Genomic DNA, 144,179 nt, shown 5'->3' with positions numbered 1-144,179 from the left:
TCTTCATCAAAACATTTCTTTCCATCTTTAGTGCACATTTTCTACTTTCTTTTAACTCTGAGTGACAACCGTGGTGCCTGGTTCATCACCTACATTTCCAATTCTTTATTCTTTATTCAAATCTCTCATCTCTCTGTCAAAACATTCCTAATTATATATAAAAGCCATTTCCTAGTTACCAATACTCTCATAAGACACATCATTATCAAATACTTCACATTAAAACTTTCAACAATTCTTGTAAACGCTGGACACCGCTCCCAGCCGGGATCTCTTGCAGTGTCCTTTGATTGGAGTCATACTCCAGATGAGGTAGACCTTATCTTCGAAAAGTGTCTATGTAAAACCACGAGAGGGCACCTAAAGAGGTGCAAACTATTTACAATAGCAGTTCTGGACCATTCAGCGTTCATGATCTCTATGTCATGTCGGACGCTGTTCACACCACAGCATCCGGCAGGCAGAGGTAGTTCCACCTCCAGCCACTATAGCCTCAGTGGCGCCGGCCTGATCTTCAGGCTCTCGGGGGTTAATCCTGCTGGAGACCAGGTTGGATGGTTAGTCACGCCCACGGTCTTTAAATAGTCATGCTGGCCTATGGGCGTCGCCGATTATAGCTTGTGTTTCATACCAAGTGGTTCCGGTCTGGAGTGGAGGTGTTCAAGAGAGAGAGATTCATATCTGGTGTCGTATGATCCGTCGTTATCCTTTCTCCTTCCCATATTTGTGTTTAGTTGTGCCCTGTTCACATTACTGTTTATTCCTGTGTGTGTGCGGCGCAGTGCAGTTTAAGTTCTCCCTGTCTGTCATTATTTGTGTGGGAGCTTTGGTGGTGACTTCTCACTGGGTGGAGGGTGGAGGGTTAAGTGCAGGGCTGAGCAGGAGATAAGGAAAGGTCGGAGGCTCAGGCATTTGCACCTTCAGCAAAAACCCTGGGTTGAGGGTCAGACAGGGTTTCCCCTAGTAAAGGGACACCACAGGGGCCCCGGGTCTTTCAGCCTTAGTTGAACTAAGCCCCCGTGACATTATAATCGGCCCACATTTTTTCAGGAGTCCATGGATCCATTAGATTCCATAACCCGCCAGTTGGCGGCGCTGTCCATACAGGTCTCCGAGTTGAATGGGGCAGTTCAGCAGCAGGGCCTGGTAGTAGCAAAGGTGCAAACGGCATCTGCAGGTATCGGTGCAGAGCCGAAGTTTCCGCTGCCAGAACGATTTTCAGGCGATCGCAGCAAATTTGTCGTATTTCGGGAGGCCTGCAAGTTATACTTCCGCATGCGGCCAATATCCTCAGGTAATGAGGCCCAGCGAGTAGGGCTGGTGTTGTCATTACTGAGTGGTGACCCCCAAGCATGGGCATTTTCCTTACCACCTGACTCTGCTACATTTCATTCGGTCGATAATGTTTTTTCTGCCCTCGGGCTCATTTACGATGACCCTGACCGACTGGCTCTAGCGGAATCTAAAATCCGCGCCCTCCGCCAGGGGGAGCGCTTGGCAGAAGACTATTGTTCGGAATTTCGCCGCTGGGCTGTAGACACACAGTGGAATGACCCAGCACTGCGGAGCCAGTTTATTCATGGGGTATCAGGGAGGGTGAAACAAGCCCTCCTGATGTATGAGACTCCGGCATCATTGGAGTCTGCCATGAGTTTGGTGATACGTATTGATCGCCGTTTTCGTCAGGGGGCACAGGAGACGCTACCTCTGGGGGAAAACAGAGGTGCAGGTGTGGTTGAAGTACATGAGTCCCCTGAACCTATGCAGATTGCTGGCGTGGCACAGGTTCAGCCTCGCGCTCCGGGAGTCCGGAAGTCCGGAGCATGTTTCTACTGTGGTAAAGGTGGTCATTATGTTAACGTTTGCCCGGTACTACCTAAGAGGGTCACACCGGCGGAAAACTGTTAAGCTCAGAGGGTATGGAGGAGACCCAACTGAGCGTATGCATATCCTCCATGATGGTATCTCAATGTATGCTCCCTGCCAAGGTTATTGTCGCCGGCAGAGAGCTACCTATATCAGTGTTTGTGGATAGCGGTTCCGCCACCAATCTCATAGATGAGGAGTTTGCACACACCGCCGGGTTTAAGATTGAAAAACTTCCTCACCCCATACAGGTGGTGACCATTAATGCTGTTCCCCTCCCTCAAGGGGAGATTACTGAGTTTGTGGCAGAGGTGAAACTCCACATTGGGGTCCTACATTCTGAGTCGGTTACATGTAGGGTCCTCCGTAATCTCCCAGCTCAAATGGTCCTGGGTTTTCCATGGCTGTCCAGGCACAACCCGGTAATTGATTGGAAAACTCAGGACATAGTACAATGGAGTGGTTTCTGCCAAGACAATTGCTTGGCCACATGTGTGTCCGCCGTGATGCCCAGCCTGCCGGAGGCTTTGCAGGATTTCGCAGATGTTTTCTCTGAGAAGGGTTGCTCAGAACTGCCTCCACATAGAGCCTATGACTGTGCTATTAGGCTAAAACCCAGGGCCAAATTACCTAAGGCCAGGATGTTTAATATTTCTGGTCCTGAGAGACAAGCTCTGAAAGACTACATCGCGGAGAGTCTGAGCAAAGGTCACATCCGGCCTTCGTCCTCGCCTGTAGCCGCGGGGTTTTTCTTCATTAAGAAGAAAGATGGGGGGTTACGCCCGTGTCTGGATTTCCGAGAGTTAAATCAGATTACTATCCGTGATCCCTACCCAATGCCGTTGATCCCAGATTTGTTCAACCAGGTAGCGGGGGCAAAATGGTTTTCCAAGCTGGACCTCAGGGGGGCGTATAACCTCATAAGGGTCCGTCAGGGGGATGAGTGGAAGACGGCGTTTAACACTCCTGAGGGTCATTTTGAGAGTCTGGTTATGCCGTTTGGGTTGACCACCGCGCCTGCCGTTTTCCAACATTTTATTAATGATGTCTTTGCTCATGTCCTGGGGAGATTTGTGATTGTATACCTGGATGATATCCTCATTTATTCTAGCGATCGGGACACTCATTTGCAGCATGTTAGGCAGGTGTTACAGTTGCTCCGGGAGAACCAGCTCTATGCTAAGCTGGAAAAATGTTTATTTTTTGTCCAGGAGTTGCCCTTTTTGGGATATATTGTGTCCGCAGCTGGTTTTAAAATGGACACCGCTAAGGTGCAAGCGGTGTTGCAATGGGAGAGGCCGGAGAGTCTGAAAGCACTCCAGCGGTTCCTGGGGTTTGCGAATTATTATAGGAAATTTATAAAACACTTTTCGACTGTCGCCAAACCGCTCACGGACATGACAAAAAAGGGTGCCGATCTGGCGAACTGGCCTGAGGTGGCTATACGTGCATTTGAGCGTCTGAAGAATAGTTTTGCTTCAGCCCCCATTCTGGTGCAACCAGACGTGTCTAAACCTTTTGTGGTAGAGGTTGATGCGTCGGAGGTGGGAGTGGGGGCAGTACTGTCTCAAGGCTCGTCCTTGAGCGAGATGCATCCATGCGCCTACTTCTCCAAGAAGTTGTCGCCGGCCGAACGGAATTATGATATCGGCAACAGGGAGTTGTTGGCCATCAAACTGGCTTTTGAGGAATGGCGACACTTCTTGGAGGGGGCGGCTCACCAGGTCACAGTTATCACCGACCATAAGAATCTGCTCTACCTGGAGTCGGCCAAGCGTCTGTCTCCTAGGCAGGCTCGCTGGGCATTGTTTTTTACTCGTTTCAATTTTCTTGTGACGTACCGTCCCGGGGCTAAAAACACCAAGGCGGATGCTTTGTCTAGGTGTTTTCCGGGGGGAGAACCTCGGGAAGAGCCGGTACCCATCCTCCAGAAAGGGGTAGTGGTCTCGGCTCTCACGACTGAGGTAGAGGCGGAGATTGCCGAGGCCCAAGAGGAGGTACCACCAGGACTTCCCGCCAACAAATCATTTGTACCCCTGCATCTTCGGCCTAAGGTGTTGAAGGAACACCACGATTCGGTACTGGCTGGTCACCCAGGGGTGAAGGGCACCTTAGAGCTGGTATCGCGTCGTTTCTGGTGGCCCAAAATCCGGCAGGACGTGGTCTCGTACGTGGCAGCTTGCATCACGTGCGCTAGGGCTAAGTCACCCCGAACCCGTCCTGCTGGCACGCTACAGCCTCTGGGGGTACCCAATAGGCCATGGACAGAAATCTCCATGGATTTTATCACTGACTTGCCAGCCTCGGCAGGGAACACGGTCATCCTGGTGGTGGTTGACCGTTTTTCAAAGATGGCGCATTTTGTGGCGTTGTCTTCTTTGCCCAATGCTAAGACGTTGGCTCAGGTATTTGTGAAGGAGGTGGTCAGACTCCACGGAGTACCGTCTGACATAGTATCGGATAGGGGTACGCAATTTGTGGCGAGGTTTTGGAAAGCTTTTTGCTCAAGGTTGGGGATCAAGTTGTCACATTCATCGGCGTTTCATCCACAGTCTAATGGACAAACTGAGCGCATGAACCAAAATCTTGAACAGTATTTACGATGCTTTGTGTCCGACAACCAGGAGGAGTGGTCTACTTTCCTTCCTCTGGCCGAATTCGCATTAAATAATCACCGCCAAGAGTCATCAGGAGAGTCTCCATTCTTTTGTGTGTACGGTCAACATCCTCAGTTTTGTACCTTACGTCAGGGTGTCTCCGGGGGTGTCCCGGAGGAGGATCAGCTAGGAGCCCAATTGTCATCAGTCTGGAGGCGGGTGAAACAGCGTTTGTTGAGCATGAGTGCCAGGTACAAACGGGTGGCTGACAGTAGACGCGTGCCAGGTCCGGACCTGTGTGTGGGTGAATGGGTGTGGTTAGCTACGAAGAACATAAAACTCAAAATCCCTTCTTTAAAACTGGGTCCAAGGTTTATTGGGCCTTTTAGGATTTCGGCCATCATTAACCCAGTGGCTTATCGGTTGGAACTTCCCGCAGTGTACAAGATACACAACGTGTTTCACAGGGCTTTATTGAAAAAGGTGGTAGGCTCTGTGGACACAACGCCGATGCCACCTCCAATCATGGTGGATGGCGAGTTAGAGTTCGAGGTCGCCAAGGTAGTGGACTCTCGAGTAGTACGCCGTACTCTTCAGTATTTGGTGCACTGGCGGGGGTATGGTCCAGAGGAGAGGTCTTGGGTTCCAGCCTCAGACATACATGCGGATCGGCTGGTCAGTTATTTTCACCGTCGTCATCCGGACAAGCCGGGTCCTATGAGTCTTGAGGGCCCTGGGGTCCCTCGTAGAAGACGGGGTACTGTCATGTCGGACGCTGTTCACACCACAGCATCCGGCAGGCAGAGGTAGTTCCACCTCCAGCCACTATAGCCTCAGTGGCGCCGGCCTGATCTTCAGGCTCTCGGGGGTTAATCCTGCTGGAGACCAGGTTGGATGGTTAGTCACGCCCACGGTCTTTAAATAGTCATGCTGGCCTATGGGCGTCGCCGATTATAGCTTGTGTTTCATACCAAGTGGTTCCGGTCTGGAGTGGAGGTGTTCAAGAGAGAGAGATTCATATCTGGTGTCGTATGATCCGTCGTTATCCTTTCTCCTTCCCATATTTGTGTTTAGTTGTGCCCTGTTCACATTACTGTTTATTCCTGTGTGTGTGCGGCGCAGTGCAGTTTAAGTTCTCCCTGTCTGTCATTATTTGTGTGGGAGCTTTGGTGGTGACTTCTCACTGGGTGGAGGGTGGAGGGTTAAGTGCAGGGCTGAGCAGGAGATAAGGAAAGGTCGGAGGCTCAGGCATTTGCACCTTCAGCAAAAACCCTGGGTTGAGGGTCAGACAGGGTTTCCCCTAGTAAAGGGACACCACAGGGGCCCCGGGTCTTTCAGCCTTAGTTGAACTAAGCCCCCGTGACACTCTATAGCTCAAGTATAAAGACTGCCAACAAAACTGGGCAACTCTGGGAAAATAGACTAGGACATGATAACCAAAAATAGGAAAACTGGTGCAAAAAAAATGGAAAACAATGGCACAACTGTGCAAATACCCTCCTGGGTAACGAGATTTACTAATGGTTGTTGTTTCCTCCTGGGGTTTCTGAACTGGAACCGCTACCAGATGTGATGCTTTGGGTATCTTCATCTTGTTGCTGGTTGCTGGCCAAAGGGCAGGGTTGTGGCAGCTGATGTGATTGCCGCCTAGGGTCTTGTAGCTGTGGTAAAGGGAACCCATGATGCATATCAATACCCATCAACTGTTCCTCATGGGTGGGTGGCTCTGTTGCTCTGGTGCGTGGCCTAGCACCGTGGGATGCCGCAGCTTGTTGGCGCTGGATAGGCGACTACATGGGGACTCGGCAGCCAAGGGATCCCGAGGTCACTATCCCAAAGCGGCCTAGACTCCTCCAATCCTCGAAGATGCCAGATCGTGCGCACCTGTTCCAGTCGTACCCTTCTCAGTAGGGACCTCCTCCACCTCCCCATCTCTGACAACCCAGTGCCCCCAGCTGATTCTTCCAACTGCCCCATTTCGAGTTCCCACAAGTCACCCTCCGACAACGTGAAGTCGGAGGGCAACCCATTTGGAGGGCCGGGGTATATACCTGATGCCTCCCGGCGGCGCGGTCTCTGCTTCGGTGCAGGCGTAGTGGCGGTGGGCGCTGCCCGGTGGGACACTGGGGACGGCGGTGGAACTAACGGCGGCTCCGGGTCCGCAGGGGTCTCTGATGGGAGCTGCGCAGCCGCGTCAGGTCCGGGCGGGAGCTCCTCTTCCTCCACTTCGGCTCCCGGGGCCTCATACAATTCCTCCTGTGGCGGCAGCGAAGGGGCTCCGGATGCTGCCGGTGGTGTAATGGCAGCGGCAGGCTCCACGGAATCTGCCTGGGGAAGCTCCAGTGCAGGAGCGGCGGTTACCGCAGGTGTAGGCCCCTCCTGGGCACGCTGCCAGTTCAGTCTCCACAAGGCCTCCTGCCTCAGTCGCAAACATTGGGTCAGCCGGGCAATCTCCTCCTCCAGCTGCCGTCGATTCAGCCTAGAAGCAGGGTCCGAGCCTTCAGCCATGGCGCCGGGGAGATCCACCTCCCTGCGCTCCGCAGGCCTCCTTCCCTCTTCTTTCATCATGGCGTTCTGGCGTTCTTCTTCTTCCTGTCTCGGCTTCCTTCCCGCCACTGGCTTCTGCCCCTCCTTCTTGGGGCAGCGTCTTCTTCCAGCGCCTCCATACCAAGCCAGTATACGAACCCCTCGGGGGGTGGGCCATGTTGCTGCCACATAGTAATTCAGGCAGGGAAAGCCCAAGACTGTTCACAATCTTTTCCTAGGACCTCCCATATCGTCACGCCCTTATTCCCTGCGCCAGTGGCCATTTTTAATGTTCATTTTACAGTCTATTAAATTGGGTCATCTGCACATTCTCAAAAGTTTTAAGTCCAACAATTCTTAGGCACACAGAATCCCATGGCATCGGGTCTCCTCATCCAGTTCGTGACGCCAAGTTGGGTCGCCCTCCCCGGGCCGTGGGGTACTCGGTACCGGGCCGGCGTCGGCGGGATGTGTCACAGCAGTGGTGACCCGGTCCGTGGCCCTGGGTGCCCAATTAATGGGGAGAGTTTGAATGGTAGAATGTAGTGAATGGAATAGTTCGTGACGCCATCTGTGGTGTTCGGCAAGTGAGATGTTAAGCTGACGCTGCTTGCAGATCCTCTGGGGCTGGTGGTGTGTTGCAGCCAAGATGGTGAAGCTCCCCACAGGTGAAGCTATAGCCCCAGGGCAGTGTAGATGTGGAGTTAGAGGAGAGGCACAAGCAGTGTCAAAGCTGGTACCCAGATGTAGCAGTGCTGGGTGTGTTGACGCAAGAATGAATGGAGGACACCAGGGCTTGTAGTTCCAAAGCTTTACTCACAGTCTGTAGTACACACGGGTGCCTGCCTCCGTACTGTTTCCTCCGAGTCAGAGGCTCAATCAACCTCCAGGTCAGATGGAATGCTCCCTTCCAACGCTCCACCAACATGTACCTTTCTGAACGTCTCCTCTTATAGCGCCTTTAAGTGTGAAGATCTCCTAGTACTGAGTTACACTGGAGTTCCTCCTGACAGATGTTCCCAAGAACTCTACTTGTACGGCAGACAGCTGTAGCCTGCTTCGGGGACTCCTCACTCCTGAGTCCCGGCTCACTATCCAAGTTGCTGTTGTGCCCCCAATTCTTAGATGGGAGTAGTGCATTTACAGCCCACTACTCCACCGGTGTCTGCTGTAGGACCATTAGCATCCATACAACCTCGGGGACCGGGCCCCGGCCTTGCGCTTAGAACTTCTAGGCAGGGTTCTCTCCTAACCCACGTCCTCTGTTCCCTTTTACTCCTTCGTTCCGTACTAATCTCTCTTTCTTTTGGAAGATCAGGTTTCAGTTCAATGTCTTTCTCCTTCTTTCCTTTCCCGTGCCAGCAGACCCAGGTCACTGAGATCTGCTGCAGCACCTCCTTCCTCCATCCCTCTCTCAGGGATCTTCTTTCCTCACTCCTCTCTGAGTGGCTTCCTCTCCCAGACTGACCTGTAATTCTAAACCTTCCCGCTCTTTTATGTATTCTCAACTCCACCCGCCTCGCAGCACGTTTCGTGTTCCAAGCAGGGAGCCACCAAAGGTGCTCTGCTACACTCCAAGCAGGGAGCCGCAATGTGGCTTTGCTGAACTACCGTGTTGTGTGGGGTGCGAGTGTTGGAGCGTGGTCAGGAGCCTCCAACTTACCTGGATGGTGGGGCACCACACCTCAGGAGGAGGTGCAGTACCTCTGTGGCGACTGAGCCTCAGGGGTGCCACATACTGTTTTTGAAATTTTTTGAAAAAACATCAACAAATACCACCTGCGCAAAAAAAAAGAAATGGGACTTAAACAAAAAGCTAAAAATGATGAATCAGGCCTTAAGTTTGTTAACATTAGTCCATAAATTAGCATCCCAAAAATTGGTACACACATTTAATAAAATTGGTGCAAATTGCTAATTTATTTAGTAACACCACACTCCACCGAGCCGGAAATGAAAAATCCAAGAGTCCAACGTGTGCCATACTTTATTTTGGATTAATAAACTTTATACAAAGACCTTAGTCGATGCTGATGATGATGGCCACCTGGAAGATGAGATCCATTGTTCTCCCCTTCTCTTTCCCATATACATTATTGTTTCTATTTCTGGTTCTGATAAAACCTGATTAATATTTTCCATCTTGCCTAAGGGTACCGTTACACCTAGCGATGCACCAGCGATCCCGACCAGCGATATGACGCGGTCAGGATCGCTGGTACATCGCTAAGTGGTCGCTAGTGAGCTGTCACACAGGCAGATCTCACCAGCGACATCGCTGGGGACGGGGATCGCTACTTACCTGTCAGACGCGGCGATCCTGCGTCCTCCCGCCCGGCTCCACGCGTCGCTCGTTGTCACAGCAGGAAGCGCCGCAGGAAGCTGACGACGAGAAATGATCCAGGAGCTTCTCACGCGATCAGCGATAACCAGTGGGGGAGCGGGTCGGAGGTAAGTATCACATGCAGCGATATCGCTAGCAATATCGCTGCAACGTCACAAAATCGGTGACTTTACAGCGATATTGCTAGCGATATCGCAGTGTGTAAGGAGCCTCATGTTGTGTCTAGCCCCAGTTATTTCATATTACACTTATCTACTTGAGGAAACATTGTGTTTGAATGTCTTTGTGACCTTTTTTCCTCTTGCACAGAAGTGAACATTTCTGCTTACATACAGATACTATGTATGACAATTGCTAGCAGCACCTTACCGTCAGGTATATTACCAGCATCATCTCAGTGGGTGCATGGAAGCAGATGGGGGGGGGGAATGTAAAGATTATCTTATCCTGATTATCACTAGTGCCTGTAGAAGGCAGGAATCAGACTACAGCTGCAAAGAATGAACTTGACTGAGGAAAGGGGGAATGACTTTGACAACAGAAGGTGCAAATCGTTAGTAATAGTTATACTCACCTTACCAATCCCATTACCGCCCGACAATTCTTTCAATCCCCCATTGGTATCTGTTCTTCCTGCTCCAGCGAAACGAAGACATGTTGGCGCAACATTATCGCTGCAGCCAATTACTAGCTGCAGCAGTGACTTCAAATGTGCAGACATGCCAGTACATGTCAGGTTTTGTGTTGGCACATCACTGTTAGAGCAGGAAGAATACAGACCTCTGAGGAATCAAAGAATTGTTGGTAGTGGACTTGATAAGACGAGTGTTACTTCTTTTGTTTATCAAACAATGAAGCGTCCACACAAGATGTAACATGTAATGGCATGTAAGAACCATTGAAGTCACTGCTGCAGCTAGACATGTCTTCGCTGGGGCAGGCAGAACGGAGATTTATGGGGATTGGAGAATCAATAGCGTAGCGTAAGTGAGAAATTGGTGAGTATAAAGGCGCAGTCAGGCGCCGAGACCGAGATTGCAATGCAGTGCACGGACTGGCCGGCAACTCTCCTTACCCGAGTATATTTCTATGCAGCTGTCACGCTCGGGCCAGGAGAGGCGCGGGCCAGTCCGGACAATGCGTTCCAATTTTGGTCCAATTTATACTGCGTCTGACTTTGCCCTTACTTAGGTGATCCCACATTCATTAAAGTGGTTTTCCTAATTAAGACATTTAGCCCTTAACCAAACACATCGGGAACCGGCAAAATCGCTAGAGCTGAGATCCCAATCCTCATTCCTTCTCACTGCATTTGAGACTGAACGGAGCGACATGTTCGTGCATGCTCCATCTGCTGTCCCATCAATGTCTATGGAACTGACGAAGATAGCCGAGCGATGTACTTGGCTATCTCTGCTAGTCCCATAGACGTGAAAGGAGTGGTAGTGCTCATGTACAACCATGTTGCTTTATTCTATCCTGACTGTAATGAAGAAGATAAAGGAATTAGCATCCCAGTTCCATGACTGGTAGGGAATCCAATGGACAGACTTTTGTCACCTATCCCCTGGATAAACATCTTGCAATGGAAAGCCCCTTTAAAGGCTTACTCCCACCTTCAAAAGTGGGTATCGTTTGATAATGCTCGTAAATAATAATAATAATAATAATAATAATAATAATAATCTTTATTTATATAGCGCCAACATATTCCGCAGCGCTTTACAGTTTAACAGTTTCAAAACACAAGTCATAAGTAACAACGCTAACAATACAATAATTAAAGCAAAATAAGACGAAATAAGACGACCCTGCTCGTGAGAGCTTACAATCTACAATGAGGTGAGGGAGATACAGAGTACAGGTGTGTATTTACAATGGTGTATTTACAATGAAGGTCCAGCCATCTTGCGGGAGTGAAGGATGGATGGAGATAGTGAATGGGCTACACACGCACACTTACACAGAGAATGACTTTGATTAGTGAATGTGATAGGCCGCTCTGAACAGGTGTGTTTTGAGGGAGCGCCTAAAACTATGCAAATTGTGGATAGTCCTGATTTTTTGGGGTAGAGCATTCCAGAGGATAGGAGCAGCACGGGAGAAGTCTTGGAGTCGGGAGTGGGAGGTACGGATTAGTGCAGAGGTTAGTCGAAAGTCGTTTGCAGAGCGCAGCGATCGGCTAGGCCGATAGACAGAAATGAGAGAAGAGATGTAAGGGGGTGCCGCACTGTGGAGAGCTTTGTGGGTGAGAACAAGTACTTTGAATTGGATCCTATAATGAATGGGCAGCCAATGTAAGGACTGGCGAAGAGCGGACGCGTCCGAGTACCGATTACCCAGATGGACGATCCTGGCCGCTGCATTAAGTATGGACTGGAGAGGGGATAGTCGAGTGACGGGGAGGCCAATTAATAGAGTGTTGCAGTAATCCAGGCGAGAGTGGATCAATGTAACAGTGAGGGTTTTTGTTGTTTCCATAGTGAGAAAAGGGCGGATTCTAGAGATGTTCTTTAGGTGTAAGCGGCAAGAGCGGGCAAGGGATTGTATATGGGATGTGAAGGAGAGATTGGTGTCAAACATAACACCCAGACAGCGCGCCTGCTGCCGGGGTGTTATTGTGGTACCACCCACGGAGAGGGAAATGTCAGATTTAGGGAGGTTAGTAGACGGCGGGAGCAGAAGAAGTTCAGTTTTGGAGAGGTTGAGTTTCAGATAGAGTGCGGACATGATATTGGAGACTGCGGACAGACAGTCACTGGCGTTCTGTAGTACAGCGGGGGTAAGGTCGGGGGAAGATGTGTATAGTTGTGTGTCATCAGCATAAAGATGGTACTGAAAGCCAAATCTGCTGATGGTCTGTCCAATTGGGGCCGTGTAGAGAGAGAAAAGAAGGGGGCCAAGGACTGAGCCCTGAGGTACCCCGACAGCAAGAGGAAGAGGAGATGACGTGGAGCCAGAGAACAAAACACTGAAGGGGCGGTCAGAGAGATAGGAAGAGAACCAGGAGAGTGCAGTGTCCTTAATGCCCAGTGACTGGAGCATAGAGAGTAGGAGATGGTGGTCAACAGTATCGAAAGCTGCAGATAGGTCAAGAAGAATGAGCAGAGAGTGGTCACCGTTACGTTTTGCTGTCAGAAGGTCATTGGTCACTTTGATGAGTGCAGTTTCAGTCGAATGTAGGGGGCGGAAGCCGGACTGTGAAGGGTCTAGAAGGGAGTGAATGGAGAGGTAACGGGTAAGGCGGGAGTAAACTAGGCGTTCCAAAAGTTTAGAGATGAAGGGGAGATTGGAGACTGGTCTGTAGTTGTTTGTGCAGGATGGGTCGAGAGCAGGTTTCTTTAGTAATGGAGTAACGATGGCGTGTTTGAAGGAGGATGGGAAAATGCCCGAGGAGAGGGAGAGATTAAAGATTGTAGTTAGGTGGGTTGTGACGACTGGAGAGAGAGACTGGAGGAGATTTGAGGGAATGGGGTCGGTAGTGCATGTAGTCGGACGAGAAGAAGAGAGGAGTCTGGAGACTTCTTCTTCTGTGATGGGATCAAATGTGGAGAGTGAGCCAGGGGAGATGCAGGAAGGGATGGGAGTCACAGCACTTGGTGGTTGGGAGCAGATTTCTTGACGGATATTATCTATTTTTTCTGTAAAGTGGGAGGCCAGGTCATCAGCACAAATGTCTGTGATAGGGGCTTGTGCTTTTGGCCTGAGGAGGGAGTGAAAAGTGTCAAAAAGTTTCTTGGGGTTGTTGGCTAGTGAGGAGATCAGGGAGGTGAAGTAGGTCTGTTTGGCAAGGTGAAGGGCAGCGTTATAGGTTCTTAACATAAATTTGAAGTGTATGAAGTCTTCTGGTGTGCAGGTTTTTCTCCATAGGCGTTCAGCACTCCTGGAGCATCGCTGGAGAAGTTGAGTTTGCGATGTGAGCCAGGGCTGTTTTACTCTGTGTTTGGAGGTTCTGAGGGTGAGGGGAGCTACTTGGTCAAGGGTACTTCTAATAGTGTCATTGTAGTGATGAACAGCCAGATTAGGACAGGAAAGAGAGGAGATTGGGGACAGAGATGAGTGTAGGGAATCTGAAAGTGTCTGAGGGTTAATAGCTTGTAGATTTCTGACTGTGTGGTAGGTAGGAATGAGCTGGGGTGGGCGAGGATTTGTGAGCGTGAAGGAGAGAATGTTGTGGTCAGAGAGTGGAAGCGGTGAGTTGTTTAGGTGGGAGATTGAACAGAGCCGGCAGAAGACCAGATCAAGGGTGTTACCGTCCTTATGTGTCTCAGAGGTTGAAAGCTGTGAGAGGCCTAGAGAGGTGGTTAGTGATAGAAGCTGGGATGCAGATGTGGAATTAGGGCTGTTAATGGGGATGTTGAAGTCTCCCAGGATGAGGGTTGGTAGTTCTGAGGACAAGAAGTGTGGCAGCCAGGCTGAAAAGTGGTCAAGGAAGTGGGTGGGTGAGCCTGGGGGCCGGTATATGACCGCTACCCTGAGGGAGATGGGACGGAAAAGCCTGATGGTGTGGACCTCAAAAGAAGGGAATAAGAGTGATGGGACTGGGGGGATGACCTGGAAAGTGCATTGTGGGGACAGGAGTATGCCAACTCCACCACCAGGTCTGTTTGTGGGTCTCGGGGAGTGAGAGAATTGTAAGCCACCGTAGGAAATGGCAGCAGGAGAGACAGTGTCAGAATCCTGAATCCAGGTTTCAGTGAGGGCCAACAGATTAAGAGAGTTGTTCAGAAAGTAGTTGTGTAGGAAAGGAAGCTTGTTACAAGCAGACCGTGGATTCCAGAGGGCACAATTAAAAGATTGAGATGAGGGAGTGCAAGTAATGTTAATCAGATTATTGTGGTTTCGATATGAGGTAGGGTAAGGGTTGAGGTTGGGGGATGGTGGACCAGGGTTGGGGGAGATGTCCCCTGAAATCAGTAGGAGAAGGAAGATAAAGAGCCAATAGTTGTTGGAATTGTAAGTAGTTTTTTTCTGCGATGTGTTTGGGCAAGATGGGCTGAGGTTTCTCAGGAAGGTGAGGAGTGTGTGGGAGCTGTACATGGGAGAAGGAAGTATAGAGGGGCTGATGTGTATGAGTCGTGATGGAGGGGGGATAGGGTGATGAATGTGGATGGCAAGGGAACACAGGAGGATAAAAATAAAGCACATGGTTAAAGGGGAAGGCAAAGTGTGGGTTACCTGACTCCTGCCCTGACTAACTGCCATGTATAACTGCCGTTTTGCTGGATGCTTATCTTCTGCCATGTATAACTGCCGTTTTGCTGGATGCTTATCTTCTGTGATGCTTTGCTTATGGGATGCTTGCATGCTGCACCCCACACTGCGTGCTTCCCCTTAGCAACTACTACATATATAGGCCACACTACAGGGTCAGGAGAGAGGGATTGTGGGAGCTGGTTGGGTATAATTTGGCAGCTGGGGCCAGCACACCAGGGGATGGTTAGATGATCAAAGGCACTAGACCAAGATGTGGCAATATGCTATAGCACCTTCCACCTAATAAGATCTTGAAAGGCCCCAGTCACAGATCTAAAGCAGTAAGTATTACATACAGTGCAACAAATGAACTATACCAAAGCTTTAGCAAGCACATTTAAATATGCAGCAAAATGGTAAAGCAGCAGAAGTATGGAGTTGTACCATTTGGATATATTACAGCAGAGAATAGAGGCAGCAGAGGTGGGAAGTTGTATCATTCAGGCTGCTTGCTAGCAGTGAATGGAGTAAATACATGCAGGGTGGCTCAGTTGATTACCATTTGGATATATTACAGCAGAGAATAGAGGCAGCAGAGGTGGGAAGTTGTATCATTCAGGCTGCTTGCTAGCAGTGAATGGAGTAAATACATGCAGGGTGGCTCAGTCAGTTGATTACCATTTGGATATATTACAGCAGAGAATAGAGGCAGCAGAGGTGGGAAGTTGTATCATTCAGGCTGCTTGCTAGCAGTGAATGGAGTAAATACATGCAGGGTGGCTCAGTTGATTACCATTTGGATATATTACAGCAGAGAATAGAGGTAGCAGAGGTGGGAAGTTGTATCATTCAGGCTGCTTGCTAGCAGTGAATGGAGTAAATACATGCAGGGTGGCTCAGTCAGTTGATTACCTGTGTGAAGAGAGAAGATGAATGTTAATTCCATGCCATGTATAATACATTCACTTTTCCAATATAATACTTAAAAATCTCAACTATTCTAATGATAGTCACACTTTTCTTCTGTTTACAGCTTGTTGCTGTCACGTCGCCGTCAGACACAGGGACTGCTGTTCCTGCCTCGGCCACTGGGAGGCGCCGGACTGTCACGTCGCCGTCAGATACAGGGACTGCTGTTCCGGTCTCAACCACTGGGAGGCGCCAGGCGGTCACGTCACCGTCAGACTCGGGGACGGCTGTTCCTGCCTCGGCCACTAGGAGGCGCCGTGGTTTCCCCGTGGGTGGTGGTGACAGAGAAGGGGCTCCTGCGCAGGCATCTGGTGGGTGCAGGCTCCGCTCCTCTGTCAGTCATGAAAGGGTTGGTGCATCACCATCTGGCCTGGTCCTGGGGGCGGTCCAAATGACATCATCAGACTGTGAACCTGTGAGGGATAGCCTGATCCTTCAAATACCTTGGGGCCAGTCTTGGCTTCCCCAGTGTGCTAGTTTGTTATTTGCTATCTTTGATTCTGACCTTGTCCTGGATTTCTGACTCTGCTCCTGCCTGACGATTTTGTACCTCTGCCTCCCTCCCAGTTTATGACTCTGACCTTGGCCTGGATTTGACTCTGCTACTGTCTGCCGTTTTTGTACCTCTGCTGCCCGCCTGGTTTAGACTTGGATTCCTGACTACGCTTTTGGTCCCGTTTTTTAACCCCTTTCTGGCGACCGTCCTGCTCTGGTCCGCTGCTCTTATTCAGACAGCTACCTCCTGGGCTCTGCTGTAAATCCAGATCCCTGTATAGGGTATCGGGCTTGCTAGGGGTGCTGTCTTACTGCAGCCCAGACTCGCAGACGGACGTCACAGTTGCCTTGGAGACCGACCACCGCTGCTAGACAGCAGAATACGCGTAGTATTTATAAGCTCTTTTCGATTGAGCTTGTAAGCGCTGCTTTGAAGCTGGCAAGGATCGCTGTAGCACACTTTTACCTTGTAATCCGTGGCCAGCTTCAGCAAAGTGCTTACAAGTTGCACCGTAGCGGAGGTCGGTCTCCAAGGCTACAAACAGTAAACAAAGGAAAAGTATTAGTATCCCAATAATTGCTGCAAATTTTAATAAATGGCCTGCAGAGGATTACAGAGGATTATCAAAGACCACCAAGAAGGTGTTCATATAATTGAATAATACACAAAGAGGATGAGTAATGAGGGAAATAATCACCACAACAGATCTCACGTGAGATGGGCACCGACATTAGTGCATGTACCAATCATCACTCCAAAATTCACAATGTAAAGTGCAGAGAGCAGTAAACGTCAATATAAATGCTAAAATGTGATGTCAGCCATTGTGCTAATACTAAGTGCTGGGCTTACTACACTTAATTTTAACAAGCAGGATATTGCTAAAGTGCTTGTTTTTACAAGCCCTATCCGACAATAACCATCTATGAGGATGGGAATAACCTTTTAACTTCAATATAGAGTAGATATAAAAAAAATCTACACACCCCTGTTAAAATTCCAGGCTTTTGTCATTTAAATCATACCTGAAAAGAACCATTTCAGAACTTCTTTCACCTGTAATGTCATCATAATCTATACAAATCCATTAAGAAACAAACTGAAATCATTTTAAGGAAGGGGGGGGGCTAAAAATATCAAAAGTAAAATAATGCTGTTACATAAGTGCGAACACCCTCTTATAATTGGGAATGTGGTTGTGTTCAGAATTAGGCAATCACATTTACACTCATGTTACATAGTATTCAGTGCACGGCTGCAATCATTTACAGTGATTCTGATTAACCCCATATAAGGTTTTGCTGTTCTAAGAGTATCTTCCTGACATTTTCTTAGTTGCTTTTTACAGCAAAAGTCATGGTATGTAAACAGCTTACAACACAGCAAAGGGATCTCATTGTTGAACGTTATCAGTCAGGAGAAGGGTATATAATTTTTTTCAAGGCACTAGATATACCATGGAGCACTGTGAAGATGTCATCAAAAAGTGACTTAAATCTGATACAACAGTGACATTACATGGAACTAGTTGTCCTTCAAATATTATTGAAAAAAAGAAAATTAGTCAGGAAGGCTGCCAAAAAGCCTTCAGCAACATTAAAGGAGCTGCAGGAATTTCTGTCAAGTACTGATTGTGTACTACATGAGACAACAATTTCCCGTATTGTTTATATGTCTAGCCTATCAGCTAGGGTGAAAAGATAGAAGAATTTTCGTACAAAGTAAACATCCAAACCCAGCTATGGTTTGCCAAAACTTACATCAAGTCTTCCAAAAGCATGTGGGAAAACGTGTTATGGTCTCATGACACCAAGGTTGAACTTTTTGGCCATAATTCCAAAAGGTATGCGTGACGAAAAAGTCAACACTGTGCAGCACCAAAAAAACTCCATACCCCCAGTGAAGCAATATGGAAGCAGCATTAGGCATTGGGGCTGTTTTTCAGCAGCTTGAACTGAGACTTTAGTCAAGGTGGAGGGAATTAGAACATTTCCAACAGCAAGAGGAATTGAACTTTTCAGCATGACAATGACCCTAAGCATACTTCCAAATAAAGAAAAGAATGGTTTGGCCAGAAGAAAATCAAAATTTTGGAATGGTGCAGCCAAAGCTCAGACCTGAATCCAATTGAAAATATGTGTGTGACCTGAAGAGGGCATTGTACACAGGCAATGCCCTCACAATCTGACAGATTTGGAGCACTACTGCGAGGAAGAGTGGGCAAAGGTTGCCAATTCTAGATGTGCCATGCTGATAGGTTCACTTTAAAAGTACCCTGAATCTGTCACCAGGTTTGGTCTATATGAGATACGGCCACTATCTTTCAGGCCTGATATACAACATTCTATAATCCTGTATATCTGCCTCCAACTAGGCCTAAAAGAGAAGAAAAAAAGCTTTTATTATACTCACATGTGGGGAGGGGTGATCCGAGGGGTGTTGATGTTCTTGGTCCTGCGCCTCCCATTTTCCTGTGATGCCGTCCTCCCTCTTGCTTTGTGTGGATGATGCGTCCATATGTCATCCACACCATCTCCCCAGCTTTGCGTTGTTGTACAGGCGTACTTCTCTGCCCTGTTAAGGGCAGCGCAAAGTACTGCAGTGTGCAGACGCCGGTAAAGGTTAAAGAGCGCCGACACATGTGCATCGCAGTACTTTAGGGTATGTGCACACGCTGCGGATTCTGCTGCGGATCTGCAGCGGATTTGCCTCTGCGGATCTGCAGCAGTTCCGCAGGCAGTGTACAGTATAATGTTATCCTCTGGGTTTTCAAATCCGCAGTGCACATGCTGCTGACTTTTCCGTGTGGAAAAGCTGCGGTTTGAAATCCGCAGCATGTCAATTCTTTCTGCGGATTCCGCTGCAGTTTGACACCTATTCCATTGTCCAGGTATCAAACCGCAGGGGAAAACCGCTGGCCAATCCGCAGAAAAACTGCAGGTCACGTTACCTGCGGTTTTACCTGTGGATCCGCACGGAAAAATCCGCAGGTGAATCCGCAGCGTGTGCACATAGCCTTACTCTGCCCTAGCCAGGATAGAGAAGTATTCCTGCACAGGAGCGCGATGCTGGGGAGACTGTGCGGCTTACGTATGGACGCGTCATACACACGAAGAAGGAGAGCGGTGATCGTAAGAAGATGAGAGGCGCCGGACCAAGAACATCGACACCCCTTGCACCGGACAGGACCGCTCCGGAGGTGTTTAAAATAAAAGCTCTTTTTCTTCTCTTTCAGCTCGGCTGGTTGAAGATACACAGAATCATGTATCTCAGGTCTGAAGGATGGTGGCCGTATCTCATGTGCACCAAACCTGGTGACAGGTTCCCTTTAACAAAGTATTGGTTTAATGGTGTTTATATATTTATGCAACCACATTATTTTAGTTCTGTATTTTTCTTTTTCCACCTGAAACGGTTTCAGTTTTTGCTTCAACTGAATTGTACAGATTCCAGAGGACATTAAGGCTGTGTTCACACACAGCGTTTTTTTAGCGGTATTTTTAGCGGTTTTGCCAATAAAACTGCTAAAAATAAGCTTCCCATTAATTTCTATGCATTTTGCACTTTTTGTGCATACTGATGCGTTTTTTACCGCAAAAAAAAACGCATCGCGGTAAAACACGCAGCATGCTCATTAATTTCGCAGATTTTTCCGCGTTTCTGGCTAGTTCAATGCGTTTTTTTGAAAACGTGCTGGAAAAAAACATCAAAACCGCGCAAAAAACACGCAAAAACCACGACGAGAACGCAAAGACAAAAAAGGCGCGGTTTCTGGGAAGGGAGTCAGGTTTTTGAGCAGAAATTTTCTGCTACGTGTGCACTTAGCCTAAAGGTGGAAAAAGTTCTGAAATGACTCTTCTTGGTATTATTTTTTTTTTACATATAGTAGACTATTTCATATCCACTATTACATCACGTTTGCAGTAAGCTCCCCCTAGCGGTAAATGCAAACAGCCATAATTTTTACATCCATTTCACTCTCCCTATGCTTGCACAGGTTCAGCTGCTCCTGGCAGCTGTAATATAGAAAACCAAGTCTTACACGTGTGGATACATAGTCGTGGAACGTGTTGTGCCGAGTTCTCTTGGTGCCTTTTACACCAGACCTGTATATAAAGGATGTTATTTGCTTGTTCTGGCATGGGTTGAGTTGTTGGCTTGGTTCAGCTGACTTCAGTCTTTTACTTTAACTTCCTGCCCGATTCCCTACAGATACATGAAAGAAAACAGGACACAAAGAAAACTGAACGCAATTAACTCTTTCCTGGCAATAACAATGATTTGTGACCTATAAAGCAGAGTAAACATCGTTGACTTATTACTTGATACCTCTCCGGAAAGTTTAATCCATTAGACGTCACATAAATTCCGCTTTCACTGGGCTTCACTTCATGTCTGCTGCCGAAACATGAATCATTGCCAGTTATGCAAATGCAATTTATATATGCAGCTTTATGTGATGCGGTTGTATTTTATATGTCTTCAAGAAAACGGGCTTTCAGGATTACCATCTCTTGCTGCCTCTGCTGATTGCATATCTGAACTAAAGGGGGTTTTACACTAAGCGATATCGCTAGCAATATCGCTAAAACGTCACTGGTTTTGTGACGTTATAGCGATATTGCTAGCGATATCGCTATGTGTGATACTTACCAGCGACCGGCTCCCCCGCTGCTCATCGCTGATCGCGCGAGAATGCCCGGCTCCATTTCTCGTCGGGCGCTTCCTGCTGAGACTTCCTGCTGTGACGACGAGCGACGCTGGACGCGGGCGGGAGGACGCAGGATCGCTGTGTGTGAATGGTAAGTATCGTGCGCTGCGTCGCTGCTGCATCGCTGTGAGGTCTTTCTGTATGAAAGCTCACTAGCGATCATTTAGCGATGCACCAGCGATCCTGACCGGGTGGGATCGCTGGTCGGATCGCTGGTGCATCGCTAAATGTAAAAGGGCCTTAACACATCCAAACACAGAGGGAGAAATTTACAAAGTGCAAACTGAAGGCAGTGCCAATATTTTGCTTATTTTAATTGGATTTTCAATGTGCATGTTGCATTGAAAGAGGACCTGTCACTTGCCATAAATATGTACGTTTTTACCTGGTGTAAATGCCGCTTGTTCTCCCGAATCTTGTGATGTTTTCCTTTTCTTCCTGCACCTCTCCATTCCGGAGATATGGCCCCTTATTACATGTACAGGTGCGTCTCACAGAATTAGAATATTATCAAAAAGTTCATTTATTTCAGGTCTTCAATACAAAAAGTGAAACTCCTATATTATATAGAGTCCTTACACACAGAGTGATCTATTTCACGTGTTTATTTCTGTTAATGTTGATGATTATGGCTTACAACCAATGAAAACCCTAAAGTCATTATCTCAGTAAATTAGAATACTTTATAACACCAGCTTGAAAAATTATTTTAAATTCCGAAATGTTGGCCTACTGAAATGTATGGTCAGTAAATGCACTCAATACTTGGTCGGGGCTCCTTTTGCATCAATTACTGCATCAATGCGGCGTGGCATGGAGGCGATCAGCCTGTGGCACTGCTGAGGTGTTATGGAAGCCCAGGTTGCTTTGATAGCAGCCTTCAGCTCGTCTGCATTGTTGGGTCTGGTGTCTCTTATCTTCCTCTTGGCAATACCCCATAGATTCTCTATGGGATTAAGGTTGTGTGAGTTTGCTGGCCAATCAAGCACAGTGATACTGTTGCTTTTAAACCAGATATTGGTACTTTTGGCAGTGTGGACAGGTGCCAAATCCTGCTGGAGAATGAAACATCCTACTTACGGGATTACAGTGTTGGGTGGCAAATGTATGGCTCCATTGAACACCAAGCAGCTACCTTGGTGTTCAGTGGAGCCTCTGATGGTGAGGTCAAGCTTGTGCGGTAGGTAGCTGCCAGGTACCACTCCAGCATGGTGTATGGCTGTGGCTGTTGATCTCACTGGAACCAGAACACTATGAAAGGCGCGGGTAAGAGTCGACAGGCACAACTGGTACTATGGCGGGCACGGCAGGTAGTCTTGGCAGACAGGCGAGCACGGCTGAGACACCGCCAGACAGGCGGGCATGGCTGAGACACTGGCAGATAGGACACGGCTGAGAAAGAAGGGACAGGAACTGACTTAGGAGGCACAGGAACACGGGCAGGTATGAATGGAACAAGGGAACAGGTAGGGGCCTGTTCAGACTGGAGAAGCTGGAGCTGGTTCAGAAAGGACAGAGACACAAACTGGAATGAGAACTATATGGGAACAAGTAAGAGTAATGTGTGGGAACAGGTAGGGACGTGTTCAGACTGGAGGAGCAGGGACAGATAAAGAACTGCAGGAAGCGGAACGAGAGCGGAGCAGAACTGCAAGGTTGCGTAGCGGAGAGCAGAACAGAGATGCTGGTTGCAGTGCAGCAAGCTGAACCGCAAGGAGTGTGGAGCAAAGGCAGAACTGCAAGGAATGAGGAGCAAAGGCAGAACCACAAGGAGTGCGGAGCAAAGGCAGAACCGCAGGAGAGAGGAGCAAAGGCAGAACCGCAGGAACAAGGAACGAGAGCAGGGCAGATGGAGAGGACACAAGGATAGACACAGCAGGGAAAGGCTACAGACAAGGATACAACGGACACAGAAATGGGACAGAGTACAGACAAGGTCAGGTGCAGGAACAGTTACAATAACTAAAGACAGAGGCCTGGGTAATCTACCCCCAGGGTGGCAGACTAAGCAAGAAAAACTGGTAAAGACCAAGGTATGAAAGCACAGTAACAGGTCTGGGTATTAGGCCCCCAGAGAAGGCAGAAAACAGAAATAGTTGCTCAGGCAGTCTCCAATGTGTGGAGCTGCCTTAAGTACTTGAGGCCTCTTGACAGTTGGCAGGGGGCACCTTAGCAAGGTGCACACTGACTCAATAAGAGCCAGAGAGTGCTGGCGCCGCCCCCCTATGAACACAGCCAGGAAGCATGCAGAGAGCAGGCAGGAGGCAAGAGGCACCCAGCATAGAGTCGGCAGAAGACAGAACTCACCGCATGGCCCGTAGTAGTGAGTAAGTTGGTGTAAGGCAGGTGGGGGATGGGAGACCATGCAGTAATGCCGGCAGGGTTGTTACACTGCATGAAGGATCAGCACACACTCATGCACTCATTGGTGGCTGTAGGAGGTCATCATTCTTGACTGCATGCTCCAGTCACAGTGTGGGATGCCCGCCTATGCATAAACCAATCTCACCTGTGACCAGTTCAGTATTTTCAGCAGGCTAGTGTGGATTCACATACTGTGTAAGTATAAACTGCTGACAAATCCACAGACAAAATCTTGATGTGGATTTGTTGCAGACTTCGCTGAAGATTTCGCTATGTATGCAGATTTTGTGACTGGAGCTCCAAATTTTCAAACTTCATTCATATATCAGGTCAAGGAGAACTGTAAAGATCTGTATACAGTGAGCTGCCCCTAGTGGTAACCGCAGGGAATAGTCCTTAATGTGTGATGGGGAGTAGGAGCACAAGTACCATATGTATTCCACTTTTACCAAACGTCCCATAGCAGTTGCATGCCCAGCCCCTGTGTGGCATGTACCGGTGCATGGGACTATAGTGTGGACATTTCAGAGCTTTTACATCTAATGCACCATAATAATAGTACTATGTGGACGTTGGGACAGAAAGGGACCCTCGGTACTCTCATGCTCCTCAAAGGACCACCCAAAGCCTAAAATACAAGTCTCCTATTCGACTGTATAAAAAAAACCCATAGGATGGTCAAAATCTGCTTTTGACCATGAAACAGTTCCATCATGAAATTACTGTGCAAGATCTGAGCTGCGGTTATTTAGCTTTTTAAAATTAATGAGGTGGGGGTCCGACTCTTAGAACCTTAGCCCGTCAACTGTTCGAAAGAGACATGGCGCTCATACAAGCTCTGAAACTTCTTCAAGTTTTACAATGGCTTGCAGGATGGCATGTTTATCAGCTGGTGGCACAAGGTATTCAATTATTGGGACAAACCTGCAATATCTTGTACCATCACTTTTCCCAAATGTCTCTCTGCGGTCTTCATCTCTTACCAGCTGCTTTTTATTGGGCCCGGGGAACAGGGGTGGGATTCAAATTTTTAACAACAGGTTCTGTGTTTGTGTGTAGGAAAACCACACCCATTTTTAAGCCACACCCATTTTAAGTCACACTCATTTTTAAAGCCACACCCATTTTTGAGCCATACCTTTTCCTCATATACAAGTAGGGACACCAAGCTGGCAGACAGTCGCGACAGTCAAGACCCACAATTCACGGAACCGCGAGCCACATGTGGCTCCCGAGCTACAGGATGGGGACCCCTGATCTATAGAGTAATATCCGTAATGAGATGCGAGGCCCAGGACAAAACATAAGGCAAACTCAGACTGTACAGGAGGAGACACAGGGCACATAATTGGGCGTCCAAAATAATGAGGCACAGGACACATTTCGGGCTCTGACCTGGCATTGGTGCAGTCCTGGTACAGGACACATTAATGGGCACAGCACATATAGGGTATTGTTGTGAATTCTCTCTTTGGCTTCCCTATGGTGATTACTGATGATAGTGGAGCTGGTCAGAATGAGAGTTCTCTTTTCTTTCTGGGCTCCCTCTGGTGGTTACTGGAGGTAGTGGAGCTGATCTGATTGACAGAGGCTTGCCACCTGATAATGAGGAAGACGATTGGAGATCTGGGGTTTCTGACTGGGATTTAAGACAGCTGACTCCCTCTATCCCTGCTAGTGATTTTCTTCCTGTCCCTCCTGAGGTCTGATGTCTCCTGCTCTTTCCCTACATGTTCAGCTAAGTGGTTCATTTGCTATTCTGTTTGCATTTGATCTGGTTTTGTTTATCTCTGCTTTGTGCGGGTCAGCTAGCTCCGGCTGGGGCTGTGCTGAATTACCGCCCATATGTTACTGCATGTGCCATTTTGTTTTGTCCTCTTTTATATTGGTCTCTTTTTGCATTGCTTTCAGAATATACCAGAGTGCTGATATAGTGGGGGCGAAGTCGTGCGACTTCAGTGTTTTTGTGCATCAGGCATGTTGGACTTTTTGCAGGGTTTTTTGCGTGATTGCAGACAGTGTCTTTCCTTTCCTGTCCTGTCTAGCCATTGTTTACTCAGTCTATTTTTCTGCCTGCGTTTGTGTTTTCATCTTGTCTCACCGACAATATATCTTTGGGGGCTATCTATTCCTTTGGGGTCTGCTCCGGGGCAGTTTTGATTTCCCCTTTCTTGCTTTAGGCTTAGTTAGCTCTCCGGCTGTGCCGAGGCATCTAGGATCATCGTAGGTACGCTCCACGGCTACTGCTAGTTGTGTGGACAGGGTCAGGGGTCTGCATCCGCTTAGTTACCAACCTCTCTGGTTTTCTGTGGCTTAGCCTGGCCTGCTATCCTCCTTGGTGACCCATTCATAACAGGGTATAATTGTAACTTGGTACATTTTGGGGCACAGCACACAGAGTATACGTGATACATTTCAGGGCACATTTCAGAGCACAGCACGTGGGGACATACAGAGGGCAAACTAGATACATTTTGGGGCACGCAGCACAGGCCCAGGGCATAATTGGTACATTGATTTCAGGGCACATTTCAGGGCACAGCACATGGGGACACAGAGGTACATTTTTGGGCGTGCAGCACAGGCCCAGGGCAAACTTGGGAAATTTCAGGGCACATTTTGGGGCAAGTTGAAGCAGCCGCAGTCACACATGGTGTAACTGTCATGTCACCCTGTTGGGCTCTGACCTGGCGTTGGAGTGGTACTGTACACAGGCAGGCTGCATCTGAAGTAAGTCCCGGCGGCGGATGACCAGGCCTCCTGGATGGCCCCCAGCCCCTGCACCGTACACAACGTCCTGCTCCACCGTGCATACACACTGGCAGCACACCACCGCGTCGGTGACCGGGGTGATGAAGATGGCAGGCTGCAGGCAGGCTGCAGACTCGAGTCCAGCGCAGGCAGCTTACACTGGGTAGCGGCGCGCGTAGCGCACGGTGACTCCAGTTACCCAATAGCCGCACTGCACTGCCGCAGGTATCAGTGCGCGGGGGACACCGGAGTCCGGCGGGGTGTGCTCAGTCACAGTGCAGTGAGTGCACGTATCAGTGTGCTGTATCCGGCGGGGCTAGGAAGCAGAACATGCAAGAGTCCTCCTCCGTGGTTTTGACAACTTGCACGCCGGCGCCGCTGTAACAGTACCGGATCGTGGCTCTGGATCTCCCCAGTTCGGGAACTGGCTGCTTTTTTTATCAACCGGTTTCACCGAACTGGGGAGAACCAGCTGAATCCCACCCCTGCCGGAGAAGATCCAGTGGCAAAAAGCACATATGCATTGCGCAGCCTATAAATGGCTATTGAGATCACTGAAGCTTCTATGGTGGAATAAAAAGCAGCCAGGGGCCCTCTTTTGTCCAACTAAGGCTGATAAGCATGAAAAACTCTGAATGCAGAGCCCTGCAAAAGAGCAGAGTGCAAGACCTCATATGATCTGCTTGGTCAGAGCTGCTGTGCAAATGACCTATCCCAAAGCTCTGAGGACTTGCAGAGCTTTACTCATACTGAAGCATAGCACACCTGAGATAGCTTCTACTTTTGCCAGGTGTTTATGCGATGGTATTGATCTGACAGGTGAGTGGATATGCTCCAGAACAACCTGCACTCTTGACTATAAGCATGGTGGCTCAGTGGTTGGCACTGCAGCCTTGCAGTGCTGGGGTCCTGGGTTCAAAAACCCCCCACCAAGGACAACATCTACAATGACTGTGTATGTTTTCCACATGTTTGCGTGGGTTTCCTCCAGGTTCTGTAAAGCGCTGAGGAATATGTTGGCGCTATATAAATAAATAGATTCTTATTATTATAATGCCCCTGCTTGGGGCCAAATGTCACCACTACTATCTATGCCTCTGTATCTTGAGGAATGGCCAGATGTACAGTGAATATTTCAAAATCCTACAAACACATGGGAGCACAAGTCATTTATACCAATCTTTATGAAATAATCACAACACATATAAAAACATTACAAAAGAGAGTATCACACATAGGCAAAGCACATATAGGGCCTTTAAACCCAAATATCAATAGTCACTTGAGCAATATTAGTAATCTTTATATTCATATGCAGAAAGGAATTGCATATACACCTCAAAAATGCAGGGTGGAACAAAAACAGTCGTACCAAGCAAAAATATCTAAATGCACCAAATAATATACCACAAGGAGGCAAAGAGGATCCAAACGTATAAGGATAAGTATCCCAGAAGCAGATGTCTGCTAAACGTAGATGACATGTAGGCTATAAAATGGCATAATAGAAAAAATGTCAGACAAATCACATAGGACGCCCTAAAAGAATAAGATCCAAAAAATGGAAATAGGGAACCTTCCTGGACTGAACTACATATGAACTAAGAAGACCAAGATTAAATTTCCATAATAAGCAATATGTGAAAATGAGCATAAACCTTTGTGGAAGCCAAAGGAGCACCCCTGGCGCGCGTTTCGCATAAAGCTTCCTCCAAAGGGTCTTTTTTGTGCTACTAGGGGGAGGCTCCTGCTGCAGCCAGTTGTCTTACAGCCACACACAAGATATTGAGATGGATTGGAGAGATAGCTGAGCTCTTCAGACACTCAGGTAAGCAGTAAAGCAAATCTGTAACCAGGTTTTTGCTTTGTAATCTAAAAGCAGTAGGATATAGGGGCAGAGAGCCTGATTCCAGCCATGTATCACTTACTGGTCTGCATGCTGTGATTTTGATAAAATTACTGTTTTCTCTGCTGCTGATCTAGCAGTTTTCTGAATGACGAGCTCTGTATTACTTCTCCGACTCTACTGATTGGCAGCTTTCTGTGTATGCTGTGCTGCCAATCAGTGGTGAAGTGATGTTACACAGAGCAACAGGACTACATGGCCCGAGAGAGCTAGTCATCTAGTGATAATGTCTTGCTGATAAAATACTTATTTTATAGAAACAGCAACACACAGTCTAGTAATTTATACATGGTTTGAATCAGGGTCTCTGTCCTTATATCACGCTGCTCTCGGATCACACAGCAAAAACCTGCCGACAGATTCCCTTTAAGGCCGGTTTCACACTAGCGCATTTTCAACGCGCGCACGGCCGGGGGTAGCTCCGCCCCCGATCCGGCTCTCTGCCCGGCGTGCCCGCCCCTTCCTTGTAGCGCCGCCTCCTAGCGGACAGCGGCGCCTGCGATCGGCGCACCCTATCTTTAGCATAGGGTGCGCCGATCGTGCGCAGGCCGTGCGCTAGTTGCGCTTTGACCTGCGCTGCGCACTTTTGACGGTGCGCCGTGCGCGCCAAAATCCGAAAAGTTCTGAACTCCTGACGCTGCTCTCTGGAAAAAACTCTATCACATTGCATAGGTTCAGACATTTGTTCAACAGGTGGCAACACCTCTCGTGCAGCTTTGCGTTCGCGCAAACGCCGATCAACCTGAATGGCTAATGACATAGAATCGTCAAGACCAGAGGGAACAGGAAATCCCACCATAGTATCTTTTACGGCTTCTGACAACCCCTTCCGAAAGAGAGCAGCCAAGGCATTATCATTCCAGGTAGTAAGTACTGCCCACTTTCGGAATTTTTGACAGTACAATTCTGCAGAATCACGACCCTGGCTCAATGCCAGCAGGGTCTTTTCAGTCTGATCAATGGCATTAGGTTCGTCATACAACAACCCCAAAGCTTGAAAGAATGCGTTCACATTAGTCAGAATAGGATCATCTGGTTTCAAAGAAAACGCCCAATCCTGGGGATCGCCACGCAGCAAAGAGATGACAATTTTAACCTGCTGCGCGGAGCTCCCTGATGAGTTAGGCTTCAAGGCAAAAAATAATTTACAATTATTTTTGAAATTCAAAAATTTAGACCGATCCCCAAAAAATACATCAGGTGTAGGAATCTTTGGTTCAGCAGCATGTGAATGAGCAAGGTAGGCGGAAATTCCCCGCACTTCCGCAGCGAGCTGCTCCACACGATCAGACAATTGCTTTATCTCCATTGAGAGAAAAAAAAATTCCCCCTACGGCCTCAGAGATATAGAGGAAAAAATATACACACTTTTTTTTTTACAATTCTTTCCTGCTATTGAGTACCCTAGAATCTGCGGTATGGCGGGTGATTCTGTTATGAATGAGTCACCGTAGGAGGCAAAAGCAGAAATACAAGCTAAGTCCAGAAAACCAGAGAAGTTGGCAACTATCAGATTGCAGACCCCTGAACCTATCAACACAACTAGCAGTAGCCGTGGGGGGTTCCTACGATGCCCTAGACCCCTCGATCACAGCCAGAGAAATACATAGGCCTAAAGAAAGAAAGGGGAAATCTAAACTGCCCCAGAGCAGACCCCAAAGCAATAGGCAGCCCCCAACATATAATGACGGTGAAGCAAGATGAAAATACTAACACAGACAGAAACATAGACTGAGCAAAGATGGGGCCCCAAAACTACCTAGATAGGAAAGGACAGGAAGGCTGCTGTCTGCAATCTGCCAAAACCCTATCAAAGACATAAGCCAACCAGCTGATATGAAAAAGGCCCTGAAGCAGCTAGGCTTCAACAACTGAATCAGCACTCAGGTATTTTCAGAAGACAGAGCTAAATGATTTCAGCACACCCCAGCAGGGAATGGCAGAAATCCAGAAAAACAAAGCAAAAACAAAGTCAAAGCACAAAAGCAAAAGGCCGAGCAGCAAACTTAGCTTTGGAGGAGCAGGAATTCAGACTGGTCTCCAAGGACCCACAGAGAAATCACCCGCAGGGCAGAAGGGCGTCGGCAGCATTATATCCAGTCCGTAACTCCACTCAGCCAGTCACAATCATCAGCCTCAGGTGTTTGACAATCAGGCTCACTACCTTTCTTTACCAGAAGAGGGAGTTCCTCGGGCCTCAGTAATGAAGGGGAAAATGAACTCACAACAGTCAGCGTTCTTTAGAGGTGTCCACAGGTGCGATGCCGCACGCTCAGTAGGTCTAGAGGGACTCAGACCTCGTGTCCTTGGGGCTGAGTTCTGTGACCACTTTACTGAGCGCTCTCTTGCTGAGTGCTGTGAGTTTAACAGGCTCCGGCATTTATGTTCCGCGGTACTGCGGCTCTGTGACGTAACAGAGTCCGCCCCTGTTCACACCGGGTGACGTTAACCCACGTGTGACCTTTTGTATACTGCTTAATACTTCTGCCATTACTAAGCAGCAGTTTACCACCCCTGCACGGTGGACCCCGGGCTGCGATCGCACCTTACTATTATTTTAGTTGGTGCGTTCCGCCAGCCCTAACAGTTAATTTCTTATTTGCAATATTTGTAAAAGCTGTCTGCCATGACTAAGGTGTCAGGTGTCCCACGACCAGGAGCTCCTTTCCTGTCCCTAATGCTAGGTGTGCCCTAGCTTGCCCTGTTCCCCAGATTACTTCTGATGGGGAAGATGCCGGGGCCACGTACCTTGCCCTAGTTCCTCAATCCGCCCTCAGTCTGTACCTTTCTCCCACCCAGGGAAGAGTGGAATAGTGGTGTACCATAATACACCAATCAGACTAACAAGGTACTATAAACAGGGATAAAGGAAAATACCAATCATACAAATATACACACATAAACAACAAAGGTATACACCGGGGAGTGGTGGATGGGGTATTATCACACACTCAAAACCTAGCAAAGGCAGTATATTTATCTCCTTGTGTATAGGAGACTTCATAGCAGTTAGTTATCGTTATCACCCACTAGCTCAGAGACAACTAAAGTTACAAAAGGATCTTGTAGAGGGGAAAATAGGGAAAATAGGTGAAAACTGCATGATACAAGTTAAATAATGGCCATAACTAATGTTATTTCTCATGTACTCATAATACAGCTTATTCTGCAATATCACCTGAAATGACAGGTGCACATTAATAAAATAATAAAGTCAAGAGAGGCATTAATTTATCTTTATCTTCTGAAATACCGTACATGCATAGGCTATGGGTTAGTTATGTGATGATTGGAGAGATCAGCTGGAGAGACATTGGTTTCTAGATCTTTGTTTGAGATATTCAGACATTTCAAAAGTGAGATGACTGAAATATGACAATGTACACATGATAACATTTAATTACGTTTGAAGAAGAGACAGAGGAATTTATCTATGATTTATGATGTACAATGGATCAACTGACAGGCTTTTTTATTCCTTATTCCTCTGTATACATTAAGAGGCCTCACCTGCTATCAAGACTTGATAAAAAAATATTACCATGATAGACCTCAAAGGTGTATATATGTATGTATATATATATATATATATATATTTATATATCTCCATACGGAACCTGACGCGCAGTTTACACAGTTCTGAGTGCAGCCTCGTACAGGACAGGAAGAGCGGAAAAAATTCATATATAGTTGTATAGAAGAAAATTCAGTATAACTTGTATTTTAATGATTTAGAATTCTGCCCTTTTTATGCCTAGTAGTCCAGTGGGCGGTATATAAATATGACCGCCCACTGGACTCCTAAGAATATAAATATAATAAAATATAAGTTATACAAGGAGAGACAGGTCTGGGGTACATGATATTTAGGGGGTCTGATCTGGGGCTGTATTCATAAAGTGGGACTGTTCTGGGGCAAATCATTAGCTGTGTTCTATAATTTTGAGGGGGGTCTTTATATAAATGGAGGACTGGTTTGAGCTGTTTAATTTGTATGGAGTCTGATACAGAGTGTATAGTTTTTATGGGGGGTTGATCTGTGGATTGTTTCTCGTACTAAGGAGGCAAGTATATACAAAGGGGGGAAGTGGTTTGGGGGTCTCTAATTTGTAGATAGTCTGATCTCGGGTTTTCCATTTTTAAAGAGGAGCCGTATATACAAATGGCGACTTGTCTGGCTTCTGTATATAGAAATGTGACACCCCAGAGTCCGGTTGTCACAGTGACATTACCTCCCTCTAATGGGTAAAGTCATGCTTGGAGGCAGAAAAGGGACCCCCATGCCAGGCAGCATAGATTTAATCACAATTTCTTGCTGCAGGTCAGAAAAGGGAGATGCCTTATAAATTCTGGCCAGCAGAGGGGGTTGGTGAGTCAGCAGGAAGTCAGCTGAGGGAGTTGTCATGGAAACGAAACAGCTGTGAGGAAAAAGGAAAGTTAAACGTGAGGACGTGAGGTAAAAAGATCTTTCTGCAAGATCCTGTCAGATGAAGACAGGGAGTTGATCTGAGAGGAGCTCGATAGGCAGAGCTGATCTGTGAAGAGGGAAAGGAGAAGAGCAGAGACTGAGAGACTCTAGGGAAGCTAAAATACTGCATATAGCAGACCCCTGAGTGAAGCGCTAATAAAGAGAAAAGGGACATCAGAGTCCTAGGCTGACAGAAACTGTACGCCCTGATAGCCGAATCTGAAAGTACAGGGGATTGTAAATTCCTGTGCACACTGAACACCTGAGGGCACGTCAGTGGATAAGGAGCCCAAAGGACGGTACCCGTGGAATAGGCTCATGCTGACAGCCGTACAGGTTAGTGAAACCATCACGAATAGAGGGTCGCAGCATAGTTACTGTATATACAGCGGAGACCCGCACACAAAGCGCAGAAAGGAAGGTCCTAAATCCCCACCTGGCAAGGTGGATCCCCTGAATGCCTCCAGACGAGCCAGACTCATTCCATCACCTGTATGTGGTACTCTGGACTGCAACCTATTACCAGTAAAAGGTAAAGAAACTGCACCTCTCTGTGTCTCTGTGTCATTTTTCTGCACCCCAACTTTCACAGCCATTTTTACTATTTATTTAACATCTTTGCCCTGGGACTACAGCCCTACCTGTGGAGAGCTACAACATCATAGCTGCGCCCAACATCCATCCCAGAGAAGCAACACCGCAGCGCTGGTCACCTCTGACTAGAATACCACAGGTGGCGTCACGTATTTCACCATCTAATAACTTTATTTTCATTTTTTTACCACATAAATACCACACAACTTTCCCCTATTTTATTACTGGACGCCTCTGGGCCACAGACCGGGTCGCCACCGCCGTGACACCGTTCCCCAGTGAAGTTGACGGGCCCGGTACTGAGTACCCCCAGGCCCCGCTGGGCGCTCCAACTGGCGTCACGAACAGGATTTAGCGAGCCTAGCAAAGTTGGGTACAAGGAGCCTGGCAAAACTGGGTACTGTGTGCCATAGACTTTATTAAATTGAGTGCTAAAGACTTTACTGAGCTTTCAAATAACCGCCATAACTGCGTCACACAGTGCGTGCGAGCAGAGAGGGACGTGCAATTGTGGACAGAGCCAGAAATAAAGCACGACGCGAAGCCCCTGCCCGCGCTCTGACGTTAGTGAGCAAGTGAAAAAGCAGGAAGAAAATGCTCAACGCAGGTGAAGATTCGCAGCAGTCGCAGCTGCAGCCTCCATAATGCCGCTATCAATGCCATATATACCAGGAGCGGCCTGGTTACCTCAGTACCCAGGGGAGTCACACACCCTGAGCGATTTTAAAGAAAGACTATGTAGTTTGTTCCAAGTGTACCCCCTGTCAGAAAGCCAAAAAGTCAGTATCCTCATTGGCCAGTTAACTGGTGCGGCCCAGAGGGAAGTAAAGTCCTCGCCGGACACTGATAAAGAAACTGTAAAACAAATCTTAGCCAGACTGAAGAACACTTTTGATACCTGTACTGCAACAGAGATAAAAATGAGATTTTTTGTTTGCAAACAGAGAGTGCAGGACAGTATATGGGACTATGCCCTTAATCTTCAGGAGGCACTACGGGCTGTAAAGCAGGTTGATTCTGAGAGCGTGCAAGATGAAGATAGATTATTAACAGAGCAGTTCATAGAGGGACTCCAGTCTAACAACCAAAGGACACAGCTGCGCATAATGGCCCTACAAAATCCTGAATTGGACTTTGCACACTTTAAGGATAGAGCCATCAGAGTGCTGCGTGAACCGAACCCTAGCAGCACAGAGCCCTCTAAGCATCCAGCAATTACATACCAACAGGAGACAGCATCCTTTCAAAAGACCTCTATTGAGACTGACAAGCCGTCCCAAGATAAGGATTCTGCTGCAGACTTACGTCTCCAAGTAAAGGAACTAACTAAAAGTGTGGCTACACTCACAAAAACTGTGCAGTCCCTACAAGTGATTCCAAAGAAGAAGATCCAGCTGGCCTCCAGTCCAGAAGACATCCCGTGGCGACAGCAGAAGAGAATCCCGCCGACCAGAGGGAGAGACAGCGATCGTTACGACGAGGACGGACAGCCCATCTGTCGCCGCTGCAACAAGGCAGGACACTTAGCAAGATACTGTCATTTAAACAAGCAACTTCTGGGGCAAAGGGCCAACCCCCAGGAGTAAGACGACCAGGCCCACCAAATTGGCGAAGCAAGTACGTAGGAGGATGACCAGTCTTGCCTGTTGTGATTGACGGTTTTCCGATGAACGCTTTACTGGACACCGGTTCCCAGATGACAACGATACCATATGTTCTTTTTAAGCAAGACTGGGCAGATTCAGACATTACTCATAGCCTAGAAAAAGACCTTACCATTTTAGACAGCAATGGTCAGCCCTTGCCTCAGATGGGGTATAAAGAGGTGACCATCAAGATTGGCAGAGTAGAATTGCAATCGCAAGGTTTGATAATGGTTGATGTTGACAAACGAGAATGCCATCCTATGATCACTTTAGGCACTAATGTAATTGAAAATTGTCTTGGAGAAATTATTGTTTTGTTAAAACAGGTAGCCGAGACCGCCAGCTGCAGTCAGCAACGGGTCCTGCAAAAGGAGATCAGAGCCCTGATGTAGAGACAACAGGTAGAGCTGTCTGGTGGAGAAGTCGGCAGTGTCAGAGTAAAGGTACTGTCACACTTAGCGATGCACCAGCGATCCCGACCAGCGATATGACGTGGTCAGGATCGCTGGTGCATCGCTAAGTGGTCGGTAGTGAGCTGCCACACAGGCAGATCTCACCAGCGACATCGCAGCGGTCAGGGGTCGTTACTTACCTGTCAGACGAGGTGATCCTGACGTCCTCCTGCCCGCGTCCATGCGTCGCTGGTCGGCGCCACAGGAAGACCAGCAGGAAGCTGACGACGAGAAACGGTCCAGGACGTTCTCGCGCAATCGGCGATAATCAGTGGGGGAGCCGGTCGGAGGTAAGTATCAGATATAGCGATATCGCTAGCAATATCGCTGCTACGTCACAAAAACCAGTGACGTTATAGCGATATTGCTAGCGATATCGCTTAGTGTGACAGGCCCTTAAGTGATCCTTTCCCCATTGCAGTACCTCCCAGAAGTGAAATGTTAATTTGGTGTCGGGCAGCAATAGGCCTAAGGGGTCAAGATTACCAAGCCCTGGTAGAACCCATGAACTCTGATAGTAGGCCCACTATCCTGACAGCCAGAGGGGTAGTTGATGTCCGCAAGGGGAGAGTACCAATACGCATCTTAAATTGTGGGAAGAGAGAGGTCCAGTTACTCCGGTATGCCACCCTTACTAAATTGTTCACCGTCAGTAACAATGCAATCGAGACACTAGAACCCTTGCTTCCATCTGACAAGGTGGAAGAGAATGGCTCTGAAGGGCAACAGGAGGATTGGTGTCAGCAGCTACACGTAGGCACTGACTCCACCCCTTCGCACCAAAAACATGGGGCTTACCGGGTGGCTCAAGAATTTGAACGGGTCTTCAGCAAAAATCCTCTAGATTTTGGGCAGGCATAAGGGGTTCAACATCATATCCCACCGGAGATCATCCACCCATTAAAGAGAGACACCGGCTTGTACCCCCAGCACACTACCAATGTGCCAAGAGTATGTTATGAGAGATGAAGGAGGCTGGGGTAATCAGAGATAGTTGTAGCCCCTGGGCAGCTCCATTAGTCCTCGTTAAGAAGAAAGACGGTACTATGAGAATGTGTGCAGACTACAGGCGGATTAACAGCATTACACATAAAGACGCGTACCCATTGCCTAAAATTGAGGAATCACTAGCCGCACTGAGAACTGCTAATTATTTCTCTACCTTAAATCTCACCAGTTGGTATTGGCAGGTTCCTGTGGCAGAGGCAGACAAAGAGAAGACAGTGTTTACAACACCAATGGGCCTCTGCGAGTTTAAATACATGCTGTTCGGGCTCAGCAATGCACCAGGAACATTTCAGCGGTTAATGGAATGCTGCCTTGGACATAAAAACTTTGAAACCGTTCTGCTGTACCTGGATGACATCATCGTCTTCTCTAAAACCTACGAAGACCATTTGAAGCACCTAGCCGAGTTATTCGAAGCTCTGTCAAACTTTGGCCTGAAAATAAAACAGTCCAAATGTCACCTTTTGAAACCTAGTACCTAGGCCATGTGGTGAACACGGAAGGTGTGGCACCCGATCCTGACAAAGTCACCGTTATCCGGGACTGGAAAAGACCCAGCACTATTCATGAAGTGAGGCAATTTCTTGGGTTAGTAGGCTACTACCGAAGATTTATCAAGAACTTCACCAAGATAGCAGCACCGCTGCAAGATCTTCTAGTGGGCCAATCCAAGAAGGCCAAGAACAAAAATCTTCCGTTCGAGTGGAACAAAAGGATAGAAGAGTCCTTCACCAAGTTGAAATTGGCCCTCACAGGAGATGAGGTCCTGGCCTACCCTGACTATGACCAACCATTTGTACTTTACACTGTTGCCAGCAATGTGGGATTGGGAGCAGTGCTTTCACAAGTGCAGAAAGGCAGAGAGAGAGTGATTGCCTACGCCAGCAGGAAGCTTCGTCCCACTGAGAGGAATCCCGACAACTACAGTTCTTTTAAGCTGGATTTCCTCGCCATAGTCTGGGCGGTAACAGAGCGCTTCAAGCACTACTTGGCTTCCGCAAAGTTCACCATCTACACGGACAATAATCCGCTAACCCACCTTGAAACGGCAAAACTCGGGGCACTTGAGCAGCGATGGATGGCCCGGCTGTCCAACTATGAGTTAACCATCAAGTACCGAGCAGGACATAAGAACGCTAATGTGGATGCGTTGTCCAGGATGCCCAATTCACCAGACGGGGGAGAAGATACAAAACAACTTGAAGAAATCGAGTTACCAGCCTTCCACCGTCCAATTGCAGCCCAGCGCTCTCAAGGAGTGAGGAATAAGGACTTTGTCATACGAGAGGTAACATTGAATCCATTACCCCATCATGAGTGGGCAGAGACACAAGACAGTGACCCAGCTGTTCGCCTCGTAAAGGAGTGCCTAGCAGAAGCTGATGCACACCCTGGTCCAGATGATCCACAGGAAGCACAGCAACTATGGAAGGAGAGAGGCAAGCTGTTCATCTACGAGGGTAAACTGTGTCGGAGGAACATCAACTCGTGCACACACAAACTGGTCTGGCAGGTGGTAGTCCCGAAGAGGGATGCACCAATGGTCTTAGAGGCGTACCACAATGGAGCAGGACACTTCGGTTGGAAGAAGTTGGAAATTCTACTTCGTGAAAGATTCTACTGGGTTGGCATGAGGAGTTCCATTGAGAAGTGGTGCCGAGAATGTGGTCCATGCAACCTGCGCAGAGAAGACCGAAACAGCCAGCAAGCCCCATTACAGCCGATCATCACAAAACAGCCGCTTGAACTGGTAGCCTTGGATTACGTGAAGTTAACTCCGAGTAGGAATGGCTACACCTATGCTTTGCCCATCGTTGACCATTACTCAAGGTGTTTGGTAGTCATGCCTGTTAAAGACCAAACAGCGAAGACAGCAGCTAAGGCATTTCAGCAACACTTTTGTCAACCACACAGATACCCTGAACAAGTGCTCACCGTCCAAGGTCCAGCCTCTGAGGCAGAAGTGTTCCAGGAGTTCTTTAACATGTTTGGTTGCAAGAAAATCGGAACGACGCCGTACCATCCACAGACAAATGGCATGTGTGAGAAGATGAATCAAGTGGTCATTGACTTATTGAAGACCTTACCTCTGGAAGAACGAAACCAGTGGCCAGAGAAGTTGCCAGATCTGGTAGATCTATATAATCATATACCGGTAAACTCTACAAATTGCACTCCGGCCTACTTGATGAGAGCGAGACCTGGCAAGTTACCCATTGATTTGGACATGGGAGTCTTAACACCTGAGACAACATCATCAAATGCAGACTGGGATACAGAGCGGCAGCAACAATACTGCAAAGTACAAGAAAGTGTGGAGAAAAGTTTGCACCAAGCAAGACAGAGGCAGGAAAGAAATTACAATCAACACACCCCTGCAGTTCCCTTGACACCAGGAGAACAAGTACTCAAAAGAAAGAGACGTGTTCACAAACTAGATGACCAGTGGGAGGCAGAGCCATACACCGTTATACCTTCAGACTTTAATAACACCAAGGTATGCCTCATCAGCAAAGATGGAGGAGAAACCTTAGAAGCAGTCTCAAGAGATCATCTAAAGGTGTGCCCTGATCAGTTGAAGGACAAGAAAGAAGTCCAAGCCACTCCACAGCCCATAGTAGAGATGGAAGAAAAGATCCAAACTATCCTTGGAGAATTTCCTCGGACGTGGACACAAGTAAATCAGGCAATAGTAGTACCAGTTCTAACCTTTCATCAGCCTACTGCACCAGATGAAGAAGAGACTCTAAATGAAATGGCTCCAGTAACAGATACCACATCTGCAGAGGAATGCGAAAATCTGTCCCCTGCTAACAGCGAATCTGACAATCTCATGGTGAGTCTAGAGGTACTGTCACACTTAGCGATGCACCAGCGATCCCGACCAGCGATATGACACGGTCAGGATCGCTGGTGCATCACTAAGTGGTCGCTAGTGAGCTGCCACACAGGCAGATCTCACCAGCGACATAGCAGTGATCGGGGGTCGCTACTTACCTGTCAGATGAGGTGATCCTGACGTCCTCCCGCCCGCGTCCACGCGTCGCTCGTCTCCACAGCAGGAAGTCCAGCAGGAAGCTGATGACGAGAAACGGCTCAGGACGTTCTCGCGCGATCAGCGATAACCAGCGGGGGAGCGGTCGGAGGTAAGTATCAGACATAGCGATATCGCTAGCAATATCGCTATAACGTCACAAAAACCAGTGACGTTATAGCGATATTGCTAGCGATATCGCTTAGTGTGACAGGCCCTTTAAAGTAGAGAGAAGGCAGTCTAGAATACATATCTTACACAAGTCTACTTATAGCGTAGTGACTAATGCACCAACAGTAGACATCAGAGAACAGGTCAGGTCATCAGAAATACCTATACTGCGTAGATCCACTCGTAGTACTAGAGGTCAGATCCCTGCCCGTTACAGAGATTACGTAATGTAAATAAAGTAATAAGAATGTATAGTAGTAACCGTTAAGCATGAGAGCTTACAGAGACTTACTGTATGAACCTTTTTAAAGTATTCGCAATAACCAGTTAAAGGACAATTGGGCCACAGGACTATGTGTAGGCAGAACTGTATTTGTAAATAGTTACTTCAAAAAGGCCTTTGAAATAAGCCGATGGCGTGGCCGAAAAACAGGCCCATCTACAGAGTGCCCTGTAGCCACACCCAGAGATGACACACAAAGTGGGCTAAGGCGGTTCCCACCAACCAAACTCCAGGTACAAGCACAAAGGCAATTCCTGGACAGTAGCGTAAGGACTGGTCGCTGCAGTAACTGTGCTATTGTTTTCTTTTTCTTGTCTGGTTTTTGATAATTTTTACATTTTTAAGACTTTGTAAATTTTCATTAATTGCTGTTGTTAACAATTATTGTTATATTTTCCTCAGTCCAGGAGTACTGAACTTAACTGGGGTGAATGTGACACCCCAGAGTCCTGTTGTCACAGTGACATTACCTCCCTCTAATGGGTAAAGTCATGCTTGGAGGCAGAAAAGCGACCCCCATGCCAGGCAGCATAGATTTAATCACAATTTCTTGCTGCAGGTCAGAAAAGGGAGATGCCTTATAAATTCTGGCCAGCAGAGGGGGTTGGTGAGTCAGCAGGAAGTCAGCTGAGGGAGTTGTCAAACGAAACAGCTGTGAGCTGTGAGGAAAAAGGACAGTTAAACGTGAGGACGTGAGGTAAAGAGATCTTTCTGGAAGATCCTGTCAGATGAAGACAGGGAGTTGATCTGAGACGAGCTCGATAGGCAGAGCTGATCTGTGAAGAGGGAAAGGAGAAGAGCAGAGACTGAGAGACTCTAGGGAAGCTAAAATACTGCATATAGCAGACCCCTGAGTGAAGCGCTATTAAAGAGAAAAGGGACATCAGAGTCCTTGGCTGACAGGAGCTGTACGCCCTGATAGCCGAATCTGAAAGTACAGGGGATTGTAAATTCCTGTGCACATTGAACACCTGAGGGCACGTCAGTGGATAAGGAGCCCGGGGCCGGCGGTGAAAAAGACGGTACCCGTGGAATAGGCTCACGCTGACAGCCATACAGGTTACTGAAACCATCACGAATAGAGGGTCGCAGCACAGTTATATACAGTGGAGACCCACACACAAAGCGCAGAAAGGGAGGTCCTAAATCCCCACCTGGCAAGGTGGATCCCCTGAATGCCTCCAGGCGAGCCGGACTCATTCCATCACCTGTATGTGGTACTCTGGACTGCAACCTATTACCAGTAAAAGGTAAAGAAACTGCACCTCTCTGTGTCTTTCTCTCATTTCTCTGCACCCCAACGTTCACAGCCATTTTTACTATTTATTTAACATCTTTGCACTGGGACTACAGCCCTACCTGTGGAGAGCTACAACATCATAGCTGCGGCCAACATCCATCCCAGAGAAGCAACATCGCAGCGCTGGTCACCTCTGACTAGAATACCACAGGTGGCGTCACGTATTTCACCATCTAATAACTTTATTTTCATTTTTTTACCACATAAATACATAACTTTCCCCTATTTTATTACTGGACACCTCTGGGCCACAGACCGGGTCGCCGCCGCCGTGACACCGTCCCCCATTGAAGTCGAAGGGCCAGGTACTGAGGCCCCGCGGGGTGCTCCAGAAAGGTAGGATGATCTGGAGTCTGCCATTTCAGGGGAGTCTCATCTGAAGTTTACATTATCAAGGGGGTACTGTTCTCATATGAGGTCTGTAATTTTTAAGAATTCCTGTATATACATTTAGGATGGGTCTAGAGTCTTCAATTTTTAGCAAGTTCCGATCTGAGGTCTGTCATGTTAAGGGGTATAATCTGGACTTTGACCTTTTTAGGTGGGGTCTTCATATGAAAGATTCAAGAGGAGACTTGTCTGGGCTCTGTAATTTTTTAGATTTCTGATAAGGGGTCTGTAATTTTTTTAGGGAATGGTCTGTAGTCAGTGGACATGGCCTTATTTTTCATTTCATTTATGACTGATCACTTCCTTGAGGGTGTAGGGATTTCACACTCTTTGGCAGCCGTTAGCGTTCACACAAGCAATTCAATTTGGTCCAAATGTGAAGTTTTATTAACTTCGTAAAAACTCCAGTTGTTTCACAATAAAACAGCCGCTTCTGGGCACAAAGGTATGACATAAAATAAATAGTTCATATGCCAGTAAGTAACAAATGCCACAGTGGGCTCACCTCTCCAGATGTCTCTTTTCAGCTACTGGCTATAACTGCCAACACTATAGGTATTTTCTACCTTCCACACCCACAGACAACTTCTGAGACAGCCTAAGGGTACCGTTACACTACGCAACACACCAGCGATCCCGACAACGATACGACCTGGTAAGGATCACTGGTAAGTCGCTACATGGTCGCTAGTAAGCTGTCAAACAGGAAGATCTACTCAACGACGCAGCAACGATACAGCGATCCGTATAACGACCTCGGCGGTCGTTGGGACCTTGTTACACAGCTGCTATTCTGACGACTCCCGCCTGCGTCCCTGTGTTCTGCGTCGCCAACGAGGTCGCTCGTCGGCGTCAAACACAGAAATGCATGCTGGCCAGTGGGACAACGGCGATCAAAAAATGGCCCAGGACATTCGAGCACGATCAGTGAGATCGCAGTGGGGGCCCGGTTGCCGCTATGTGTCACATGTAGCGAGATCGCTGGCGAGGTCGCTGTTGTGTCACAAAATCTGTGACGTTTCAGCGATCTCGCTAACGATCTCGCTATGTGAGACGGGGCCTTAACTGGCTTCTAAATGGGCTGCAAAGCCTCGATTTGAGACATGGGAGCAGCCAGTCCCACCCCACTCTTCTATCTGCTCCTAAAGCCCAGACCAAAATCGGGGCCCATTACAAAACCCTTTCAGCAGTAATGGTGCTGAAGCTTTCTTTTCTAGGCTTCACATCACCAAAGTTACCACCTAAGCGACATATATACACTCACTGGCCACTTTATTAGGTACACCTGTCCAACTGTGTGTTAAGACTTAATTTCTAATCAGCCAATCACATGGCGGCAACTCAGTGCATTTAGGCATGTAGACATGGTCAAGACAATCTCCTGCAGTTCAAACCGAGCATCAGTATGGGGAAGAAAGGTGATTTGAGTGCCTTTGAACGTGGCATGATTGTTGGTGCCAGAAGGGCTGGTCTGAGAATTTCAGAAACTGCTGATCTACTGGGATTTTCACGCACAACCATCTCTAGGGTTTACAGAGAATGGTCCGAAAAAGAAAAAAAATCCAGTGAGCGGCAGTTCTGTGGCCGGAAATGCCATGTTGATGCCAGAGGTCAGAGGAGAATGGGCAGACTGGTTCGAGCTGATAGAAAGGCAACAGTGACTCAAATTGCCACCCGTTACAACCAAGGTAGGCAGAAGAGCATCTCTGAACGCACAGTGCGTCGAACTTTGAGGCAGATGGGCTACAGCAGCAGAAGACCACACTGGGTACCACTCCTCTCAGCTAAGAACAGGAAACTGAGGCTACAATTTGCACAAGCTCATCGAAATTGGACAGTAGAAGATTGGAAAAACGTTGCCTGGTCTGATGAGTCTCGATTTCTGCTGCGACATTCGGATGGTAGGGTCAGAATTTGGCGTAAACAACATGAAAGCATGGATCCATCCTGCCTTGTATCAACGGTTCAGGCTGGTGGTGGTGGTGTCATGGTGTGGGGAATTTTTTCTGGGCACTCTTTGGGCCCCTTGGTACCAATTGAGCATCGTTGCAACGCCACAGCCTACCTGAGTATTGTTGCTGACCATGTCCATCCCTTTATGACCACAATGTACCCAACATCTGATGGCTACTTTCAGCAGGATAATGCGCCATGTCATAAAGCTCGAATCATCTCAGATTGGTTTCTTGAACATGACAATGAGTTTACTGTACTCAAATGGCCTCCTCAGTCACCAGATCTCAATCCAATAGAGCATCTTTGGGATGTGGTGGAACGGGAGATTCGCATCAGGGATGTGCAGCCGACAAATCTGCGCCAATTGTGTGATGCCATCATGTCAATATGGTCCAAAATCTCTGAGGAATGCTTCCAGCACCTTGTTGAATCTCTGCCACGAAGAATTGAGGCAGTTCTGAAGGCAAAAGGGGGTCCAACCCCTTACTAGCATGGTGTACCTAATAAAGTGGCCAGTGAGTGTATATCGACTACAGGACCTGTTCAGATGCATCCTTACAGGGGTAAATGACTGAAAATTCTTGTCACTGGGGTACTTGGCTTGAAAAGCTTGAGAAAAACTGATGTAGAAGACTTCTAAGGGCCTTGTCACCACGAAACCTCAGCCTAAATAGACCCCTCTAGAGTAGACGATAAGCTAATCGGTTAGTCTTATAAACATACAACAAACGAGCAAAACACTAAATTGTTGACAAATTATATTATCTCCATGAGCCCTAAACTTATCATGGTCGAGGCACATCACCCCATGTAAATGGTACGTGCTCTGAATAATATGCAAATTGTAAAGAGACTTGATTATATTAATGATCATTTGGTCCCCATACAGTTTGGAGTGGGCGATGCAAAAAGTCAAATCAATTTATTATATTGCTGAATAGTAGATCATTTACTGCAAATCTTAGAAGACAGCTAATAATCTAAGAAATTACAGTATAAATTATTTTTACATTCTGGGATCTAGGAAAGCTCTGTATCTGTCATAAAACTTTTCCAGTAACAAATAAAAAATCTGTGAAGAAATGTCTGAAAAGTAACTTACAAGTCAAAGACATTAGACATCTATTATCTGATGTCTCTGACGAGCTAATAGAGAAGTTAGCTGTCTGCGAAATGTAAGATATCATTTCTATGTATGCGCAGGATATACAGTATTTTCACATATTCTTTTACATATAATTTGATAATACTACATTTGAATTTCCCATCCTGCCCTGATCTGTAATAGTACGTGGCGGTGAGAGGGTCCTTCCAATAAACTGCGGTAATACTAAAAGCCAGTAATGGTGTGGGCACAGGAACCATACTTGAACATCACTTGTAGATGTCAGGTGTACTATACAGCTAACTATAATGGTCAAGATGAGCGATAACTCCAATCTTGGACTTTTAACCCTAAAGTTGGCCATACACATTAGACATATGCCAATTTTGATGGGTTCACCTAATAATATAATGGGTAAAGGGGTGTTGGCTGACTGGTGGTTGAGAGAGATTTCAACACCGATTTAGGAATGCCGATCGCATTTTGCTCCCCTAGTTAAGCCGCCGGCCGACATGTCATTCAACAGCATTCTCATTCAGAAGGCAGGAGCTCTCAACCAAACGATCGCTCCTGTGTATGGGAGAGTTGGCTGAGATGGCTGTCGCTTGACCAATCTATCGGATGTCAGCCATCCAGTCACCTTGGCACCAAAATGGTTTTTCAAAGGGGTGCAGATGGGAGGTAATGACAGCCAGGACCTAACAATGGCCTCCAAATTTGCCATCTATAAGATTGTTAAGCACCGATACACATTATTATTATTATTTATTTATATAGCACCATTGATTCCATGGTGCTGTACATGAGAAGGGGTTACATACAAATTACAGATATCGCTTACAGTAAACAAACTAACAATGACAGACTAATACAGAGGGGAGAGGACCCTGCCCTTTTGGGTTTACATTCTAAAGGATGGTGGGGAAGGAGACAGTAGATTGGGGGGTTGCAGCAGTTCCGGTATTGGTTGAGGAGATATCTCCGGTTGTGGTGAGGAGGTAGTGGGGTCATTGCAGGCTGTAAGTTTTCCTAAAGAAGTGGGTTTTCAGGTTACGTCTGAAGGATCCAAATGTGGTTGATAGTTGGACATGTTGGGGCAAAGAATTCCAGAGGATGGGGCTATTCGGGAGAAGTCTTGGAGGCGGTTGGGTGAGGAGAAATAAGTGTGGAGGAGAGAAGGAGGTCTTGGGATGACCGGAGATAACGTGAGGGAAGGTATCAGGAGATTAGTTTAGAGACATAAGGGGGAAACAGGTTATAGATGGCCTTGTAGGTCAGTATTAGTAATTTGAACAGGATATGCTGAGGGAATGGGAGCCAGTGAAGAGATTTGCAGACGGGAGAAGCGGAGGAGTAGCGAGGAGAGAGATGAATTAGTTGGGCAGCAGAGTTAAGGATGGACTGGAGAGGTGCGAGGGTGTTATGTTAGCAAGGGAGGCCACAGAAAAGGATGTTGCAGTAGTCGAGGCGGGAGATGATGAGGGCATGCACAAGCATTTTAGCAGATTGAGGGTTGAGGAAACAACGGATTCTGGAGATATTTTTGAGCTGGAGGTGACAGGAGGTGGCGAGAGCTTGGATGTGCGGTATGAAGGACAGGGCAGAGTCATGGGTTACTCCGAGGCAACAGACTTCTGGTACGGGTGAAAGCGTAATGTCGTTAATTGTGATAGATAGGTCAGGTAAGGAAGATCTGTGAGATAGGGGGGAAAAATGATGAGTTCAAATTTGTCCACATTGAGTTTGAGGAAGCAAGAAGAGAAGAAGGAGGATATAGCTGATTGACACTCTGGGACTCTAGACAGCAGAGAGGTGACATCTGGGCCAGAGAGGTAGATCTGAGTGTCATCAGCATAAAGGTGATACTGGAATTCGAGGGTCTTTATGAGTTGCCCCAGGCCAAGTGTATAGATTGAGAAGAGTAGGGGTCCTAGAACAGAGCCATGGGGGACTCCAACAGAGAGAGGGCGGGATGAGGAGGTAGTGTGGGTGTGGGAGACGCTGAATGTGGGGTTGGAAATGTATGAGGAGATCCAGGATAGGGCGAGGTCTTAGATGCCAAAGGAGGAGAGAATCTGTATTAGGAGGCAGTGGTCAACTGTGTCAAAAGCAGAAAACAGGTCTAGAAGCAGGAGTATAGAGTATTGTCCGTGCGCTTTGGCTGTAAGTAGGTTGTTAGTAATTTTGGTCAGGGCTGTCTTAGTGGAGTGATGGGGGCGGAAACCAAATTGTAGATTGTCAAAGAGCAAGTTAGATGAGAGGTGGGAGGAAATGAGACCAATGTTGTCCAAATCCACCAATATCGGCGGGTTGGCTTACAATCTAATATATATGGTAGCCCCTGACATATGATGTTGGGATAGATGAGAATTTGGCAGATTTCAGGCTGTCTATCCTTTTTTTATCTAGAGATAAGATTCCACCAAAGATGGCTGGAAGTGGCCCTCTCGTAGAAAACACGGGAACATTCGGTACCAGAGATGGATCCTGTGTATGGGAGAGTTAGGTGAGATAGCTGACGAATGATCAGCCAAGCCATTGTTCGTCCATCAGCCATCTAAGGTGCATGGGGGGCTTTACACATGAAGATCTTGTCCACTACTTGGAGAACCCATTATTAGTGCGTCCAAGGGGAATAAAAAAAATCTAAAAAAGAAAAATGATCAAATGGAATATGAAGGGTGTAGCTGCTGAATAGCTGCAGTGCTCACGTGATAACCCAACCAGATGCTGATCTCAGGAAATTGGTGGAAGGTGCAGGGCTGAGAACAAAGGAGCGTCATGGATCAGGGAGTCAAGCATTGAGTCTTCTTTATTTTTTCACCTCTGTGGGCTCATAAACACAGGGTTGCCTACAATGTACTACAGAGACATAGAGATAATGCAATGAAGGGAATGACATTTCAGTCACAAAGACGTACAAAAAAATGTGATGAACTAAAAGAAAAACAGAAAAATGCTTTCCTTTTTTTAAATGTCTTATTGTTGGATAAATAAAAAAAAAACAACCCAAGCGACAAAGTTACATTTTGTTTAGCCTGCACAGTGAATAGTGTACAAAAAAAGTCAGATATACAGTTTTCTGATCATCTCACTTTACAAAATAGCTATAAAAGGCCATCAAAAGTAAAATATAAAAAGTGTAAATTTACCATTTCTGTAATTATAGAATACAGATAACGTCACTTATAGTGCACAGTAATATGTTATTACTAAGGATATATCCCAGTGGGACAGATTTTGCTGCAGAGGGGTGAAAGATGCAGTGAAAATCCACAGTATAAATGGACATGCTGTGAATGAAAATTCTGCAGCGCTGCTCAGTGTATGTAAAGCCTCATCCATTAATGCTGCTACTGTAATACATAGCTGATTGAGTGTCTGACTCGTATGGCCTTATATCTAAGAATAAAATTAATTCTGCAACTAACAATTTACTATACTACATTTTTTTTAAAGTTTCTGAAAAATGTAAATGACAACCAAAATAGCCACTTTTAGGGTAAACATAGTGCGTATTTGGTGTGGATTGTCTCTTCGGATTTCTGTGTGGATAATTTGCAGCGTAATACAGTACCAGCAAAGTAGAGGACAATAAGAATCTCAGCTACTTGTTGCAGAAACTATTTCCCTGTAAATTGACCTCCGATATGGATATTTAAACTGGAAGCGTGTCAAGTAACTGTGTGGATTTTTACGACAGGTACATCCTTTTCAGAATCTGCACGCAGCACATGTGAAATATTTTGCATAAATGCTGTGGATAATCCGCTTCAAATCTGCTACATGTACAGGTATCCTCATAGCGTCAATGAGATTGTCACCACCATAAAACTGAACTTAAAGGGAATCTGTCACCCCCCCCCCCCGAGACATACATGACCTATTAATATGGGCATACAGGTAATAGAAATGTTACCTTCACGAATTTTGTGGAGCACCAGAACTGTTCCAACGATATGAATATGAAATTTACATCCAAATTTGGGGGATCTTCGTTGGAATTTTTGGACGTCAGCATTAAAATACAGGAGGGAGCCCTTGTCACTGAGGTTTACCGCAAACCGTCCTCAGGCAATGTCCTCTTACAGTTTAATATTGCTCATCCTTGTTACACTAAACAATCATCACCATACAGCCAATTTATGAGACTCAAGAGAATTAAAGGGGTTGTCCACTACTTTAAATTAACCCCCCAATGTATCCCCCCGGAGCCCCTAATGAATTTTGTAAATACCTCATGTTGCCTATACTGCCTGTGAACGGCGATATCGCTGGCCGCTCACAGGCAGCACGTGACCCCGGCTGCAGTCGGCTCTTGCTTCCGCTGACATCCTGTCAAGTGCTGACAGCAGCCGGGGGTCCCTCTTCCTCCTTCCTTGCTGGCTGCAAGGCTGTGGGAAGGGTTATCTCCCCACGTCACACCCGGCATCCACCGCGCCCATTCATTGAGAAAGTGCACGATGTATGCTGGGTGTGACGCGGGGTGATAACCCCTCCCATAACCCAGCAGCCATCGCGGGCACCCAACTGTTGTGAAATCATTTTCTGGTTTACCTCTGGCTTCTGGTGAGGGTGGTAGAGCTGGCTGTGTTGACAGAGGAGTCGTGAGTTCTCCATCCGGGCTCCCTCTGGTGGTGACAGCAGGTAATGAAGCTGATCTAAATGGCAGAGACCTGCCACCTGAGGAGGAGGACTGTGAGTGGACATCAGGAGTCTCTGACTGGATATAAGACAGCCGACTCCCTAATTTTGTGCTGGTGCTTTTCTCCTGCCCTGAGGTTCTGGTTTCCAGTTCTGTTCCTGCCTTCTCAAGCTAAGTGTGCTCTGCTATTTTTCACATGAGATTTGGTCTGGTTTACTCAGTTTTTGTGGTCAGCCAGCCCCTGCTGGGGCTGTGCTGAATTTCCATTCTTATGTCTCTGTTTATGCCAGTTTGCTTTTTGTCTCTGATCAGATTGGTCTCTTTTTGCTCTGTCTTCAGAATATACCAGAGTGCTGATATAGGGAATTGAAGTCTAGCGACTTCATGGTTTTTGTTATCAGAAAGTGTTGGACATTTTTTGGCAGGGTTTTGTGCGTGATTGCAGACAGCATCTTTCCTTTCCTGTCCTTTCTAGTTAGTGTGGGCCCCATCGTTTGCTCAGCCTATTTTTCTATCTGTGTTTGTGTTTTCATCTTGTCTCACCGACAATACATGTTTGGGGGCTGTCTATTGCTTTGAGGTCTGCTCTGGGGCAGTTTAGTTTTCCCCTTTTCTTGCTTTAGGCTTATTTAGTTCTCCGGCTGTGACGAGGCGTCTAGGATCATCGTAGGCACGCTCCACGGCTACTGCTAGTTGTGTGGATAGGATCAGTGGTCTGCAATCCGCTTAGTTACCAACCTCTCTGGTTTTCTGGGGCTTAGCTTGTTTTTCCTGCTCGGTGACTCATTCATAACACCCAGCGCTGAGTCACGCCTCATTTGTCGTGACGTCAGTGCTGGGTCACGTGCTGCCGGTGAGCGGCCAGCTACTGCTATTGTGGGCAATGGGAGCTTTAACGCATCCGTTACATATCGTTAGTGCCGCTATGAAACGGATCCCGTCAGCGCATTGCCCCTAACGCAATGTGAACCCAGCCTAAAACATATGAGAGAAGTCCACGGGGGTAATGCAGAGTCCCTACATTTTGCGGGCTTAGAGCTGGTTGCGTTACCTGAACAGGGCGGTGACCTCCATAAGCTGCTATTAAGGAGGGAGGCAAGATGGATCACGCGCACTGGTGCATTGGGTCCAACGGGGTTTAATGTCAGAATAGACATGTCAGCTTTTTTTTTTGTAATAGTCCAATAATATTTTCTCTGTGCTGAAATGTTGTTTATTGTAAATTTGTATTTTAATGTTTTGGATTTGCAACAATTTTTTTTATTGTAGTAGGTGTATTCAATTAAGCCTGCATTATGTACCAGGCGGAGGCAGGATGTGTTTTCACCTGTGACAGGTATATACCTCGTCAGTTCCTTCCTCCAATAGGACCTGTTGAAGTGCACGAGCGCCAAACGATCATCGTCCCACCTCGGTTCCACCAATTCTCCTGACCTGGATGTTTTAAAAATTTCCGAAATAAAGTGAAATTTTAAGGACGGTGGTGAGTGCCACTCTTTTTCTACTTGCTACATGGACTGCATTATTGTCTTTTTCATGAGTGGGCACCCAGGAGTCTGATTTGGGCAGCCAATATAGCGGATTGGATTTGTACAATTAATCCAGCATATGTGCTGCAGTGGTGCGGATCATTTTGTCTTGCTTGGCATTTCAGAAAATGTTACACAAGTCCTACCTGTGTGCATCATATTAATGGTCTTATCAGTTACAGAGCCGGAATCCTGCGCCTGCGCCCTGCACTCCCTCAGAAATACAGACCTCATCCTCCCTTCTGTGGGCGATGCATTCAGGAATCTTCTGCGCAGGCGCCGGCGACCTCCGCTCCAGTGAAATCCAGCATAAGGTGCTCTCCCCACTTCCTCCTTGCAGACTCATCGCTATGTACACATGGTTCCTAACGATGACTGTGCAGGGAGGAAGTGGGGAGAGCATCTTATCGGTGCACACACCGGAGGTCACAGTAACTCGACGGAGCCTGCACAGAAGATCCCTGAGTGCAGTGCCCATAGAAGGGAGGATGAGGTATTTCTGAGGGAGTGCAGGGCGCAGGCGTGGGATTCGAGGTCCGTAACTGACGCTGATGGGAGGGGGTAAGTATTACAATGAGGAGAGGAGGCAGGGAATTCTTACAGCACCGCATGCCCCGGACCTTGGAAGAAATCATTAGCATAAGGAAAGAATATAATATTTCTCAGCAATAAGACCATTAATATGAGCATACAGGTAGGACTAGTGTACCATTTCTATCACCTGTATGCCCATATTAATAGGTCATAAATGTCCTGGGGGGGGGGGGTGACAGATTCCCTTTAAAGTCAAGAGTGAATCACTAGCAAGCTTTCATTTGGGAATTTCAGATTTTTTAACTACAGCAAGAAATATCTTTTTCTGCAATACAAATATTGCCATAAAAATAATATCAAAACCCTGAAGGAAGCGTAAAAACAGAATTTACTGGGATCTGTTGAAAACGGCTTCTGACATAGATGTCATTGGAATTATGGATAACGCATTTTCCTACTCATTCAGCTTTCCCACTGTCCTGAAAAACACAGTTATCTTTTTCTCTGCAGAATTCTTAGGACAGGTGCAGATAACTGTATGTTCTCTCATCCGAGAAAATCAGGTTGATTATGCAATTTACACAGTGATCAAACCCTGATCAGAGTTTGATCCGATTCACTTGGATAAGTGACAGATGGAGAACAAAAATTATCCATCTTTCCCATTCTGTCAGTCCTTGGAATTCAGATTGAACTCAGATGTCATTCGAGTGCAGTCAGTTTCTGTGCATGGTCAAGGGTGATCCGAATACCGGATCAAACTCGGGCATACAGCTATTTTTTTACCAAGTGAAAAAAATCGAACATGGGCATATCCCCATAGACTAACAATATATGGCCTTATGATGTACAATAAAAAAAATACTATATTGTAGTACTGTGTTTGCTGGAAAACTCTATGTAAATACTTTTTGCTAATAAAAGTAGCTCCTAGGATACTTTTGTCTTTTTTTTTAGCATAACAGTATTTACAATGCAGTATTCTTGAAATTGCATTGCTATATACTGTAACTATGGTCCTTGGAAGGCTGGGTGACTGTACAATGGCAGCCATACTGGTTGCCAGAGCTTTAGCTACAGTGGGTGCAGAGTTTGCAGTCCCTGCCACATAAAAAGACCCTATAATTAAAAATCGCACATCAGGTAGGAAGTCGCGGAGAATTTAGTTACATCTCTTCTAGTTGTCACCCAGCTTTCCAAGTCCAGTAAGGCTACATTCCCACAATGTGCTTTTGGTGAGTTTTTGAAGCTGCAGAATTTCTGCACTTATTATTTAAATTAGGTTACTTGCGTTTTTTTAACGTGCGCTTTTATCAGGTTTTTTTTACGCTGCGCTTTTTGTCTCTTTTTGGTGTGTCACACTTTAAATAAAGATGAATTTTTTTTAAATTTCATACTTCCTGGTATTTGGCTTTGAGAAAACTTTATTGACATACTTAGGTGGATACTTCTTTGATGTGTTTGCGCCCGGAAATGGTCAAAAAAGTATGTGCATTATTTTACGTGTGAATTTTCTGCGTCTAATAATAATAATCTTTATTTTTATATAGCGTTAACATATTCCGCAGCGCTTTACAGTTTGCACACATTATCATCACTGTCCCCGATGGGGTTCACAATCTAAAATCCCTATCAGTATGTCTTTGGCTATTGCAAGTCACGAACAGGATTACGGAGCCCGGTAACCCCAGGTCCTGTGTGCCATAGACTGTGTTTGTGTAAAAGACTGTGTGAATTTGGCACCGATCGCCGCCATTGCCGCGCTGCTTGGCGCGCGCGGGAAGAAAGAGGTGGGCCTTTGTGGGCGGAGCCTGCCGCAGAGCGCGAAGAAGTGAAGTGCCGCGCGGGAAGAGAGGACAGCGCGCGAGAGGAGGAGGAGCTGAGGCCTATAGCCCGGAGCGTCGGGCCTGTGAAGCGGCCGCCGGTGAGCTCACACAACCCCCGACCCAGGCTAACGTTAACTAGGGGGGAGATGTCCGCGCCAAACGGCGATGGAGCGGCAGGCGCCGTTGCTAACCCCGCGGTACCGCCAGGAAGAGCGCCCGCCGCAGCGGTCCCCATAATGCCGCTGTCCATGCCCTACATACCGGGAGCGGCCTGGCTACCGGAGTACTCAGGTGAGTCACACACCTTGAGTGAATTTAAAGAGAGATTGTGCAGTTTGTTCAAAGTCTACCCTCTGTCTGAAAGCCAGAAAGTAAATATCCTGATTAGACAGCTAACGGGTGCAGCGCTGAGAGAAGTGAAAGCCTGGCAGGACACTGATAAAGAGACTGTTGCAAAGGTCCTGGCCAAACTGAAGAGCACCTTTGACACCCGCACTGCAGCTGAAATCAAGATGAGGTTCTTTGGCTGTAAACAGAAGGCACAGGACAATATCAGGGATTATGCTCTCAACCTGCAGGAGGCGCTGCGAGCAGTCAAGCAAGTTGATCCTGACAGCGTAAAGGAAGAAGATAAACTGTTGAAGGAGCAGTTCATTGAAGGACTCCTGTCCAGTACCCACAGAGTACAGTTGCGTATCATAACCTTGCAAAACCCTGATCTGGACTTTGCTGAATTTAAGGACAGGGCTATCCGGGTACTGCAGGAATCCAATGACAGCCGTCCAGCGCCCCCTAGGCGCCAAGCGATCACCTACCATCAGGAAGCCCCATCTTTCCCTTCCATCCCTGTGGAGGCTGATGCCCAAACTCTGGATAAAGATCCCACTGAGGATCTGCGTCTTCAGGTCCAGGAGTTGACCAAAGGAATGGCTACACTCACCAAAACCGTGCAGTCCCTGCAGGTGTCCTCCAAAGACAAGATCCAACTTGCTTCCAGTCCAGAGGATGTCCCGTGGCTCCGGAGGAGGAGAACCCCGCCACTTCGAGGAAGGAACAACGATCGCTATGACCAGGATGGACGTCCCATCTGTGACGTCCCATCTGTCGTCGCTGTCACAAGGCAGGCCATCTTGCAAGATATTGTCCTTTAAACGAGCAACCCCTGGGGCAGAGGGCCAACCCCTAGGAGTAGGATCCCCAGGCCCAAGGAACTGGAGAGCCAAGTATGTGGGAGGGAGACCAATCCTTCCTGTGGTGATTGACAGCATCCCCATGAACGCTTTGCTGGACACTGGCTCCCAGGTGACCACTATTCCGTACATTCTGTACAAGAGATATTGGTCTGATTCAGAACTTACCCGTGGCCCAACTGATGAACTGACAGTAGTTGCTAGTAATGGTCAGTCTTTACCGCAAATAGGATGTAAAGAAATTACTGTCAAAGTGGGGCGGGTAGAGCTGAAATCTCAGGGCCTGATAGTTGTTGATATTGATCGACGTGAATGTAATCCCATGATGACTGTTGGCACAAATGTAATTGAAAACTGTCTGTCCGAGGTTATTGTCTTGTTGCAACAGGTGGCTGAGACTGCTGGTTCCGGAGAACAACGAGTCCTGCAGAAGGAGATCCGAGCCCTGATGCAAAGACAACAGGTAGAACTCTCTGGCGGAGAGATTGGCAGTGTCAGAGTGAGTGATACCTTCCCCATTGCAATATCCCCCAGATGTGAAATGTTGGTTTGGTGTCGGGCAGCTATAGGTCTTAGAGGGAGAGATTACCAGGCAATGGTAGAACCAGTATACTCCGACAGCAGGCCCTCTGTCCTGACAGCCAGAGGGGTGGTTGATGTAAAAAAAGGGAGAGTACCTGTACGCCTTTTGAATTGTGGGGAAGAGGAAGCCACAATACCTCGGTACGCCACAGTTGCTAAGCTACTCACTGTTAATAACAACTCTTTGCAGGCAGCAGAACCCTTGGCCTCATCTGATCCGGTGGAGGACAATGGCTCTGTGAAGCAGCCAGAGGAGTGGTGTCAGCAACTGCAGGTGGGAACTGATGCTACACCTTCATACCAGAGAAATGGGGTTTACAGAGTGACACAAGAGTATGAGCGGGTATTCAGTAAACACCCACTAGATTTTGGGAAGGCAAAGGGGGTTCAACATCATATCCCCACGGGAGACCATCCACCCATAAAGGAGAGGTACAGACCTATACCCCAACACAGTACCAGTGTGCTAAGAGTATGTTGAGGGAGATGAAGGAGGCAGGGGTCATCAGAGACAGTTGTAGCCCCTGGGCAGCTCCAACAGTGTTTGTAAAGAAAAAGGATGGTACCATGAGAATGTGTGTTGATTACAGGAAAATTAACAGCATTACACATAAATATGCCTACCCATTACCTAGAATTGAGGAATCACTAGCTGCACTTAAAACTGCTAATTACTTTTCCACCTTGGACATCACCAGTGGGTATTGGCAGGTTCCCGTGGCAGAGGCAGACAAGGAGAAAACCGCATTTACCACTCCAATGGGTCTCTGTGAGTTCAATTATATGCCATTTGGGCTCTACACTGCTCCAGAAACATTTCAATGGCTGATGGAGTGCTGCCTGGGACACATGAACTTTGAGATGGTCTTGTTGAACCTGGATGATGTCATTGTTTTCTCTAAAACCTATGAAGATCATCTGGAGCACCTGGCTGAAGTGTTTGAAGCTTTGTCCAATTTTGGCCTGAAGGTGAAGCCCTCCAAGTGCCACCTCCTGAGGCCCAAGGTGCAGTACCTCGGTCATGTGGTCAGTGCAGAAGGTGTGGCACCAGATCCTGATAAGGTCACAGTCATCCGGGACTGGCCGAAGCCCAGCAACCTTCATGAAGTGCGCCAATTCCTTGGACGGGTAGGCTACTACCGAAGATTCATCAAGGGCTTTACTGAAATAGCCACCCCTATGCAAAATCTCCTGGTGGGGCAGTCCAAGAAGACCAAACAGAAAAATTCCACCTTTGAATGGACTGAAGAGTTGGAAAGGTCCTTCACCAGGTTGAAGATGGTTCTCACAGGTGACGAAGTTCTGGCCTACCCAGATTATGACAAACCCTTTGAGCTGTACACGGATGCCAGCAACGTGGGACTAGGAGCAGTACTGTCGCAGGTACAGAATGGGAAAGAAAGAGTGATCTCCTATGCCAGCAGGAAGCTGCGCCCCACTGAAAAGAACCCTGATAATTACAGTTCTTTCAAGCTGGAGTTCCTTGCCATAGTCTGGGCTGTCACTGAAAGGTTCAAACATTACCTGGCCTCTGCCAAGTTCACTATCTTCACGGACAACAATCCGTTGACGCATTTGGACACTGCAAAGCTAGGTGCACTGGAACAGCGATGGATGGCTTGGCTATCGAACTATGAGTTTACCATCAAGTACCGGGCAGGGCACAAGAATGCCAATGCTGATGCGCTGTCCAGGATGCCTAACCTACCAGATGCCGGAGAAGACCCTGAGGCTCTTGAAGAGATAGAGCTACCTCCATTCCACCGGCCACTTGCGGCCCAGCGTGCTCAAGGAGTGAGAAACAGACGGTCTGGCTTGAAGGAGGTCACCCTGAATCCATTGCCCCATCATGACTGGGCAGAAACGCAAGATAGTGACCCTGCAGAAACTCAGCAGTTGTGGAAGGAGAGAGGCTGGCTGTTCATTTATGAAGGGAAGCTGTGTCGGAGGAGTATCAATGTCCGCACTCATGATCTGGTCTGGCAGGTGATAGTCCCAAAGAGAGAGGCATCAATGGTCCTGGAAGCATACTACAATGGAGCTGGACACTTCGGATGGAAGAAGTTGGAAGTATTGCTCCGAGAGAGGTTCTACTGGGCTGGTATGAGGAAAGCCATTGAGAGGTGGTGCCGGGAGTATGGACAATGTAACCTGCGCAGAAAGGATCGAGACAGCCAGAGAGCTCCCCTACAGCCAATCATCAACAAGCAGCCCCTTGAGTTGGTAGCCCTGGACCATGTGAAGCTGGTTCCAAGCCGGTCAGGCTACATCTATGCACTTACCATTGTGGACCACTACTCAAGATTCCTGGTAGTTATACCTGTCAAAGATCTAACTGCCAGGACAACAGCCAGAGCATTCCAACAGCACTTCTGTAGACCACATGGGTATCCTGAATGAGTGCTGACAGATCAAGGTCCAGCTTTTGAGGCAGAAGTGTTGCAAGAATTCTGTAACCTGTATGGTTGTAAGAAGATCCGGACAACACCGTACCACCCACAGACCAATGGCATGTGCGAGAAGATGAACCAGGAAGTGATTGACCTCCTGAAGACTTTGCCCTTGGAGGAGAGGAATCTGTGGCCAGAGAAGTTTCCCGATCTGGTGGACCTCTACAACCATATCCCAGTGAACTCCACCAACTGTACCCCAGCCTATTTGATGAGAGCCAGACCTGGTAAGCTGCCTATTGACTTGGACATGGGAGTCCTAACACCTGAATTGGCGTCACCAGATGCTGATTGGGACACGGAGAGGCAGCAACAGTACCGGAGAGTTCAACAATGCGTGGAAAGGAGTCTGGCTCAGGCAAGGCAAAAGCAGGAGAAGCTTTACAATCAGAATGCACCTGCCATTCCTTTGTCGCCGGGGGAGCAAGTCTTGAAAAGGAAGAGAAGATTGCACAAGTTGGATGATCAATGGGAAGCTGAACCTTATACCATTCTGCCCTCGAACTTTAATAATACGAAGGTATGCCTTGTGAGTAAAGATGGAGGAGAGACCTCCTCAGCAGCGGTATCAAGAGATCACTTGAAGTTGTGTCCTGACCAGTTGAAGGAAAGGAAAGAACCAGATAACATACAGCCCATAGTGGAAGAAGAGATGGTCAGCACAGTGCTTGGAAAATTCCCTGCGAATTGGACTAGAGTGAACGATGCTATAGTGGTGCCAGTGTTGCTGTTTCCCCAATTGGTAGCACAAGAAGAAGGGACTCAAGAAAATCAGGAAAGTCAGGTAGCAGATGCCACGCCAGCAGTGGAGCCAGAGAACCCTCGCCCTGCCAGTGGTGAACCTGTTGTGCCCCTGGTGGGTCTAAGAGTCGGTAGGAGAATGCTACCCAGTTTGCTCACACTAGAGTTACGCAGGTCTACCCGCACCACACAAGATATACCACCCCTTAGATATCGCATATAGCAAAGTAAATGTGAATGTTGAAATTTTGTAAATATGTAACTGTTTTTCAAGTTTTGTGCCTACAGGTAACCTGTAAGAGTTTCCTTTGGAGTTTGTTTTATGGACACTGAACCACAGGACTTGTGTGTGGTCAAAAACTTTCACCATTTGCCCAGGAATGGACCATGGACATTGATGCTGGACTTATCATCATAGGACCATTTTTGGAAACACTTGGTTTTTGTACATTTTTCATTTTTAAAATCTTGTACAATTATTGTTTAACTGTTTATATGTCTTTCATGTTTTTGTTCAGCCCAGGAGTGCTGACTTGCACTAGGGGGGAATGTGGCTCCCCCAGGAGTATGGTCACCACAGTGGCTTTGCCTTCCTCCAGGGGAGGGTAATGCCAGGCTTGGAGGCAATGATGGGTCTCTCTCGCAGTCAATCCATATATGCAACACAGTTCCACTCCAGGCCACCAAGGGGAACTCTGAACCAGGATTAAGGGGAGGGGTGCCCTCTGAGGGCCAAGAGGAAGGAGTGGTCAGATAGTCTGTGGAGGGTGAAGTGTGCAGACATGTAGAAGGAAGCTGGAGGTTGAGCTAGGAAGGAGAGCTCCCTCAGCTGAGAGCGCACAAACTGGAGCCTGGTCTCCACAGCTGTACGGATACTAAAGGTTCTACAGCAGATACCAGAGGAGTAGGAGGCTGTAAATGCCCTACTCCCATCTAAGACTTGAGGCACAACAGCAGCTTGGATAGAGAGCCAGGACTAAAGAGGAGTCCCCGAGAGAGGCTACAGCTGTCTGCCGTGCAAGTGAGGTTCTTGGGAACATCTGACAGGAGGAACTCTAGAGTAACTAAGTACTGGAGTGCTTCACACCACATGGCACTAGGAAGGAGACTGCACAGCCCATCTGTGAGAGAGAATCCCTGAGTTGCTTCCAGGCTAGCCTGCTCCAATACCATCTGTAATCAGGACCCTGGACTGCAGTTATCAAGTAAAAGTACAGAAATTGCACCCCGCTGTGTCTTGTCTGCTTCCTACCCTTACGGCACTGCTACATCACCGTGCCAACCACCGCTACACTGCCCTGGGACATTAGCCCTGCCTGTGGAGGGCTATACCATCACTGCTGCACCACACCATCTGTCCCAGCGGAGCTGTCTGCAGCGTCGGCTTCACATCTGACACCGGCCCGGTACCGAGTACCCCACAGCCCTGGGAGGGCGACCCACACATGCTGCGGATTTTTCCGAGCGGATTTGCTGTGGCATTAGGCCATGTGCACACGATGTATTTTTCCTGCGGATCCGCAGCGGATTTTACCGCGCAGAAACGCTGCAGATCCGCAGTGTGATTTACAGTAGCATGTAAATCAATGGAAAAAAAAACCCACTGTGCAGACGCTGCGTTTTTTTTTCCGCGCGGTTTTTGTGCGGTACAAAAAAGCAGCATGTCACTTCTTTTGTGCGGTTTTCCACCTGCTCCATTCTCCAAATCCGCAGGGGGAAAACCACAGTGGAAAACCGCACAAAAACTGCAAAAAAAACAGGAAGAAATCCGCAGGAAAAATGCAGATCATTTGACCTGCGGATTTCATCAAATCTGCGCGGAAAAATCCGCAGGAGGAAAATCTACGTGTGAACTTAGCCTTAAATCCGCAGCATGTCAATTCTTTCTGCGGATTCCGCAGCGGTTTGACACCTCTTCCATTGTCCAGGTGTCAAAACGCAGGGGCAAGCCGCAGGCAAATCTGCAGGTCATTTTACCTGCGGTTTTACCTGCACTCACCCTTATACTGCACAACTCTTCGACTTCTGCTGACTTTACTGATTTGATGAGACCTGCTCCCCATTATCATGACCCTTTTATCCCATTACACCCTTGCTAGTAGTGTCATGAGGGTCCTGTGAATGTGGCTGAACCTGTCCCCAGCCATGTCCCCCTCCCTCCCCTCTCACCTGCCTGCCTCATTCATGGAGCCAATTCCCTTCCCCTCTGCCTGGTCCCTCCTTCTCCAGCCCTCCTCTCCTCTGTGGAGGAAATGATGTGTAATGCCTGGTTAATTACAGCTCCAGACACCCATTGGAGCAGCCAGCCCCTTCCTCCTCTCTCACACACAGTCCCAGGCTCTGGCTGTCTGCACACAACTTTTTGCCCAGTCCTTTCCCTCGGATCCTCAGTGTGGCTGTATCTGCTCCCTAGAGAGTGGAGGGGCTGGGGGAGGCGGGAGGTTTTCTCCTCGTCCTGGGTGCAGGGGGAGGTGTCCTGCCTGGAAGATGAGGCTTGCTGCAGGGGAAAGCCTCCTTCCCCATCCGCTGTTACTGCTGTGATTGCTCAGCCCTCTCCATGGCCGGTCTATGGGATTCCTAGGAGGACAGTTCTCCTGATCAGCTGCGGAACCGGCGACGACACCAAAAAGGCAACATTGTTGCAAATCAGAGGTAAGAGATCAGTCTGCAGCAACAGCACCGGCTGCAACACTGTAGCTAGTGTGTATCCACCATAGGAGCTGGGAGTCCTGCCCTCCTGGAGGGATCATTGCACCATTGTGTACACTGAGGTTCTGCAGCAGCTGTGGCGTGCATTAACTGAGCTGGGTGGAGTGGAAGTGGGATGGGCTTCGGTTTTTAGAGAGGGGGGCTTCCAAAGCGGTTGGGTGACTTAGTGCATTGCACACCCTTGTGACCTGGTTAGGAGGTCTGTCCAAGTCTAGGTGGTCTCCTTCCTCCATAGTAATGGAGGACTGGTGTAACATCCCCACTGCTAGTGAGGAAGTAAATAAGTAAATATTGAATGTATAAATATGTAAACAATGAATGCATGAGGGCTTGTGCGCTCTTACACATTGTATCTTTGATAGGGGGGCTTTCTAAGCTGTGGGGGTCATATGTTTTCTCTTTGAGGCCTAGAATGCTTGCACCCAGGCTTCTACTGTTTATTATACTTGAGTGGTCTCCTGAGATATTTGGTAGACCCTGTCACAGGATCTGGCATTCTCTTCTAGACACAGACCTCTGTATGGCCCTCAGGTGGCGGTGCCATGGAATCTATATGACCTGGGGTAGAAACAGACATTGCACATAGGCTCTTGTAATAAGCCGGTTGTTGGGGGGGGTGGTGGTATTTGGACCACTGTGTGTTTATGATCTTTGGATAAACTTTATCTTCTGATATGTTTTGGGGGTCTTATAACATAAGAGCCCCCCCCCCCCCCATTGCTTGGGACTAGAGGTGAGACCCTGCACATGGTATCTTGCAGCACAGCAAAAGCCCCAGCTAGCTGCAATACTATACAAACATACTGTGGGAAGAGAGCCAGCGTTCCTCCAGGGAATTTCTTCGTCTGCTGCTTGCTATGTTTATCTGTGTGGGTGGATGGAGGTCTATGAACTACTAGGCAAATATATTTCTGTTGCTGTCTTCTTATTTAAAGAGATGGGGATAGGGAGGGTGGGAACACCGGAGACAAACATCCATGAAATGTGATTCCTCCCAGACCTCATATATTCCTCTAATGGCAGTCTACCCCCAGTAAGACTTTCATCTTAGGCCTGTCCCTATCAGACACTGGGAACTTGCAGGGTCCCGTTTGCTGGGATTGTGTTTTGCTTTTTATTAATTTTTTTTATTGCTTCCTCGGAGCCACAGATTCCCTTAGTATTATCTATACTAGACTGCGGTTTAGGCCTACATTGCAATGTGTGCCTCCCGTGGTAAGATCTGACTTCTGCCCATTGCCTATACACCAGTGGATTGCCACCCGTTATGACCTCATTCACTTGGGCCAACAAAACTTTATGGGGCCAGAACAATGGTTTATGCAATCGTTCTGTGCCCATGCAGCGCGCATGCTTTCTCTGTAAGAACGCCGCAATTTTCCGATTATCGTGACTGCGTTTTCTTATGAATGCTCATGCGCTGATTTTCAGCGTGTATAAATGGGCCTTAAACAATATTTATTATAAAGGGAGAGTCGCACGGTCGGGACGAGGACCGCGACACAGAGCCCGAATTGTCCGTCTGCTTTCCAAACCCGAGTGTGACAGCTGCATAGAAATACACGCTGCTGCGCTCCTGTGTCAGTCTGAACATTGCGTTGCAATCCTAACCGGAGTTATATGGCCGTGTGACTTTCCCCTTATGGAGCTACTCTTCCCTAGATGAAATCTTCTTCATGGGGATATGTTCCCACGTTGAGGCAATAAACAGCGGTGCGGAGTGTTTAAGGTTCTTTAGTAGGACCCGTCAAGAAAATCTCTCACCAGGTTTTTGACACCTAATCTGAGAGCAGCACAATGTAGAGACAAAGACCCTGATTCTAGAGATGTGTCACTTCCTTGGCTGCTTGTAGTTTTCATAAAATCAGTTTTATCTACAGGAGATTATCACTGGAGGACCAGTGAACCTGCTATGTAATGCTCCATATTCATCAACTCTGTGTAAACTCACCCCTACCACTGATTGGCAGCTTTCTGCCTCTGCATGGTGTACACAGCTGTCAATCAGTGCTGTGGGAGGGGTTATATAGGGCTCAACATTCAGAGAGCTGGCAGATCTGTAGCAGAAAAGAAAAACTAATTTTAGCATAACTGCCGCAAGCAGCTCAATAAGTGACACATCGCTGAAATCAGGCTCTCTGCCCCTCCATCATGCATGTGTCTGATGGGGTAGAAAAAAAATCTGATGACAAGATTCCTTTTAAGGATTCAGCATGCCCCTGTATACTACTCTATTGGCGATATCAAGTATCGAAATGCTCCAGAATGAAACATCGCATATGTTCCATAAACTGTGATAAATTTTCAAGGAAGCACTGTGGTTGAAATTAGATGGTGCATCTGAGCGCACACCTGAAATCCTTCCCAGCTGCGGGTTAGCGGAGTTTTGTCTGGTGGTGCTGTTTGATCTTATCCTGCATCTTAAAGGAGAAATGTTCTATCTATATAAATCGGAAGAATATAAATACTTGTGTACGTTGCATATATAGTTTGAGACTGTAGTTTAAATAATTGTATAGTTTATGCAAGTGTGATGTTTGGCCCGACCGGATGTATTCATTTGTTGTGGCCGCGTTGTATTTTTCTGTGGTTTTCTGAAATTGTCAAAAGTGCAGCATTTTTACCGCTGTTTTGGAAAACGGCTGTAAGAAAATGCATTGCATGAATGTAAGCTTATCCTGAAACTCGGGGGTGGAAATGCCATTGTTAAAGCAGCACAGGGGCCCAAGTGGTAATGGGGCTACTACTACCACCTCTAATGGCCCTTTTACATTTAGCGATGCACCAGCGATCCGACCCGGTCAGGATCGCTGGTGCATCGCTAAATGATCGCTAGTGAGCTTTCATACAGAAAGATCTCACAGCGATGCAGCAGCGACGCAGCGCACGATACTTACCATTCACACACAGCGATCCTGCGTCCTCCCGCCCGCCTCCACGCGTCGCTGGACGTCACAGCAGGAAGCGCCCGACGAGAAATGGAGCCGGACATTCTCGCGCGATCAGCGATGGACAGCGGGGGAGCCGGTCGTTGGTAAGTATCACACATTGCGATATCACTAGCAATATTGCTATAACGTCACAAAACCAGTGACGTTTTAGCGATATTGCTAGCGATATCGCTATGTGTAAAACCCCCTTAAAGGTACTGTCACACTTAGCGATGTACCAGCGATCCCGACCAGCGATATGACGCGGTCAGGATCGCTGGTGCATCGCTAAATGATCGCTAGTGAGCTTTCATACAGAAAGATCTCACAGCGATGCAGCAGCGACGCAGCGCACGATACTTACCATTCACACACAGCGATCCTGCGTCCTCCCGCCCGCCTCCACGCGTCGCTGGACGTCACAGCAGGAAGCGCCCGACGAGAAATGGAGCCGGACATTCTCGCGCGATCAGCGATGGACAGCGGGGGAGCCGGTCGTTGGTAAGTATCACACATTGCGATATCACTAGCAATATTGCTATAACGTCACAAAACCAGTGACGTTTTAGCGATATTGCTAGCGATATCGCTATGTGTAAAACCCCCTTAAAGGTACTGTCACACTTAGCGATGTACCAGCGATCCCGACCAGCGATATGACGCGGTCAGGATCGCTGGTACATCGCTAAGTGGTCGCTAGTGAGCTGCCACACAGGCAGATCTCACCAGCGACATCGCTGGGGACGGGGGTCGCTACTTACCTGTCACACCAGGCGATCCTGCGTCCTCCCGCCCGGCTCCACGCGTCGCTCGTCCTCACAGCAGGAAGCGCCACAGGAAGCTGACGACGAGAAACAGTCCTGAACGTTCTCGCGCGATCAGCGATAACCAGCGGGGGAGCCGGTCGCTGGTAAGTATCAGACACAGAGATATCGCTAGCAATATCGCTATAACGTCACTAGTTATAGTGATATTGCTAGCGATATCTCTTAGTGTGACAGGCCCTTTAGGCTATGTGCACTCGTAGTTGGAAGTGCTGCGGATTTAGAAAAACCCGCAGGTCAAAATACCTGCGGATTAGTCCTGCGGTTTCACACTTCACAATGGTGAAGGTGTGAAACCGCAGCGGAATCCACACAAAGAATTGACAAGCTGCGGATTGTAACCCGCGGAAAAACCCGCAGCATGTGCACTGCGTTTTTGGTTTTACCATTGCAAAGAATGGTACTGTACAACGCAGCAGAAACTGCTGCAGACCCGCAGGGCTAGAAATGCTGCGGATCCGCAGCAGAATCCGCAACGTGTGCACATAGCCTTAAGCACTAAGCCACTACTTTAGTCACAAATGCAATGAAGGGTCCTTCTACTGCTCTTGCACAGGAGCCCTCTTCTGTTTATATCCTCCACCGCTGTGGCTACCTAATTAATCTTTTAAAAAAATAGCCAGTGTGTATATGTATATGTGTATATATATATATATATATATATATCTCAATTATTCTGTCGAGACACAAGAAGCATGGCTGTAGAACGCTGCGTGCCGCCGCTACATCGCAGGATCACAGAATATTGCAAGTAAATGGGGTCACATAGCGACACATTCACTTGCTCAATGATACAATGTAGCAGAGTCACACAAAGATCTGTAGTTGCGACACAGGTGAAAGGCCTTCAGGTGACCATACACCTAATTTTGTATTCATATGTCTGTGCCTCATAATCTGACCATGATTTATGGACTGATCTGGTCTGTGAGTCTCCTTAATCAAATTTGACAGCCTCATATTACGGTACCTACGAGGCTGTCAAGTTTGGTTCGGGAGTCCTGCGACCTGTCTGTAAATCACGGTCAGCGCTCGGACCGTGAGACACGGATGTGTAAATATTGCCATACGTCTATGTGCACGCGACGTGGATTCCGTTTTGAATTCCGCCTGAAAAAGTACTGAAAATAAAATTGAACATGCGTTGTAATGTCGAAAACTACTTGCTGTGCCTATATTTCAGTCATTTTGAGCTTCTTTCATGCGTTTCAGGCTTTGAGAGCTGTTAAGTGACCTGATCAAGATGGCTTCCATTTGGAAGTCGCTCACTAATTTATTTATACAGTAGAAAAAAAAATACTGCAACAAAAAAGGCTAAAAAAATAAAAAAAAAGTCCAAGGCAACGCTTTAGGAAAAGCAGGGTTCCTGTGTATGGGTGATTTGGCTGAGATGGCGTTCGGACAAAGCATCGTTTGGCCGATAATAGATGTCGTTTGGCTGATGAATATTCCTTCCAACCTCCCCATTACACATGTACAGTTGGCTCAGCTTGTGCTCTTTTTAGGGAGAGGGAATGAAGTGGTTGCCAAACCTCTTTGGATCACTTAAAAATCCCACAATACCCGATGCTTATCTCTCTGAACATTCATTCGGGAAGAGTTGGTAGACCCCCCAATACACATTAGATGGTCTGCTTCTCTTAACATTAGTTGATACTTCTGTTCGTTTAAAGATGGGTTCGGGTTTTTGTTTAGCCACATTAGAGGCTCCATCAAGGGTTCCCTTTGAATCCTGTTTTTGACAGTTTCAGGACAGAAGCGCTACAAACTAATGACATGAACCAAATGTAAGCCCTGGCTGCTGAAGAACACTTGATTACCTTGCAGATGTCTTGACTGGTTATCCAGGAGGGCACAGAGGGGTTAAATCAACTAATGTATGTACTAATAAGGGTTTGAAGACCACTTTGCAGCTTGCTGTTTGACAGAGCTCACCCCCTCTCCTTATGTCCTCTGATGAGCTTTAGACATTTACATTTTAATTACTCTTGCAGCCATCTTCTGTCCTTATTGGAAGCAGATTGGTTTCCCATGATAGGTGCTCAGCTCAGGGGTGATGATCAGTGTGCAAAATCTTTTTGTCATGCAGAATGGGGGCTGTGAACGTGATTTGCACTTTCCTGTTGATTTGAGCTCAGACATTGCTGGAGATAAGCGCAGCACAATAGACAGTGTGTCTGGGTCTCTTCACTTCTCCTTTGAAGTAACCCACCGCTAACTGGTCTGAAACCAGGGCATTAATTGATTTCAGATAAAGTTCTGGCTCCTGCTGTGCATTGTGGAGTTGAGAATGCAGCTATTGGAAGGTCACAGCACACACACAACCTTTATATTTTTTTATTTTTGCAGACTTATGCATTGTCGCCTACAGAAATTCCTAGAAATAAAATATGTATTTTTTTATATATATATATATATATATATATATATATATATATTATTATATATATATTTTTTTTTTTTTTTTTTCCCAATGGTCATACTCTATCTGACTTGCATAACTGAACGATGCGAACTAATTTTGAAAAAAATATAAATTTTGCACAGATGAAAAATGTTTTGCCAACAATCTAATGTGTACTTATAGCCAATTGTATTTTTGGATCCATATTGTAGTGCCTCTACCTTGCTTGGAGACTTCTCTCTTTTGTGTGCGGCTGATTTTTTTTTTTTTTTTTTTTACATGAAATTCAAAGAAAAAAAAAAAGATTGCACATACTCGCATGAGACTTTTTTTTTTTTTTTTCTTTTGAAGAGACTCGCCTACATATTTCAATGGGTGTGCAGTTAAAAAAAAAAAAAAAACATCCAATGCAAATGTTTAAACTTTTTGGCTTTCAATATTTTTCTAATTGTTAATATATAAAAACAGACGTGATATGGTTGTCAAAAAATGGGCATGCAGATGAGAAATTGACTATTTTTCATGTGAACTTAACCTTACAAGAAGGGAGTGTAGTCTGTCCTGTTCATTTTTTTTTTTTTTATCCAAAGGGACAGACTTTAGTAATGGTGGGCGGAAGGATGTCTAAATGTCATGTTTTCTAAAAAGCAGGTGTGTAATAGAAGTTGGTGACCTAAATGGGTTAAGACCCCTCGGGGCCCATCGTTGGTGGTGGGCGGGCACTTTGTGCTGCTGCTAAAAAGTGCATAAGTGTTGGTTTGACCCTTGCCCTGGCGGTGTCCATAGTTCAGTTATGTCTCTTTAGGTCTCTACCACTAGTAGTTTTCCCACCAGTAAATATCTGTTTTGGCTAGGCAGATGCACCACACTCAAGTTTTGGAACATTAATGTTATGGAAGCCTCACCATTCCTAGTAAGTATGGTCATGCCCTAAGAAATGCGGACATGTTGGCAATGGGACATCAAAGTGCTAAAACCTTTTATTTAAATCAGTCCCATCTACATGGGCTAAATAGCTCTTCACACGGGGGTGTATGGCATATTGATGGACCAAACTTGGATCCCAAGAGTATACATCTGACATGTTGACCAATTTTTTTTTTTTTTTTTTTTTTCATAACCGTACTCCCATGTGTAAGCCGAAAGAATAAAGTGTCTAGTGAACTGTGACTTGTGAGTTACTTCATAAATTCGTGAGTTTGCAGGTACCATGTTGGTAAAGTCTACAGATGAGATACATGGTTGGTTGTAGTTACCTGATAGGATATCATGGGGGAATGGATATTCCCATCACTTTCTAAAATTTGTGAATCTCTAAAAGCCCAATACACCTTAGACTAAAGTCGGGGAGCAGCCGACAGTCTATGTATAGGAACACCCAATTCTCTCCCCCACGATATGAGGAGGATCCGGCATGTTGATTTCCAATGGCATCCTTTTTGTTTTCTGAAAGAGCTGTTCGAAGACGTTTCTCTCACAGAAAACACGGGAGCACTCGGCCGAAGTGAGCGCTCCTGTGTATGGCGGTCAGGCACGATGGCTGTTGGCGGGCTGACAACTATATATCGTGTATGGGGGACCTTAACCGAATGTGTAGATTTTGCAGTATAATCTAAAGATCTGCAAACATTAGGTCACGTGCACACCTTTTCTCTTGTCTTGTACCTTACCTCTGTATTCAGATCGGTTACCAGATAAGGCTGGTTCATCTGAATATGGTGGATGTTTTCCATTGCAGACTCCGCTCACATACACATGGCAAAATCTAAATTGGGCGCTCTCTAAGGCCCCATCACACGATTGGATGATTGGTGTGCCGACAATATGGTCCCTTCATACGACTACATTTCCACATTCATGTGACACATCTGTGCGGTCATTTTCACTTTTTTTTTTTCTTAGACGGCACACAGACCCAAAGTTTCATTGAGCCATACACACATCAGTTTCTAAAACGGGTCCGTGTCTTCAGTCTGAGACGCTCAGTGCAGCTCCTATTCTCATCTGTTTTGGGATCAGACCATTAATTGGCCATCATTGTTCATGGGGATCCACGCAAAAAGGATGGCACATTTTGTACTTCATTGTGCCATCTGAGTTTTATCCATTTTTAACTGATACATGAAGAGTCAATGGGAAAAAAAAGTTCCGACACTTTACCTGCTTCAGTGACCAAAAAAAATGGCAGGAACTACGATGCAACTTGGATGACACCAGAGAAAAAAAAGTCGTTCAGTTTCAACAAGGTGATAAAGCTTACATGAATGTGTGAATGCAGCCTAAAGGGTAGTCGATCATATAACCAAATCTTTTGCCCCAATTCAGTTTGGATCAGGCGATGTAAAGGATCCTTAAGTGAACACCAGTCGTCTTGACATATGGTTGATTGACACTCATGGGCAGAAATCTAAGGCTTGGCTAGAGCTTCTCATCTGAGACAATCGGGCTGTTTATGAAAATTATACTCTTGAGTGTCGGCATTGTGTGATCAGTTTCTCTTGGATGAGCAGATCGGAGCCCACTGAGGAGAAGATGGACAAATGTAATTCTCCATCTTCACCATTGTCAGTCCATGACATCCGAGTTCAGTCCAATGATTTCTACCAGCTCATTTGACTTGCCTGGCCGAGTGCACTACCAATATTGGATCAAATTTTGACATACAGCAATTTTCCCCGCCACCCCTCGACTTGATCTGACTCTATCTGAGGAAAAAAATGGACATGTTAATGGTTCAGTTGAATAATTTTAGTCTGAGTGTGTTCCAATGTTTTGTCGGATCTCACTTGGATGGAAATTACAGTGGTGTGAGCGACCCATAAGGGTGGATTCACATGCCTATGCTTGGAATAAAATATTCAGCCCGATTGTGGGTCTCCCGACCAGAGCTGACTGCCTTATATATGCTGGTTGGTCATATATTAAAGTGTGAGTGCAGATCATATCCAGTAATATGGATGTATGAATGCTCCATTCCCGTTTAATCTTAACCGAGAATATAAGTATCTACCCCCTATCCAGTTTAGGGACTTTAGTCTTTGCATGTAGCGACAAACTGCTGCCCGACACTTCATTTGTTTGGCCTTTTATTCCATGGCCTGATCATCTGTCCTGTGATTGTGGCATGTTTCTGGCTTCCTTTATATGAGAACTTCATTCACAGGTCCTTGTTGAGGTGAAGTTATGGTTTCTCCATTAACCGTCCTTTGTGGCACTTCATCTCAGAAATACCTTTTAGCACTCTGGACATAAAAAAAAGCAGTAAAAAATGGATTCATTCCACAACAGGAAAAGATGTGTGAACCCACTCAGCTCATAAAAGTGCATAGAAAGCTCCGGGATTTCTACATCAGAACATGTCAGCATTCTGGAAAAGTGCCTGGAAAGTATTACAAATGGAGTTTTGTGTCCCCCTTCTCCTCCATTTATAAGGTAGGAGAGGAGCTGGAGGTGTTTGAAGTGCAACATTCCTGCACTAATGTCTTGGCTTAGACGGTCTAGTGTATGAGGAGGAGACCAAGATGATTTTTTTTTCAATCCTTTCGTCTTGGCCAAGATATTAAAGATAACTTGTTACATGACTGTAAAAAAAAAAAAAAAATGGATGAAGGATTTCTTGTGGGCAGTGAGCTCAAGGTCCAGTTCTCTGGTATATCCTTTGCCTGGATATCTTTAACTCATAAATAAACACTAAGGCTGTGTGCACACGCTGCGGATTTTGCTGCGGTTCCGCAGCGCTGCGGTGTACATTACCATGATTCCCTATGGGAATCAAAAACCGCAGTGCAGACGGTGCGGAATTTTCCGCGCGGATTATCTGCGGTTTTCAATCCGCAGAAAGAATTGACATGTCAATTCTTTCTGCGGATTCTCCTGCGGTTTGCCATCTCCTCCATTGAGGAGATGAAAAACCACAGGCCAAAACCGCAGAGCAATCCGCAGGTAAAACTGCAGGTCTTTTGACCTGCGGTTTCACCTGCGGATTTGGTTCAAGAGCTATTTAACAAAAAGCGTCTGATTGAACCTGGACCAAATCGGTCCAAGAAAAAAATTGCTGCATGCTCGAGTTTGATCCAATATTCAGATATTTGGCCATGCAAGTCAATGAATCCCGTGGATGACATCCGAGTGCAGTGAAAATTCCACGGACTGATGGAAAAAGATTCCTCCATCTTCATCATTGTCTGTCTTCTCCTTATCTGAGAAAATCAGATCACACGCTAATTAGAGTGATATTAGCATAATCAACCCAATTCTCTTGCATGAGAGAACCTACTGCCGTCTCCACCTGCCCTTAGACTGTTGGAAATAGCTAAACATGTTGGACCATCGCTCCATTCAAACCGTGAACTTCAGAGCCCTGTTCTTCGGATTGGTTGGGGCATCTAGCGATCACCAAGCAGTCTCCTGTCCTGTGGGTTCCTGTTGCAGTGATGTAACCCCTCATTTCAATCATAGTAAAGTATTGGGTCATGGTAGCTCACATCTTGGCCCAGTCTTTTTATCAGGCTGAGTGAGATATTTGTTTTTTTGCGGAGAAATCTGAAATCTTTTACGATGACTTATTGATATAGTCTAAACAAAACTCCATGGAATTCCGTACAATGGCCACAAGCCAATCTGCCTTTGGTCGCATAGTTTAATCTGTAAATTTAAAGACTATTCATTTTAAATTTTTAACCCAATAGTACACATGTAAATAAGAAACTTTGTAATATATCTTATCAGAGAGACCTGCTTCTTTCTCCTCTCGGTCTGATCTTTCACTGTTAATTCATGGATAAAATCTGTCATGAGTTGATATTTGAGATAGGAGATGGTAGTTGGTGCTTATAAAGTTCTATGGGGATCTAGAGGCAAGTTCTTCCTAAACGACTAGGCTAGGGCTCATTCGGACATCTGTGCCAATCGGTGTGATCTCGGACAGCAATGCACGGACTGGCCGCAAGTCTCCCAACCGGAGCATCACATCTTCATGCATTGCTACGGGGCTGTCACGCTTGGGTCGGGAGAGACGCGGCCAGTCTGTGCTCTGACTGAATTGCACAGACATCTGCATGAGCCCTTACCCTTGAACTGTTGGGGTCCCGTTTTACATAGCGACGTACCAGCGATCCCGACAATGATACTACCTGGTAAGGATTGCTGGTGCGTCGCTAAATGATTGCTAGTAAGATGTCAAACAGGCAGATCTCTTCAGTGACGCAGCAACGATCTGGCGATCCATATAACGACCTTGGCGGTCTTTGGTACCTTGTCACACAGCAGCTATTCTGAATGACTCCAGCCTGTGTCCCTGAGTTCTGTGTCGCCAATGAGGTCGCTCGTCGGCGTCAAACACAGTGATGCATGCTGGCCAGCGGGACGCTGCCGATGGGAAAAAATGGCCCAGGACATTCGAGTACGATTAGCGATATCCAGCGGTCGCCGCTATGTGTCACATGTAGCGAGATCGCTGTTGCGTCACAAAATCGATGACACATTAGCGATCTCTCCAGCGATCTCGCTATGTGAGACGGGGCCTTTAAAATTGTACCTATTGTGGTGTGAAGTACCAATCCTAACAAGCTCAACCTTCATTGACCCAATAAGCTTTCTAAATCCTATCCAGGAGGCGTCCATTTAGTTATCTCTTCCCTCTCTTGGACCATTGTTCAAGTTTATGCTGTAATTGAGACGCTGCTTGCTGCAGCAGGAACCTCCCCCCTCTGCCATCAGAAACCAAATGAGGTAAGACTGAAGTGGAGGGAATTGGGAACATATAGACCCAGGTTGTTGTCCTGTGGATTGATGGGGTATTAAGTGATACATAAAACATATAAAGGTGTAGTATGGTCGTATATGGGAATTGGCAGCCTTACATTTTGTGTACGACTGCTTTCATACATTTATTATGATGATGAATTAGGAGGAATAATTTTTAATTACCGTATGTCGGCTAATACACATAGTGGATAGCAAAATGTTACATAGAATTCCCTGGGATCCAGCAATCGTTCAGAACTGCCCAATCTCCAAATAGAACAGTCCTGACTTTGTGCAACATTGAGGTCAAATGTTGATTTTCTATCAAAATTGCTTTGTGCAAATTTGCAAATATTTATTTTTTTTTCTTCCTAAACTCTGCTTGGGGGGATGGAGGTAATTGCTGTCATATGATGCTTAGACTGCAAGAAATTGCCGACTGGAAAGTGGAATTAGATGCTATAATATCTGCCATGGTTTCTTAGAATGTCTGGCTTGTGTCAGGATATGAAAACGGTTTCCAAATCAAATGGCAGGTTAGGCTGATTAAAAGAAATGCGGTCTTGCAGGTTTTTGTTTTGTTTTTAAAGGGGAGCAGGAGAGGGTTAGGAATGTAATTTTTCCAATACATTTACATTTTTTTTTTTTTTTACTTTGAGCAATGTGAGTACAAATATTCTATTTTTACAATATATGATGGTTTGTTCATTAATCTTGTGGAAATATAGAGGCACAGGGATAGAGTTGCTTATTACGGTATATGCCAGTAATTTACAACTTACTTGCGATTGTAGTAATCTCAGACCTTTCCTGTAGGATCAGTTTAACATATAGAATCTATGCATCACTCTTCACACTTTTTTTTTTTTTTTTTTTTTTTTAACACAACTGTAAAGTTGAATATCATCTGACCTTTTTGAGAGGTTTCCTGTGTATGGCTATATGCACATTTGATGAGTCGCTCCCGTGAAAATTGTCGTCGTTAATATATTGCAATCATATTATATAGCACTGTGTACTTACAATTGCAAATTTTGCCTTTCTACCCAGCTAATTCTTCTCTTTTCAGTCACAGGGGTGGTGCGGGTTTGAGAATAGAGAGGCGGCTGTAACCGCGCCCCCGGCACAGACTGACACTCCCTCTACACTGGGGTTTAGCTGTCAGTCAGTGTTAGGGGCACCATTACAGCCTCCGGTGACTGAAACCGGAACGCTGCAGGGAGAAAATTATCTAACTTTATTCTCCCCGCAGTGTAAGGCTAAGTGCAGCCAGCATCATAACGCCATTAGCCAGCATTTGTTTTCTCGTGACCCGTTCCCTTTAATTGGTTTTGGAGCAAAAAAACTCTTTAAATCCTCCTAAAAAAAAAAAAAAAAAAAATGCAAAACTCCTCAAAAACTTGGGGCAAAACAACTCTTGTGTCCACATAGCCAGTGAATCATACAAGTGGTTGGGTCATGTGCTTTTCTGATGTCACATTTCCCTATTGGTGACATCAGAAAATCAAACTAAAGATGGGTAAGTGGCCGGCGCTCATTATTTTTTTTTTTTATTTTTTTTTATTTTGACGTGATCACAAATTACCGATAAACAAGTTCAGTAAACTTGCGGCAGTAAAACAGAATGTGGCCGCAGTGTGTGAAGCTCTAGTTTCTTCTTTAGCATTTATGTACCCGTTTTTTTATTTGTTTTTGGATTGCAGTGTTTTGTCTCCCTGCATATTTCATTTCTAATGTGATTTGAGTTAAAATGTACTCCAGCCTGTGTCTGAACGCATGGACGGCCGATATGAAATTGTTTATTAATTTGCGTGGCGTTCGGGCTGATGGCCACGGATCATGGAGTTGTCTAGACAGAAGTAGCCGTCGGTGATTAAGCACACGCCGTGTTTGCTCAGGTGAATTTTACAGTGTAATTATTTGCTCATATGGGAGGTGGACTATCAGAAAGCCATGGTTTCAGCTTGCTTTTATCGGACTCTGTCTGGGTGAGCTTTTCCTTCTATTGATTCTCATGATCTGTGGTGTATGATAAAAAGCTTACTTAAATGACACCAGAGACAGCTGTCTATCTCGCCAGAACATATTTGTGCCTGGTTAATGGCGCCAGGATCCTCATTTCCCCCCCCCCCCCCCCCTTTCCTCTTCTTTCTCAATACTAATCTGTGTTACAAGAACTCAATAATATTTGTTTAACGCAGAAAGAGCAACTAATTGTTATAAATATTATCTTGTGGCCAAAGCTCCAGTTGACTTTACTTTTTGTTTTGTTTGATATTCCTGCGACTTTTAAAACGCCGTCTACAATTTTCTTAAATTTTTTTGTTTTGACAAAATTTACAGCTCAGGAAATCATTATGCTACTTCAATTATGCCCTATGGGTACGATCCCATGGGGCACTTGCACGGCACATTTTCTGCCCGGAATATCCACACTGGCACTGTTGTCAATTTTTCTTATTTTCTGCGGCTGTAGCAACAGATTTTATTCTTTGCAGAGTGTGAAGTGTGCGTCTTATCGCCACCATTTCTGCACCAAAATCTGTGCCGTTTTCCTGCTGCATTATTATGGGGCACGCAGGAGACTTTAAATTCGCTCCTGGGATATCCTGCAGTTTCAGAGTTGTCTGTCTCACAGTTCTCGGGGACTAAATGGATTAATTAGGTAGGGGATAGGCAGATCTGCATTTTCAGGTTTGGTCTGTGTTTACTTGGGATGAAAATACATGTAGATTTGTACACGCATCCATGTGGATTAAATCTGAACAAATCTCATCCACATGATACGGAAAGCAAATCCACAGCATATTAATTTTGGGTAAGATTTTACGCTTCTAAATATAGAGAGCTGATATAATCTGCCGTGGATTTTGCAGGATATTTCCAGGTGGCTCTCTAGTCCAGTGTAGGTGTACAATAATAATTGGTCTGAAGTTGGCCGTATTCAACTTTTAGACTAATTTTCGTCTAACATTTATTTCTCCCTATCCCCCCACCCAACCTTCTAGAAAGCGGATACCAAACCGCTCTGGAAACAGTTTATCTATCCTAAAAAAAAAAAAGGGATCGGCTGTAGAAATTCCAACTGCTCGACTCTTGTCAGGAGAACTGGAAGGTCCCGATAGACATCAGATGCCGAAAATGGGTTTGGCCGACCAAGGCTCTGTAAACCGTATACACATCTGGCTTTTTACTGACCTGCCCTATAGAATCTGTCACCAGTGCGGTGGCATCATAGAAAGAAAAAGTCTATTGTATGCTATATACCGTACTTTTTTTTTTTTTCTTTTTTTTTTCCCCCCCCCCCAAATGTTAATGTGTGTTGGGAGTTTAGTTCATGGATTTTTTTTCCCCCTCCAATTTTACTGAACATAATTTAGTTATAGACTGGTGGATTGTACACTTGTATCTCTCTGTTCTTTCTTTCTCAATTTAGCCTTTTTTTTTTTTTTTTTTTTTTTTTCAGGATGAAGTCACATTTTGTTTATGGAAATTGTAGCCTCTGTGTAGATAAGAGTAGAGTCAGCAGGACTGCTCTTCTTTGGTGAGGAAATGCCGATAAAGACATCTAGTGACACTCGCTGGCCTTTAGAGCGATATAGAATACATTAGATATCTCAGTTTGTGCCACTTGTAGGGGGGCAGCAGCTGCAGGAGGCACAAGAAACCTACAGAAATGGAAATCATTATTCATTTTAAGAGCTCGTGCACACTGTCGTATTTTATTTATTTTTTTTTCCCCCATCGGACAAAATCACAGCATGCCAGAGTTGGATCCGATTATTGGATTGCACTCAGCCATGCAAGTCGATGAGTCTGTGGAAAAACTCGGACCGCTCTCAGATGACATCTGAATGCAGTATGATTTAAATGGACTTACAGAATGGAGATGAAGACTTTTTTTTTTTTTTTTTGTTCATCTTCTCATTTCTTAAAATCGTATCACAAACTGATTGAAGTGTGTTAAGTATAATCACATAATCATAGAAGAATGTGTGCTGGTGTGACCCTAGCTTTAAGGGAATCTGCTATATAATTCATGGTGCCCGAACCTCAGTCGGCAAAGGAATCTGAAGCTGGGCTGTAGGTTTTACTCAATGCAGCGATATTTTAGAGAGCACAGTGAGAGGTAGGTAGGTCGCTGTTTGATTTTCCCTGCCCTTTACTCTTATGGCGAAATCCACACGCAGTGCATCTGCCACATGGTCTTTAATACCTGTGTAAATGGAGGCTATGTGATGGCTATGTAGGGAGTGCCAGTGAGAAGCCATAGGCAATGGCACCATGTGTGAAGGATGAGGAGCCTCCATGCCTCGATTTTCACAGGAACCTTAGTTGTAATACCGCTCAGGATAATATTTGGTGCCCTGTGAGAGCTTATTTTCCTGCCTTGAATCGTTGAATGCAGTATCCGAACAAGTTCCTATTTTGAAGCCCAGCACAGCTGTCTCCTGGAATTGGAAAGTTATTATTTGGAGTATATAAACCACAGAGTCTACCGAGCTATCTACGTCTCAACCGTTTGTGTGTTGCTACAAATATCCCCATTTTTAGACTTGGAGAATTGTCGCGGCTTCTGGTGCCGGGAGCCTCCAGCCTCTTGTACTCATGTTTTTTGGCCCATTTTATTTAAATGAGCAGCTGTGCATTTGTTCCTTTGCCAAGGCGTGATTACTTTTTGATTCTGCTTCAACAAAACTCTCAAGAAAAACATGTTTTATGCTGAGTGTATGTATGTGTGTGTGTATGTATGTGTGTGTATGTATATTTCCTATTGAATGTATTCCAGATATCTTGGGGTGAGAGGCACTCGTAGACTCAGAATTTGCGTAGGCGCAGAGTGATGGTGTTCCGCTGGTGGTACCGCACAAGAGACTGTGTGAGTGTGGTGCGTACGGCGTATAGAGTGTGTGTGGTGCGACGGTGTTCCGCTGGTGGTACCACGCAATAGATTGGTACCAGCAGCAGTTGACATATTGAGACATCCATCACTTGGGTGTCCCAATATGGCTGTCGGTGAACTTCCTCTGCTTGGAATTCTGGGATACAGTGACATCTGGACAGAACAGGAAATGAAAACCTCACAAGGCAATTATATAAATGGATCCTTCACAGTTAGTAAACTACAGCACGTGCTTTGACAAGTGACACAACCCTGAACTGTGTTTCAGCCTATGTCTTCAGATTACATCCCAAAAACCTTTGACACATTCCCTTTAAGACACTTAAAGCAGAAAAAAAACCATTTTGCCACTGAGACATGCCAACTTAAGCTCTTAAAAAACACTTGAAATATTTTTATAAAATGAACATAAGAATGCCATTTTTCATTTCAGCAATTTATCATCCTTCCTCTTTTCGAGTAGTAACTCCCATTAATTGTCAGAGACGTATAACCCAATATGTCTGGATAGTGAGGGTCCCGCCGCGGCCTAAGAGACATTCATGCACTTTGCTGTCACCTTCCAGTCTGTGACTGCAATGTGCAAACTGAAAATCTTCCATGCTATAAATAGACAGAGACATCTTCTAATTTAGACCTGACCATAACTCTTGTGTTCTCGCTGGTGTGTCTACAGATTGTGAAACAGGACAACACATATCTAGTCGCTAGGAAATAGTTTCATGACAACTCGGGTTCTATGCATGACTAGACACATTGATCCCAGTTCATGTCAAAGACAGCAAGGAATGGACGGAAGCCCCAAGATACAGTCAGGCTTGATATGACATGAGTTATGGGTGCACAGTCTCTGGGTAGGTTTACAGGTAAATGGCCGCTACTTGCAACCTACTGTGTATCTACCGAATATCATGATGGTATAATGTTTCGAAGGGAACGATCACCATGAGAGGTGGCATGTAGGTGAAGCAGTTGTATGTCTTGTGTGGTGCATTGTGGATTTTCCGGTTTGACTTCTAAAATAACACCCTAGATATTGGATTATCAGTCAATAAATGTGAATAATCTTCTTAAGGGAAGAGTGAGATGGCCGTATAACTCGGACGAGAATCGCAGTGCACAGACTGGCCGGTGGCTCTCTGCATAAAATTGCACGCTGTCTTCTTGTGGTCGGGAGCGCCACCAGCCAGTCCGAGCATTGCCGTTCCCATCTGAATTATACAACCATCTGACTCTCGCCTAAAACTACAAAATATTCTGTATACCTTTCACTATATGAAAAGGGTTGTCCCAACTCAAGAACTATACTGTGTAATGACTCCTTGAGAAAGCATTAGGCGAAACATAATTCAGAGTGGAGGATCCACATCTTGATAGGTCCAGTTATGTGTGTTATATCTACATTAAAGTGAATCTGTCAGCAGGCTTTTGCTATTTAACCCCTTGGCGACAGAGCCAGTTTGCAGCTTAATGACCAGGCCAATTTTTACAATTCTGACCACTGTCCCTTTATGAGGTTATAACTCTGGAACGCTTTAATGGATCCCGCTGATTCTGAGATTGTTTTTTTTTCGTGACATATTGTACTTCATGTTAGTGGTAAAATTTCTTCGATAAGTCCTGTGTTTATTTATGAAAAAAAACGGAAATATGGCGAAAATTTTGCAATTTTAAAACTTTAAATTTTTATGCCCTTAAATCGGAGAGATGTGTCACAAAAATTTATTTACAAAACCATTTTTTTTTTTAGGAACCACATAATATTTAAAGTCATTTTGAGGGGTGTACATGACAGGAAATACCCAAAAGTGGCACCATTCTAAAAACTAGACCCCTCAAGATGCTCAAAACCACATTCAAGAAGTTTAGTGACCCTTTAAGTGCTTCACAGGAGCTAAAGCAATGTGGAAGAAAAAAATTAACATTTTTGCAAAAAATTTACTTCAGAACCAATTTTTTTTATTTTCACAAGTGTTTAAAAGAGAAAATCAACCACAAAATTTGTTGTACAATTTCTTCTGAATATGCCGATACCCCATATGTGGGGGTAAACTACTTTTTCAGCACACGGTAGAGCTCGCAAGGGATGGAGAGCTGTTTGACTTTTTCAACGCAGAATTGGCTGGAATTGAGATGCCATGTTGCGTTCGGAGAGCCCTTAATGTGCCTATACAGTGGAAACCTCCAACAAGTGACCCCATTTTGGAAACTAGACCCATTAAGGAACTTATCTAGATGTGTGTTGAGCACTTTGACCCTTCAAGTGCTTCACAGAAGTTTATAACGTAGAGCTGTGAAAATAAAAAATCCATTTTTTTTTCCACAAAAATGATCTTTTCGCCCCCAAATTTTTATTTTTACAAGGGTAACAGGAGAAATCATACCCTCACAGTTATTGGGGGATTTGTCCTGAGTACGCTGATACCCCTTATGTGGGGGGGGAACCACTGTTTGGCCACAAGTGAGGGTGGTGAGCACTTTGAACCCCCAATCGCTTCACAGAAGTTTATAAATGCAGAGCCGTGAAAATAGTCTTTTTTATTTCCACAAGTGATTTTTTTTTTTTTTTTAGACCCAATTTTTAGACCCCCAAAGTTGGTAAATAGTGGAAACCCCTCAATTCTTGCTCCAACCCTAACCCTAATCCTAGTTCGCCCCAGCCCTAGCCCTAACCCAACCCTAGCCCTAACCCTAATGGAAAACTGAAAAAAAAAAATATTTTCTTTATTTCGTTTTGTTGGCCTAACTTAGGGGGTGATAGTTTATCATCGTGATCAAAATGAATGAATGGAATCTGCCAGCCGGAGCCTGCAGATTCCCGGCGGGCGCACTGCGCATGCGCCCGCCATTTTCTCCGGATCCAAGATGGCGGCGCCAACCGGAGGGACCATCGGGAGGGGACCTTGGACCACGGAGAGGTACCGGGGGGGGTGGGTGGGATCGGGGGCCCTAGTTCTCTCTCCTCTGATGTGCGATCACATCAGAGGAAAGAGAAATTTTAATGTACAATCGCGGCTTTTTCTTTTGCGGTCGCCGTTATAGGGTTAATAACGGCGATCGCAAAAGCGGGGTCGGTAAAAAACGACTGACTCATGTTCTCTGGGGTCTCTGCTACCCCCGGCAGCCGAGACCCCGGAGAAAATCCGACACTGGGGGGCGCTATTTACCTACTCCACAGCGCCGTGAATTAGCGGCGCTGTGGTTTTAGTACAGTTAAATACCGCTGTTAAAAGGCGTATCGATGGTCGCTAAGGGGTTAATCTGAGAACAGAATAACATATCCCCAGAATCAGGCCATCTTGCGCTATCTCACTTATTGGGCTGTGTGCTGTAGTTACCATGCAGTCAGTGATTGACTAGGTCTCACGTGAACAGCAGTCAGGCTAATCTGTGTATCCCCACCCCTACTATTGATGGCCAGCTTACTGGCTATGTACACAAGAAGCAGCCAATGGGTGGTGTGGGCGGAGTTATACACAGCTTGGCATTTGAGCACTGCTCCATCTACAGCAGAGAAAATGGATTCTATCAAAACTGAACCAAGCAGCCCTGTAAGTGATACATTACTGGAATCAGGGTCTCTGCCCCTACATCATGCTGCCCTCAGATTACATAGCAAAAACCTGCTTACAGATTCCTTTTAATACTATTTATTGTGTTATACTTGTGACATCAGTGGACTCTTTTTTTTTTTTTTTTTTTTTTTCCTTTTTATGTTTGAGGCTCATTATCTTAGATCTTCTATAGTACACCTAGACCTTGGATACTTTTTTTTTATACTACTGTATAGTGATTTTCTATGTAACGCTTCTCACAATATCATATGCTGTGTACACTTGCCCCATGGTGCGGCCTCAGATCTGATGTAATTTTCCTGTCTTTTTGTGAAGCGCCCCATTGATTTTATGATTTGTACTTTATATATTTTCTTAACCACTCATTAATGATAAATATTTATCTGTTATGTTTTGGTTTTTCGTTATTTAATGTATCCACTCACTATCCATATCATCATTGTTATTGTGTGGTTATTAATGTGGATAATTGGCCTAAAACTACTAAATATTCTGGAGATCTTTATCATGCTAAATGACAGCACTCATCTCATTATTCCGGTCATGTGCAGAGCCCGAAGACTACTTTCAAATTATAGCTACAAGTGAACGTCAGTTTCTTTTTTTTTTTTTCTTTCTTTCTTTTTTTGTTTAAATTTGCCAATTTTCGGGAAAAGAGGGGTTCTATGAGTTCCTATTATCCGACCTATAAAAATTGATCTTGAAGCTAATAAGATTGTACAGGAATCGAAAAAAACATGACTAGTTTTCTAGCAAAAATGGCATCACACTTGTGAACAGGTTGCGTGAGGTATAACAGATTGGCCTCATTTACTTTTAAAGGGAATCTGTCACCCCTTTTTTTTGGACTGTAATGCTGTAGATAAGCACCCGATGTAACCTGAAAGATAAGAAAAACACGTTAGATTATCGAGGGGGCGGTCCAGTCTGATGGGTGTCGTGGTCCGGTCCAGAGCCTCCCTTCTTCATACGATGCTGTCTTCTTCCCTTCCTGTAGTAGCCCCAGCGCAGGCGCGCTGCTCTGCCCTGTTGAGGCAGAGCAGAATACTGCAGTGTGCAGGCGCCAGACCTCCCCCGACACCTGCGCACTGCAGGACTCTGCTCTGCCTCAACAGGGCAGAGCAGCGCGCCTGCGCTGGGGCTACTACAGGAAGGGAAGAAGACAGCATCGTATGAAGAAGGGAGGCTCTGGACCGGACCACGACACCCATCAGACTGGACTACCCCACCCCCGGGTGAGTATAATCTAATGTGTTTTTCTTATCTTTCAGGTAAAGGTACTGTCACACTTAGCGATGTACCAGCGATCCCGACCAGCGATATGACGCGGTCAGAATCGCTGGTACATCGCCAAGTAGTCGCAAGTGAGCTGCCACACAGGCAGATCCCACCAGCGACATCGCAGGGGTCGGGGGTCACTACTTACCTGTCACACCAGGCGATCCTGCGTCCTCCCACCCGGCTCCACGCGTCGCTCGTCCTCACAGCAGGAAGCGCCACAGGAAGCAGACGACGAGAAACAGTCCAGCCTGTTCTCGCGCGATCAGCGATAACCAGCGGGGGAGCGGGTCGTAGGTAAGTATCAGACACAGCGATATCGCTAGCAATATCGCTATAACGTCACTAGTTACAGCGATATTGCTAGCGATATCTCTTAGTGTGACATGCCCTTTACATTGGGGGCTTATCTACAGCATTACAGAATGTCAATGCCGGCAGCTGATAGCGCAAAAGATGACCGATTCCCATTAATAGCGCTAACCTGCAGTACCAGATACAACCCATAGGCAGATGTGGCGCTGTTTCGGGGTAAAGGGCAGCCATGTTTTTTTTTATTACTGTTCAAATAATATAACATGTTTTATAAAAAATATTTGGATGGAGAAATCATTTTCCTGTTTAATATGCACAAGTCCTGGCAAAATCACTTGCTTGATGATGGCTAACTCATTGAGGATTGTAGGTCAGCTAAGGTCGAGTATGATGTGTATATAAATAACCAATTGATATTTTTAGAATCAAACCTCCAGTCTTTTATGGGGCTGAATATAACAAGAAGGATATAAATTTATCTTCGTTTCTCTTCCGTTTTGGTTTTTCTAAGATTACATATTTATGTAACGAGGAAGATGAAGTATCGATCCAGAAGCCAAATAATGGTGGTAAAGAAGTCAGTTGGGATTATCGAAAATCGGTATTTACAAAAATATTTCTAGAATTTCGTCAATGATTTAACAGAAAAAAAAATAATCTGATGAAACTCTGAATCAGAAACATCATTGTGTTTGAATAGATTTGCAATAATATCTGTCGAGCCAAACTATTCCTGGTCCTGCAGCTAGGAAAATAATGGAATGGAAAACTTTTATTGTTGCTTTTTGTGTAATTGTCTTGTTTCACCTACACACTCTGGATGACTAATCTGGGGAGATTTTTTTTTTTTTTTTTCGTAGACATCCAACTCCCACTGATCTAGGCAGATGTACAACCCCAGATAACTCATTCCCTGACTTCAAAGGAAAAAAAAGGTTTTGCAACTCATTAATAAATTACAATTCCTGTAAGTCTGACTACAGCCGTAAAGAGATGTTTTGATAAACAGGAACAAATGTTATGGATACGTTGCCCAATTCCCTTTCTAAAAGTTTTTTTTTTCATCCCTATTAAAATATCAGCGGGCAATCTTTTTCCTTGTGTATATAGTGTAGGGGAGGTTTCTAGGTCAGGTAATGTTCACTCGCTCCCCACCCGGAGAAATTTTACTCTGTCGTGCCACCTTTCAATGTTTTGAACATTTAATGAGCCTTGTACCCGCCATATACATTTAGATGTTGGACAAACAATTATTTGCCTGATTTTTCACTTAGGCCTGTTTCACACTTCCGTTTTTGACCATCAGTCAAAATCCGCCGTTTTTTTAAAAAACGGATCCGCTTTTTTTTTTTTGGCGGATCCGGGTTTTTTTTCCCCATTGAGTTGCATTACCGGCGGATCTTGACGGATGGCCATCCGTTGGATCCGTTTTTTCGCGGATCCGCCAAATTTTTTCCATCCGCCGACATGCCTGGACGGACCATGCAACGTTTTTTTTTTGCTGTAGGATCCGCATTTTACATTGCGCATGTCCAGAGGAAGGAAGTCGGCTGGAAATTTTAACCCTGAAATCCTTTCTGGCGGACGGAAAAAATTCTCTCCCTCTCCCCCTCTCTCCCTGATGATGTTGATGGTGAGAGTCTGTGTTGCGGCAGAGAGTTCCAGAGTATGGGGGAAGCACGGGAGAAGTCTTGTATGCGGTTGTCGGAGGAAGAGATAAGGGGAGAGTAGAGAAGGAGATCTTGAGATGATCGAAGGTTGCGTGTGGGTAGGTACCTGGAGACCACGTCACAGATGTATGGAGGAGACAGGTTGTGGATGGCTTTGTGTGTCATGATTAGGGTTTTGAATTGGAGCCTCCGGGCGATAGGAAGCCAGTCAAGGGCCTGGCATACGAGGGAGGCTGGGGAATAGCGGGAAGACAGGTGGATTAGTCGGGCAGCAGAGTGAAGGATGGACTGGAGTGGTGCTAGAGGGGAGGTTGCAGTAGTCGAGGCGGGAGATAAGAGCATGCACTAGTGTTTTTGTGGTTTCGTCGTTGAGGAATGAGCGGATCCTGGAAATATTTTTGAGTTTGAAGCGGCAGGAGGAGGCGAGGGCTTGGCTATATGGTTTGAAAGAGAGCACAGAGTTGAGGATCACCCCGAGGCACAGAGCGTGCAGGACTGGGGAAAGCGAGCAGGCATTGACATTGATGGATAGGTCTGGTGGAGGGATAGAGTGAGATGGGGGGGAAAGATGATGAATTCTGTTTTGTCCATGTTCAGTTTTGAGAAAGCGAGCAGAGAAGAAGGCTGAGATAGCAGACAGACATTGTGGGATTTCAGTCAGTAAGGAGGCGACGTTGGGTCCAGATAGGTAGATCTGCATGTCATCGGCGTAGAGGTGATACTGCAAACCGTGGGATTCTATGAGCTGTCCCAAGCCGAAGGTGTAGATGGATAATAGTAGGGGTCCTAGGACAGAGCCTTGATGAACACCGAAAGACAGGGGGCGAGGTGAGGTGGTGGTGTGTGAGAGGGAGACACTAAATGTTTGGTCTGTTAGGTATGATGAGATCCAGGATAGGGCCAAAATTTTCGGTTAACTTGTTCTCCAGCCAGCGATGTAGAGGGAAACAAAAATCCATTGTAAATTTTTTTTTAAATAAAACCCAATTCCAAAATATTTAGCCCAAAACGCCTGCATTTAGGGATAAAAAAAGTCTCAAACAATGTCCGCATCCTTTACGTAAACTCGTTAATTTCATTTGACAGACAGCGACGTCGTCCTTATTTAAAAAAAAAAAAAAAAAAAAAAAATGCTACAAAAAAAGTCTTGTGCTCGCTCTTTCATGTGCCATTTTCAGAACCGAACTACCTTCTCGTTGTAGACATATTTTTAGCTGGTTCCATGCCTCTTCATACTTGGGGCGGTGCTTTTTCTTTAACAAGTGTATCACCTTGTGACGCACGGGCTGCGTTGACTTCACGTCCCAGACGTGTTTGAATTGGTCCTCTGTTTGTGTTTACCGTATGTACATCTAAAAAAAAAAAAAAAAAAGACAATGGTCTGACATGTAATCCCTCTGCAGATGTACAGCCGTGGGAGTGAGCCGTGATTCATTCTCTTGGAGGGTGTAGTTTTTGTTAGCTAGAACCACAGATGTGGAGTTAAACCACAAAAATGTCTATTCCTTCCAGGTGAGAAAACTAAAGTGCTTCTGCATCACCCCCCTCCTCCTCCCCATGTGCTTTCTCTCTTGCGGTGCCAAAGACTTCCTAACTTTTAAACAAGTCGGTCTTTTGTGCCGGCTATCTAGCGGCAAGCAACGTGTAATCTTCAGGAGAAAGACGTCACTTGGAAACTTTTTAAGTTAATGAAGAATAAAGCGTCCTGTGAGAGGTGGTTATCGGTCGATAGGCCTGACGTTGGACATAATTTCAATGGAAAGTCACAAGGGGCTAACTTTTTTTTCTTGGGCCTCATTTTTGGACTCGTGCCCTTTTTTCTTGGTCTCTTAACTATAGAGCCGATCTTTACAACAAGCTGTCGTGGAGTCGGCCAGTCTGGGAGGATAGATGGGACTTGTGGTTCCGGAAGGCTTTGTAAGGTCCGTGTTGTCCACATCTGCCCATTGCTGCTTGTGTCTTTCACAATGGTTATCTCTGTGTTTTTATTCCTGGTGTAGACATCTTAGGAATGTTCCAAGCATGTTCAGAAATTCCTCAATCATGTATGTAACCAAAGAGTAGTCTCGACAGTTGAAGACACAGGAAATTGCACTTTAAACTACAAGTTGTTAGCGGATGAAAAGAAGCTATGGCCATCTGAAATATTTACAGGCAGATCCTCCGCTCCAGGAATTTACAATTCTGCCATGGCTGGTGGAGGCGCTCATTTATTTCAGTGGAATACTTTACGAGCAACTAGGGTAAAGTGCAGAGAAGATGTATGTAATGGAAGGATTTGAATGAATTAGTGAGTGAACTATTAGTATAGGAACTTCCCCAGGGGCATGTAGATCTAGTGGGTACAAAGATGGCACTTTCAAACGGGCTGCAATGCTGAATTTTGTTTGTTTTCCGCACAGTGTCAGACTGGGGTGTCAAGGGTCCACCAGTAACTGACTTTGAGGGACCCACTTTTCACCTGCATACAAATATTACATTTCCCTCAGTCACAAATGTACCTATATCTCTATATAATAATAAACTGGGCAGTTTGGTTAATGAATGATAAGATGCTGCTTTTTTCTGTACAGAGTAAATCAAGTGAATTATGCCAAGTACTATCCATATAGTGGGGTTGGGGGCCCAGATCTGCACAGGGGCCCACCGGGGGATTCCCCTGTTACCCTGTGGGCCAGTCCGAGCCTGTCTCCGGAACATAAATGCTTTTCTTTCCCTGCCGCTCAAATGTTCAATTCCACATGGGTTCTGTGTGTGTGGTGGGAAGCATTTTGGCATTGCATGCAAAAAAAACCCTTCGTTTAGGAAAATGTTTAAAAGGCTTTGGCAGTGTCCAGGAGTTTTATTGACTCTTGCTGGAGTCCTGGAGTTCTCTCCCTTTTTTTTTTTTTTTTTGAGTCTTCTGAATATTCCATCTAGCTGGCCATACAACTTTCTATAGCTGTTGACTCAAACATTGTACGTCCGATCGCTATTTCTCCTGACTTTCCCTTTGCCAAAACCCGCCATACACAAGAAAGCTGGTCTTGGCAAAGTGGTCCTGTATTCTTTAAGAGTCACTGCCAGAATCCTCTAGTAGCTGCTTATCCCTGTTGAATAAAGGTTTCAGTCATATACCGTAAATTCCACTCCTTTTTACATTAGATGATCAACCGGTCCCTTCAAAATGGTCAATTTTCAACTGTCTTATCTAATGCCTACAGGGTCCTTTAAGTTGCCAAGTATGCACATCTATGGTAAATGCACATCATGGGATTACAGATGCAATTGCGTTCAGTTATACAGTACAGACCAAAAGTTTGGACACACCTTCTCATTCAAACAATTTTCTTTATTTTCATGACTATGAAAATTGTAGATTCACTCTGAAGGCACCAAAACTATGAATTACATGTGCAATTATATAATTAACAAAAAAGTGTGAAGCAACTGAAAATATGTCTTATATTCTAGGTTCTTCAAAGTAGCCACCTTTTGCTTTGATTACTGCTTTGCACACTCTTGGCATTCTCTTGATGAGCTTCAAGAAGTAGTCACCGGAAATGGTCTTCCTACAGTCTTGAAGGAGTTCCCAGAGATGCTTAACACTTGTTGGCCCTTTTGCCTTCACTCTGCGGTCCAGCTCACCCCAAACCATCTCGATTGGTTTCCGGTCTGGTGACTGTGGAGGCCAGGTCATCTGGTGTAGTACCCCATCACTCTCCTTCTTGGTCAAATAGCCCTTACACAGCCTGGAGGTGTGTTTGGGGTCATTGTCCTGTTGAAAAATAAATGATGGTCCAACTAAACGCAAACCGGATGGAATAGCATGCCGCTGCAAGATGCTGTGGTAGCCATGCTGGTTCAGTATGCCTTTAATTTTGAATAAATCCCCAACAGTGTCACCAGCAAAGCACCCCCACACCATCACACCACCTCCTCCATGCTTCACGGAGGAAACCAGGCATGTAGAGTCCATCCGTTCACCTTTTCTGCGTCGCACAAAGACACAGTGGTTGGAACCAAAGATCTCAAATTTGGACTCGTCAGACCAAGGCACAGATTTCCACTGGTCTAATGTCCATTCCTTGTGTTCTTTAGCCCAAACAAGTCTCTTCTGCTTGTTGCCTGTCCTTAGCAGTGGTTTCCTAGCAGCTATTTTACCATGAAGGCCTGCTGCACAAAATCTCCTCTTAACAGTTGTTGTAGAGATGTGTCTGCTGCTAGAACTCTGTGTGGCATTGACCTGGTCTCTAATCTGAGCTGCTGTTAACCTGCGATTTCTGAGGCTGGTGACTTGGATTAACTTATCCTCCGCAGCAGAGGTGACTCTTGGTCTTCCTTTCCTGGGGCGGTCCTCATGTGAGCCAGTTTCTTTGTAGCGCTTGTTGTTTTTTGCCACTGCACTTGGGGACGCTTTCAAAGTTTTCCCAATTTTTTAGACTGACTGACCTTCATTTCTTAAAGTAATGATGGCCACTCGTTTTTCTTTACTTAGCTGCTTTTTTCTTGCCATAATACAAATTCTAGCAGTCTATTCAGTAGGACTATCACCTGTGTATCCACCAGACTTCTGCACAACACAACTGATGGTCCAACCCCATTTATAAGGCAAGAAATCCCACTTATTAAACCTGACAGGGCACACCTGTGAAGTGAAGACCATTTCCAGTGACTACCTCCTGAAGCTCATCAAGAGTGTGCAAAGCAGTAATCAAAGCAAAAGGTGGTGACTTTGAAGAACCTAAAATATAAGACATACAGTATTTTCCGCTGTTTCAAACTTTTTTGTTAATTATATAATTCCACATGTGGTAATTCATAGTTTTGATGCCTTCAGAGTGAATCTACAATTTTCATAGTCATGAAAATAAAGAAAACTGTTTGAACGAGGTGTGTCCAAACTTTTGGTCTGTACTGTATCTCGAAAACTTTGGAGAGGCTGCTGTCAGAAGCATCTGGCACAAGCCTATTTCTCATCAAAAGATGCATCCATAGTGGGTCAAGCAAATTGCTATTGGATGAAGTGCTTTTAACGCCCATATACAGTGCTTAGCTGAGTGAGCACTCCTGCCTTCCCTGCAAGAAAGCCACCAGCTGACTTATCCAGCCAACCATACAATGGGCAGGCTGAAATTAGACATGCCCAATCTACCTCTCCCAAGACAATGAATTGGCTGGTGCTCCCATACACCTTAGACCTGATATTTATAGATTCGGCTGTCTTTAGTCTGCGTATGGTGGCCTTTACGCTAGGGTCAAACGAGCATATGAAAAATCAATTTTCATCCATAATGTCCTCTATGTGACATCCATTTTATTTACGGTAAATCAACATTTTAAAACATGCGTGATCAAATAGTTTTCTAGGTAAATAATCGCAAAATATCCATAAAAAATCAGTTGCTACATGGGTGATCCTTATGTCCTGGGATCCAATTTTTTTTTTTTTTTTGTGCATCCATAGATTTGTATAGGTGATTCTCATCTGATAATTGAAAGAGACTAGAACATGCTGCGATTTCCCCTGCCCCTGTGTGGTTTTTTTTTTTCTCTGCCTGGAAAAAAACCTGAACAGCCCTATTAAATAAAAATCAGTACACTGACCAAGGTTAAATGGCAAATGGCCAAATAATACGCGCCCTTAAGGCTGTGTGCACACGATGCGTTTTTTTAAGCGTTTCCGCAGCGTTTGAGCCGGATCAGACGCTGCAGAAACGCTTAAAAGATGCATCAAATTAATTAGCATGCGTTTTTGGCTTTCTGTGCCAATGCATGCGTTTTTAACTGCTCAGGAATCGCTTAGCGGCTAAAAACGCAGCATGCTCATTAATTTCCGCATTGCTGAGCGTTTTTAGCCATCCCCAATGATCCCAGAAATCGCGTGTCAAAAAACGCGTCAAAAATCGCGCAAAAAAACGCGCAGAAAAAGACGCGCGATTTCTGGAAGGGGATCCTTTTCCTGAGCGTTTAAAAACGCTAGCGTGGACACATAGCCTGAGCCTCCTTCACGTGTCCGTAAAAAACACGGACCTGAAATATTTGAACAGGTATCGGTGTTTCCAATCAGTGTGTCCGTTGTTACTATCAGTGTTTTGGAATACATGTCCCTTTTGTCCAGGGCTGTGAAGATGGAGTCTGTGTCATGGAAATTGAGGAGCTGGAGGTTTGGCTGACCGACTCCACAGCCCTGCTTTCATCCTGTGCCCCGTCCTGGTATACATGTCCCTTTTATCCTGGGACCTGTCCTGGTATAGATGTTTATCCCGATATAGCATGCCCCATCCTGGTATATGTTACCCCCCCCCCCATTCTGCCACTGTTATTTAATGCATAGGAAAAAATAAACTATTGTACTCGCCTTCCCTTCGCTCCCCCGAAGCACAGAGTCCTCTTCTGAAGCCATTAGCTGACTTCAGAGTGCAAGCAACGGGCGTGCATGATGTCACTGCTGTGTGCCCCCAGTCACGTGCACGCCAATGTCAGCTGCTGGCCTCTGATTGGCCTGCAACAGGTATTGTAGCGCACGTACCTGGTGGGTCTCTGCTCCACAATACTCTGCAGCTGAATGTGCGTACGAGGACGCACATCCGGTTGAAGTTTGCACTGGCATCGGCAGGCCCCTTACCCACCCGGTTGTGGTTGTGACCTCTGCAACATTGATTGTTACGCCCTTGTCACACGTACCGGAAGCACGGATGTGTGAATGAGAGCTAACGGAAAGATTTCTAAACGCTGGTGGTGATGGGGACAGCTTTAATTGTCAACTATTGAGGTGAAATTGTTTTTTTTCAGTTCCTGAAAAATGAAGTGTCAAGCCAAATGGGCAAAATAAAACAACTCCATTTCCAGGTTAGACTTTCAGTGTTCAACCTTATTATTAATAGATCTAGACAATTAAAGCTATTATGACTTATCTACTGTTATGATAGTCTAGCACCTGTCCCTCATAGACCTGCCTGCACGTGTCCTGCAGCTGTTTAAGGAATTACTGCATGCCACAAGGATTTGTTTGTTTTTTTTTTTTTATTTTATTTTGATTATGAAGAAATTTATTTGCGGTATTTTTTTGTGAACGATTCCACAAGATGGTGGCCGCTATACTGTTTTTGTAATCTTTAGGTTTCATTCACTTGTGAACAAAAATCCACAAAAATGTCTTATGTTGTATCACATAAGCATTCTGCTCTGGATACATGGGTGTACAATGCGTGTTAGAGCAGCGCCTGACGCCATATACTGTATATAGCGCCTTCTGCTTCGTAATTCTGATTTGGAGGAAGCTCTGGGGCTTTAAGGTCCCGTTACATTTAGCGATGCACCAGCGATCCCGACAACGATACGAACCGGTCAGGATCGCTGGTGCATCGCAAAATGGTCGCTAGTGAGCTGCCAAACAGGCAGATCTCACCTGCGATGCAGCGGCGGTCGTTACTTACCTGTCACACGCAGCAAGCGTGATGTCTTCTGCCCGCGTCCATGGAGTCGATCGTCGGCGCCAGCAGGACGCCGACGACGAGAAATGGACCATCCCGTTCTCACGCGATCAGCGATATCCAGCGGGGAGGCCGGTCGGAGGTAAGTGTCACATGTAGCGAGATCGCTACGGATATCGCTCTTGCGTCACAAAATCGGTGACGCTTTAGCGATCTCGCTATGTGTGAAGGGGGCTTTAGCCTAGTAGCACAGTGATGAAGCAATATAAACTTTGCAAAGAGAACTCTCCTAAAGAAAAAAAAATCAATAATTGTGACTAATCATAAACTTCAAAAATCCAAAAAATAAAATATGTAAACCCAGAGCTGCGCTTCTACGAGCTGTCAGTTCGGCACTGAGCTGTTAAGCGGGATGTCGGTTATTGCAGTAGACAGCAGCGTTTTGTGGACTATCGTTATTTGCACATTAGAATGATTAAGGTTTATTTTTACCTCTGTGAATTACAGCAGGGCTCGAGGAAAATGGCGTCTGTCTGCAAAGGCAGACATCACTTAGAGCTTTCTTGGCAGGGATTCAGAGATAGGAGCCATTTGGTACACGCCTAGAATAGAAGAGCTGGAGGGAGAAATTGATTTGTAGAGCATGAAAGTAGAAATGCTGAGTTTGTGTCTTTTTTTTTTTTTTTTTTTTTTTTTTTTTTTCTTCCCCCATTTTTTTGGTGGGGGGGGGGGAGGGAGTTGCTGGATTTTTTTGTTAGGTGATTAATGCCTGTCTTTGTTTGCAAACTCATTGTTCATGTTACCATGTGTCGGATACTGTTCTTTTGTAATTGTGTTAGTGTGTCATAAATATTGAACTCGTCACCAATTTTCTAAATAAATATATTTATAAAGGTGCAATTGACATGAAATTCTCCCTAGATGTCGGTAACAACCCATCCAATTCACACAGGCAAAGAAATCAAACCATAGATGTCCAAAAATTAGTTACATGTTATAATGAGAAATGACACAAAGAAAAACTATTGAACTCGCTTACTGAAACTTATTTAATACTTTGTACAAAATCCTTTTTTGGGGATGACAGCTTCAAGATGCCTCCTGTATGGAGAAACTAGTTGCAGGCATTGCTCAGGTGTGATTTTGGTCCATTCTTTCACACAATTGCTTTTCACATCCTGAAGGTCCCGTGGGCTCCGTCTATGAACTCTGAGCTTTAGTTCCCTCCATAAATTTTCTATTGGATACAGATCCGTGATTGGCTCGGACATTCTAGAAGCTTTCAGTTGGTTTCAGAGAAAGAAAATAGAGTTTCTTTGGCTGTGTGTTTGGGATCATTGTCTTGCTGAAATGTTAACCCTTGCTTCATCTTCATCATCCTGGTAGATGGCAGCAGATTTTTATCAAGAATGTCTCTGTACATTTGTCCATTTATTCTTCCTTCAATCATAGGAAGTTTGCCAGTGCCATATGGTGAAAAACAGCCCCACACCATGATGTTCCCACCTCCAAACTTCACTGTTTGTATGGTGTTTTTGTGATGATATGCAGTACCTTTTTGACCTCCAAACATGGTGTGTATTAATGCTTCCAAAGAGTTCAATTTTGGTCTCCTCTGACTAGACTATATTCTCACAGTATTTCATATACTTGTCTAAATGTTGAGCATCCTTTACGCACTTGAACATGTTATTTATTCAGCGATGGTCTTGTGTGGTGAGTGTGCATACAGGCCATGGAGGTTGAGTGCATTACTTAGTTTTCTTTGAACCATTTGTACCTGCCGATTCCAGGTCTATCAGTAGCACACTACAAGTAGTCATTGGCTTTTTTACAACTGTTCTTATAATTATTTTCACTCCTCTGTTTGAAATCTTGTGGGTCAGCACCTGGTCGGGGATGCTTTCTGGTGAAATTATGTTCTTTCCACTTCTGGATTATGGTCCAGCAGTGTTCACTGGGACCTTCAGTATATTGGAACTTCTTCAATAACCAATATGTTACCATTATGTTTTGTAACAATAAGTTTGCGAAAGTCTTGAGACGGCTCATTGGTTTTACCTATCATGAGATGTTTGTTGTGTGGCACCTTGGTATTGAGACACCTTTTTATCATCAGTTGAGCCAGCTGATATTTATTTCACTAAGTGGCAGGATTGCTTTCTATTTACTGATAAATTTCAGTTGGGGGTCATAACTTTCCATGACTTTGTACCTCTTTCTTCATGTGTTTAATACATTTTCCCTATGTTATTTTTCATTATTGCACATACCTTAATTTATTGACATCTATAGTTTGATTTCTCTCTGTTTTGGATTGGATGGGTTGTTATGACATCTGTTGAGAATTTCACGTCAGTAACACGTTTAGAAATGTATTTACTTTAAAAAAAATTGACGTGTTCAATACTAATTTCACCCGCTTTATATTTTTTTTTCAGTTTTTAACTCCTTTTGATTTCCCTTTTAATTCCATTTGATTGTTAATATACATAATTTATTACATAAGTCAAAGAAGCAGTCTGGGAAATATCCACATACAGGTAATCAGGCCAAACAGTCTTGGAGATGATGATGAATAACCCAAACGATATTGGTTTCTTGCATACAGAACGGGCCACCATTTCACAGGGTAAAGCAATATTAGTTGTTTTTTTTTTTTACTTCATTTTTTTTTATTCAACAGGATTAATTTCCGCATTAAAGCAATAGGGGACAGTTATGGGGTCCGCATTAATGCAAGAAATGTGAAACATTGTATTTTGTCGCAGCAAGTCCATGAACGACTTGGAAAAATAAAAAATGTTTTTCAGTCCCCGATTCACCAAAATTACGGTAAGTGGCTTGTGAAAAATGTTATCTCTATGTGGACAAATGACTGGGCTGTTGGATTTGTACATGCCTGGTTTTTCTTTGTGCCTACTCATAAAAGCTCCTGGTCCAATCTTGTTGCTATCTGGTTTTATCTAATCTGCATGAACAGCAGGAGTCATGTGCATGGCAGATCTGCCAGAGACTCCCTGGGCCACTGCACTGACCTCTATTAAGGGCAATATGTCAGATATATTCTCTCATAGAAGAAATGTTTCTAGTGAGCAAGGTTCCAGAATATGAGATGGACCTCCCTTATGAAATCTGAAGCAAAGAGTGATACAAACAGGACACTTTCTAGGCGGGGGTTCTCTACTTTGTCTCTATACAAGCAGATCTAATTAGGCCTTTTACCTTTTTATAAAAGGAGATCTGGTTAGCTCTTTGGGTTTCCCGAAATCTCTAATTACTGCAAAATTGTTAAATGGTGACACACTTGCCAAAACTCCAAACCTAGGGCAACATTGCCACTTAAAATTTGCACATGTGGTGAATTGAATTTTATGGTGGCAAATGAATATAAAATTTGGACTTTAGGCAATTAATATGACCTAATACCCAGTCTCAATCATCACGGATCAGGACAGATGACCAACGTTGTCATGTGGCCCCAACCAAAATGTCATTTCTTTAAATTCCAAAATGTACCATAATTGCAGAAAAAAAAAATCTGGTCTAATAACATGCAGACAAATTTCCAAGTACATTTTTTTTTTTTTTTTTTTTTTTTTTAATGTATAGTTATTTTGATTTATGTTTGACTACCTTTAGCTTTGAAACCATATAATTATTAACACATTACATCCAAAGAAGCCTACAGGCCCTAACACATCTCTCCGTTCCCTGTATTTACAGAGATGTCATTCGTATGAATGTTATAAAATGGCTCAGATGGTATTTATGACTAATATTCTCAATGGATAATGGGGCTCGGGATGGAGCACTGGTTCGGTTGCATGTCTTTCAAAGGTCTTTTGAAGTTAGTTATTGGGCAAATCTGTGAAAAATCTAAATCCGTTCAGAGCGACATGATAAAAGTTGGCCATTATGTTCTTATTGGACGAACAGATGTGATCTTGTGTGCCACAGTAGTCTGGTGACTCATATCTGATTCTGAGATGCAGAGTTTGATCCTGGTGCCCAACAATGACATCTATGAACATTGGTGGTCCTAGGTTACTGACTGTATGCGAAGCAAGACATTGGTCATGTGTGATCTTTCTAACAGGCCTTTTTTACCATCTTTTGTACTTATTACACAGCAAATGGGTGTAAATCAATTGTTCAGCCATTTTGGAATCGGGAACTGCTGACTGTAGAGTGTCTAATTTGGAATACTGATGGTAACTTCAAAGGATACCTCCCAATGTAGGTGCAAATAGAAGGAAGCCACCTTACACTTTTTCGGTCCTTTATCAATACAATTCTTTTTTCGTGGTCTCGGGGATCTGAATGCTCCTTTATGCTGCCACTTGTGTTCAAACGGGCACTTGTTTGGGGTTTTTTAGCCCTGTATATTTCCAAAATTTAAACAGTTTAAAAAAATTGCAGTGTCAATAAGTGACTTTTTTGAGGTTCAGTAGATCTAAGAACTTTTAGGTGCCTTCACTTTTTTGCGTAATTGTGTCCGTTTAATCTTACTGAACCTCCTCTTTCCATCCCACCTCATACCATGAGGGTTCACCATGGCTCATCCTTATAAATTAGTGACCCTTAACAGCAAACGTGGGTGTTTTCACATTCACGATCGGCCCACACTTTTGTAAGATCTAAATTACTAAACGTTAGGTAGACTCCCTATTTTAAATTACATTTTCTATTTATGATCACCCTCATGACAAGTGCATTTTTTGTGTTATTTGTAACTGAATGCAAAAGTTGTTAAAAATGGTCAACTTAATGTTTTAGGAAATGGCTGTCCCACTGCACTATGCCGTACAGAAGAAAAACACTACTTTTCAGTACACTCAGTCATTGAGCTTGATACTACAGGCGGATGGTACACTGAGAGAGACCGGTTTTCCTCCGCATAATCGCAGTGTAGTCCTATGAAGGAGAGCATGTATGTTGTTCGAGACTGCTTCGAGGTTGCTAAAGCCCAACTCAACCCAAACCCTAAAAATTGACATATGATTGCAGTAAGGAGCAAATGAATTAAATCACTCTCAGGCTGGTTTTATGGTCTGAGTATGGATCATGATGTCCAGACCGGCCGTGGGTCTTCTGATCTGAACTTAGCAGCTTCATATATGCCTATGAGCTGTTGAGCTTAGGTCAGGAGACCCACAGTCGATTTGGGTATTGTGGTCCATCTTCGGACAGGGAATGTCAGAAATGTGAAACCGGCTTTACTGGGTTCAGAAAGATAAAATATGGGCAGCTGTTTGCAGGAACCTGACGTAGGAGACCTACTGCAAATGATTGAAGGTTTTTTTTTTTTTTTTTGCATAGCTGACCAGACATATTCAATATAATTGCCTGACAATGGCAGATGTAGAGCGAAAGAAGGCATTGGATATGTGGTAAGTCAGCATGCAGAGTCCTTTGCTAGCAGCGGGTTTAACAAAGGCTTATTTCCATAATAAAAAAAAAGTAACGCACAAGCTAGGCATTTATCTTCTTGGTGGAACTGGTACAATTTCAAAACCCCTAATTTTTTTTATGGTTTACGAAAGTCTTGAGTCCATAATGGCTGCATTTACACATCCATGTGACACCTCTTAGTGCTGTCCATTTTTTTTTTTTTTTTTTCTCGGACAGCGTATGGACCAATTGAGTTTCATTGATCTGTGCACAATTTTAAAAATGGATCCATCTGTCCGGTCCTGGTGAGCAGGTCCAATCCTCATCTGTTTAACGGATCAGACTCTGCCTCTAAAGTCAAAGAGGATCCGTATGAAGATGGACGATATATGGAAGACTAACTTTGTACTTCATCGATTCTCTTCTGAGTTTCATCTGATCAATTGGATAAAAATAGTTTAGACTGTCTACCTTAAGCGGAAAAAGGAAAAAAAAAAAATACAGATGCAACTAAGATGACACCTGGGAACAAACTGGTCTGTTTCACGAAGATTGTAACGCACAGATGTGTGACTGTAGCCCAATAAAAAAGCAACGTTCATTTTGGTAACTACATCTATTAAATTATCAGCCATGAATTGAATGTCCACCGCGTAACACCACCATTCCTTTGCAGCAAGCCGTTAGAAGAAAATAACCTAAAGTCTGTAAGATTGGAGAAAGGAGTTCAGATCCATTATTCTGACCAATATTTATCGGTTCCCATTGCCTCATTTCCGTGCAAATATTGTCTCAGACCAGAGAAGGCCTCTGATAACTGGAACACAAAGGAATAAAATGGGAAAATGTTAATGTTTGACATCTGTCCTTCACTATAGGCAATAAATTATTGATATTTCCCTTACATTGAAAGGAAAGATGCCAGTCCTAATGCACAAGTGCTCCGAGGATGGTATTTCTCAACATTTATGAAAGCCAAGACATGTTGGCCGCTTCTGTAACTGGAGAAGCCTGCAGGACAGTGAGAGAGAGAGATCCTTTATATTATGCAGACGAGGGATGTTATGTTTTGTCTATGGAGCATACTTTAGTGCCACGAGATTAAGTACAGCCTGAGCCTTTGTCATCTTCGCTGGAAGTGTGGTCTGTCTGTGAGTGTTTGCGTCTGCTGCACAAAAAAAGGGCCTCTTTGTAATGTGTGCCAAGCTTCCTTCAAAGGGAAACCACAAACAAACGGTTCATTTATTCAGTGTCTCTGACCAGGTTGGCGGATTCGTGAATGAGAAGGGCAGGATGTGAGCACTATGTGAACATTGGGGAAATAATATTTTTGTGTTTTGCTTGACACCTATTTACGGTCTTTGCCATGGCAGATTTTTACCTCTGAAGCCAGAGGAGCTCAAACTACTTCCTTATAAACCAGTAGTTTGGACTCTGCCAACCATCACTTTTTTTTTTTTTTTTCTCCATTTAGAACAGAAACCTTGACAACTTTCTGGATACCATCGGTGCCCAACACAACCTTATTGACAGTGGGGTTCATCAGGTTTCCATGTTTTTTTTTTTTTACATGAGGAGCAGCATCGGGGCATCACTATTCTTCCCATCTAATCAAAAAGCCACTGTGGCGCCTGGACTTTTCTAAGACTCTTCTATGTTGGACATTTGCATCGCTTTATGGACCCTAGTGACCACCATGGATTCTTTTGGGTTTTCATCATGGTGTCCTTCATTTTACCAGAAATAATGCAATTTCCTGTATACTTTGTTTTGACACACACGACAAAAGCAGTGTTGGCTCCCAATGGGAGCATTTTATTCAATTAGTTTAATGCTTTTTATGGAGTAGGAGCTGCTATTTATTAATATACAGTATTTTTTTTTGTTTTTTTTGGGTGGGGGGGATAGCAGCTTTATATAGCTAAGATTTGGGGTCAGTGTATGGACTGTGCCACAAGTCTCCTGACTGAAGCTAATCTTCTTGCGCATGTATGAAGCTTTTGAGACAGGGTCTGGAGACCTACAACTAATCCACCAATTGCTTACCTATAATATTGGGTGTCATGTCAATAAAATCAATTTGGGACAAATATGACTGACTCGGATCATAGCAGCCAAATTATTATTGCCGTATTAATATTATACACTTTTATAGCACCATTTATTCCATGGCGCCTTACATGTGAAAAGGTGCAAATATGAACAAGTATAAAAATAAGCAATACAAGACATACAAGTACAGGAGGAGAGAGGTCCCGGCCCGCAAGGGCTCACAGTCTACAAATAGTTCTATGTTTTTTAAGGTGCCCATACATATTAGACTAAAGTTGATGAAAATGGATGATTTTTACCGTACGAAGCATTCTTTGATGACTGTACAAAAACAATCCTGTTTTCCCTTGGACCCAATTTATATTTATATATTTATCCTTATGCCATACCCCTCTCTCACTCAAATATCACCAGTATACATGGGATGAGCCGGAATTCCTAATTTGTTGTTTTTTTGGGGTTTTTTTTTGGCACGCATTCTTACTTTGCTGTCATTTTTGCATTGCTTTTGTGTAATTGTTTTTGTTGTTCTATTGTTGAGCTCCTAACGTTTTTAAGGAGCGCTTACGAAGATGAATTTTCATGATTTTGTTTGTGTAGGAGGGTTACTTAGCAATGTCATCTTTATTGGCGTATCTACAGGGGAAGGATGTTGGCGATTGTATGAGATAGATTATCATTGTGAGGGAGTTATTGGGAAAAATGTGTCATGAGCAGGCGAGGGAGAAGGCTGGAAATTATACAGGCTGACCGGAAACGTTTTCTAGATAAATGGAGCCTTCTGTCGGCAGCAGAGCTTGCAGTTAAAGGCTCAGCATTTGTTGAATACTTATTGCTGCCTGTCTAGGACAATTTTCAAATGAAGAGAAAAGCTGAGTTACAGCTCCCCCTCTAAGGCTACATACTCACGATGAGTATTTGTTGAGTTTTTTTTATGCTGCCTATTTCCGAAAAAAAGTGCAAGTAACCTATCTTAAAGAAGTCCTACCGTGCTGGCGCCTTTTACCCAGTGTCAGCACTCCCTTCTCCCGGGGCTCCTGTGCGGATGTTGTGACACATTACACCAGCACCTAATCAGCGCCAGTGTCACTGTCCCCGACTCCTGTCGAATTGAGCATGAAGAGGAAGTCCTAGATCAGCTGCAGCCCGGACTTCCTCTTCATGTTCGTTTTGTCCGAAGTCGACGGTGACGCAACGCCGATTGGGCGCCGGCGTCATGTGTCCCAAGAACCACACTCGAGCCCTGGAACAATGCTGGATCAGTGCTGGGAAGGGAGAGGAGTATAGGCTTTATTATTTTATGGGGGCCAAACATTTGGATCAAGAAGGGATTTTTCTAGTAGTGGACAACCCCTTTAATGGGTGCAGAACATCTGTAATGTCAAACACTCAATCAAAGCTCATCGTGGGAACATAGCCTTACCCAGATGACAATTCTGGTGGTCATTTTGACTTGCGTCTTTTACTATCAAACATTTCCAGGAATGGGACAATGCATAGTTCTAAATAAGTTTGTTTCATTGGGAAATTGGGAATAGATCTGCTCCTCTTTTAAATGAGTTTTATGACTTAATATTGGGAGTCATTCGCTTGGGTTTCCACAAATTGCTGAGAATCTTTCTCTATTAAGGACTCAAAATTTCCATGAATCGCACACAGTCAACTAATTTCATTTGTGCTTCCTTTCCTTTCTCCTGGGGTGGCGCTGTAAGAGTCTTGAACACTGTTCTTCCATGGTTTTCAGATAACACTCTTACCCGTGTTATTATATGGGGCTGTGCAGATGTCCAAGTGGTCCTAAGAAAAAAAAAAAAAATCTCTTCATGCATGATTTACCTCCGCAAATCTAATGGCACTTGCCCATTTATGTCTCTGGGTCCGTGAAAAAATCAGACCGTACTCCTGACATTCGAATGCAGTCCGATTTTCATGGTCAGACAGATTGGAGAAGGTGGTTAAACTTTTTTTCTTTGTCTTCTCTCTTTCTCTCTCCGCTAGTGATAAGCGAACGTGCTGGGATAAGGTGTTATCTGAGCATGCTCGAGTGCTAGCGGAGTGTCAGTGTGCTGTAATAATATGTTTGAGTCTTCGCGGCTGCATGTCTCGCGACTGTTCAACAGGCACGGGGACTCGACATCAAAAAACAAAAAAAACCATGAAATAAAAACCTTTTCGTATCGACCGCAAAGTAGATTTCCCACAGAAATGAATAGGAGGAAGTTTCTAAGAATTTTTAGCGTTGACATTGTTTGGCGAATGTTCCGTCTTATGTCAATTCTTTTACCAGTTTCATTCGGAAACCTTGAAGCAGATAAAAGTAGTAGCAGAAACGTTCTCCCATGCTCTTGAAACTATAGAGCAAAGGTACCGGTGGTGGCGCTGCTTCATAAACTATGGCAAAACAGTCAGTGAAGACTCTTCAGGAAACTTTTCCTGATGCTTTATTGCCTTTAAAATCCTTGAGAGTATTTTGGAAAAAGCTCATCCAAAAAGAACTTTGCAAAACCAAGTTGGTAATTGTTTTTATTGTATTGGAAACTTTACTATTGTAGATGTAAGATCTTTTATGCTTTTTTTCTTCCGTCATTCAAAATTCCTAAACGTTAGAGAAGTTTGGCTGTCATGTTGTCATAATGAAGGACTGTGCCTTCCCTCCAGTTTCTTGATGTGGTGGTTACGATGGCATACATCACGTGGGATGTAATTTCCCCGGAGAGTGGGAAGGGTGAACTGTAATTATTACATTGTGTAAGATGGATATATAGAGAGGGATAAAGATATGTACTGAAAGATTGTAACAACCGGGCACGGAATCTGTATAATAAAACGTATCACTTCAGCGTTGCTACTTTTCTAAGAGATTTTAAATACTCTTTTATTTTGGTGTTTTTTTTTTTTTTTTACCATGGAAACAATAAAGACCTGTTTTGTATAGAAATTCTCTTGTAATTTTGTGATCGTTTAAGACAAACTGCTTTTGTAAGAGAAGTTATGCTTCATTATGTCTGCAGAAGTGAATAGACTTCAATGTAAGATTGTTTATCTTTTCTTTCTCATTTTTTTTCTCTTTTTGTTTCGCAGCTGTAAAGTGTGTTCACACCGTTTTTCTTACATATATTTATTTTGTTTTCTCCAGGGCTGTACAATGGTGGATGGTGGTATAATTATTCCCATACTCATAATGATCGCCTTTTCATCTCCTAGCATGGAAGGTGAGTATAAAAACTGTATTGTTAACGTTGCCTAATAGAATAGAAAATTATTTCACAATTGTACATTACATTAACATAGAGCTTTGCCGTCAGGAAAATTTATTAAGCAATTCTCAAAGTATTCCATCTTATTTCCATGCAGCAGCCTTAAAGGAGACTCATCCAGGATTTATATATTAATGACCTCTTCTTAGGATAGGTCATCAATAATAGTTTGATGGGGGTCCCACATCTGGCACCTCCACCGATCAGCTTTGTGCAGCCTCCATGGAGGCCAGATCCGCATGGCTCTGTACACTATGCAGTGGTCATTCTCTGGTGTAGTCTTGGATCTCCCAGTGCAGTGAGCGGCCAATATAGTTCTGGTTCTGTAAACCATGCACATCTGGACTCCACGGGAGCCGCCATCGGTTGGGTTTCCGGATTTCTGATCTCCCCAGATCTGATATTGATGACCTATTCCTAAGGATAAATCATTAACATATAAATTCTGGAAATCCCAGAACTCTTCAATGTGTCTGTTCCAAAGCTACCCATTCCACTGCCGGTCTCCAATTCCTGCTGATGTTATGAAGTCCTAACAAGGGGACATCTGATTATGGGAACTCTTTAACAATACATGAAGCAAGGTATATTAAAGAGTTTCTCCGTCGCCATCAAGAGCCAGACACTTGTGCATCAGAGGTGAAAAAGTTCAGGTGACGTTACGAACTGCGTTCCTGTCAAGACGCGGGCACGATTGGCATTAGGACACGTGAACAATATATGTCGATCGTGCACGGTTTGGGTCGTTACTAGTGATGAGCTAACGTGCTCGGATAACAGCTTATCCGAGCGTGCTCGGGTGTTATCCGAGTATCTCGGACATGCTGGTATACTATGTTCGAGTCCCCAGGGCTGCATGATTTGCGGCTGTTAGACAACCTGAACACATGCAGGGATTGCCTGTTTGTTAGGGAATCCCCACATGTGTTCAGGTTGTCTAACAACCGCAAATCATGCAGCCGCGGGGACTCGAACATAATATACGAGCACGCCCAAGATACTCAGATGACACCCGAGACGTTATCGGGGCACGTTCACCCATCGCTAGTCGTAACGTCATCTGCACTTCCGATTTCAAAGTAGGCTGCACTGGACAATGCTGGATAAACCCTCGAAGAAAACGTTCAGCTTCAGTGTATGGACCTACAAATATCACGGAGTTAAATCTGTGATTGTTTAGCTTTTATTCTTGGTATATGTCGGGTTAAGTGCAAATTTCTACCCGTAACAAAAGCCGATCGATTAGTTGTAAAGTCCTTTTCCAATGGCCAATGCAAACTGTGTGGGGACAGAACAATCGTCCATCTCCATACAGTATGCATATTGGTAGGACATTGACAGAAACAATCCAACTGACGGACAAATTTAAGTTTTTGTTCTTGTTCGTTCTACGACTGGTGGCATGTTTACAGGAGCCCATGATTGGGCGCAAGCATTCTTATAAATGCTCATTTGGCCAATTTTGCTAACACGATTGTTCGTTGGGATTTCCCACTTGCTCTGGAGCTATGTGTGGACACTATAAACGCGTAGACGCCTTGGTGTTGCCTGTACTTATTTAGGGGGGCTTGGAAAAATATAGAAAGAAGGCGATAACCTGAAATGAAGCCTCAGCTCAGTAAAGCAACACTCCCAACCAGTCTGGCACCATGTCTGACACTCTGCTCGCTAATGTTTTTGGCAGACCTGCTTTTGGAAATAATGCAGAATGATCCATAATTCACTTGTCTTTACAGAAACTAGTTTGAACATCTGAAAACTCCACACGCCCTTGTTATACGACAGCTTTTTGCCAACCTCCTAATAATGGTCTTCAGCATGTACGAAATTACATCTGAAACCGTTATCTTTTATGAACTCCCTTACAGACAGTTGGTGGCCATCTTGTAAATGCTTGGCCTCTTCTTGGTGCTTTCGCATATTTTAAATTCCATGTTTATAAAGGGTTTTTTTTCATGCCGGGTGTAAGATGGGGGGAAAACGCTGGTGTTTTTTTGAATAAGGATTGATAATAAGGTGAGGAATCTGCAGTGAGCGCTCTCCGCCCGCCTTCCCCCGAGGCGTGTTACGCACCACTCGCTCTGCTGGCATTGTTGTGTCTGGTCTAGCTCGCCTGGAGAAAATAAGGGCTAGTTACATTGATGAAAATACCTTTGTCTTGTTTGAAAGCGTTTTCTTAAAGCAAATAAAATTGTGAGAACAAATTTGAAGGTAAATGATAGCTAATCTATAAATTCAATAAAAAGGTTCTTTATATAACAGGATCAATGATAAATATACTTGTATAGTGCACCATCTTAAAAGTTCCCTTTTTAGATTTGGGTATCTGTTTAATAACTACTCTGGGTTCCAAATTATTCTGAAAATTTGGATTTAAGTTTCATAAAGATGTAATTTTCTAGCTTTTCAACTAAACTCATGGATGGTATTGTGTCTCAAGATCTTTGGATCACTGAAATTGGTCTCAAACACTTGTGATGATTAGTTTGCCAGGGTCCCAATTAAAGTTAAAACTACTAAAGAAGGACATTCTATATTATTAAGCAGCCACAAGTTTCAAGCATTATGGGAAAGAAAAAAAAATCTGTCCTTCCGAGAATTGTCAAATAGTGCAATGTCTTGGACAAAGTATGTAAATATTAGATATTTCATGAAAATGTAAGCGTCATCATTGTACTGTTAGGAGATTTGTAATTGATACAGAGCTCAGACTATTTTGGGCAGATAAAGGCGTAATGAGGAAGGTTTCTGCCAGATTAATTCATTGGATTAAGAGAACAGCTACTAAAATACCATGACAAAGCAGCAAACGGGTATTTGAAGCTGCTGGTGCATCTGTAGTCCCATGAACCTCAAGTTGTGATCCTCCAGAGGCTGCATTTAAGCATAAACCTACTATTTGGCCACCAATAATCAGTACTCACAAGCAGAAATGGTTGCACAGGCTCAGACATACATGAAGACTATTTTTAAAACTGCCTTGAATAGTGATGAGTGTAGAGCAACCATGGATGGTCCAGCTGGATGTAATAGTGGATGGTTGGAGGATGGCCACCATGTCGTAACAGGGCTGCGTTTTCAGCAAGGAAATGTCGGAGTTGTGTTTTTGGCCATAATCGTGGCGAGGTTGCTGGTAGGCCCATTTAGAGACTCTGATGGTGTGAAAATGACATGGCAAAGTGTATAAAGTTTCTGACTGGCCACTTTCTTCTATGGTACAATAAGAAGAACCATGCCATCCGTAGCAAAACTATCTTCATGCTGATAATGCATCATCTTCTGCTGCAAAAAAAAGTCTGAGTCATTGACTGCTATGGTCCTAAAAGGAGAGAAATTCATTTTGTGGTCACCATTCTTCCCTAAACTCGACCCTATTGAGAACTTTTTTGGAGTATCCTCCACCAGGTCTAGGCGATTCACATCAAAACTGCAACTCTGGGAGGCTACTCGGACATCCTGAAAAGAAATTCATACAGAAACTATCCGAAAAATCACAAGTTCAATGGATGCAAGAATTGTGAAGGTGATATCAAAGAAAGGTCCTAGGTTAACAAGTAACTTGGCCTGTTAAGATGTTTTTGATTGAAAAAGCTGTTGATTTCAGTAAATGTGACCTGTTTAATGCTCTAAATTCAACAAAATGGCCATTTTTAGTTCTGTTCAACCTATAAAATATCTGGAAACTCCGAACGGTGGCTCAGTGGATAGCACTGCAGCCTTGCAGCGCTGGAGTCCTGGGTTCGAATCCCACCAAGGACCACATCTGCATGGAGTTTGTATGTTCTCCCCGTGTTTGTGTGGGTTTCCTCCAGGTCCTCCGGTTTCCTCACACATTCCAAAGACATACTGATAGGGAATCATAGAATCGCAGAGTTGGAAGGGACCTCCTAGGCCATCTGGTCCAACCCCCTGCTCAAAGCAGGATTCGCTAAATCATCCCAGTCAGATGTCTGTCCAGCCTCTGTTTGAAGACATCCATTGAAGGAGAACTCACCACTTCTCGTGGCAGCTTGTTCCACTCATTGATCACTCTAAAGCCCCGTTACACACTGCGTTATCGCTAGCAATATCACTGTAAAGTCACCGATTTTGTGACGTTGCAGCGATATTGCTAGCGATATCGCTGCATGTGATACTTACCTCCGACCCGCTCCCCCGCTGGCTATCGCTGATCGCGCGAGAAGCTCCTGGACCATTCCTCGTTGGCCACTTCCTGCGGCGCTTCCTGTGGAGCCGGGCGGGAGGACGCAGGATCGCCGCGTCTGACAGGTAAGTAGCGATCCCCAGCGATGTCGCTGGTGAGATCTGCCTGAGTGGCAGCTCACTAGCGACCACTTAGCGATGCACCAGCGATCCTGACTGCGTCATATCGCTAGTCGGGATCGCTGGTGCATCGCTAGGTGTAACGGTACCCTAACTGGCAAAAAGTTTTTTCTATCTAATCTGTGTCTCCTCTCAGTCTTCTCTTTTGCAAACTAAATATTCCCAAATCCTGCAACCTTTCCTCATAAGACAGGGTTTGCAGACCGGTCACCATTGTGGTCGCTCTTTTTTGAACTTGCTCCAGTTTGTTGATGTCTTTTTTTTAAAATGTGGTGCCCAAAACTGGACACAATATTCCAGATGAGGTCTGACCAAAGAGGAGTAGAGGGAGATAATGACTTCACGTGATCTAGACTGTATGCTTCTGTTAATACATCCTAGAATTGCATTTGCCTTTTTTGCTGCTGCATCACACTGTTGACTCATATTCAGTCTGTGATCTATTAGTATACCCAAGTCTTTTTCACATGTGCTGTTGCTTGGCCCTATTCCTCCCATTCTGTATATGCTTTTTTTCATTTTTATTGCCCAGATGTAGTACTTTGCATTTTTCCCTGTTAAAAACCATTCTGTTAGTTGCTGCCCACTTCTCCAGTTTATTTATATCTTTTTGAATCCTCTCTCTTCTCTAGTATTAGCTATCCCTCCTAGCTTTGTGTCATCAGCAAATTTAATCAGTTTACCCTCAATTCCTTCATCTAAATCGTTGATAAAGATGTTGAACAATACAGGGCCCAGGACAGAGCCCTGTGGTACCCCACTTGAGACATTCTTCCAGCTGGATGTGCAGCCATTTACGACCACTCTTTGGGTCCGATCACTAAGCCAGTTATGAATCCACCTAACAGTTGCCTTGTCCATTCCATACTTAGTCATTTTTTCAATAAGGATTGTATGAGATACTTTGTCAAATGCTTTGCTGAAGTCATGATATACTATATCTACAGCATTTCCTTGATCCACCCAATCAGTGATTCCGTCATAGATGGAAATTAAGTTAGTCTTACATTACTTATTAGTTACAAACCCATGCTGACTCTGTTTAATCACTTCATTCTTATCCAGGTACTGACATACATGTTTAATAATTTGCTCAAAGATCTTTCCTGGTATAGAAGTCAGACTCACCGGCCTATAGTTGCCTGGGTCCACCTTCTTCCCCTTTTTGAAGATAGGAACAACATTTGCTCTTCTCCAGTCTTCTGGGACTTCTCCTGTTCTCCAAGAATTTTCAAAGATTATGGAGAGGGGTTCCAAAATTTCTTCTGCTTTCTCCTTCAGTACTCTGGGGTGTAATTCATCTGGACCTGGAGACTTGAATTCATTTAGGTTAGCTAAGTGTTTCCTCACTATCTTTCTGTTTATAGATATCCTGGATTCTTCTATTCCCTTAATAGGACAGTGAAGAACAGTTGATGTTACATTTCCTTTCTGAGAGAAAACAGATGCAAAATAGGAATTTAAAAGTTCGGCCTTCTCAACATCCTGTCTTACCATTTCATCATTTTCATCCTGTAAAGATCCTATAGCATCTTTGAATTTTCTTTTACTTTTGACATATCCCCAAAATCCTTTATTATTGCTTTTGACATCTCTTGCAAGCCTCAATTCATTGTCTGATTTGTGCCCTGCAGGTTCTGCAGACAGCATTATATTCTTCTTTAGATATGCCTCCCTCTTTCCATTTTATAAACATTTTTTTTCTTCCTTTTTAGCATGTGCTTATGTTCTGTGTTCATCCATCCTGGCTTCCTTAAATGCTTCCTATTCTTCCCTCTTTTCGGAATTGTTAACAACTGTGCTTTGAGAATTTCATTTTTCAAGATTTCCCATCCTTCCTGGACATTTTTGTCCTTAAGGATATCCAGCCATTGGATCCCTCCAATTCTCTTTCTGAATCCCTTAAAATCTGCCTTTCTGAAATCTAACCTTGACGTCTGAGTCTTCACAGGTCTTCCTCCTCTAGTTATCCAAAATTCTAAAATAGCATGGTCTCTACCTCCTAGGGTCCCAGCCACTTTTACCTCCTCAACCATTTCCTCCCTGTTTATAAGGATTAGATCCAAGGTAGCAGATCCCCTTGTTTTCTCCCCTACCTTTTGGAAGATAAAGTTGTCAGCAAGAGAGGATAAGAATTTCCTTGACCTGTTAGTTTTGCCTGAGAGAGATTCCCAACAAATGTCTGGATAGTTGAAATCTCCCATGACAACTATGTCATATTTTTTGGAGAACTTGGCCATTTGATGCATAAAGAGTTCATCCATATCTTCAGCTTGCACAGGCGGCAATTTAGATTGTGAGCCCCATCCAGGACAGTGATGATAATGTGTGCAAACTGTAAAGCGCTGCGGAATATGTTAGAGCTCTATATAAAAATAAAGATTTATTATTAGTTGGGCATAATAATTTGTAAAACTTTGAAACTGTACATTTTGAGAGTTTTTTTTAGTCTTGATGAAATAAAAAATTCTGTTATTATTGGAAGGTTTGTCCAATAAAATGTGAAATATAGTCTGACGGTTGAGTTTAAACATAGGAGTAGAGTTGTACTTTTGTTCTTTGACACTGCAGAGAAGGATCACTTGTCACCTTCAAGGTCTGTTGAATATGGCCTCAGTCAGGTGTCTGTATTTTCACGTACGCATTCATCTATGTTTTCATGGATAGAACACTTAGACTATCTGGTTATTGGACTAGTCACATGTCCAACAGAGAGTCCGCATAAAAAAACCCCAAACACTTATTTATGTTCCCTCTGTTTGTGCCTTCCCCCTCTTTGTTTGACAGCTATGGCAGAGATAGATGGAAACCAAGTAGGAGAGAAGGTGCACGTAAATAATTGACCACGCCATGGTGCATGGAGCGCACCTGTGCTTAGTTTGAACAGCCATTCTGACAGTCCCTTTAAACTAGGGCGGTTGTAGCCCGTGTCTATCCTAATGGGCATAAAACGGCTGTTTTAAGTTTTATGTCTGGAAATTACGTTATGAACATGGAGCCAGGCTTATATTTTTTCTTCCTGGTGATCCACTTCTGGGTTTGCATTTAAAAAAAAAAAATAAAAAAAAAAATCCAAGACTAGAAACAGAAGTCTTTTCGGTAACAGCGCCACATCGGTCCGTGGGTTGGGCCTGGTACTGCAGCTCATTCTCTTTAAACTTATAGCGCTGAAGCGCAGTGTCATACACAGCCCATGAACAGATGGTGAGCGATTCCTGGAAAGGCGGCAAAAATATTTTGTATTTTTTTTTTTTGGGCAGCTCCGTTTAGTTAAACTTGGGCTCTCTCCTATTTCTCCAGCTGAAGCGCTGCTCACGTCAGTCCTCAAACCCCCTACGGGGCTTGGATAGAAATTTCCATCTCTAACCTAATACGTTCTTGAAATTAATCTTGCCATTGTTACAGTTGAAAAGAAAGGAATGATACAAAGTGTATATATAATAATAACTGCTTAATACAACCATCGCCCAGGTGCAAAACCTATCCCGCTATAAATGGAGAGCAGAAATAAAATTATTGACTGCTAATATTATCACTGCAAACTCGGGGAATGCGCGGATGAATCAGAATTCATCAATCCTTGTAAATATTCTCCAGATGGATGTAGTCTCCTGCTGTTCCGCGCTTCAGAATGCGGCTTGGGAAAATAAAATTGAAAAATAAAATATTGCTGACGGCTTAGAAATGGGGAAATTCAAAGTCTGATTTTATTACTGTTCTCATCCGCCTGGTCCAAGCTCCGGACCTTCACGGTGTCTGCTGCAGCACAGCAGGGTAGACATTTATATGTTTATCGTCTTAAAGGGACATTACAAAGTCTATTGTCTTGTCAGCTATGTCCGGCTGGGGGAGGTTGACTGCAATGCCCTTCACAGGCTCAGGACTTTAACTTGCCTATTTCTCCAATTTGGAGATCAGAATACATTAAATGATACTTGTTATTTAATAAGGTTTTCAGATGATTTTTCTTTTTCTTTTTAATGCAAGTATTTTGGGCTTAAAACACTTTTTGCAATTTTTGTTTTATTAAAAATGTTGCAACGTTGTCATTGTGGGAACAAAAAATGCAAATTTGATGCTTTTTTAATACAGATTTTTTTTTTTTTTTTTCCAAACATTTTTGCATCATTAGGTTTTTGTTTTGCCTTTCTTCGCTGGCTCTTTTTAACATGTTATTCTTCTGCAAGTTTTTTTTTTTTTTTTTGGTCATGTTGTAAGTAAAGTAGCTTTGTTTTGGAAACTTCCTGTTATTTCACTTTCATAATAAGGTCTTATTATAGCTATTTGCAGATTGCATGCCTTTTTATTGGGTTTCTGCTCTTTGGAAAAAGCACAGTGGGCTTGGAGATTTCTATAAATCCCATACATTTTGTTGGAATTCATGTGTTTTGCGTGCACGAAAATACAATCTTACAAGCTCTGTTTTCCTGCATGTTGAGCTTTGATGTGGTCAGCTGAAAAGAGCTCACAAAAAGTTTTTTACAAACCCTGTCACAGTCGGAGCTGACTGACTGATTCTCAGTTAACTCCTTCTGCAGCCAGCAATAGGCAGTGCAACCAATGGTGCAAAATTGTGAATGCATCCCAATTGCAAAAAATCATTGATATTTCCATATACATGCACTTAAGTAAAAAAAAAAAGTTCTCTAAAGCAGACAACTCGTGTAACTTAGTTCAAGTGTAGCCTTTTTTTTTTCTTTTGATTTATGTTAAAGTAAATTGATCATCAGAAACAAGTATCATTAATATTTAGTCAGTTCTGTACAGCAACCACATGAGCAGCAAAAGGTGGGCTCTGATATTTTTTTTTTTTATTTTTTTTGACGTGCTCTATTCTAGGCTAAAGGTAGTCATATAGAGAGGCGGCGGAGGTGAACTGTGACATTACCTATTGTGAATGATGGATTCTATGTTATAGGTGTTTGTAATCCTGCCTGTAATGATTAAGACTGCTGAAAAGTGATCTCTATGGAACTGGAAGTATTAGTTTAGTATTTAGCTTAGTGGCGAGTTTGAAAATTGATAGGTTTATTTCTTCAATTTACCATATTAAACAAAAAAAAATTCTGAAATCTGCAACCTTGTATACAGTATACCTCATTTTCTAATGACATTTTCACTAAAATGGAGAGTTCCCAAACTTGAAAGGGTATTTTACTAACTACTATCATGTACTGAATGTAGTCATCCCCCTTTGTAAAATAAAATGTACCGTAGTCATCCCCTCCTGCAACTGCACCGTTCCATTGTCAGTTCCGCAGTTTGCGTCACATTGTGATGCCATTTTAGCCCTGCAGAAAAATCAATACCTGCTGCGCTTTTGCTTAATTTGGAAGAACCGCAGACAAACAGAGCAAGTGAGAGCGGCGCAGCCCAATACTGGGCACTGATTAGTTGCAGGGCTCACGTGGCATAGCGAAATCATGCTAGCAGGTGGAGATCTGGCAATAACATCGCTGTAATGGGGGGAGGGAGTCTTGTTATTTTGTTTATTTTTTCAATGCGGACTACTTCATATAAAATGGCTTGTCCAAATAGTGGACAATTCCTTTAATATTGATGACCTAGCTAAGAGGGGTACCAAATCCCGGCACTCCCAACTATCGGCTTATTGACCGGGCGCTCATGGAAAGTCTGGGCTCCTACATTGTGCGCTAGCTATAAATGATGCTGCACGCTCCCTCGCATTGACTTTATGGGACACTGCTTGCAATATTTTTACATGATGTATAGAGGGGTGAAACTTATGGCGCACTCTAGCTCCTTCAATCGTCTGATCGATGGTCTGTCGGGAATTGCTTCTCCAGACTTCTTCACCCCAATTGTGATATTGATTTATCTTTCCTAAGAATAAATGAGTCGTAATCGCCCAAATATCCTCCTATAAACATGTCGAAATTTATTAGGTTCTGTATTTTATAACTTTAGGACATCCTGTCCGTCAAAACAATGGTGTAACGTGAAGTTTGTGGGCACAATGCAAAATTTCCAGCAGGGCCCCCAACTATCATGGGTCTGTCCTTTTAATAGTACTAGTTGTCTTATATTGGCAAAAAAGACCTTTTGGGCCACCCCAGATTACTGGGTAATGGTGGATTCGAGTGCGCCCACTATAGTTTTGTCCGTGATCCGTATCATTCATGACGATACTAATACTCTGGCTTCTTCCTACAGATGAGGAGGTAAAGGTGACTTCTGTCCAGTATAGATGTGTGTGCGAGGGGATCTCCTGCGGCAGTGGAGACCACTGTTACGGACAGCAATGCTTCGCCTCCCTCAGTATAAACGACGGTCTACTGGTTTCTCAGAAAGGCTGCTTCCAAGTCTACGAGCAAGGCCGAATGACCTGCAAGACCCCTCCGTCCCCCGACCAGGCCGTGGAGTGCTGTCAGAGTGACCTCTGTAACATGAACATTACAGCGTACTTGCCAAGTAAAGGTTATATTACTTCTCTTTACTATATGGATGTTGTACTGCGATAATCTTGTCCTAAAATATACATGGCTGCCTGAAAAATGTCTACAGAGTCCTTGATAAATATGTATGGTCAGATGAACATGGGAAAGGGAAAATGGCAGCCTCTTAGGTCACTTATCTCTAGGGACAATACAAGCTTGCCAGATCTTTGCTTTATGTCAGTGCTGATGTCAGGAGACCGTCCACCCATAAAAATTTAGGAAAGTGAAAAGGGGAAAAGGCCTCAGGCCTAGATTCGCCACTACACGTGTTTGACCGAATGTTGCCATGGAGTCATAGCCTGAAAAGTGAGAAGTAATGAAGTCATGGAGCTATAGGTGTGGTGTATATATTTATATAGTGACTTTATCGCCCACACCAACCAATTACCTCGCAGCTTTCACTTTCAACAAAGCTGTTTTGAAAGCAAGCTGGTTGCTATGGGCAACAGACAGTGTTTCTCTGAGAACCGGGCCTCATTGAAGATCCCTTTCTAATGGGACAAAAGCCAATCGTAAAAATGTCGGCTCTAATACCTCAAAAATGGCAACGCTAAATAGTGTATGCTCCTAAATTCCACCACTCCATATTTCCGAAAAATCACAAACATTTTGGTGCCACTTTGCGCCATCACAGCTTTGTAATCCTGGTAGTACATGTTCGTTTTCAGACCTGTGTCTAAATTTATAACTTTTAATGCTTTTTGATTGGTACATTACCAATGTTAGGAAAAGAGTAGACCGAGATGTCAAATGTCGTCCAGAACCATACAATTTCTATGCATGTTACATTAATGCTGCATCTATGCTGCAACCATATTTATTTAGCTTTTTTTTTTAAAGATAGCTCCCCATCATTTTGACGTTTGTTTTTGCAATCATAAATATATTGTATTTCACGCCACAATGGTAACCGTGCCTTTAAGTTTTGGCACCGGTACTGTGAAGTGGTATAATAGACATTAATCCATTTTGACATGGGCATTTACGACAGTGTTAATCCAAAAATTGGCGCCAACGCAACTATAAATGCTCTACAGTTATCTGCATTTATTAAAAGAGAAAAAAACCCCTGTTCTGCAGCATTTTCTGACGCCCCTCCCCCACCTTATGTGGCCATTTTCTTCCCGTATATGGCACCTCTTTTTGTATTTGCCGTGCCGTTGCTCGCTGACAATGCCGCCAGAACGGGATTTAGGGTTAACTTTCTGGCAAGGAAATGCTTCCGGCTTTGCTCAGTGTAAAAGTGCGGATCCGTGCAGACAAAAAAAAAACAAAAAAAACACATTTCATTGTCCGGGGAGGACGCCAAAATTTTGGCGGATCCGTCAAAAAAACGGATCCGACAGATATCTGTCCGTCAAAATCCGCTGCTAATGCAAGTCAATGGGGGAAAAAACAGATCCGCCAAAAAGATGGCGGATCCGTTTTTTTTTTCTTTCTTTTTTTTTTTTTTTTTTTTTGCAAAACGGTGGATTTTGACTGATGGAAACAAACGGAAATGTGAAAGAGGCCTAAGATGATTATAGTTAGTTGTTTACATACTTCGGCTCTAAATAATTTCCATAATTTGCTGTCGGCGTTGTCAGCCCGGGAGTTATCCCAAATATATAATCTACCCTGAGGAGTAAAACATTCCTCAATTACTCTTCAATATAAAACTGTCACTTCTTGTTACCAACATTATCCTCCCAAATAAAGAAAAAAAAAATCCGCTAACCTCTATCGCTGTTGAGTGCTATAATGCTTCATAAATGGAGGCAGCGACACATCCAGGAGGAATATCTTCTTTCTCTTCCTTTTAAACACCCTTTCCCTTGAATTGTATTTCTCGAATTCCTTAATTTTGCCAGTTTTCAGACCATGGTGTCTGGATCGTCCGTGAGTCTTCTAATCCAAACTTGTCAACCTAACGGGCAAATACAAGGCTGCCGAGTTCCGTTCAGGAGACCCGTGACCAGTCCAGGTATCACAAACCACCGTACTTGGACTGTTTCACGAATGCCTAGATTTGGCCTTTAAACCTCAAAATAGCCAGTTTAGGTCTTAGAACCTGTCTGAAGATGACAATTCAGAGAGAAGGTGTTAACATAAGCTCATACATATCTGTCCTGGGGAACGTTGTGTTGACTAATATGGCAGTCATTAACATCCACATTTTCTGGACATTTAATGATAAATTACATGTCTCTGCTGCTTTATGCAGTGATATAACTCCTGCTCCATTTTTAGTCCACGTCTAAGTTAAAGTTGCTGTTGAGAATACTTGGCGGCAACCAATATGCCGTTAAAGCCCCCATACACGTCCCGATAGATGGCTGTCAGAAAAATGATAATTTGGCTAGGCACAGCTGGAGAACCCCTTAGTATATGCCTCCTTTTATGAATCGAAGCACAAAGCTCCTGCAGACCACGGCTCCTGCTTTGTTACATTCCACTTTGATTATGTATTACATGTGCAAATATATTTTGAAATTTGCATATTTAATTTCCCAGAGGAGCATTGCATGTCCGAGAAGTCTCCTTATGCCAAATTGGCACTCAAGGAAAAACATTCCCCTTTTGAGACCCTATGTATTACATAGTCACCCATTCATTTCATTGGGCTCTAGTTACAAGCTCAGAATCGATTTATTTAGCATTAGTGAATGTGCTCGGATAAAGTGTTGTCGCAGCATGCTCGAGTGCAAACAGTGACTTTGGCGCGCTTGAAAAATATGTTCGAGTCCCCGTGGCTGCATGTCTTGCGGCTGTTAGACAGCTGCAACACATGCAGGGATTGCCTAAAAAACAGGAAATCCCTGCATGTGTTGCGGCTGTCGAACAGCCGTGAGACATGAAGCCGCGGGGACTCGAACATATTTTTCGAGCACGCCGAAGACACTCTAACCGCACATGAACATGCTCAGATAACACCTCATCCGAGCATGTTCGCTCATCACCATTTGACATCTTTTACAACTTAAAGGGGTTTCTCTTACGCCAGCTTGACACATCCGGCATTCTTGGTCTGAGTATGGACCGCTATGTACTAACCGGCCGCAGATGATCTAACTTGAACTCGACACCCTCATATATGCCAGTGACTGTTGTGTTTGGGTCACGAGACATGCGTTCAGTCCATTTATTAAGGTCTGTCCCCTGATCATGAATGTTGGAAGGCGCCTTCTCATTCCACACTGCGTTGAACGCCGCAGACACTTCACAGCAATATCTCTCTGAACTAGAATGGATCTTCCAGAGCAGTCCGTAAAGTGATGACGGTCTACTCAGGCCGAAACATTTTCTCATTCTGGATTGCAATTGTCCAATAAATCATAAGTGAGTGCCAAGTTTTATCACTGATACCATTCGGGACAGGATCCTACTTGTTCACCTACTGACGAGAAGTGCCGCGTTCATTGTCCCGTTGCTCTATGTGCTGACAAAAATAATGCAAAAACAATACAAGCTATACAGGGCGGACATTCCATAGTAAGGATCATGCATCCCCGACCGGTTTACAAGGTGCCAATAATTTATTTTTATTTATTATTATTAGGTGCCAATGATTACTCTGTAAATGGAGCTAAATCAGCACTGATCGACTTGCTGTAATGATCCTGTAGATTACTTGTATCCCCTCCAGGGACCTCTACTGGAAAAATGTAGTATTACATGTGGCCACGGGGTCTGTCAAAGGTTGAGTAGCTAGTTGTTAGTGATACGTCAGTCTACAAGGGGCCATGAAGGTGAACTTGCTCTGTATTGTCCTTTTTAAAGCAAATTAAAAAAGATGTTGCTAAGAAAAGACTTACAATTTTAAGGTCTTTGTTTTTTGTGTTTTTTTTTCTTTTCGGGGAGGTGGTGTTGTGAGTATAAAAAGTTGATGTTGAAGCATTGGACCGTGGATCGTGCCTTTTGTTTCTCTGTAGGATTAGCTTGGCCTGCGGATCCGACTTATTAAATATTTGAATTGACCATAAAAGCCAGCGTCACAGCAATTTAATGGCTAATTCCAATAATGTAACAGAGGTGAAAGAGTGATCTTTCAAGGACTCTTCATTGCTCTGTGGAAATGTGTGAAATCAAAGATATTGTGCTCTGTGCCACTCGACTTTATCATACAGAGTCACTGAATGTTACATCCTATTTTATCTAGGGAAGTCGCTGCATGGCGAGGCGTTAAATTACAGCGTGGAGACCCTGGCGATATTTGTCCTGGCTCCTGTCATTGTTCTGGTAGTGCTTTCTTTTGTGGCCATGCTGGTCTTCCGAAAAATTCAGCAACGTCACATGGAACGATTGAGCACTCGAGACGCAGAGTACGGGACTATAGACGGGCTGATCGCATCCAATGTGGGGGATAGCACGCTTGCCGTAAGTGTTTCTGGACCTCTAAACTCTGAATTTTCACTTGAGAAAAGATACGTGAGCTCATTAGTGGTTAGGTAAAACGCTGCTCCGTAGATGCTGCTAAGAATAGTGGGGGAATAGCAATTACAACTACTGAAATCCTGTTTGGCTTTCAAAAAGTGGTTGTCACCTTCCGACTCCTTTTTTACCTATTTATTTAATATAAAAAAAAAAAAAATTCTCTGCTCTTATACATTTTCTGTGCCAAAAAATAAAGAGTGTGTCGGCACAAAGGCACAAAAAGACTGTTCAAACCAAGCACAGGCATACGGTGCACCCTTGGAGTGGCCAAACAGATGTCCATCTTCCTACCTTCAGAGCACCTTTTCCATCTATCTCCATCCTGTGGTTCTCATAAGGTCAGATCTAGGAAGAAAAGGGTATAGATGGATGGAAGACAAGTAGGTGGGAAGTTGCAATGAGCCATTTGGCCATGGCAAGGGTGCACCCAAGCGTCTGTGCTTGGTTTGAATGGTCGTTTGTGCTGGAAGACTCCTTTTTAATTCTCATACCTATTAGTGATGGAGGATGTGCTGTAGTGTCAGAAGTAGCTCAATGATGGGAGGCAATTCTTTTAGATGAAAAAAGCACTCTGGACTAACCCTTGAAAGTGATAATTCCTGTACAGTTGTGTGAAAGTGTTTGCACCCTTCCTGATTTACTATTCTTTTGCACGTTTCTCACACTTAAGGCTACGTCCACACGGTCAGTAACCGGCAGCGCTTTGAACGCAGCACATGTCCACTGCGTTCAAAGTGCTGCCACCTTTTGAACACGTCCTATACATTCCACTGGTGATATTTACCTTGCGTCTCCGCAAGATAATAGACATGCTGCAGTCTGGAAAGACGCGCCTCTTATGCGTCTCCACAGGGAAGCTGCGGGCGCCAGTGCACACATAATGGAGATGGGATTTCTTGAAATCCCATCCACTATGATGTAACATCTGGACTCTGCGGATGTACACAGCGTCCAACCCACAGTGTTTACTTACTGTGGGAACATACCCTAAATGTTTCAGATCAGAAAACAAATTTAAATATTAGACAAGGATAACACAAGTAATCCTAAAATGCAGTTTTTAAGGTCATTATTAAGGGAAAAATAAACACAAACCTACAGGGCCCTGTGTGAAAAATTGATTCCCATAAATTAACTGTGGTTTTTCACATCTTTGGGAAGCTGAGTTCAATTTCCCTAGCCACACTCAGGCCTGATTACTGCCACACCTGTTCTCAATCCTGTTGTCAATCAAGAAATCACTTAAATAGGACCTGCCTTGCAAAGTGAAGTAAGCCAAAAGTTCTGCAAAAGCTAGACATCATGCTGCAATACAAAGAAATTCTGGGACAGATGAGAAACAGTCATTGAAATCTGTCAGTCTGGAAAAGGTTATAAAGCCATTTCTAAAGCTTTGGGACTGCAGCAAACGACAGTGAGGGCCATTATCCATAAATGGTGAAAATATGGAACAGTGGTGCATATTCCCAGGAGTGGCCCGCCAACCAAAATGATACGACTCATCCAAGAGGTAACAAAACCACACCAACATCCAAAGACCTGCAGGCCTCACTTGCCTCAGTTAAGGTCAGTGTTATGTTCAAGACTCCACCATAAGAAAGAGACTGGACAAAAATGGCATAACGAACATAAAAACTTGTCTCAGTTTTGCCAGAAAACATTTTAATGATCCCCAAGACATTTGTGAGAATACGAAGACTGACAAGACAAAAGTTTAACTTTTTGGAAGGTGTATGTCGCGTTACATCTGGCGTAGAAGTAACACAACATTTCAGAAAAGGAACATTACACCACAGTAAAATATGGTGGTGGTGTGATGGTCTCGGGCTGTTTTGCTGCTTCATGACCTGGAAGACTTGTTCTGGTAAATGGAATCATGAACTCTGCTGTCTACCAAAAAATCCTGAAGGAGAATGTCTGGCCATCTGGACAACGATCCAAAAAACACCAGCAAGTCCACCTCTGAATGGCTTTAAAAAAAAACCAACAAAAAAACTAAATCAAGACTTTGGAGTGGCCTAGTCAAAGTCCTGACTATAATCTGATTGAGATGCTGTGGCGTGACCCTAAAAAGGCGGTTCATGCTCGGAATCCTCCAATGTGGCCGAATTACAACAATTCTGCAAAAGATGAGTGAGCCAGAATTTCTCTAAAGCGTTGTAAAAGACTCATTGCCAGTTATCGCAAACGCTTGATTGCAGTTGTTGCTGCTAAGGGTGACCCAACCAGTTGTTATTTTTAGGGGGCAATCACTTTATCACAGAGGGCCCTGTTTGTTTGGATTTCTTTTTCCCTTAACAATAAAGACCTTCATTTATAAACTGCATTTCATGATTACTTGTGATATCTCTGTGTAATATTTAAATTTGTTTGGTGATCTGAAACATTTAAGTGTGACAAACATGTAAAAGAATAGGAAATCACTTTTTCACACAACTGTATTGGAGATTTATGGCTCAACTCTTTCCATACCTCCCGTAGCTTAAAATGCATGCATTCAGCTCTCCTTTGAAGTGTATGGAAATTGTGCCGACTGGTCTGTATATCCTGTTCTACTGATAGGTGAGACGAGAGCCCCACTGGTGGGACCTCTGGGGATATACAATAAATATTTAAAATTGTAAAATCCCTTAAGTATTTCTACTTACTGCTGTAATACTACCCCCTATGGACAAGAATACATGCCTGAATGGGTAGGAGAATGCTCATGTATAACTGGATTAGCTTGTTTAAATAAGCGATCCATCCTCAATATAAACATAACACACTTATATGATGGGTAAAGTTTCATCTCCGTAACTTTGTTTATGTAGAGAACTGTAAAATAAACTCTCAAAACTAAATTTAGTTTTTCTATTTTTTTTTTTTTTTTCTAGTAAAATAAAGTTAATTCCTACAAGCCACGCTAGATGAAATATATGCTAGTAAAATGAAGGAAAAGACGTCCTATCGTTTGTCTAATCATCATCGTTTCTAGTCGTTTATTGAAATATTTATATATGTTTTTAAGAGTAGAATGTACAGTGCTGTCCCCTAGTGGCGAGAGTGATCACTTAGTTTAGCATGTTGGTGCAGTTCCATTTGATAGTGACTCTTGTGCATTTTTCTTACTCGTCAAATGCAGAAAGCAAAATTTGTCATCTTTAATATTTCTCTAGGATCTGCTGGATCACTCGTGTACGTCTGGCAGTGGGTCTGGGCTTCCGTTCCTGGTCCAGAGAACAGTGGCTCGCCAGATTACTCTTGCGGAATGTGTTGGTTAGTACTTTCTTTTTTTTTTTTAATTTTTTTTATTTTTGTAATGTTACGGATGGGAATGACAAATGTGTGTGTGTGTGTGTGTGTGTGTATGTATATATATATATATATATATATATATATATATATATATATATATATATATATATATATATATATATATATATATATATAATGTGTATGTATGTATGTATATGTATGTGTATATATATATATACTACACATATATCGTATATATTATCTTTTTTTTTTTGTATGTTAACTGTAAGCCTTTAAAGCTGTACATTGGGTGTGTCATGATTATTATAAACCCCCTCGATTTACTGGAGAACCCAGCATCGTGTGTAACAGTTCCTCTACACCTGGATGTGCTTTAGCTGAAATGTATTGCACCAGCTCCCTGCACTACATTACACCCTGCCGGCCGGTCAGAGGCGGCACATACCAGTGACGTCACCCATAGCTGGCACGCAGAATTGGTTCCAGCAGAATGATACTATTCATAGTTGTTTTACTAATAAATGGGGTCCTGAATGCTGGGCTATCCTCTATTCCTTAGTAGGGTATTTATTAGTGTTAAGCAAAAAGATTCACTGGATCCTGGTCCCCCGGCCACTTTGGTAGTCTGTGACCGCTGAACCAGAGTCCTGCGAACTTCCTTCTACCTGCTGGCATACCCGGCGCCTTTTCTTATTAGTGAGCCTGATATGAAATCATGCATGTCATCACAGTGATGACATTGGTCCAGACCGCCTAATGGGAAGAGGCATCGGGGGGTACCAGCAGGTAGGAAGAGATTAGCGGGGCTCTGGTACCGTGGTCCGCGGACTACCAAAGTAGCCGATAGACCAGGGTCCTGCAAATTTTTTTTTTTTTTTTTTGCTCCTCTAGTAATTGCAAAATCATTTAGCCCCATTCAAGCAAATCATTTCTCACTTTTCAAACAAAGTGAGATAATCTATGTAAGCATCATACAACGCCAAGTCAATGAAAATATTGATTTTGGGTACAATATTTTTGAGCCATGGCAAAAAATAAATAAAATTGAATTTTCTACTAAAAATTTCCAAATTTCTTGCATGAAGATTTTTTATAAGCTCCAAATTATTCTTGCAAGGATGCCCTGCTATTTACATACTTCACAGAGTGGAATTATCTGAATAGCATTTAGCCTTTTTTTTTTTTTTTTAATTTTTTTTTAGGAAAGTAAACTTTTAAAATAGTTAGTTTTTAATAGGATAACTTTTACGCGTTGTGGATTTCTGCACGTCGCACCTGACAGTCCTGATTCATGACGCCAGTCCTAGGCTTAAGTAGATAAAAAGAACCTTCCTTGGGCTAAATTTATCTGCTAGACTGGTTAAAGTCAGAACAAGCGCGGACACAAAAGCGGCATTATATTATTCCACCACTTTATGAAGGACGCGCTGAGCAGCCAAGTCCTGTAACAAAGCCCTGGCACGGCCCAGGCTTCTTTCACTACTGTATACCTGCAAGGTTTTTTTCTATTGTGCAAAGCTCCAACATTTTTAATGAGTGTCAGTTTATAAAATTCTTGGCAGGAGGGTTCAGGGTCTGCTGACACAGAGTGATAATGTAAGACGTATTACCATTCGGTGCCTTTTTGAAATATGGGACAGTGCCAAGAGATTCCGATTACAATGCCGGAGCGCCATTAGTGAGGGTTGGGTTTCCACTGCTCACAGGAGGCCGAGTTTTTTATTTCACGTGTCGTCCTGCTGATCATGGCAGATTATAAACTTTTGTTCTCGTGTCACCTAATGCACAAAATGGCGATGACTTCAACTCAGTCTTTCTACCTTGTCAATGTGCAGCTACTACTGATGAGCAAACATGCTGGGATAAAGCGTTATCCTAGCATGCTCGGGTCCGAAACCGAGTGACTTCGGCGTGCTCGAAAAATGTTAGTCCCGGCAGCTGTTTGACAGTGCAACACATGCAAGGATTGCATGTTTTAGGCAATCCCTGCATGTGGTGCTGCTGTCGAACAGCCTCTAAACATGCAGCCGCGGGGACTCGAACATATTTTTCAAGCACTCCGAAGTCACTCGTTTAGCACTCGAGCATGCTCGGATAACACTTTATCGGAGCACGTTCGCTCATCGCTAAAGACAGCCCCTTTATAATCCCGTAAAACCAATGCCAAGCCTACTCACTCTTCGTATCTGATGGGTCCTATGTGACTGACAAGTCTGATTAACGCTTCATTAACCCTTTTTATGGAAATTGCTTTTTTATTTTTTCCCTTATTTGTTCTGCTTGAAAGGTAAAAATAAATAAAAATGCAAAGCGTCAACTAGATTTAATTTAATGTTCATGGCAAAAAATGTGAACCTATTAGGATGGTTCAGTGGGTTGCAAAAAATATAAACTGTTTCTAATTCATTATTTTTTTTCTTTTTAGGTAAGGGTCGTTACGGAGAAGTATGGCGCGGCCATTGGCAAGGAGAAAGCGTCGCTGTAAAGATCTTCTCATCACGAGACGAGAAGTCCTGGTTCAGGGAGACTGAATTATACAACACGGTGCTGTTAAGGCATGAAAACATTCTAGGTAAGCGTTCCCTGGCGTGGTAGCACGCTCGCACACAAATTCGCTGTCTGCTGCAGACTAAAGGCTTTGCTGCATTAAGTCCATGACATCCGGAATTTTGGACGCGTCCGACCGCCAACTGTAGATGGGTTATTGCGAGTGTCTCGGGATTCTTGGCCTGCCCTTTTGGGAAGATGGTTGAACGTTCAGTTTGGGAGAGTGCGGATTTAATTAGCAGAAGCCCATCCTGCGTTCTCACCAGATGGTTATAGCTGATGGGAATGCGAGGCAGCTACTTGTTTTAGTAACTGTTTAAAAGCAACTACTGTTAATGGAAAAGTACCAATCTACAGCTCCCCCGGCCCTGGCTCTGTCAATCTGGTGAGCATTACATTTCATTTTAATTGATATGTATGGGCATTGCCAGCTGGAAGCCTCATATTTCTTGAAATAATTTCAGTGAAATGTAAAAAATTGATGTTAGTGCCTTTTTTTTTAAACAAAAATTGTGTGTATGTATGTGTGTGTGTGTATATGTGTGTGTGTGTGTATGTATGTGTATATATATATATACCGTGTATCTATGTATGTGTGTAATAAAAATATATATATATATTATATTGTGTGTGTGTTTATTCCCTACTTCTTGTGCTGCACATCATGACCAGAGAGAACATGAAAATGATAGTAAAAAGGATTTTCAGGTGTCAAAAAACCCTGCAGTTTATTTAATAAATGGCTCTATGCTTTTCACGCCTTCCCTAGGTCTGTCATTAAGCGGCTGCGGTGCTGCTGACGTAATTGACGGGGCCGTGGGGTACTTGGTACCGAGCCCGTTAACTTCAATGGGAGATGTCACAGCGGCGGTGACTTGGTCCGTGACCCCAGGAGGTCAAGTAAAAGGTGTAGAATTTGATGAGGATAAAGTTTATGTAGTGATTCGTGACGCCAGTTGGAGTGATCGACTGTAGTATAGCCAGCACTGCAGATGATCCCTGGGGGAATAGATGGTGATGGCAGTGCAGATGTTAAACCCTCTCCAACCAGGGCAGACCACCAGAGATTGTGATGCAAGTAGAAGGCACGGAGTAATAATGCAGGAGACAAGGAAAGTCACTTTAGTATTTACTGTAGTTCAGGTGCAGTTCAGAGGAGATATTACAACTCTCATCAGGTTACAGTCTGCTCTGGAGAATGGGAGTTATCTTTCTCTTTGCTGTGACTCAGTGTTCCTCCTGCTATTCTAATCCCTTCTGGGACCAAGGCTTTCTGGCGTTTAGAACTTCCCAGTATTGCCTCTACTCACTGTGTATTTCGCCTTCAGCAACTTGCAGTTTGAATCCTTTGTGACGCCGCTCAAGTTCCCACTTGCACTGTCCTTCACTGATTCCAGGTTATTGCAGTATTTCTGAGGGAAAACACTTTTCTGCTGGTTGTATAATCCCACGCAGTCTCTCAGCTTATCACCCAGCTCTGAAAGCATGGATGATCTAGGGGCTGGTTCCCTGTTTGTTAGCTCTCACTCCTGGATCATCCACATGTCATCATGGCCTCCAAGACTTCTTCGTCCTTCACACTGAGAACAACCACTTGGCCCCTCCCCCTTCCAGTTAGGGTATGTCTGCAAAGCTCGCAGCTTCAGACAAATAGGGGAGTGAGGCAAATTCTGTGTGTGTCTAGCAGAGAAAGCATAACTCCCATTGCTCACAAAACACACAAAAAAGTACATATTTAACCCTTTTGTGGCGATAAAGACGAAGGGCGCCACATAATGACCGACACCGGGAGCAACAGCTAGAGCAAACGCAACCTTGGGTATCTTCCACACATCCAGATATTTCCGGTACTGAAAAAAAAAAACCTACCAGCGATATCCATGTATGTGTGTTTAATACGTGTGGCAACTGCGTGCCGCATCAGTATCACTCGTACCATTGCCTGTGAATCAGAAGTATTGTTCACACTGATCCCCAGCGCTGGGTGCTGAAGACAGCTCACATCATTGTTCCCTACACACTCTGCGATCAGCAATGGCAGGAGAGAATGTTGAGAGTTCTATTCAACTGAAAACTTTGAGAGCAGGTGGCGACTGAGCTATAAATAAAAAATGATGTTGGTTCACTTGTATGTTTGATAACCAGCCTGGCAAAACTTGACAGCTGTGGGCTGCACCTGTCAGCTTTAGCAAGGCTGGTTATCAAGAATGTAGATGTCCTCACACCGTATTTTTTAATTATTTGAATAAATAAAAAATGGCTTGGGGTCCCTTCTATTTTTGACAACCAGCCAAGCCAAAGCAGACATCTGGGGGCTGGTATTCTCAGGCTGGTAAGGGGCCATGTATATTGCCCCCCCCTACAGCCTAAAAAGTGCACCCCACAGCCACCCAAGAAAAGGCACTTTGCCCAGCTCTTCACAATTACGGAGAAGTTGGGTCAGTAGTTAAAGGGGGGATGATAAATACAGAGACAAGAGACTTCCCGTTTATACATAGAGCAGAGAAAAGGGAAGAATTATCTGGGTAGAAGGGAAAAATGAGCAATTCTAATTACATAGCACTATATAATATGATGACTGCAGTATATGAAGAGGATTAAAACTTTGATGGGAGGAGGATGAGTGCTTATTTAAATCTTTTAAACAGATATTCAAAACTTAAAATGTTATCGGCTCTATGGGGCATGCTTATTGGTTGGGTGTCCTATTTCCTAGCAGATCTGGTTCCAAATTGTGTTGGACATAAAACGCCAACAATTCCTGTGTCTGCATGGGACTACACTAGATGTGTGAAGTGGACTGGCTGCCTATTTTAATACGCTTCTCTGTTAGTGCTGATCGAACATGTTGGAATTAAGTGTTAACCAAGTGTCGTCGGCATGCTCGAAAAATGTTTGAGTCCCTGCGCCTTCACGTCTTGCTTCAGTTCGACAGCCACAACACATGCAGGGATTACCTAACAAACTGCCGCGGGAACTTGAACGTATTATTCGAGCACGCCAAAGATACTTGGTTAGCACCCCATCATCCTGGAATAACGCCTTATCCGAGCACATTCGCTCATCACTACTGTTTTATGCATTGACTGTGACGGTCTCTCAAAAGATTACTAAAATTGATGAAACTTGAAAGAATACAGCTGTTGCACATCTCCATGGTAACAGACTACAAATAAACTATGTAGTCTGATCCTGCAGTCATACATTTGTTTCCCATCTAGCAGTCAGTGAAAATGGACAACAAGGAGGGCTTTTACGGACTTATAGGTTTGCATTACCGGTATTTTGATCCGTCACCCAGTTCAAAAACGGATATGTCTCTGCAATTTTACGTGGACCACTCAGTCTGCCAAAAATTGCGGATGTGTGAACAGCGCCATTCACTATTAAGAGTACGAGTGCTGTCTGTGAAAAAAACTGATACTCAAAATAAAAAAAAAAAAGTGTGAGTGAGGCCTAATTAACATCCATTATGTAAGAAAGAGGTAAAGGAGACAAAGATGCAGAACTGTAGATTTTTTATTTTTTTTTTTACTTGTCACCCATGGCAAATATAACAATTTAAAGCACAAATGGCGTAATAAAAGGAAAAAAAAATGGGAAGAGTCCTTGAAGCTACAAATATATGGTGATTACCAAAAACAATCCATATAAACCAGAATTTCCCCCACCCCACCATCCGTGACACTGGCTTGGGAGCACCATAATCACAACAGTTTTTTCTCCAGACTTCGGGGAACAGTCGTGCTATTGTCAAGGGTCCCAAAAATCCACCGGGATAATTTTTCAACAAATGAATGGAGACATAACCCGAATGAGTGACCCGAAGCAATTTAAAGCCAACTTCAAGGACATCCAAGCTCCCCGGGCCACCATAACCCAATAAAACCACCTTTATTTTATTTCAAAAATTAGGGAGGGCGAGCGGGACTGTAAAATTGGTTCCTATGAGTGGGATTGACAAAATCCCTCCCCTAACCTATCTTTTTATACCCTTTTTACTAACCTGCCCCACTTTTCCCTCCAACCCATGGTCATGCCAATCTTCGCCCATTATCTGGGCCAAGGCTCCAGGCTTCTGTTTACTGAACCAACTTCACGCCTAAAAAATTTCCGTTTTCCTTCGTCCTTTTGTTTAACCCATCCCAGCATTCCAGACATTTTTGTTTTCTTCTCATTACATTTTCCTTCCCCCCCCCATAAATATCCTTGCATGTTCAGACAGCAGAACAGCAAAGCGAGAAATCGCTGCCTGCGCTTAGGTTCTGGAAACGTAACATCACCACCACCCTCCAAAGAAAATCTGTAGACTGGAGTGTCTCCGCAGTGCCCTGGGCTCAGATCTAGCGTTCAGTCTAATCTCAGCTCCACTTTGTCGCCCTATTTTACAAGCAGGATCTTACTGTCTTGGCAGGATTGTGTGCTGCTGCTAGTTCTCACTTTTAATAGTGGTATTTAGGTTTGGAGGCGAGGTGCCGAATGAGTCTGTACTTGAGATTCATCACACGAGTCTCTTAAATATGCCACACTTGGTTACTGAGATTAGCTCTGGGATTAGACGTCTATGGAATAAAATGTTGCTTCTGTCAGGGTTTTTTTTCCCTTTGTAGTTTGTTCATGTATTTTTGCACTTTTATGGTTGGTTCTGTACTTGTATATCCTCTGTTTATGCATTTGCATTATTTTTTTAAGCACCCTGTCACACAATTTGCTACTCCATCTGAGAGCAACATGATGTAGGGGCAGAGACCCTGATTCCAGCGGTGTCACTCGCTGGGCTGCTTGCTGCAGTTATGATAAAAAAAATCCCTGTTTTATCTGCTGCAGATCTATCCATAGTTGGAATTCTGAGCTCTGGATTACCACGCCCCAAGTCATTGTTTGACAGCTTTCTGCCTATGCATAGAAAGCTGCCAATAAGTGGTGGAATCATACAGAGTTCATGAATGAATATGGAGGACTACCCGGCAGCAGGGTTACCAGTCCTAGTCATCTGCTGATTAAAACTGTGATTTTATCAGAAATAAAGCAACGGCCCACTTTGTTTTCATTTTTTGATCAATATACGGAACATATATATTCATTTTTTTTTTTTTTTTTTTTTTATTTTTTTTCAGAACGGGCAAACTATATTGGCACCGTTCTGGAATAGATGTGATGTTGTGATCACTTTTTTTTTTTGGGTGGAATTTGCCCCCCACCCCTCCAAAAAAAAAAATTAGTGTATTTTAGATTGCGATAGATCAGACTTTGTGGTGCATTGATGCAAAATTTAGGTTTTTGAATTTTTTTAATACTTTTATTTTTAATGGAGGGAAAGTGGGTAGTGACTTGAGATATATATATATATATATATATATATATATATTTTTTTTTTATATTTAAAACCATATTTTTCTTTCAAATTTTTCACTTTTTTTCCTTTGTTAGTCTCATTTGAAGCATGACCACAGTTTCTGTTTATTAATGGGGTGCCACAAGGACCCATAGGTACACTGATGGTGGTGTGGAACGGCGCGCTCTGTGGTTGCACTGTAAATGCTTTTTTCACAGGTTGTGCTCCACCCGCAGCTGTTTGAGGCACATCCTGACTGTCTCACAACGATTATCTGCCTGGTATGGAGTGGCCTCATCTGAGCCCACCTTATACGCCCACTCCCAGCCTTATTAATGGGTCATTCATCGGTATTCATTGTTGTGTCCACCGCCATCCAGCATCACGCGAGTGGGCGCTGATCAGCTGCAGCGTTCACTATTCATCTGAGCGAAAGAAATGATCTAGAGCAAAATGTGAACCCTGCGGCTGATCAGAGGATGCTGATTGGCTGCATTGCTCACGTGATGTCACTGCCGGATGGTGATGTCAAGAGACTGGGGAGAAAATCGGCACTGAGAACAGAAAAGCGGTGCCATGCCGGGAGGCACGTATTAATTTTAAACTTTATTTTTTTCCTGACCTCTCTGGGTCGCTAATCAGAGGATGACCAGTGATGGATTAGCCTCTTTGAGTCTGATTGCATGCCAGATAAGTCAATCTTATTATGGGTATAAATGGTACTTTTTAAATTTGAGAATCTGATTATAAATGGGGTCTCATGGAAGCCCCACAATTGTAAAAATGAATATCTACATAGAGCCCTATGAATTTGACTCTCTACGATGACTGTTGAGTTCTGCAATGGATATCAATTTAGTTTTAGCAACACTTAGAAATGTTAGAAACGGCGCCACCCTTTATGCACAGGCTGCTTTAGGTATTGCAGCTTAGTTAATGCCACATTATCAAACACAACCCATGGACAAAAGTGTCACTGGATGTTGAGAAAACAGCAATTTTTTTTTTCTAATCCTGGTAAACTCATCATACGTGTTGTGAAATAGGATCCCATGGAATCGTCTGATTCTCGCTGCTTTTTTCTTACCAGGTTTCATTGCCTCAGATATGACTTCCAGAAACTCCAGCACGCAGTTGTGGCTAATTACGCACTACCATGAAATGGGATCCCTCTACGATTACTTGCAAGTAACCACATTGGACACGGTCACCTGTCTCCGAGTTGTCCTTTCCATAGCCAGCGGATTAGCACATTTGCACGTGGAGATATTCGGTACACAGGGGAAGCCTGCCATCGCTCACCGGGATTTAAAAAGCAAGAATATTCTAGTTAAGAAGAACGGCCAGTGCTGCATAGCTGATCTAGGTAACCTCACCAGGAGCTCGGCCAAAATATTCTTCAAAGTGTGTTTTATCCATTTTGCTATATGTTTACCAGCTCCATTTTTGGATTGTACCCAGAATAGTTTGGCTCAGGGGTGCTGATCAAGATGCAGTCATATTGTCAAATTAAGCAATAAACAGCAGCTGGGAAAAACTTATTTTTTTTTTTTTTATATTTTCATGTTATCTAGTTTTAATACTTTGAACGACCACTAGATGGCAGTATTTATTCCCGTTATTGTGGTTCCTAATCCTTGGGTTTTGATAAAGAAGACCTAAAAAAAGACCGAAGGGTCAAACGGATCCTGATCCGTCAATAGCAGCTATTTAAGTCTCTTTTTGTGCTTTTAGTAGTTTGCACCGTAATAATCAAAATGGCGCTTTTTTTATGAATTAGGCATAAAATAAAAAATGTGCGTTTGTTTGTTTTTTTGTTTTTTTTTGCAAATGTTCACAATACATTCAGTGAGCTGTAAGATGTAACAAGTCTTCCGCTGCGCAAATAAAAAAAAAAAAAATTTAGTCTGCAAAAAAGTTGCAATATTAGTCGAATACATCAGTATAAGGAAAACCACTGTCTAAAACCTAATTGATGGGGATTATAGAAAAAGAAAAAAAATAGTGTAAAAACGGCGCATAATGAATTTGTTGCAAAAAATGAAAAGTGCTTGAAATCAAATTTTTTAAAACCCTCCCCAATTAAAGGCCCAAAACAAATCTGGGGGCTGCATGGTTACCGCAGAGTCATTCCTCTTCTGAAGTGTTTAAAGGATATTAAAATTGAGATCTATATTGCAGCACATCTCACAGACAAGGGGCAGGGGGCAGTTTTACGTCACTCAATTAGCAAATTTTGAGCAAAAAATTCCACTGTTTTGTTTTATACAGCCCTTAAAGGGTTTGTCCAGACTTGGGATAGAGCGACTGCAGACTTTTATGTGACTGCAGACTTGTGAAGCCTAGCCTCACATGCAATGCCCACTGTTAAGATTTTTCGGTGCATGACAGCAAGTATGTGATTTGCACACGTGGTCACGTGCAGACTAGACTTGCGATACCGGACACGTCTTGTCGAAATGTGGCCGAACGCGTGCAAGTTGCATACTTGCGGTGACATGACTGTCCGCTCCTGGCGCCGGAGAATCCTTACAGTGCGTGTGATGTGAGGATTCACAGGTCTGCAGTCACGTAAGCTACAAGTCCGCAGTCACTTTAAGGCTGAGTTCCCACGTGGCGTTTTTTTTCGCGTTTCCGCGGCGGTTTTAACTGCGTGATTTTGCCGCGAAAAATAAGCATCCCATGCATTCCTATGGGATTCCGCAATGCTGTGCTAAGGCCGGTTTCACATTAGCGCATTTTATGCGCACGCACGGCCGGGGGTAGCTCCGCCCCCGATCCGGCTCTCTGCCCGGCGTGCCCGCCCCTTCCTTGTAGCGCCGCCTCCTAGCGGACAGCGGCGCCTGCGATCGGCGCACCCTATCTTTAGCATAGGGTGCGCCGATCGTGCGCAGGCCGTGCGCTAGTTGCGCTTTGACCTGCGCTGCGCACTTTTGACGGTGCGCCGTGCGCGCCAAAATCGAACTTTTCGGATTTTGGCGCGCACGGCGCACCGTCATAAGTGCGCAGCGCAGGTCAAAGCGCAACTAGCGCACGACCTGCGCACGATCGGCGCACCCTATGCTAAAGATAGGGTGCGCCGATCGCAGGCGCCGCCGTCCGCTAGGAGGCGGCGCTACAGGCAAGGGGCGGGCACGCCGGGCAGAGAGCCGGATCGGGGGCGGAGCTACCCCCGGCCGTGCGTGCGCATAAAATGCGCTAATGTGAAACCGGCCTAATGCTGCGGTTTTTACCGCGGCGGAATCGCTTTGCGGTAAAAACCGCAGCATGCTCATTAATTTTGCGGAATCGCGGCAATCCCGCACCCATAGGAATGCATTGTTCCGCTTACTTCCCGCATGTGGCTGTGCACACCATACGGAAAGTAAGCAGAACATTTGCGGATGGTACCCACGGTCCAGAGGAGAGGAGACTGTCCTCCGGACTTTGGGTACCATATCCCTGTAAAAAATAGAATTTAAAATAAAAAATATTGTTATTCTCGCCTTCCGGCGTCCCGCGCAGCCTTCCCACCTCTCTCCATGCTCTCGTTCCCAGTAATCCTTTGCGAAAATGCCCGAGAACGGACGTCATCGCGGGCATTTTCGCAAAGGATTACTGGGAACGGCTGCGCGGGACGTCGGAAGGTAAGAATAACACCATTTTTTATTTTTTTATTTTTGCATTTTATCTTTTACTACTGATGCTGCATAGGCGGCCTCAGTAGTAAAAGGTTGGTCACACTTTTCAAACACTGTTTGACGAGTGTGACCAACCTGTCAATCAGTTCTCCAAGCAATGCTACAGATCGCTTGGAAAACGCTAGCATTTTGCAAGCTAAATACGCTTGAAAAATGCTAGTTTTTCCGCGGGAAAATCGCGGGAATTTAAAATGCGATTTTCCCGCGGAATGGAATTCCGGAATTCTCGCGGTAATTTCCGCGAGAGTTTCGGTACGTGTGAACTAACCCTTAAAAATAACTAAATATTAAAAGGGGTTGTCCGGTTTTAAAGTAATGTTTCTTAACCCCAACGTTATCTGTTGGGTAGAGTTGAGATGCCCCCATGAATATTAGATGTCGGACGATTTGGCTGTTTTTGGAGGGTTTGTTTGACTTTTGTCAAAAGTGGCCTTTAATATGTCCCTTACCTGGTTTGTGTATCCAGCATTCAGTGTTTTGTTTTTTTTTTGTTTTTTGGGGGATTTACATAATTTCAATCTTCTTCTATTATACTGTGAAAATTCCTTTAATTCAGCATAAAATAATTTAGAAGGATTAATAATCTGGCACTTGTTTCCAGCAGAGACCTTCAATATAATGAATGTAATATGAAATCTCAGAAAACCATCAATTTATGGAATATCTGTAACATTCTGTTCTCTCCCTCTTCTTTCCATGAAATCTTAATTTTTTGGTAATCCGCGCCGACCCGTCTCCTTGCGCAGCTCTAACTCTGGGCTCTTCTCTTTCAGGATTGGCTGTGATGCACTCGCAATCAACCAATCAGTTGGACGTTGGGAATAACCCCCGAGTGGGGACCAAGCGGTACATGGCTCCTGAAGTCCTAGATGAGACGATCCAAGTGGACTGTTTTGACTCTTACAAAAGAGTTGATATTTGGGCTTTTGGCTTGGTCCTGTGGGAAGTTGCCAGACGCATGGTTAGCAACGGTAAGCTGTCTCTGTTTTCAGTCTCGTTCCACGTGTCGACAATTTATTTATTTCAACCCCCCCCCCCTCTGCTGGCTCAGACATTCTCCGAAGCGTTGGCTCAGACGGCTATTTTGAACTTATAAAATGTTCCTTCTGTTTAATTTGGGGTCGAACTGTCACCCAGTTTTGGGGATTGTGTTACTGTTTGTGTTTTGTTGTTTGTCTGGCGTCTTGATCCTGCCAACTTGTAGAAGCTAGGAACGAAATTATTATTTTAGATGTAGCTGGCATGCGTTCTACCAAGTGTGCATAGAAAAGCCAAAATTGCGGAAAATTTTTATTGAAACCCAATTGCAAAAAATGATTCGCCACCTTTGACATCGGCCAAAAGTCGTGACGGCTTTGATGTGGGCTTGCACGCTGAGACCACGTCTTTCCTTGCACATGATGGCTGATTATAATCAGCGATCATCTGCCTCTTAACAGTCACTGGTGGATCGGTGCTCTGCCCGCACCTGTTAATCTGTTAAATATCGCCGTAAATCTATTTAAATGGCTTTTAACAACCGCCGGCAAGGGGGCACGTGATTCCACGCTACCATCAGCACGCCCATGACATGATCGCTGGGCGCAGATGGGTTGCACTTGCTATGACGGATGGAGTTCTGCTAATGACCCCCGTACCTATTATTGCAATCCTCTTGTGGAAGCCAGCGCTGTGGCTGGTGTTCATAGGAGATTGTGATTTTCTCTAGCAGTGCTGATACTGTTATGTGAAGCACAAGCGATCAGACGATCACAGCTTCAAGTCCCCTAAATTAATTAAATACAGTAAAAAAAAAAAGAGCTCAAATCACATAATTGGTATCACTGTGTTCGATCTTTCAAAATATTAAATTAATTGATCCAATCAGTAAACTACATAGCGAAAAACAAATCAAACCGCCAGAATTGTGTTTTTTTTTTTTTTTTTTTTGGCCGCCACAACATTTCAATAAAATACATTAAGAGGGTGATGAAAGCATCGTATCCACCTCAAAATGGTATCCTTAAAAACGCGTGCTCAGGAGACAAAAAATAAGCCCTCACACAGCCCCGTATCCCAAAAAATGAAAACGTTACGGGACTCAGAAAATGGTGACCTGGGCGAAATGTATTTTTGTTTGCAAATTTCCATTTTTTTTTTCCAACACCTAAATAAATAAAAAACAAAAAAACTATACATATTTCATATCTATTTACTCGTATGGATCTAGAGAATCATATTCCCAGGTCAGTTTTACCATATAGCTAACATATGTAAAGTACGGTAAGTGCCGTATTTTCGGATTCTAAAACTCTCCGGATTATAAGACGCACCCCAAATTTTGAGGAAAAATGGGAAAATTTTTTTTTTTTTTTTATAAAATGCTGGTGCTTCTTATTCTCAATGCGTTTTATTGATTACTGGGGGTGGTGGCTGCGGTGAAACGGGGTCCCAGGGTCGCTGCTAGAGGAGGCAGGAGTGGGGTGATGCTGCAGGCTGGAATGAGGTGGAGTCCGATGTGCGGTGCTGCGAGGGTTTCCGGCGCTGCTGCCCAGGTCTCCGGTGCTGCAGGGGGGGCACTGCCGACATTTTGTGAAAAGTCAGAGCCCCCCTGCAGTTCTGTGGTTTCCTGTGAGGTAGACTCCCGGGGGGGCGGCGCATGCACAGATGGAGATCTCGGCATCAAGATCTCGGGAGATGAGATTTCAGCGCTAAAATCTCATCTCCCGAGATCTTGATGCCGAGATCTCCATCTGCACCTGTGCCACCCCCCGGCGGCCATTTTCCCAGAGTCCACCACACAGGAAACCACGGAACTGCGGAGGGTCCTGGCCTTTCACGATATGTTGGCAGAGACCTCGGCAGCACTGCCGGGCACCCCCTCATCCCAGACTACAGCAACGGTACCGGTAAGGTATATATGCATTATAAGGGCAGTTTCACACGTCAGTGTCTCCGGTACGTGTAGTGACCGTTTTCTCACGTACCAGAGACACTGACACGTAGACATTCTAATGAATGTGTCTATGCAGATGTCAGCGTGTTTTCATGGACCGTGTGTCCGTGTGCAAAATACGCTGACATGTCCGTTTTTGTGCAACAGCACGGATCACACGGACCCATACAAGTCAATGGGTCCGTGTAAACCCGTACCGCACACGGATGCTGTCTGTGTGCTGTCTGTGTGCGATCCCTGTGCATTTTTAAAAGTCAAAGGGTTAACATTGAAACTAATTTTTCAAATACACGGACAGCACACGGATGGTACACACGGACATACGGATAGCACACGGATGTCACACGGATGGCCTCTGTATGCACACGGACAGCTCCGGTACCGGTTTTTCCGGTACCGGAATTATCTGGACGTGTGAAACTGCCTTAAGACGCACTCCTGTTTCCCCCCCCAAATTTTGGGGGAAAAAATTACGTCTTTTAGGCTATGTGCCCACGTAGCGTTTTATTCCGGACACTAAAAACCGGACTCCTTCCCAGAAATCGCGTGGTTTGTTCCGCGAGATTTCACCGCGATTTTACCGCGATTATGTTCGCGATTTTGCCGCGATTTTCGCGTGCGATATTCAAGCACTTTCCAAGCGATTTGAAGCATCGCTTGGAAAGTGATTGACAGGTTGGTCACACTCGTCAAACATAGTGTTTGACAAGTGTGAGCAGCTTTTTACTATTGAGGCCGCCTATGCGGCATCAATAGTAAAAGATAAAATGTTAAAAATGCTAAAAAAAATTAAAAAATCGGGGTATATTTACCTTCCGGCGTCCCGCGCTGCCATCCCGGGCCTCAGCGTTCCCAGTAATGCCTTGCGAGACCTGTGATAACATTGGTCTCGCGTTGCTATAGCGATCTCGCGAGACTACGTCATCACAGGACCTTGCCGCAAGGCATTACTGGGAACGCTGAGGCCGGGAATGCAGCGCGTGACGCCGGAAGGTAAATATACCCCGATTTTTTTTCATTTTTTATTCATTTTTTTTTCTCCTCTCCTCCACACCGTGGGTACCAACCGCACATGAGACGCTTAACTTCGCGCATGGTGGGCATAGCCACATGCGGGAAGTAAGCGATTCTCATGCATTCCTATGGGTGCGGAATCGCGGCAATTCTTTGCGATTCCGCACAAAAGAATGAGCATGCTGCAATTTTTTTCTGCGATGCGATTCCGCCCCGGAAAAAAGCGCAGCATTAGCACAGCATGTGCGGAATGCCATAGGAATGCGTGGGGGGCATTCTGTGCACGATTTTTAAACGTTTTTGCAGCGTTATTGTGCCGAAAATCGCGGCAAAAACGCTTAAATCGCTACGTGGGCACACAGCCTTAATGCGTAAAATAAGGTAAATAAAAACAAACAATTGTAGAATTGCACTTTTTTTTTGTAATTTCAACACCCTTGGATTTTTTTTCCTGCTTTCCAGTGAATCTCATGACACAATGAGTGTTGTCATTCAAAAGTACAACTCGTCCTGCACAAAAACGAGCACTCATACGGCTATGCGGACAGAAAAATTAAAAAAAAAGTTATGGCCCTTGGAAGAAGGGGAGGAAAAATCCGAAAATCGCAAGTTCGTGAAGGGGTTAAGTGGAAAAAAAATATAATTAAAAAAAAAAAAGAAAATAATAAAAATCCCTGAATATGTCCATATGTTTATTTCGGTTAGACTACATTCACCCGTATTTTGTGCTCCAAATATGGACCGGCTTCTATGAGGCTGCGTAGTTTGGGTCAGGAGATCCGTGGCCGGTTCTTACAGACCTGGGCATATAAATCCGACCTTATAGAATGTGACACATAAGCAGAGATTCTATGTTGTTCTGTGCCCACAGGGAATAAAAAATAAAAATATTTGCCTATATAACCAGCTGATTGAGTTCCTTTTGCGGTGAGAACATGTTGTGCTCATTTTCTTCCTCCTCCATAAGAACGGCTTATAATAACGATGGCTACAGGCTGGATTATGACCGTGGCTGACGAGTATGGTGATCCATTATGCCTTCCTAGACCAGTTCCCGGTGTATGAAACTCTTTAGACTTTTACATAATCCATTAATTTGACATTTTATATTCACTGAACTTAACCTTATAATTGCCAGATCAGCTTTGTATGCGCATGGCTGTATTAGGAGCGGTAATATAGCTGGAACGGACTTCACATTTTACATGGATTTCATCTAGTAATGTACCATGTAAGATACTTTTCTTGTTTCTTACGACTTCAAAGGACTCTGGCTAATAAGTAACAGTGAATCCACAATGTGTAATCCCTGGGCTGTCTCATTAATGAGAATCCTCCATATTGCTGATAGGACTCCTGCTTATCTGCCTCACATTATGCATGTCCTTGAGAAGTCACATTTTTACATTAGGCGCAGAGAGTGAGCACTTTAATGTAAAACTATCTGGTCTTAAAGGGGCCGTCCTATTAGGGCATATGGACATCCCAAAAGGAGTTCCCCTGCTAAGGACCCTCTTATATAGGCATGAATATAATGCCGGCTCGTCTCGCACAGTTGCATTAGTTAGTTCATTTGAAATCCCTGGCTAAATCTGCTCTTTCCGGAAGTGGGACCTGGTGATGACACCATGAACTATACCTGTGCAAGAAAGTGTCAGTGGGGTTAGTCACTGCCCGATATGATCTCCAGGATGAATGAGGTAGTGTTCACACGCAGTATTTTTTTTTTTTTTTTTTTTTTTTAATGCAAATAAGCTGCATTTTTTTCAGAAATCTCCTGCGCTTTTTTTTTTCCTGTCTGAATTTAAGAACTTCTTTTTTTTTTTTTTTTTTCTTTGCAGCATTTCAATTTCTTTAACATTTTTTTTTCAGCATTTTTTTCACTCCAAGAAAGCAATGAGAGAGATTTTGCTGAGTGTTTCATGACTAAAACTAATTTTATTGAACACGGACTGTAGATAAAATCACGTCATCCACACCAATAAACAGTTTTTACCGTTTTGGCTGCTGGGAAAAAAAAAAAAAAAAAATCACTGTGTGTGAACATAGGCTTATGCATGTTATGACACCCGATTCACATTAGGTGGTCAGCCGGTCCTATTGAAATCACTAATTTTGGCCAACAGTCGACTAATGTGTTTGTCCAGCGTTCTAGAGCGGTTGTCTTCATTTTCTGATGTGAGGGTCCCCTACAAATCACTGATCAACTACTGAGATCTCCAACAATCTGCAGCGCCACCACCGTTCTACAATCTGTGGTCACTTTATTAACCTGACATGTCTCCTAATTTCCAGGTATCGTTGAAGATTACAAACCTCCTTTTTATGACGACGTTCCTAATGATCCTAGCTTTGAGGATATGAAGAAAGTTGTCTGCGTGGATCAGCAAAGACCAAACATTCCCAATAGATGGTTTTCTGACCCAGTAAGTATTTTTCCCCCCTTTTTTTGTTTTTGTATAGTATGAGTAATTTAGACACCTTCATATACTATAATTGATAAAATGAGCAAATCTACAGTATTTTTGGTACACACTGGGGGCACTTATGGGTCGTCCTAGATGCATGGCAAATTTATTGTATTGCTTGAGAACACATTGGAAGGACATGTGCAAGATTCCATTCCATAGTCAAAGCAAATTTTTTAAATTTTGAACATTTCATTTATTTTAATGTAAGGTCTATTACAGTGTAATGTTTTCTAATATATATTTTTTTTTTTTTACTTTTTTTATGTGCATTTGGATAAAAAAAAAAACTTGGCCAAGATAGGAATTTCTTTTTATCTATGGTATATCTGTAAGATATAAGTATCTGTAGGTGAGGGTCTAGGAGATTGGATCGTTAATAGTGATGAGCGAGTATACTCGGGTGTTCTCTGAGTATTTTGGCGTGCTCTGAGATTTAGTGTTTGTAGATGCAGCTGCACGACTTGCGGCTGCTAGCCAGCCTGAATACATGTGTGGAATTCCTAATAAACAGGCATTCCTCACCATGTACGGTATTCAGCCTGTCTAGAATCCGCAAATCGTGCATCTGCATCTACAAACACTAAATCTCTGATCACGCCAAAATACTCAGAGAACACCCGAGCATGCTCAGGAAAACCCGAGCAACGAGTATACTCGCTCATCACTAATCGGTAACTCTCTTGTGAGAGAGGCCACCCAGAATGGAGAAGTGCCAACGGCCACACATGAGTTCTGTGGAAGTTCACAAAATTGCTAAGCTTGCTTGCACAAAATTTTTCAGTACATGGAGAGAACTGCACATGCGCCGCCAGTCTAGTGATGAGCGAGTGTGCTCGGATATGGTGATGAGTGAGCATGCTTGTGTCCTAACCGCGTTTTTTCTGCACGCTTGAACAAAATGCTCGAGTCGCCGCGCCTACATGTCTTGCGGCTGTTCAACAGCCAAAACACATGGAGGGATTGTCTAAATTATGTGTTGCAGCTGTCGAACGGCCTGCGACTCGAGCATTTTTTTTTTTTTTTTTGAACATGCCGAAAATATTTGATTAGGACACAAGATGTTATCCAAGCACACTCATCTGAGCACACCTCTCTAATCACTGGTGGTCACTCTCTTTTCCCGGTATCCCCAGATGGGGCCCTCCTGTTGAGATGAACATCGGTTGAACCCACCACTTGGGCCCTCACCTCTCTATTCCCTCTGTTTTCGGAGTAGATGCAGATCCTTTGGATATGCCAGTGATTTCGGAGATGGGGAAAACCATTTTAATTCTATAATATAATGTGGTAAAAAAGTGCAATATTCTATTTTACGCAGGCTTGTGAGAATGTAATATTACTAAACGGCTTTTTTTTTTTTCTCCACTCAGACGCTAACATCGCTGGCTAAATTGATGAAGGAGTGCTGGTATCAAAACCCATCGGCGAGACTCACAGCCTTGCGCATCAAAAAGACTTTAACCAAAATTGACAATTCCCTAGATAAATTGAAATCGGACTGCTGAGTGCCAGTATAAAAGATAAAAAAAAAAAAAACAGATTCGGATACAGTGCTTGCTTGCCGAGGTGTAGACTTTTTTTTTTATTTTTTCAAAATGGTAACTTACAAAAGTTGAACTTCTACCGCCGTTTAAAGACAATCCTACTATTGCCCTTCGGAATACGGCTTAAGGTTCCTCTACCGGTGATCCTGGCAGTATCTTGGCTTTCAAGTTCATTACAACAACACTTGCAAAGATTTAGACCCGTACACGTGAGCATGAGGAATTAGAGGGGCTACGTTTTTTTGGGACCGATTTGGGCATTAACTGTTTTTACCGGGACAGCCCTCTCCGTTCCCAAGGATTTCACGTGGATCTTGGCGGATTTTACTTAGCAATATTTCGTGTGCGTCTCCGTTCTATTGCACTAGAAATTCTTTGCATTCCTTGCTTGCACTGTAACGGTTTAATTTAATGACAAATGCCAAATATATGGTTGGCCATGTGCGGATCTGTGTTATGACTTTACACCAATTTATTTCTGGGGAATGATCTTTTAAAAAACACAAAAAAAAGCCTGAAATACAAGTCGTCAGCATTAGCTGGATTTTACAAGTGTACCGATGTTTACAATAATGCTGAACATAATAATATTTTTTTTTTTTTTTTTTTTTTTTTTTTTGTAATCTATATAAAAAAAAAAATTTCTAAACTTATTTATTATTGGCGCACTTAAGTTTCCAAAAGAAAAACTGAACAGTGCAAATGGTTAGCGCTATATTATGTTTTCTTCCAGCTTTTCACAGCTCCTTTTTGTATCACTTTGATGATGAGGAATAGACTTTTGTTTCCCGTATGATCACATTGCGATTTCACACGATTATTTTATTATTTCTTCTCCATCCCGAGAAGCGCGTGCTCTTGAGTTTAGAACTCTTTATTTGGAATCCGCTGTCGCTCTCCTCATTCCCGCACATATTTTACTGACATAGGAAATAAAACAACATTTCTGTTTTTTTAAGTTTCCATAGCGAAATTCTGGAGACGGGAATAGGAGGGGAGGAAGGCGGGATGCCTTTTTTTGTTTTAAGCGATATAATATGTCGCATTGTAAACTCTGCCAGAAAATAACTATTTTGTTTTAATCTACTTTTTGTATTTAGTAGTTATTTGTATAAATTAAATAGAATGTTTTGAAAACTAAATCTGTTTTTATTTTTTTTATTTTGCTGTATTAAATAAGAATATTATATGAACATTTATTCAATTGCTTTTGTTTCACCAAACTGAAAATGTTTATTTGATTTCTAAATCGAGCAGTTTCTGAAATCCCTTTTGATTGTCCAGCTAAGGCAAGGTTCATATCAGCATTACGGCCAGCTGGACTGTTGCATACTGTACGTCTATTAAAATGTATGACTCCTCACATACAACCTATAGAAAAGCATGGTCCTACTTCCCTCATTCCCCACAATAATTTAAACCTGTTCTTGATGCACATACTGATCCAGCAACTGCCTCAATTATCATGCTTTGTAACTTATCATTAACTCAGAAAAAGTTTTGTTGCCATCATTCATATTCTCTGACAAAAAGCCAAGAAAGCAAAAATTCTGCCAGGGTATGTAAATTTTTGAGCATAACTGTATGTCCATCTTTATATTTCATCATTTTGTCTTTTAAGCCAAATCACAGCATGTGAACTGAATCTTGGTGTCACGCTACCAATGTGGCTGTGTAGCCCTTAATTAAATGCGCTGTGTGTGACTCCAGACTTGGGATAGTTTCACGTTCGCTGATTGTTGTAGTCACCATGCAGACATCTAAACATGTCTTGATCTTGAGATGTGAGACCTTTTTACTGCAATATTGTTGTGGTTTTTAAAGAAATTGTGGCTTAAAGGGAGTCTGTCACCTCATTTTTGCTCTATGAACTGCCGGCACCGCCATCAGGGGCTTATTTCTGTAATGCTGTAGATAAGCCCCCGATGTAACCTGAAAGTTAAGAAAAACGAGTTAGACTATACTCACCCGGTTCGATGGGTGTCTCAGTCCAGTCCAGCGCCTCCCATCTTCTAGCGATGACGTCCTCCTTCTTACTTCTGCCGCGGCTCCTGCGCAGGCGTACTTTACCTGCCCGGTTGAGGGCAGAGTAAAGTACTGCAGTGCGCAGGACCTCTTTGACCTTTCCCGGCGCCTGCGCACTGCAGTACTCTGCTCTGCCCTCAATAGGGTAGATATAGTACGCCTGCGCAGGAGTCGTGGCAGAATTAAGGAGGAGGATGTCATCACTGGAAGATGGGAGGCTCTGGACCCGGACCGCCCCCCGATGAGTGTAATCTAACTCGTTTTTCTTATCTTTCAGGTTACATCAGGGGCTTATCTACAGCATTACAGAATGCTGTAGATAAGCCCCTGATGGCGGTAGCCGCAGCTTTGGCCAAAAATAAGGTGACAGATTCCCTTTAAAGATGACTAAATACATCCTTACTAGTGAAACACCCAGCGCCCACTTCTACTGAACATAAATCGCTATAGTGTACAAGCCAGCCTTCTAAGAGCTCATTCAGACATCAGTATTTTCCACATACAAGAAAAACGAACTGATTAGTCTCATTCGACTTTGAGTGTGGTCTGAGAGTTGTCAGATATTCAAAGATCGTTATGAGGCTGTAAGTTCAGGCCACTTGACCTGTGGTTGAATTATGGACACCAAAATGTACCCGAGTTACGACCATCTGAATTATGCCAAAGAATTTCCACTGTGTTCACGGTTACGTTTTGACATTCCATTTGTCTTGTCCGTTTTTATGAATAAAAATGCTGAATATAGGCCAAAAATGGATCCAGAAATGTAAGCCGAGACCCCAAATTGATAATTATGAGGTCTGCCCGAGTTCTGTTATGTGGCCGCCGCTTTCAGAACTTTTTCTTATGTTCTAAAAACTAACAGAAATGGACCCCTGATATTAGTGTAGCACTCCTGCTTCTATTTGCATCTGTCATGCCGCTGATCCGTTATTGACATTAATTCTGTTTCTGTTCCTAAAAATGGAACGAGCCTACAAAATATCAACACGCAAGTGTGAATATCGCCTGATTCTGACTGCTATTGAAATAGTTTTACATTTTTTATTATGGTCTGTGGATCACCTGGACTGAACTGACTTTACCCTCCCAAAACTCATGGTGATCTAAGTTGAATCACGAGACTTCCTTGTTTGGCTGCCTGATAAGCAGTCTCTATACGTCTTGGTGGCTTTTTATTTTTTTCAGAATTGGAAAAAGAAAATTTGCTATCTTAACATGAACCTATTACTTTTAATATGTTGGATAATTTAGCGCGCTATTTACTCGGCAATTTTTACTTTTCACCTTTCACTGTTTGCCTTAAAGCTGCTACATTGCATTGTCATACTTTTTATTGGCTGCCTCATAACGGTCAGGTCAAGTTAGAATTAGTGCCCAGCATCTTGGCAGACAGCAAATTATTAATAGTGCAGACAAAGATACTGTTCTAGGTTGTTGCAAAATAATCTAATGTTACGTCCTTGTTTATTGAGAAACTCAGACTTCTTTAGACCAATTGTAAATATTGCTGGCTTGTCTTCCTTCATTGCAAAATGCAGCTGCAAAATAATTAATTGATTTTTGGAACCTTTTTTACTTCCTTCGAGTTTAGGATTAATACCAACAAAATTACAAGCAGCTTTGTTCTAAGTGAATTTTTTATTTGACAGTATTTATTTTGCAATTTATTTTTTCTTTTATTTGAGAAATATAATAAAATGTAACTTTTCCTGCTGTTTACACTGCTTAGATCCCAAATATATTTTTTCTTTATATTGTAATTTTTTTTAACTAGTAATATAAAGAGGACAAGTTTTTCTTCCCTGTACAAAATTATATGATTAGAATATTAGTATCCTTTCTAACAGATTTGACATATTCCAAAAAATGCTATAATGTCTGCGACCTGTGTGGGGGCCCCCAACTCGCATGGTGCTGCATCCGGACAGGATCAATGCAGCGGTGCTCATGTATGTGCTCCACTCTCTACATTTACATTTATGGGAGTTCTATAATGTAAAATATTAAACACAAACCGTACTCTCCCTTCTTCCAGATCTCTGCCCTCTGTGTTTTTGTCTAAGCGGTGACAG

The 144,179-nt window shown here is 44.3% G+C and overlaps 1 protein-coding gene across 3 annotated transcripts; it reads left to right on the top strand.

The window, feature by feature from the left end:
* Window positions 1-59,895: 59,895 nt before the first annotated feature.
* Window positions 59,896-141,221, top strand: ACVR1 (activin A receptor type 1). Of its 3 annotated transcripts, none has more exons than XM_073545659.1 (11): window positions 59,896-60,282; window positions 94,085-94,233; window positions 101,981-102,056; window positions 112,599-112,856; window positions 117,021-117,238; window positions 120,454-120,553; window positions 122,979-123,125; window positions 129,526-129,801; window positions 132,889-133,086; window positions 138,360-138,490; window positions 139,906-141,221. In XM_073545659.1, exons 2-11 carry the CDS (start codon window positions 94,201-94,203, stop codon window positions 140,038-140,040), a joined length of 1,572 nt encoding a protein of 523 aa, XP_073401760.1. In that variant the 5' UTR covers window positions 59,896-60,282; window positions 94,085-94,200; the 3' UTR covers window positions 140,041-141,221. The 3 variants fall into 3 exon arrangements, with proteins under 3 accessions (XP_073401760.1, XP_073401759.1, XP_073401761.1); XM_073545658.1 differs by having other exon boundaries at window positions 112,599-112,862; XM_073545660.1 differs by lacking the exon at window positions 94,085-94,233 and having other exon boundaries at window positions 112,599-112,862.
* Window positions 141,222-144,179: the final 2,958 nt, after the last annotated feature.

The sequence above is a fragment of the Dendrobates tinctorius genome, unplaced genomic scaffold (assembly GCF_039654945.1).
Source record: "Dendrobates tinctorius isolate UK_male_01 unplaced genomic scaffold, ASM3965494v1 ptg000143l, whole genome shotgun sequence".
NCBI lineage: Eukaryota > Metazoa > Chordata > Amphibia > Anura > Dendrobatidae > Dendrobates > Dendrobates tinctorius.
Note: the sequence above shows the minus strand (reverse complement) of the source record. Positions and strands in the feature narration are given on the sequence as shown.

Bases quoted from the DNA above. Each gene is read 5' to 3' on its own strand.
- ACVR1 (XM_073545658.1), top strand. From the start codon at position 94,201: ATGTTTTTCAGTCCCCGATTCACCAAAATTACG. The intron at 102,057-112,598 runs GTGAGTATAAAA...TTCTTCCTACAG, and splicing joins TTCATCTCCTAGCATGGAAG to ATGAGGAGGTAAAGGTGACT. The intron at 138,491-139,905 runs GTAAGTATTTTT...TTCTCCACTCAG, and splicing joins ATAGATGGTTTTCTGACCCA to ACGCTAACATCGCTGGCTAA.